At 34.2% G+C, this 128,044-nt stretch overlaps 25 protein-coding genes and 5 pseudogenes across 44 annotated transcripts; 18 read left to right on the forward strand and 12 right to left on the reverse strand.

Annotated features, from left to right (window-relative positions):
* Positions 1-558: 558 nt before the first annotated feature.
* Positions 559-1,335, forward strand: LOC147942662 (uncharacterized). The gene has a single exon (XM_087456151.1). It carries the CDS (start codon positions 559-561, stop codon positions 1,333-1,335), a length of 777 nt encoding a protein of 258 aa, XP_087312277.1.
* A 3,612-nt stretch (positions 1,336-4,947) lies between these two features.
* Positions 4,948-6,210, forward strand: LOC104791130 (uncharacterized). Its single transcript, XM_010516940.3, has 3 exons — positions 4,948-5,245; positions 5,337-5,485; positions 5,584-6,210. The coding sequence occupies exons 1-3, from the start codon at positions 5,050-5,052 to the stop codon at positions 5,935-5,937; spliced, it is 699 nt and encodes a 232-aa protein (XP_010515242.2). The 5' UTR covers positions 4,948-5,049; the 3' UTR covers positions 5,938-6,210.
* Positions 6,211-8,726: 2,516 nt separating this feature from the next.
* LOC147942663 (putative F-box/FBD/LRR-repeat protein At3g49040) lies at positions 8,727-9,957 on the forward strand (annotated as a pseudogene). Its single transcript, XR_015560340.1, has 2 exons — positions 8,727-8,919; positions 9,074-9,957. The product of XR_015560340.1 is annotated as a putative F-box/FBD/LRR-repeat protein At3g49040 (transcript).
* A 57-nt stretch (positions 9,958-10,014) lies between these two features.
* LOC104698985 (putative F-box/FBD/LRR-repeat protein At3g49040) lies at positions 10,015-10,714 on the forward strand. The gene is made up of 2 exons (XM_087455790.1): positions 10,015-10,167; positions 10,268-10,714. The coding sequence occupies exons 1-2, from the start codon at positions 10,015-10,017 to the stop codon at positions 10,574-10,576; spliced, it is 462 nt and encodes a 153-aa protein (XP_087311916.1). The 3' UTR covers positions 10,577-10,714.
* A 1,977-nt stretch (positions 10,715-12,691) lies between these two features.
* LOC104791131 (uncharacterized) lies at positions 12,692-15,657 on the forward strand. 2 transcript variants are annotated; one of them, XM_087453117.1, is made up of 6 exons: positions 12,802-13,016; positions 13,498-14,171; positions 14,252-14,310; positions 14,613-14,741; positions 14,904-15,039; positions 15,131-15,657. In XM_087453117.1, the coding sequence occupies exons 2-6, from the start codon at positions 13,839-13,841 to the stop codon at positions 15,527-15,529; spliced, it is 1,056 nt and encodes a 351-aa protein (XP_087309243.1). In that variant the 5' UTR covers positions 12,802-13,016; positions 13,498-13,838; the 3' UTR covers positions 15,530-15,657. The 2 variants fall into 2 exon arrangements, with proteins under 2 accessions (XP_010515243.1, XP_087309243.1); XM_010516941.3 differs by having other exon boundaries at positions 12,692-14,171.
* A 581-nt stretch (positions 15,658-16,238) lies between these two features.
* Positions 16,239-18,131, reverse strand: LOC104791134 (uncharacterized protein At3g49055-like). Of its 2 annotated transcripts, none has more exons than XM_087453118.1 (5): positions 17,352-18,131; positions 17,177-17,253; positions 17,010-17,073; positions 16,766-16,882; positions 16,239-16,667 (listed from the first exon to the last, which is right to left on the reverse strand). In XM_087453118.1, the coding sequence occupies exons 1-5, from the start codon at positions 18,129-18,131 to the stop codon at positions 16,344-16,346; spliced, it is 1,362 nt and encodes a 453-aa protein (XP_087309244.1). In that variant the 3' UTR covers positions 16,239-16,343. The 2 variants fall into 2 exon arrangements, with proteins under 2 accessions (XP_087309244.1, XP_010515249.1); XM_010516947.2 differs by having other exon boundaries at positions 16,962-17,073.
* A 115-nt stretch (positions 18,132-18,246) lies between these two features.
* On the reverse strand, positions 18,247-22,891 carry LOC104791132 (U-box domain-containing protein 32). Of its 9 annotated transcripts, none has more exons than XM_087453115.1 (11): positions 22,699-22,891; positions 22,331-22,599; positions 22,018-22,139; positions 21,668-21,779; positions 21,475-21,579; positions 21,129-21,274; positions 20,860-21,023; positions 20,469-20,615; positions 19,587-20,114; positions 18,772-19,494; positions 18,247-18,689 (listed from the first exon to the last, which is right to left on the reverse strand). In XM_087453115.1, exons 4-11 carry the CDS (start codon positions 21,697-21,699, stop codon positions 18,507-18,509), a joined length of 2,028 nt encoding a protein of 675 aa, XP_087309241.1. In that variant the 5' UTR covers positions 21,700-21,779; positions 22,018-22,139; positions 22,331-22,599; positions 22,699-22,891; the 3' UTR covers positions 18,247-18,506. The 9 variants fall into 9 exon arrangements, with proteins under 9 accessions (XP_087309241.1, XP_087309242.1, XP_010515247.1 ...); XM_087453116.1 differs by having other exon boundaries at positions 22,703-22,887; XM_010516945.3 differs by having other exon boundaries at positions 21,668-21,789; positions 22,703-22,887.
* LOC104791135 (UPF0496 protein At3g49070) lies at positions 22,891-24,484 on the reverse strand. Its single transcript, XM_010516950.2, has 2 exons — positions 24,246-24,484; positions 22,891-24,164 (listed from the first exon to the last, which is right to left on the reverse strand). Exons 1-2 carry the CDS (start codon positions 24,292-24,294, stop codon positions 23,083-23,085), a joined length of 1,131 nt encoding a protein of 376 aa, XP_010515252.1. The 5' UTR covers positions 24,295-24,484; the 3' UTR covers positions 22,891-23,082.
* Positions 24,485-24,761: 277 nt separating this feature from the next.
* Positions 24,762-27,226, reverse strand: LOC104791136 (small ribosomal subunit protein uS9m). The gene is made up of 4 exons (XM_010516951.3): positions 26,473-27,226; positions 25,557-25,997; positions 25,312-25,392; positions 24,762-25,120 (listed from the first exon to the last, which is right to left on the reverse strand). Exons 1-4 carry the CDS (start codon positions 27,146-27,148, stop codon positions 25,029-25,031), a joined length of 1,290 nt encoding a protein of 429 aa, XP_010515253.1. The 5' UTR covers positions 27,149-27,226; the 3' UTR covers positions 24,762-25,028.
* A 98-nt stretch (positions 27,227-27,324) lies between these two features.
* On the forward strand, positions 27,325-28,960 carry LOC104791137 (signal recognition particle 9 kDa protein). Its single transcript, XM_010516952.3, has 4 exons — positions 27,325-27,531; positions 27,736-27,804; positions 28,420-28,513; positions 28,735-28,960. The coding sequence occupies exons 1-4, from the start codon at positions 27,460-27,462 to the stop codon at positions 28,809-28,811; spliced, it is 312 nt and encodes a 103-aa protein (XP_010515254.1). The 5' UTR covers positions 27,325-27,459; the 3' UTR covers positions 28,812-28,960.
* Positions 28,961-35,528: 6,568 nt separating this feature from the next.
* LOC104698986 (alpha-humulene/(-)-(E)-beta-caryophyllene synthase-like) lies at positions 35,529-40,370 on the forward strand. The gene is made up of 6 exons (XM_087454046.1): positions 35,529-35,683; positions 35,819-36,101; positions 36,676-37,048; positions 37,143-37,500; positions 37,576-37,824; positions 39,780-40,370. The coding sequence occupies exons 1-6, from the start codon at positions 35,579-35,581 to the stop codon at positions 40,071-40,073; spliced, it is 1,662 nt and encodes a 553-aa protein (XP_087310172.1). The 5' UTR covers positions 35,529-35,578; the 3' UTR covers positions 40,074-40,370.
* A 1,477-nt stretch (positions 40,371-41,847) lies between these two features.
* On the forward strand, positions 41,848-44,630 carry LOC104791141 (peroxidase 33). The gene is given in 5 exon segments (XM_010516956.3): positions 41,848-42,359; positions 43,025-43,216; positions 43,651-43,819; positions 43,918-44,069; positions 44,071-44,630. Coding segments are annotated over 5 exon segments (1,065 nt in total). The 5' UTR covers positions 41,848-42,125; the 3' UTR covers positions 44,389-44,630.
* A 5,981-nt stretch (positions 44,631-50,611) lies between these two features.
* LOC104791140 (peroxidase 34) lies at positions 50,612-53,100 on the forward strand. The gene is made up of 4 exons (XM_010516954.3): positions 50,612-51,053; positions 51,663-51,854; positions 52,296-52,464; positions 52,555-53,100. Exons 1-4 carry the CDS (start codon positions 50,817-50,819, stop codon positions 53,022-53,024), a joined length of 1,068 nt encoding a protein of 355 aa, XP_010515256.1. The 5' UTR covers positions 50,612-50,816; the 3' UTR covers positions 53,025-53,100.
* Positions 53,101-53,717: 617 nt separating this feature from the next.
* Positions 53,718-56,092, forward strand: LOC104791139 (peroxidase 34). 2 transcript variants are annotated; one of them, XM_019246747.2, is made up of 4 exons: positions 53,718-54,051; positions 54,429-54,620; positions 55,077-55,245; positions 55,341-56,092. In XM_019246747.2, exons 1-4 carry the CDS (start codon positions 53,812-53,814, stop codon positions 55,808-55,810), a joined length of 1,071 nt encoding a protein of 356 aa, XP_019102292.1. In that variant the 5' UTR covers positions 53,718-53,811; the 3' UTR covers positions 55,811-56,092. The 2 variants fall into 2 exon arrangements, with proteins under 2 accessions (XP_019102292.1, XP_087309255.1); XM_087453129.1 differs by having other exon boundaries at positions 53,721-54,051; positions 55,077-55,262; positions 55,341-55,472.
* Positions 56,093-60,617: 4,525 nt separating this feature from the next.
* LOC147942664 (uncharacterized) lies at positions 60,618-62,835 on the forward strand (annotated as a pseudogene).
* Positions 62,836-63,062: 227 nt separating this feature from the next.
* On the reverse strand, positions 63,063-69,071 carry LOC104791143 (uncharacterized protein At3g49140). Of its 3 annotated transcripts, none has more exons than XR_015559096.1 (11): positions 66,620-69,071; positions 66,435-66,531; positions 65,930-66,149; positions 65,555-65,657; positions 65,405-65,472; positions 64,944-65,087; positions 64,680-64,860; positions 64,246-64,554; positions 63,833-63,985; positions 63,615-63,710; positions 63,063-63,490 (listed from the first exon to the last, which is right to left on the reverse strand). XR_015559096.1 is itself a non-coding variant. In XM_010516958.3 (11 exons), the coding sequence occupies exons 1-11, from the start codon at positions 66,681-66,683 to the stop codon at positions 63,416-63,418; spliced, it is 1,476 nt and encodes a 491-aa protein (XP_010515260.2). In that variant the 5' UTR covers positions 66,684-69,071; the 3' UTR covers positions 63,063-63,415. The 3 variants fall into 3 exon arrangements, 2 of the variants coding, with proteins under 2 accessions (XP_010515260.2, XP_087309246.1); XM_010516958.3 differs by having other exon boundaries at positions 64,680-64,826; XM_087453120.1 differs by lacking the exons at positions 66,435-66,531; positions 66,620-69,071 and having other exon boundaries at positions 64,680-64,826; positions 65,555-65,671; positions 65,930-66,069.
* On the reverse strand, positions 66,875-68,988 carry LOC104791142 (putative pentatricopeptide repeat-containing protein At3g49142). Its single transcript, XM_010516957.3, has one exon. It carries the CDS (start codon positions 68,986-68,988, stop codon positions 66,934-66,936), a length of 2,055 nt encoding a protein of 684 aa, XP_010515259.2. The 3' UTR covers positions 66,875-66,933.
* A 2,363-nt stretch (positions 69,072-71,434) lies between the features above and the next one.
* On the forward strand, positions 71,435-73,656 carry LOC104698988 (putative F-box/LRR-repeat protein At3g49150). The gene is made up of 4 exons (XM_019246535.2): positions 71,435-71,573; positions 71,772-72,727; positions 72,863-73,003; positions 73,094-73,656. The coding sequence occupies exons 1-4, from the start codon at positions 71,537-71,539 to the stop codon at positions 73,145-73,147; spliced, it is 1,188 nt and encodes a 395-aa protein (XP_019102080.1). The 5' UTR covers positions 71,435-71,536; the 3' UTR covers positions 73,148-73,656.
* A 200-nt stretch (positions 73,657-73,856) lies between these two features.
* Positions 73,857-75,525, forward strand: LOC147942665 (uncharacterized). The gene is made up of 3 exons (XM_087456152.1): positions 73,857-73,891; positions 74,351-74,440; positions 74,549-75,525. The coding sequence occupies exons 1-3, from the start codon at positions 73,857-73,859 to the stop codon at positions 75,252-75,254; spliced, it is 831 nt and encodes a 276-aa protein (XP_087312278.1). The 3' UTR covers positions 75,255-75,525.
* LOC147942666 (uncharacterized) lies at positions 75,336-77,351 on the forward strand (annotated as a pseudogene).
* Positions 77,352-85,165: 7,814 nt separating this feature from the next.
* On the forward strand, positions 85,166-87,112 carry LOC109133327 (mitochondrial inner membrane protein OXA1). The gene is made up of 4 exons (XM_019246342.2): positions 85,166-85,359; positions 86,387-86,681; positions 86,766-86,836; positions 87,079-87,112. The coding sequence occupies exons 1-4, from the start codon at positions 85,166-85,168 to the stop codon at positions 87,110-87,112; spliced, it is 594 nt and encodes a 197-aa protein (XP_019101887.2).
* Positions 87,113-87,419: 307 nt separating this feature from the next.
* On the forward strand, positions 87,420-88,148 carry LOC147942667 (putative F-box/LRR-repeat protein At3g49150 pseudogene; annotated as a pseudogene).
* Positions 88,149-88,957: 809 nt separating this feature from the next.
* Positions 88,958-89,698, reverse strand: LOC147942668 (agamous-like MADS-box protein AGL97 pseudogene; annotated as a pseudogene).
* A 564-nt stretch (positions 89,699-90,262) lies between these two features.
* LOC104698989 (plastidial pyruvate kinase 4, chloroplastic) lies at positions 90,263-93,545 on the reverse strand. The gene is given in 7 exon segments (XM_087453130.1): positions 90,263-90,484; positions 90,572-92,176; positions 92,279-92,433; positions 92,435-92,513; positions 92,515-92,660; positions 93,020-93,082; positions 93,442-93,545. Coding segments are annotated over 6 exon segments (2,181 nt in total). The 5' UTR covers positions 93,442-93,545; the 3' UTR covers positions 90,263-90,351.
* Positions 93,546-93,744: 199 nt separating this feature from the next.
* LOC104791144 (pentatricopeptide repeat-containing protein At3g49170, chloroplastic) lies at positions 93,745-96,433 on the reverse strand. Its single transcript, XM_010516959.3, has 2 exons — positions 94,363-96,433; positions 93,745-94,268 (listed from the first exon to the last, which is right to left on the reverse strand). The coding sequence occupies exons 1-2, from the start codon at positions 96,431-96,433 to the stop codon at positions 93,784-93,786; spliced, it is 2,556 nt and encodes an 851-aa protein (XP_010515261.1). The 3' UTR covers positions 93,745-93,783.
* An 84-nt stretch (positions 96,434-96,517) lies between these two features.
* LOC104791147 (protein ROOT INITIATION DEFECTIVE 3) lies at positions 96,518-98,899 on the forward strand. Its single transcript, XM_010516962.2, has 8 exons — positions 96,518-96,847; positions 96,935-97,048; positions 97,132-97,265; positions 97,357-97,504; positions 97,669-97,856; positions 98,083-98,210; positions 98,299-98,537; positions 98,627-98,899. The coding sequence occupies exons 1-8, from the start codon at positions 96,641-96,643 to the stop codon at positions 98,774-98,776; spliced, it is 1,308 nt and encodes a 435-aa protein (XP_010515264.2). The 5' UTR covers positions 96,518-96,640; the 3' UTR covers positions 98,777-98,899.
* On the reverse strand, positions 98,764-101,218 carry LOC104791146 (wax ester synthase/diacylglycerol acyltransferase 4). 2 transcript variants are annotated; one of them, XM_087453131.1, is made up of 7 exons: positions 100,984-101,218; positions 100,274-100,885; positions 99,989-100,055; positions 99,789-99,886; positions 99,510-99,719; positions 99,214-99,351; positions 98,764-99,078 (listed from the first exon to the last, which is right to left on the reverse strand). In XM_087453131.1, the coding sequence occupies exons 1-7, from the start codon at positions 101,188-101,190 to the stop codon at positions 99,064-99,066; spliced, it is 1,347 nt and encodes a 448-aa protein (XP_087309257.1). In that variant the 5' UTR covers positions 101,191-101,218; the 3' UTR covers positions 98,764-99,063. The 2 variants fall into 2 exon arrangements, with proteins under 2 accessions (XP_087309257.1, XP_010515263.1); XM_010516961.3 differs by having other exon boundaries at positions 98,764-99,136.
* Positions 101,219-102,585: 1,367 nt separating this feature from the next.
* On the reverse strand, positions 102,586-108,028 carry LOC104698990 (wax ester synthase/diacylglycerol acyltransferase 5). The gene is given in 7 exon segments (XM_087456037.1): positions 102,586-102,887; positions 102,965-103,102; positions 106,269-106,478; positions 106,569-106,687; positions 106,776-106,842; positions 107,004-107,621; positions 107,801-108,028. Coding segments are annotated over 7 exon segments (1,530 nt in total). The 3' UTR covers positions 102,586-102,737.
* Positions 108,029-108,490: 462 nt separating this feature from the next.
* On the reverse strand, positions 108,491-111,608 carry LOC104791145 (wax ester synthase/diacylglycerol acyltransferase 6). Of its 5 annotated transcripts, none has more exons than XR_015559101.1 (7): positions 111,264-111,569; positions 109,940-110,483; positions 109,708-109,777; positions 109,484-109,602; positions 109,179-109,388; positions 108,931-109,068; positions 108,491-108,829 (listed from the first exon to the last, which is right to left on the reverse strand). XR_015559101.1 is itself a non-coding variant. In XM_010516960.2 (7 exons), the coding sequence occupies exons 1-7, from the start codon at positions 111,483-111,485 to the stop codon at positions 108,665-108,667; spliced, it is 1,545 nt and encodes a 514-aa protein (XP_010515262.2). In that variant the 5' UTR covers positions 111,486-111,608; the 3' UTR covers positions 108,491-108,664. The 5 variants fall into 5 exon arrangements, 3 of the variants coding, with proteins under 3 accessions (XP_010515262.2, XP_087309259.1, XP_087309258.1); XR_015559102.1 differs by having other exon boundaries at positions 109,860-110,483; XM_010516960.2 differs by having other exon boundaries at positions 109,708-109,774; positions 109,860-110,483; positions 111,264-111,608.
* An 11,574-nt stretch (positions 111,609-123,182) lies between these two features.
* LOC104791148 (putative pectinesterase/pectinesterase inhibitor 34) lies at positions 123,183-127,528 on the forward strand. Its single transcript, XM_010516964.3, has 3 exons — positions 123,183-124,341; positions 124,506-124,642; positions 126,661-127,528. Exons 1-3 carry the CDS (start codon positions 123,359-123,361, stop codon positions 127,356-127,358), a joined length of 1,818 nt encoding a protein of 605 aa, XP_010515266.1. The 5' UTR covers positions 123,183-123,358; the 3' UTR covers positions 127,359-127,528.
* Positions 127,529-128,044: the final 516 nt, after the last annotated feature.

The raw sequence follows: 128,044 nt of genomic DNA on the forward strand, positions 1-128,044 counted from the left end.
AAAATTAATAAAAGAGTACATTAGCAAAATTAGTATTAAAATAGTTCATTAACAAAAAATATATAAAAAAAAATTGCCCCGCGGTGTACCTCGAGTCATAATCTAGTTTAATAGTATTCTATAAGTTATAGTTTAACTGTCTTTAAAACATATGTACTAAAAAAAACAGTATCATAACATAATTGTTTTATCTCCCCCATGAAATAACATAAAACAATAGTTTCAAAGTTAATTTATTGTTAATTATACCAGTTATTTTAAAAAAATATAGAAATAGAGACAATTTATAGAAGAAAAACATATTTATATTAAATTTGACACACTTTTATTTTCATGAATTTTATAAAGAATTAGTTAGACTTAGAGTGTAAGATATTTGTTTTGTGATATCGTATCAATAAATTATTTTAAAGTTGACTTCTCATATTATAAAATTATTTGTTGTTAACTATTACTTTTATATATGAAAATAAAATTAATATATATGACAACATAATTTATTTTATATAGAGTGGAGGTTGGTAATGGGGAGTCCACTAGTATGATAATTGGTCTTCTATGGGTGTTTTATTTGACTATGGAAGAGATAGAGGCATGATGGACAAGGGGATCCCAAAACAGAGTACATTGGCTGAAGCTTGGCGTACACGTAGACGCCGCCACCATAGAGTTAATCATCTTAATGATATGGAGGCTATTCTGCACACTCAATGGGTGCAACGACGTGATACGTCTGATACTCTGTTATGGCGAGGGAAGGGGGACAGTTTCAGATCAGCTTTCTCCACCCGCGACACTTGGAACCATATTCGTACGACAGCAACTACAGTCGCGTGGAATAAGGGAGTCTGGTTTACTCATGCGGTTCCTAAGTACTCCTTTTGTGTGTGGTTAGCCGTGCATGATCGGCTTTCAACAGGTGAGCGTATGATTCAATGGAGTGGGCAGACTATAGGTTCCTGTGTTTTATGCCACCTTGCTCTTGAAACTCGAACTCATCTATTTTATTCCTGCTCTTACGCTACTGAGGTATGGGCTTCTTTAGCAAAAAGAATATTTAGAACCCAGTATTCGACTGATTGGGTTGCTCTACTTGACTCCATCTCGAGTGATCAACACAGTGGTGTTGAGATTTTTCTACGCCGTAGTCTTTTCCATATAGTCGTTTATACCATTTGGCGTGAGCGAAATAGGCGGAAGCATGGTGAGGCGGCTCACACTGCACCTCAGCTCATTGGCTGGGTCGATAAGCAGATCAAGGACCAGCTAACTGCAATCGGGAAGATGGGAGATCGCCGTTATGATGAAGCATACCAACTATGGTTGGAGTCCTGACAATAGCTCTTTTGCTATAGTTCTACATTTTTAATCTTCTATCTAATTTTTAGTTTTAAAAAAACATGAAGCAAAAGCTGCACCAGTTGTAACAAAGTATATTTTCTTTTGAATATAATTTTACATTAAGTTCAAAAAAAAACATAATTTATCTTTCAAAGTAAAGTCTTACACCTTTTTTTCTTAAAATACTTCTTAGTTTTTTTTCCCAAAAAAAAACCAAATTATAAATTAATTAATTTATCTTACTTATTTAACGAATATACAAAATTTTATTAACTTTGCTGTAACTAATTGTCCTATTATTATAAAATGGTTTCATACATTTCAAAGTAAAAACTGAAACCAAATTAATTTATAATAAACTAATTTAAAAATATAAAAGATTTTCTAATATATAAAAAAACTCATATTATATTCAATAATCATATATATTGTATTAAACACATAACTCAAATTTTTATTTAATAGTAATTATACTATTTATAAATTACAGTTTGTGATTATCTTTAAAACATACTAAAAACATGATGATATCATAACATAATTGTTTTGAATACAGCCTAGATCCGCTTCTTTAACTTACAATTAAACAGTAAAAAACCTTATTTCGGCGACTTTCCTCCTCCTTCAGCCGCCCTTGAATACAGCCTAGATCCGCTTTGTTTATTGCCTCTCCGGTCACCGGTGCTCCTCGCCGTGTCTGTGAGAGGGCTCCCAAGGTTCCCTTTATGCAGCTGACTTTTTTCCGGTAGGCGATCTGACGAGATTAGGTTTCAGTGTTTGATGGCGATTTTAACGGTGGCTCCGATTTGTGGAGAATTGGCCTCGGCTTGTCTCGAATCTTCTGTGAATCTTGGCGATGACTCCCTCTGGGTGCTTTCACCCCCTTCGATTTGTTTGAGGACGGCAATCTGAGTTTGTGTGAGGCTCCTTAAGGTGTTTCTCGGCGGTTCTTCTTAAGCTCCATTAGCGATGGAGCTTCTGCTTGTCCAGTTTCAAGCAGCGGTAAGATTCTTTAGAGGCAAGTGGTGGGTAGTTGCTTGGTACTACAACCGTAGCTTCTCCGACATCCTGCGGCTCTCCTCCTGTGGTGGCGTAAGAGATTAGCGCTCTCTTCCTCTCCGTGTTTGCCTTCTGTCTTCACTCTGTTCACCTTCTCTCCCGCCCCGTGATTAGTTGTCGTTTGTTTCCCTGGCTCATTGCGTACTCTGGTATGCTTGGAGTCTCTGTCTTGTGTGTTGTTGTTTTAGGTGTGGATTTTAGTGTTGAGGCGTCAGCCACCGGTGACTCTGATCTTCCTTTTTGTTTATACCGGGGGTGTTTGGTCATCAAATGGTAGTCTTTTGTTGTGGTTTGTTGTTAGAGCTGGCTTCTCTAACTACTTGCAAGCTACTTAACATCAACTCCCAAGCCAAAGGTGTTTATCAGAAAAGGTGGACTGGTTTTCGTCCGAGTCTTGTCTTGGTCTTGTAGGATTTTGTGAGTTTCGTCTAGGATGGAAATGAGGGCTACGCTTGACAAGTAATGGGTTTGGGTCTGCCCAACGTTGCTGCCCATACCATTTTCGTGCAAATCCATGGCATGTCACACTTGTATCCTTGATGTTGCGTTTGAGTTTACTACCCCTCGTGTCACTTTTTCCCAAGCCTTAGCTCAGCCGCAGCAGATTAGTGTTTTAGTGGGAAGCCTTGAAGACTTTACTTGAAGTGTCTGTTTTTGCCCTAAGCACTTGGTGGTGTTAGTATGGCTCTTTGTGGTTAAGATGTTGCCAGGCTCTGAGCTACCGACTCCTAGAGGGACTCGCTAGAGTGAGTGAGCATTGCCTAACACATTAAGCTCGGTAATTCCGCAGCTCCTTGCTAAGCTCAGATTACAGGTGAAAGGACTACCATCTTGCTTTATGGGTGACTCGTGATCTTTATTGTTCTGTTTTCTTGTTGATTCTTTTTCTCTCACTATAAGGAGTCTTCTTATCTCGTTCCAAATCGTCTTCTTTAATGAGAATTGATGATTCGGTTCAAGAATGTTGTATGCTTCCATGTTTTTTATTCTTTTTTGGCATGGGACCATAAATTGGTTACCCTTAATTGTGTAACCTACATTTTCATTGTGAAATGAATATTTACATTCTTAGTAGGGCTGGGAATTCGGGTAACCTGTTCGGGTTCGGGTATTACCCATTCGGGTTCGGGTAAACGGGTTTAGAAAAATAGAACCCATTGGGTATTTTTAGATATATGGGTTCGGTTCGGTTTGGATACTATCGGTTTCGGATCGGTTTGGGTTACAAATTTTAGAACCCGAACTACCGGGTACCCGAAAAAAATATAATTAAATTTAAATAAATTTAGTTAAATTTTGACTTACATAACAAAATATTTTAGATATTTTGATTATTTTTGATATTTAGGTGTAAGACTAAATGAAATATTCAAAATTATAAGGGGTAATTGCATTATATTAATGATAAATATTATAAATATGTTTATATGTTCGGGTTTAATGGGTACCCAAACGGGTACCGGGTATTACCCGACCCTAACCTGAACCTACAGGTATTAGAAAATAGAACCCAATAGGGTTTTATAGGCAAACCCGTACCCAACCCGAATCCGGTTTTCGGGTTGGGTTCTGGGTTGGGTATTCGGGTACGGTTTTTATGCCCATGCCTAATTCTTAGCAAAAAAAAAAAAAACATAATTGCTTTTTCACGCTATGATATAAAAGAAATAATAATTTCAAAAATTAATTTATTGTTAATTATATTATTTATATTAAAATGATTAGAAATAGAGACAATATATAGAAAATAAAAAAATATATTAAATTTCACAGTTTTTTTTCAATGTTTTTTTATAAAACTGGTTAAACTTATATTATAAGATATTTGTTTTGTGATATCGTTTTAATAAATTATTTCAAAATTGACTGATCATATATATAAATATTTTTTTGTTAACTATTACTTTTAGACGATGACAATAAAATTAATATATAGGACAACATAAAATTATCTATCAAAATAATTAAGTAAGATCTTTTTTTTTCTAGACTACTTATCAGTTTTTATTTTCCAAAAAAGAAAAAAAATATAATTTATCTTAACTATTTAACGAAAATACCATATATAGTTGACTTTGCTATAAGTAATGGTCTTATTACTATACTAACATACTGTTTAAGTAATTTCAACAATATATTGTAATCAAAAATATTTAGTAATATATATTTTAACTTTCCTCTTTTTCATAACCTTTTTAGAAACAATATATAACATATATATTATAAATTGTAGTTGAACCGTAGTATTATGAATATTATTTTTTAGACATATATTAACAATTACATCTGTAAATTTCATATATAATTGAATAAAAATTTCATTTTTTATTTCAAGTTAATAATGCATACATAAACGACCGTGTGAGCTACTTTCTAGTTCTTAATAATAGAAACATTCAATAAAGATATGATTTGTTAGTGAAATTCTTTAACTTAAATTAAAATAAAAATAGAAAATAAAGGAAAACTAAATCGTTGTCGTAATCTCAGGAATACAGTTTCAAAGTAAAAGCCACCTTATTTTTCTCAGTTTCGTTGTTGCTATTCTAATTCTTTACCTCTCTCAAAAAGCTACAACTATTGAAATCACAACTCAGATGCTTTAAGATCATAGGAAGAATGCATGTGTAACTTATTTAGTAGGTTAGAATGATGAGGTACCGTTTGGCATTTTGGTATTTGGTTCTGGCCTTGCTTTCTGATTCATCGGCTTACTCCAATTCAGGAGAGGTTTGTGAGCTAGTGAGATTCACAATGAACATGGAAGAGAGCACAAGAGTACCTAAGCTTATTTTTCTCCAGTGGGATTCTATTAATCAGGAGGTTAGGCTATCTGCGAGAGGAGGTCATGCACATGCGTCTCCTTGTTTGAAATATTAATTATACCATATGATCGATCGAAAACTTCTTTGATCATCTTCTTCTTATATATATAGGCTGTGCAAATGCCTACAGACACTACAAGTGGTTTAGCTCAGATAGTAGAACTGTCTCTGTGACACCCTATGGGGTTATTCGGGGAAAGAGGCCTGGAGTAGCCAATGTGAAGGTCGTATCCTTTTGTGATCCTCAAAACTATGATCTGGTAATTAATTTTTGTCCCCACAATATATTTTATATGTATAGTGTCAATTATATCACTTACATTTGTTGTTGTTGTTGTTGTTTTATGATGATGTGTAGGTTGTTGTCAAAGTTTTCGGAATTCAGGACATGTGCTATGACATGGATGATATGAAGGCCAATTTAAACTCTATGTTATCGAAGCCAAGTATTTTTAAGTTCACCTTACTAGAGTACTTAATGTTCCCATTCGCGGTCCTCATTGGTAACCTCATTTATGTATTTTACCCGGTAAAGCCTCGTATTGAGCCATGCTGTTCATCTACAACTCACAACGACCAAGACTGCCGTAGAACAAAGCGGATCCGACGAACGATACTAACAACGATAATGGTGAAGAAAAAGATATATAGACGCCGGTGGTTATTTCGGCCATACATGATCTCACGTATTGTTCATTCTCCGGTTGGGTAAATGGGATTCTGTTTCACTTGTGTCGAATTAATCATGCTTTTTATTTTCTCAAATGATAATTTCGTTTGAAAAGAGTAAAAAGTCTTCATTGTATTAATGAGATATTCAGTAGAGATATTATTAGTTTTTTTTTTTTTGGTGGAAGTAGAGATATTATTAGTTAGTGAAGTTCTTTTTATTATATTAGATTAGGACCCGCCCGATGTGCGGATTTAGAGTGTTTAAAATAAAATAAATTTTAACAAAAAATATAAAATAAATATTTTTAGTAAATTAAAACTATCTATAAAAGTAAATAGATATACCAAGGTGTCCAATATAAATATCTTGTTTAAAAAGTGCGATTCTGCGGTTGAGACTATTAATCACATTTTTCTTTGAATGGCTTCACTCGTGGGAAGTTTATGATTTATCTCTAACTTCGGTCTCATCAGGGATTTTCCATGAGTCGGTGTACTCAAATTTGGATTTTGTTTTCTGGAGGGATGTCTCTTAACAGAGTGATCCTGATGAACTTTTTCAATTACCATGATTTTTATGGACAATTTCGAAGGCCATTGAAAAAAAAATTAAGGTTTAGAGATCAAGACGAATGATATAATTGCTCAGGCTTTGGACGATAAGTTAGCCTGGGAAGAGGCACTATCTTTTACGGCGGTCATATCGGCTGCATCTCCGTCCTCGAATGTCCAGGTTTCTTCACCTTGTTGTCAAATTGGTGGTTCTTGGAAAGCAACCGATGAGCATTCATGATTGGGCTGGTGGTGTTGCGTTGGTGAGGAGCGAACCTTGTTGTTGGGGGCCAAGTGTCTAAGAAGGAGCCCCCTCCCCCCCTCCATTCAGAGTTAGAAACGTTGTTGTGGGCCATGGAGCGGATACGTGCTGAGTTACTCATTATGGTGCATTCCCATGAATATTGGCATCCTTCTTCAACTTGCTCGATGAGTTTAACTCACTAGAGCTTTTTCACTATTCTCCATCTCGTGGATCCCGCATGCAACAAATTTGAAGGCGGATTGTCTTGCCCGTGCTTCACATTCTCTTATCTCTGAAGTTTCTTTTGTAAACCCCTTTCCTCTGGCTTGAGAAACTAACCGAGGAAATTCCTTTTACTTTATTGTTTGGTTGGAAAAAAAAATAGATACACTTTTAGTTAAAGAAAATAGTTGTAGATGTGTTCAAAAATATTAGAATTTAATTTAATTTAACAAAGAATATATCTTTAATTCTTTTCGTAAGTAAAAACAATGTATAAAAGTAAAGAGATAAGCTTTTAGTTATAGAAAATAGTTGTTGTTTTTTTTTGCTATAATACACTAAAGTTTATCCATTTGCATATCTACTGTCTATATTACCACTAAAAGTTTATTTGTACACACAAAAATATATTTTACTGTTAAAATATACTCTTTAGTCTTAACTACTACCAACAAATTGTCTTTATGAACACATTAAATAATCTGTTATATGTCTCTTCACTTTGACATATTTATAGTTATAAAAGCGCATACATTAATCTTACATACTCCTATCATATATAATTCAATAGGAGTCTTTTGAATAAATTATTTGATTGGTGAAAAAATATGAGACGATCTATTTTTTTTTACTTTGTGTAAAGGTGAGTATTTACGTTTTTTTAGAAACAATAACTAATTATATAATTTTCACAATCGTTTTTTATCTAATATAAAAAGTAATATTTTTCTTGTAAGTAAAAAATAATATAATTTTGAATTTTATGGTATATATATATATATATAAATTTATCTTATAATTAGATTTTAAATAAAATTAGGTTTTATTTTATCTATTTACTTTTATATAAAACCTTTTTAGATTAGGTTTAGAATTTTTACATTTTTATTTTTTAAATTTTTAATAATGAATTGACATGTGTCAACATCTGAATGATATAATTGACACTTGTCATGATCTTCTTAATGAATAATTTTTTCTGGTATATATATATATATATATATATATATTTATCTTATAATTAAATTTTAAATAAAATTAGGTTTTATTTTATCTATTTACTTTTATATAAAACCTTTTTAGATTAGGTTTAGAATTTTTACATTTTTATTTTTTAAAATTTTAATAATGAATTGATATGTTGTCAACATCTGAATGATATAATTGACTTGTGTCACGATCTTAAAATAAAATTAAGTTTTATTTTATCTATTTAGTTTTATATAAAACCTTTTTAGATTAGGTTTAGAATTTTTACATTTTTATTTTTTAAAATTTTAATAATGAATTGACATGTGTCAACATCTGAATGATATAATTGACATGTGTCACGATCTTGTTAATGAGTAATTTTGTCATCAAGATTTATATAATAATATTAGAAATAGAATATTTTTCATTACTTTAAAAAAAAAGCAAGAAAAAAAGAAATATTATTTTATCTTTAAAATATTTTAAAATAAACATAGAAACTTAATGTTAATTTCCCAAATTTCTCTGAAAATAACTCATAAATTAAAATATTATATAATAGCATATTATTTAATGTTTGTACTTTGGCGAAATTAAAATTTCACGATTTACTGTTTATGCAAATTAAAATGGAATATGATCAAATTTAAATTAGATAATTTGTATGCAACTAAGATATATCATATATTAGTTTTTAACATAAAGAGTATTAAATTTCAAATTAAAAATAAATAAAAAAGTGGTATGGTGATGTATTAAATTCTGCAGAGTTCCTTCAACTATTATATATAGGAATTCGACCTAGGTCAAGAGTTAGGCCAAATAAACCTATTCCCCTTTTTGGTTTGCATGCCGGCTTGTGCAAGAGCTGAATTAATTCAGTTTAATTCTGAACCGAGAAGATAACTCACGTACGTTGTTACTCTTTTAGTCGGATTCGTGTGATAGTCTGCGTTTGCGTTTGGAGCACTGAGAAAGCATCTTAGCAAATTATTGTCTGTATTAAGTATTAACGACGATGGAACAACAATGGTATATGTTGCTTTGTTTCGTTTATGTTTTTCTTTCTCTCTCGAATCCCTTTCTATATATGATATTATATATATAATATATCCTTGAACCCTAATAAATCCTTGACCCTAAAACACTATCATACGTTCTTTAAAAATTTTAATTTCTTTTACAGCGAAAGTGGTTGTGAATGTTTGAGGAATGGAGATGTTGTGAATGAAGAGAGAATCAGTGAGTTGCATGAAGATTTGCTTGTGCATATAATATCTTCTCTTCCGACAAAAAGTGCCATAGCCACGAGTGTTTTGTCTAGACGTTGGAGACATGTTTGGAAGACGGTGCAAAATCTCAAGTTCGATTCTACTAAGTATAACCCTACCTTTTCAGAGGATGTTTACAAAAAATTTCTGTTACATAAAGCTCCGTTTCTGGAGAGTTTGCATTTGGAAATAAGAGATAGATATCGTGATTTGGATGCATCTGCTGCTTCGAATGTTGGAATATTGCTTGGAATTGCATTTGCACGCCATGTGCGTAATCTAGTACTGGATTCTGTTGGCACTTTTTTCATTTTTCCGAGTGTTTTGTGCATTGATAATAATACACTCGAGACCTTGGAACTCAGGAACTCCGTTATTTTAGATTTTCCATCTCGGGTTTGTTTGACGTCCCTAAGAAAGCTGTACCTTTACAAAGTACAGTTTGTTGATAACGAAGACTCTTTTAGCAACCTTTTATGCGGATGTCCTAGTCTTGAAGATTTGGTACTTCATGGCGAAACTTCCCTTAGGCCTTTCACTATTGCGGTGCCATCATTACAGAGACTAACCATAGATGAAGCAAAATGCTGTGGAATTGGTCGAGGTTATGTGATTAATGCCCCTGCTTTGAAATACTTGAACATCAAGGCTTCATTGTTTTAAGTATTGTCTGATTGAGAAAGCACCAAAGCTGGAGGAGGCAAAAGTCAGTGACGTTTCTGATATATACAATGAGAACATTCTGGAATCTCTAACTTCTGCCAAACGTCTTTCCTTAGATTTATCACCCTTAAAGTAACTATTAGATTTAATATTTTCTTTGCTATTGGGCTAACATTGTTTTGTTTGTGTACTAATGTTGCCTCATGGACCGATCAAGTTTCCTAGTGATAGCATTTTCCATCAGCTAGTATATTTGGATCTGCATACAAATATAAGGGAGTGGTGGAATCTACTTTCGTTCATGCTTGATGCTTCTCCTAAGTTGCAAAACCGCAAGCTCACCGATGTGAGAAATTTCATTACTAATCATCTACCTTTTGTTGTTTTCAAAACTCCACTTTCGTGTACTTTGTTGATTAATATTATATAAATTGCATTGTTCTCAGCTAGATATGCCATCTAAAAAAACTCGGATCGGCCAAAAATGGAATCAGCCGAAATGTGTACCGGAATGTTTGTTGTTCCATCTTGAGATATTCGTGTGGATAGGACACGAATGGCAACGAAAAGATGAGAAAGAAGTGGCCACATACATCCTAAGAAACACAAGACGGTTGAAGAAGGCAACTTTCTCCACAAAACCCATCAAACCGGAAAAGTTGAAAAATTTGAGAAAGAAACGCAGGATACTCGACGAGTTGGCGAGAGTGGGCAGGGCTTCAAATTCATGTCATTTTGTGTTTGAATCCATGTAATTAATTAATGTGTTGAAATTTTATTACGGTGTGTGTGACTTAGCCATTGATAATAAAATGCTACTAGGTAATCACCCGCACTATAACCGGATAAATCGATTTAAAGAAAATTATTAAAAGTAAAATTATTATCCTAGAACCAATCTGTTTGTGTTAAACATAATATGTAACAAAGTTTTTTTATTTATTTATTCAAAACTGCATATTTTCGTATAAAAAATATGTTTCATCCGTGAAATTTTGAATTGGTAAGAGGATTTATGGTAGAGAATATATTTATAAAATATTACTATTTATTGCAACATGCTTTTTGTGTAGTTTAAAAATCATCAAACTCATATTTTCTTATGTTTTATTTTGTAATCATAACAATTTTGCATTTTCTTCTTATGTAACCATAACAACATATATACTAAATTACTCGATAGTTTAACTATTTAATTTTATTAGATGTTAGTAACAATCGGATTCTAAACTAAATTTTTTGAAGATAATCTAATTTATTGATTTTTTTTTTTGATCAGGCTATTTAAATCTTTTGAGTTAGTCGGTTTGTTAATATTTTCTATAAATGACCGGTTATTACCAAGAAACTATTATGAAAAAACTAATGAAATTCCAAAATCAACGTATTCGTGTAAGAATACATTTCACCCGTGAAATATGTGAATGTGGTAAAGAAAATATTTATAAAATGTTACAATTTGTGGCAATAAATATTTTCTGTGTTTTAAAAATTAAATTTATATTTATGGTTTATCGAATAACTATAACAATTTCGCATAATCTAATAGCCACTCATTTTAAATATATTCTATTTTTTTTTTGGGTTCTATTTTTTTGGGTACTAAATTTATTTATAATGATAAGAGTTATTGTCTCATTCCATTTTAATAGCACATAGAGGAATATACACTTAGAACATATATTCCTAGTCGGTTATCAATATTCCCATTTTTTATGAATAATGACATTAAATGTTGAAATTAATTATTTTACATACTTTAAATATATATAAATACACACATCATGATATCTCCTAATTTGTTGTCATTTTATATTTATTTATGAATATATAAAAATCTATATTTATTGGGAATCAAGTTTCTTTTAATGAGTTGGAGATAATACATGGATAATATACTTCATCTATAATCAATTATAATAACTATTAAAAGCTTGTTATTTAATTTATTATGGTAATAATACTAACATAAAAATAACATTTTGTTTTTATATGATTATGTTAATAAGTTATATGTTTAATAAGTTATATGTTTTTTCTTTTAATTAACTTTATATTAATTGATATGTTTTTTTTTGTCAAATTAATTGATATGTTTTTATAGCCTTTTTAGAATATTTTACTTATATTGTTTCTAAGAAATCGATATAACTTTGACTTGTATATTTGTAAGTAAATTTTAGTGAAATTTTTCCTTAAAATAGTATGTAATTATTTAATTAGTATTTGATATTTAAATTTGTGTGAAAAATGATGATATATCTAACTATTATTCAAAAATTGTTTTTTTTAATATAATGGCATGTTAATGTAATTAAGTAGGAAATTTAAGGGTATTTTGCTAAAATTTGTATATAGCTCTCTAATGACGATACATCAGATTTTTCAAGAGTGTGCTTCTCTGTTAATTTATAGGGGATATTTTGAGGAAGATATTTTTCTAACGAAAAGCTGAAGTTGGATATTTGAATTGTAATGACCTTTCTTCGAGAAAGAAATGAAAATCTGAACCTTCAAGTTAGGTAATTTTGATCCAAACCAAACTTGTGTTTTCGGTTTGGGATTTGCGCAAACAAGTGTCTATCATCGGTTCCATGACTCTTTTGACCTCTAGGTGATAGATACATAATCTAAGCCGGTAGATAACAAGAGCTTTACCACCTAATACTACTTTTTTGAAATTAAACTGAATTTACATTTGCTGTAATTGAAATCTTTTTAATTTATGTTGTATCATCAAAAATCACCAAACTGCTTTTTTTTTTCCTGAATAAAAATAATTTTTTTTCCCCCTACAGAAAATTTTTGGATCAAAATCTACAGTAAATTTACAACAGTTATATTAAACCTCTGTCCACGACTGATGATACAACCATAAAATTTTCATTTTTAAGTGTGATTGTGTAATGTGATTAATTTGTCTGAACACTAGTCAATACTCGTAATTTAAAATCTTTAACTAAAAAAGTTGTTAAAAAACAAGAAATTAGTATTTATATATCTTCTTCACACCACAAAAGCAAGGGGAAGGAAGCTCCAAAGCTCTGCAAATTCTACCCAAAAAGTTACTGTCAGATATAAAAAACTTAGCAAATTCTAGAGCACGAGTCCAGCGAGTTCGCCACCACGAGTTCGGCGAGTTTTGCCTCATCCCTTCCATGGCGTGAATTTCATTTCTTCTTTCCATCTTCCACGGCAAGAAGAAACTTACCTTTTCTTCTTTTTTTATTCTACAGTTTCCCTCAAATTCATAGATTTGTGCTTCAGCTCATCCTCTATCTCTTTGATTCATAAGTGAAACAGAGAATTATTGTGTTAGTAGTGAGATCTAAGTCCTCTTCTCTTTTTTTTTTTTTTTCTTTTTTCTCTATAGAGAGTAGCAATTAGGAACTTCAATCTTCAGTTTCATCTTAACTTTGAATCTTTCATTACATTGTTTCCGATTTACAAAGTTTGACTTATTATCTTTGGTTTTAACTTCAGTCACTTTCTTGTTCAAGATTCTTCAATTGGGTATACTAAAGTTTCGAAATTTCTTGGTTTCCAACATTTAAAGTTTTATGTTTTGATCCTTGAAACCTTAAGGCTTTTTGCTTCGTTGGTCTACTATGATGATGATGGTGTTATAACTTTGTCCTGTTAATGTCGATTCTATGTGGTTGTTGCCCTCTTTTAGAATGTGTCTACTGTCTTGGCTGTGCACGTTGGGGTTATAAACGCTGTCTTTACACTGCTGGTCACGACAGTAAAGATTGGGGCCTTGCAACAACTGATGAGTTCGAACCGGTTCCTCGGTTTTGTCGTTATATTTTAGCTGTTTACGAGGATGATATCCGAAACCCGTTATGGGAGCCTCCAGAAGGATATGGGATTAACCCTGATTGGTTGCTTCTAAAGAAGACTTATGAAGACACTCAGGGTCGTGCTCCAGCTTATATACTGTATCTTGATCATGTTCATCAAGATATAGTTGTCGCGATCCGGGGTTTGAATCTGGCGAAAGAGAGTGATTATGCAATGCTTTTGGATAATAAGCTTGGTGAAAGGAAATTTGATGGTGGTTATGTGCACAACGGGCTGTTGAAGTCTGCTGGTTATGTGTTAGATGAGGAATGCAAAGTTTTGAAAGAATTGGTTAAAAAGTATCCGAGTTATACTCTGACTTTTGCTGGACACTCACTTGGATCTGGTGTTGCTACAATGTTGGCTTTGTTAGCGGCTCGTCATCCTGATAGATTGGGGAACATTGATAGAAAGAGAGTTAGGTGTTTCGCTATTGCTCCTGCGAGGTGTATGTCGTTGAATTTGGCTGTTAGATATGCTGATGTGATCAACTCTATCATACTTCAGGTGTGTCTAAATTTCCAAGACAAGTTTTTGGCTTATGCAGTATGGTCTAAAAGTTGTGTGTTTTAATCTGTTTCCTTTAGGATGACTTCTTGCCCAGGACAGCTACACCTCTAGAAGACATATTCAAGTCTCTTTTCTGGTAAGGCTATCTTATCATGTTTCAGATAATCATCTGTGTTTTCTTGGAACATTCGCTCAAGTTCTAGTCCGCTAAGTACGGCAAAACCCCCAAAAATATGTCTTTTATATTTGGCATGTTTGTCTGGGACAATTTAGGCTTTTTGGTAGTCTTGTGTTCTCATGATGGAGAGTTCTCTTTTGCTAACCAAGAGCTTTTGTTAGTTCACTTTGTCCTGTAGAACACCTTTCATTACTCTCCTTACTTGTAATGGCTTTGTGCTTAGTATTTTGGGTTTTGTTTTTTTTTTTTTCTGTGGACAGTTTGCCATGTTTGCTATGCATAAGGTGCATGAAGGATACATGTGTTCCAGAGCAAAAGATGCTCAAAGATCCTAGGCGGCTTTATGCTCCTGGTCGCATGTATCATATCGTTGAAAGAAGGCCTTGCAGGTACATAACACACAAATCTTTAGATTTACACATATAACTAAAAAGGACCATGGCTGTAAAGCAACCCACAATCTTAACAGTACGAGCTCACTGCCATCATCATGATTCATGTGAGCTAAATGTGTTTTCAAGTTGACCTTATTGGTAATTGTTTATTTACAGATTAGGAAGATATCCACCGGTGGTGAAGACAGCAGTGCCAGTAGACGGAAGATTCGAACACATTGTTCTTTCTTGTAACGCAACTTCAGACCACGCCATCATCTGGATCGAACGAGAAGCTCAGAGAGCTCTCAACGTAAGTGTTCATTATCAACCTCATTCAGTCATTTGATAACAATTCCTCTTAACAGGTTACTATGCTAATTTGCCTCTGTATATTTCTTCAGCTAATGTTGGAGGAGGATAAAATGGAGATCCCAGAGAAGCAAAGAATGGAGAGACAAGAATCATTAGCCAGAGAACACAACTTGGAGTACAGAGCAGCGTTAAGACGAGCAGTAACTTTAGATGTTCCTCACGCAGAGTCAATGTCCTCTGAGTATGGAACATTCGACAAAGCTCAAGAAGACGAAACCGAAGAAGAAGAAGAAACAGAGGAAGAAGAAGAAGAAACAGAATCGATTGCACCAATGATGGGTGAATCATCATCCTCCTCCTCCTCTCTTAGACCATCGTACAGGAAAAGACGGAACCGTGGAGTTAGTTGGGACGAACTAATCGAAAGTCTCTTTGAACGAGACGAGTCTGGTAACTTGTCATTCGAGAAATCAGATTTGCATCAATGATCAAGATTTGTTGTGTTCTCTATCTATGTGAATAATATTGTATTGTGTAAAAGATAGTCGTTCATTACAACCTTCATCATACAGACCACATTGGTCTGAAGTTTTTATTACAGAAGATTTCTCCTAAACTTCCAAATCGGACTTTAGGGTTTTATTTCTTTGGTTGAGGAAGAGAACAAGAAGATCTAAAAGCTTCTACCTGAGACTGACACTTCGAGTGATCTCCTTTGTTTTCTTCTAAACATTTCTTCAGCGCCTCCACATCGCACGATGAAGCTATCTTCTTTGTCTTCACCGTGACATTTTCTTGTTTCTTCTCTTCTCCCATCGTCGTCGCCGTCGTCTTTGTTAAAGGACTTTTGTTTTTCGCCGCCGAAGAAGATGTGATTCTGATTCTGTTTTTGTTTCTCTTTCCCCAAAACGACACCGTTTAAATTGAGTAAAACGTGTAATGTTATAGGCTTCTCGTCCAGCGTGAGGCCCATCAGAAATCTGACGAGGAGACTTTCTAATTTTTAAACGACACCGTTTAAAGTTCTTCTAGACGCCGCCGTATTGGACAAATCACAAGCTTATTTTGGTTTCTTACCTCTTAAACACGCTACAAGCCTACAACCCTTGTTTCCAGCAATACCAACATAAGGGGGATAGACATTAAATTTGGTCTTTGATATTTTTTCTTGCAGTGTTTGTGTTTTAGTAATTGGGGTTATCGCAAAGATTTATGTCCTTTCGATTTTATAGTAAGTAAATATTAAGCTTCTGTTCTGTGGTCATATTTAGTCTACACAACTCTTGTCCAAACACTACAAGATCACGCATCATATCTTAACAATGAAGATCCGCCAGTAGCGGTCGCAGAAGCATCTGTGGGAAAACGCCACAACGGCCAACACCAAACATACCTAAACCTTCTGCCTCTGTCTTCTGTAGACTCTGCTTCGTCCAGTTGGCGGTAGAGATGTTCAATGCGGCTGAGAAGCTCAGCTATTCTTCTCTCAGACAATCGCAGAGACCTCTCAGCTGCCTCTTCTGCTGCCATTGCAGCTTTGGACAAATCTTCTTTCAGTTTTAGTTTTCCATCTGAAATCACCAATGCTGATCTCAGCTTCTTCACCTCAGCCTTTAAAACCTCTATCTGATTGTAACAATTATATCATTTGTTAGTTATGGTTGTTTGTATTGGATTTAATAATAAGGTTTTCTTTTAGTTTGGGAATATTGAATGAAACTTACGAGGTGATCTCGTACTTCGACTTCACGCTGCCCTGCTTCAACTTCTAGTTCACAAGCTTCTCTCCATCTACTTACTTCTGATTCAGTTTCTCTTATTGCTTTCACTAGCTCTTCCACCTTTTAGTAAGAAAATCATGAAAAAAATGAGAAAACATATAGAGGAAGACAGAAGCTATTGACCAGCAACTAACATTACGTTTTGAGCAAGATACTTCTCTCGGTTTTGCAGCTTGTCGATATATACCGTGTTCTCTGCTATTTTCTTAGTTTGTTCCTCTGTCAATTTCTTTAACCGCTCTTCTTCTAACCTGTCGAAACAACAAGAAGATTGCAACTCTCTTTATTTTATCAGACGTTTCTCTAGAAACACTCACCTTGCATCTATCTGTTGAGTTCAAGAAATAAACTTACCTTGTATCATCCAACGATATCTTTAGTTGAGAGATCTCTTGCCGTAGATTCTTTATTGTCTTCTCTATTGCTATAACCTGTTCTTGCCGTAGATTTCATTATAGTTAAACCGGTGTTTGGTTTCTTGATGCTAAAACAAAGAAACACAAGACTATGAGTAAAGTAATAAACATACCACACCATTCTCTTCTTCGTCCTTCACAAGGGTTCCTGTTTCTGAGCTTTCCTGTGATGGTTCCCCAAACCCAAAACCAAAACCTATCCTCTGCAACCCTCGTCCTGCTATTTGCAGCAAAGCCGATCCCTTCTGCTCATTCATCTCTTTCAATTGCTTCTCTGCAGTTTGTTTCTCAGACAAAGCAGCCCTTAACAAGACATTGATGTCTCTGTTCTCCTCTTCCAAAAACTCCACACTTCTACTTAGCTCCATCTTCTTCTTCTCCATAGTTCCCATGAACGTCTCTAACTTTGTTTCAACCTCCTTGACTAACTCCAAAATTGACTTGGAATTGCATTCCTCTGTTTCAATTTTTTCACCTCTTCCTCCTTCTGGAACATCCTCTTCGTTTAAACATCGGATCAATTTCGACAAGCGATCTTCCACAGATCCTACGAGTTCCGCAGTTTTCGTAAGTACTCTGGATTTCTCCTTCGTCTCTACTTCCAATTCACAGACTCTTTCTCTATAAACTTCAAGATCTCTCTTCATTTCCTTCCTAACCATCCCAGTCTCATAAATTCCAGCTTCAAGCTCACGGTTTCTTCGCCTAAGTGCATCTCTCTCGTAAGACAACTCACGGTTCGCTCTAATCAAATCAGTCTTCCGATAACTTGCTTCGAATATCTGGCTTCGGAGACGGAGATAGTCAGAGTCTAACGAGGAGTGATACCATTGTCTGAGGTCGTTCTCTTGATCGGAGATAGGAGAATCCGAGCGGTTGACCGTGAAATCCATGGGAGATAATGATGATGATGGTGTTTGGTGAAATTCTCCATAGGTGAGGACGCAAAGAATGTCTGATGACTCTGAGTTGCCTACCTAACAGTCAAACGCTTTATACTGTATTATCTTTTTGGCGGGCAAAAGAAACGACGTCGTAATATGTGTATCAACGTCTAATACAGAGAGATTGGTAAGAACTTTAAATATGTTTACAGTAAGTAAGCTTCCTTTAGTATTATATAACTGCGACATATATATATATATGTAAGGCTTATATATATTCCATACGTTTGGGGGGTGACTTTACACAGTGACAATCTAAAAAAATTGGGAGTTGTTAATGCCTGCAGCAATATTTGCGTCTGAGAAAGAAGGCAAAGAAGTAAATCACCATTGGTTTTGCCAATCTTGGATAGCTAGATGAAGAGCGTGATTAGGTATGAGATTGCAATCTTCCATCTTCAGGTTTGTCATCGGTGACGTATCGTGCCCGTTCGCTAACCATTCTCTAATCGCTTCTGCTTCGTAAGTGAACCCATCTGCTGCTATCAATGGATCTTTCATCACTTCCTGTGATGCCAACAAAACATTAAGTTAGATTTGTGTCTTTATACCCTGATCAAACTCTGTTTCGGCTTTCTTTCATACTCACCTGGAAAATGGGACAGAGGTAATGAGAAGGAGGCTTGCGTGGAACTTTTGGGTCAGCGTATGATGTTTCTGATGAAGGAACTTCTGGTGCCTTCATTCGATCTATAAACCGTAGAACCACTGCTAAGTCTGGTCGGTTCATTGGGTTTTTCTTACAGCAACGGATGGCTATATTAGCTAGCTTTTTGCCTCGTGCGATTGGCCAGTCTCCTGCTGAATTATCCAGAACTGCACTGATGTTATCGTTCTCCACAGCGCATTTGACGTCTCTCAGTATGCCAGAAACAGGTCTTCTGGTGAGAAGTTGAAGGAGAATGATCCCAAACGCGTATATATCTGATTCCAGAGTCATTTCCCTGGAAACAAAGTAATGTGGATCTACGTGAGGATCAGTTTTGTCGAATCCATCAAGCGGAATCAGCTGAGAAACCCCATAGTCGTTGATTTTGGTGACGAGATTGGAATCCAAAAGAATCTTAGATGGCTTTAGGTTTCCATGAATGATACAAGGAATGTTTGAATGAAGAAATAGGAGGGCAGAGCATATCTCAGAGGCAATCCTGATCCGAGATTCCCATGAAAGTGCAGGAACGTTGTTCTCAGATGCAAAGCAGTCTTCTAGGCTTCCGTTAGGAATATATTGGTAAATGAGAGACCGAGACTCTGGACAAGCACCCATCAGCGTTACCAGATTTGGATGCCTTACCCTGCTTAAAATTTCCACCTGAAATCCAAAATATAATCAGAATTTGTAAGATGTGTATACATATATCTATATAATTAGTTTTGATTTTATACAGACATAAAGTCCTTTACCTGACGCTCGAACTCAAAGTGATTCAGGGATCCATATGAAGGTAACATCTTCACAGCAACTTGAAGATGTTGAAGATTCCCTTTGTAAACACTTCCGTATCTGCCTTCTCCAAGTTTCCAGGATTGATCAAATTCGTTAGTAGCCTCATTGATTTCCAGAAAAGAGTACTCGAGCATTTCTGACCCGGAAGAATCTCCAGTATCTCCTTTAATAAGTCTTCTCAGTGCGTTCACTTCCTTTACTGCGTTCTCATGATCGATTCGAATCTCATCCCTTTTCTGCCTAAAACTTTTCAAGAGCTCCATAGCCGTATCAAATTTCTCACCATGTTCTCTTTCCAAGTCTTGTAGTTTCCTTATCTGACTCTCTAACTTAAGATTTTGACCCTGAACCATTTGAAGTTTTTTCATGAATCCGTTGTTCTGCTCCATTACCATTTTTACTTCATGCTTTTCTTTTTCCAGAAATTCTTCCAATTTCTTTCTTTGGCTCGACTCCTTAATACATAAGCCTTCCAAGGCTTTAGCCTGTGAAATGACATGATAATAAAGTTTAAAACCGGGAAAACAAGTTTGACAAAGTGCCAGCTTAAGAATCTGCAACACTGGCATCAAGCCATCAACTATTCAACCATAACTCTTGACATAAACATATATAACGCCACCTAAGGAAAAATACATAACGCCCTTATGAATCCTACATGGATCTATCAAGTGAAGATGTTCTGTACCCAGTATTAGCAATCTACAAGTCCCCAGTGAAATATTTCTTCATGTAAAGCTTTTTTGCATGTGGTAACAAGACGTACTGATATAAACACACAAGGAGATCGAGAATCATCTGCATATCTTTAATAACTGAGAAATGGATGGGAATATAACCTTGCATAAAGCTTCCGTGGTACTGGCATCCTCTTTCCATTTGTTCCCATCTTCCCCATAGACCGTTCTCTCTGATTGGCCAATATCATGCATGGATTTGTCATACCTATGAACTTTGCGGGCTACATCCCCTTCACGCTCTTTTTCCTGAAATTCCGCAGGATTACCCGATTACCAGGTGGATAAAATGCTAGCTCATACGAAAAAAGTATACATCATCATGTTCACTTAAAGTAGAGCTTTCAATATATTGCAAAGACAAAATTACTCGTAAATCGTTTCGTTTCAAAACATTTTTTCATAAATCGTTTTCTTTTAAAACATCATTGTCTTATCGTTACTGCATAATCAGTATCATCAGTAGAAAAGTAAAGATGAAGCAAACTCTTACCTCAACATTTGAGGTAGTTAATGTATCTGAGTCAGCCAATTCTGGGCTAACCGGCTCTGGACCAACCGGCTCTCCGATGGAAGAACTTGAACCTGAAGAAAAATGAGGAGGTGGTCTTGGTTCTACCTTCTCTCTCTCCAACTGACCTGTGTCTTTATCACCATCTGCACAATTCTGTAACAAAGTTACACGCATAGGCAGATAAACCTGACTGATAACAAAAGATATGATATGCAGAGGGACCTTGCAAAATCCAAGGAAACTGCTACCTTGTTCAAGGAGGCTACGCCAATATCGTAATCTTCTCCTCATATAAGAGGATTCCAATTTTTCTGATTTCCTCGTCTCAGTATCTGAATCCAGCTGTACCAAGGGCGGCATTGTTTGTCTGTTATTACTATCCTCATGTGACGCCCTATTTTTGAGAGTGTTTCGTTTAGCTAAATGATGAATAGAGGTAGAAAACAAAAACGAATAGTAGAAGCAGTTGGTTGAAGGTAGTAGACCAACTGAGGTCCAGAGCCAAAGTCCAACATATCGAAGTTTCAATAGATGTATCTTAAATAGTTACCTTATTCACTCTTTCTGCAACTTTTGAAAGGAAAAGAAACTTACCTTGTAAAAATAAGGTAACCTTTACATAGAAACCAGATATGGCATGCATCAGAAGATTTTTTGCAAACGAACATAGCTTTCTTGGACTTTAGATCCGTCATTTTCCTGGCATTTCAAATGTAAATTGATTATTTATATTTTAGAGGTAAAAAAAATTGAAAAGCATAAGATAAAATATAGAATCATATCTTACCATGAGTAATGCTTATCTGATGCCGCTCCCATAACTAACCACTTAATTTTGTGCCGAGCAATTAGGTCTACGATACCTTCCTCGATATTTTGGCCCGCAATGCAAAGTTTACCTGTTTGAATCTAAAAAGAACTATGTCAATTCTGACTAGGAGGAATGCCTAATAATTTGATGAGTCTAAGCTCTAGACTTATGAGTTATGACGACACAAGGTTTTTCCAAGTCGGGTTATATCATTATATGAACAATCATATCCACCAAAAAACCACATGAATATTGAAAGTGAACAGCTAACTGATGGCTTGTGTGAGACTACACAATCAATAACATTACGCAGAGAGAAGTGATACCTCAGTTTCAGATAAGAGGTTGAGATAAGAATTCATAAGCTCATCAACTTTAGGTTTCTCAACGCGCTCAATCACCTTGACATCATGCTTTTTAAAGCTTCCACCAACAAGTTTCTTGTGCGCTGCAGGTAAAACAAGTCTTAACATTGGCTAATCTAATCAAACATTATAACCACACTTACAATATATAGAAAGGTTCGATTCTATCTAAGGTTTTATAATCCAACAGACAGATCTATCTATATCATAATTCACAATTCACCAGAGAGAACTAAATTAGAAAGTGAGAAAGAGAAGAAGAGGAAGATCTCACTCCAGGAGGCAGGACGAGCAGTTCGATGAACGTAAAGCAAGCAAATCTTCTTGCCGGAGAAATTACGCGCCGCCCATAACACAGTGGTTTTGCTCCTCTCCACATCTTCCGCCACCGCTACGAAGATCGTCTCATCCACATCTAAGACCAGTTCTTCTACACCGATTTCTCCCATATTAATTTTTTCTCCCCTCTTTTTTTTTTTGGGGGGGTCTCTCACTCTCTAAGCATTTTGTTCAATTCTTCTCCATATTGCAAAAGCGACTTTACTAAAAAAAACAAACAAAAAAGTAGAACTCGTGAGATCCTTTTTATTTATTTATGGTTCTGACGAGTCGATGACTCGGTTTATGAGTCAACCGATTTACCTACAATTGGACAAAGAGAGGAGGATAGAAAGAAAAGAAAAAAAAAATTGAGTTGCTTCTTCAATTTTTTTATGAATTAGTCTGAGAGAGTCTCTCCTAACACAAACCAAGAAGAGGTCGTCTAAAAAAACTCAAATTGTCCTAATTTTGCGACACATGTAAATTGGAAATTTTGGGACATCTTTTGACAAATGTTAAAACTTCCATCATTTTTATTATATAAAAGGAAAGTGTGTGTGGGTGTTACACATTAATGAAAAAGACATTGCTATTTTTCTTACAAATATACTAAAAATTCAAAAAACTATGTAATGGATTTGTTTCTTAGTATAAAAACAAACAATAATAATTAATAAATCAACAAGGAAAAAAAAAAAATAAATACTACAATTTTGTTTTGGATTTGGGAGCGAATGAGCAATTAGGTGGACCATCAGAATCCAAAATCTGTCTAACAACAAGATTCCTTGCACGATTGATAGTCATGAAACACAAGTAGATATGTTCTTCAAGCTCATCAAGTTCTTCACCAAAGCTTTCTTCACATCTTTTCAACTCTCGACCCACTTCTTCACTCCCTCGAACCCTACCCGACCCTCTCCCTACCCAAAACTCAGCCATCACTCGAACATGGTCCACTTCGTCGTTTATCCGTGTTACTAGTCTGCTTATCGTGTCTAAATCACGGCTTAATATGTAAGTACCTTTCGCAGCCACGTCGAGCCGAGCCGCTGTTTTCGTTAGCTTGTTCCTTAGACCGGCTGGTTTGAATCGACCGGTTAGAAGAGTTGGACCGGCTATAAACAAAGCGAAGGCGTGAGAGGCTATGGTTACTATCAATGTAGTGGTTAGAGCCAGAACGAGGAGCCCTGAGCTATGAGTTAGTCCGTTGATGAGCTTGAGTTTAGCTCGTGTCTTGTCTCGGCTGGACTCTAACCGTTTTAGCAAGTCTAGACAGCCGCATCTGATTAGCTGGATCCGAGAACCCGACGAGATAAACGGCTCGAACCATCTTGATAGCTCAGTGAACTGGTCTATAAGAGCCAATGAACTATGATTCTCTGTTTGAAACTTAGGTTTTAGAGACTCGTATTTAGAACGAAGACGATGGATGTTTTTAAGTAGTAGCGTGCAAAGCAAGAAAGCGTTTGCGGTCTCCAAGAAGTAATCAGAGAGAAGAGTTCGGGCGGTTCGTCCAACCCGGGATACATCCAGTATCCGGGTTATGGCATTCGAATCAGGGTCTAGGAGATTGTGTGCGAAGAGGCGATATGACATGAGACGAGCTGCTGTGGAGGATGATTCGATTGGTGATGATGAGGAAGAAGACACGGTGGATTTTTTACGGCTTAAATGTATGACTCGTGTCCAAAACTGATTGTATGATTCTGTACGGAAGGCGTTTGCATATTCTTCTCGGACATCGACATCATCTTCTTCTTTGGGACTTGAACTACTAGCCGAAGCTATATCAATTAGTTACAAATTAAAATGTATTAGAAGAAAGTACATGATAAAAAAAAAAAAAATGTCAGTAGTATTTTTACCTGTAGATGCGAGAATCCTTTTGATCTTTGATGAAACTTTTATTCCCATCTTCAAGATCTTGAATGAAGCAAATTCTTTTTTGGTTTTGAGGAATGAAGCAAATTCTTTTTGGTTTCGAGGTGTTGTTGGGAGAAGATAATGAGAACGACCAGAAGGTACTTTGTTATTTATATAGTCCTTCGAGTGATATGTTATTTTAATGAAACTTAGAATAGTTACTTCGATTGCTAGAATAAGGATAGCCAAGGATTTTTTTGGGAAAATTGTTAATTTTGTTAAGTACTTGTAGTAGGAGTGAAGAAATCAAATGAGTGGGATGCTTGCACGTAATATAAAATAGAACCTTCAAGTTCAAGTGAATACACGTCGTTATCATCAAAATGTAAAAATATATCCATTGTATGGAAAGTCTTTACACATACTTATATAAGTCATGTTTGCCATAACGGGATGGTATAAGAATAGAGAGTTTATCTAATTTGGTTGTCTATGAGAATTGGACAAAAGAATCAAGATTTACTTAGTAACATAATTCATATTGAGTTGAACATTATCTTTAAAAAACATTAATGCACCTTTTGAAGAAGCAGGACATATTGTCGGAACAAAAGATACAAAACTATGTGTCCGACTCACAAACCAAAGAAACTCAAGTTTCCAAGAATGTGTTGGTGGTACAAGAAGATAACTAAGTTATTTGCCGGTGATTCTTCTAAACCCGGTGTAAGTAGATGAACCAATGAAAATGACAGAGACAAAAAAGAGAAGATATTGTACGCATTTTAACGTTTGACCCATTGGAAGCTCTTTCTTGCCTTGGCTTTTCCAGGTTTCTTCCTTTCCACAACTCGTGAGTCTCTTGTCAAAAAACCAGCTGAAACATATCGAAGATATAAAAAGCTCTGAGATCAAAACCATTCAATCCAACAGACATGAATACACAGAGACTGACTATCAAATGAAAACATTTTGGACAACAGTATATTGCATCTATGCTAAAAAAATCATCAAGAGGACTACACAATTTTCATAAAGCTAAGCTGTGTATAGTAGTATCTTGGTTACCAGCTCGAAGCGGTGTTCGCATATCTGGTTCCCAGTTTTGCAATGCCCTGCTGATACCCAACTGAATAGCTCCGACTTGACCTTTAAACCAAACATGTGAGTACACAGAGTAACAACGGTTAGAACAGACTACTCTGTTAACTTATGACCAAATCCTCTAGCGTACACTTGCTAGTGTGTAAACAGAGATTCGAACTCTGAGTGACTAATAGTAGAAACAAGATGATTGTGGAGGGATTTTTTACCTGTGGTACCACCACCTTTAACAGTGCACTTAACATCCCAACGACCCAAGGTTTTGGTTTCAGCAAGTGGGCGTAGAAGAGCAGCACGATGATCAAGCATAGGGAAATAGGCATCAAATTCTTTTTCGTTTACATGAAATTTTCCTTCCCCAGGTTGAATCCAAACACGAGCAATGCTACATTTTCTTCTTCCGGTTCCATAGGCTCTACCTGTTTCGTCAACCTGTCTTATCCGTGCTTTGGCAATGTCCTCTTGCATCTGGAGTTCTATATCAGCTCTTGAGGACTTCTTCGAACTTTTCTCACGGCGCAGGTTTTCAATCTCAGTCAGAGGAGGCAATCCTTTGACTCCTTGGAAATCCTTCAAGGCTATTAAACTATCTAGCATTTCATCTGTTATACCCGACTTAGCAATAAGGTCTCCAAATGCTCGATCAGGACCTACAATAGCATGTTCCAAATCAGTAAAACTGCAAAACTTACACTCCCTTTGGTATCTTACTAGCAACAAAATAAACTATTATACTGAATTTTTCAATTCGTTGAACTGACTACTGTTCATAGCAAACTAATAATAGAAACCACGCATTAACGAAAGCAAGTATCAAACTACCTACTTAAGACACAACTCTTTCTACCCAAATACTCATATCTCTTAAACCTCTGAGCTTACTCCAAAAACAAGCATATCGTTCAAAAAGCAAACATGCCTATCAATAGATAGATTACATAACCTTGGTACTTGAAGGACCCTCCCATCCAAATCTAACCTTAACAATGCAAGTCATGTGATCAAATTTGCCATCATTATTAGCTACTCACTCGTTCCCTAATTCCAAATCTAGTCAAATATCCAAAGTAGTGGTGCATTGCATTATTAAATCCAAAAACCTCAAAAATTCCCAAGAATCCTCACCCTTGATAACCTCAAGAAGCTCCTTCTCCTCTTTCTCAATCAACTCCTTCTTCACACGCTCTTCCTCCGCAAATTCCAAGCTGTTTTCAAAGTTAAACGGCACCTCACCACCAGTGTCAAACACAACACCTTCCTCCTCCTCCTTCAAATTCCACGGCTTAGAACCTTCCCATTCATTAGACTTCACATCTCCGCTCGCCCCAAATCCACTCACCACCTCGTTTCCAGCACCAAACACGCCTTTATCATCTCCCTCCTCCTTCATATCCCATCGCTTACTCTCCTCCAAGCCATTACCCCTCCTCTCGCGTCCAGTTTCAATCCCTGGACTTACTTCTCCACCAGTATCAAACACAACCTTATCATCTTCCTCTTTTATATTCCATCTCTTCGGCTCCTCCGGCCATTTCCCTTCTCCACCGGATCCTGCAACTCCAGAAGAGCCCCAAGAATCATCGGAAGAGAAAGGACCGGACTTGTCGTCGTTTACACCAGTAAAACTCCACGGAGCATCATTCCGATTACGCCCATTCCCATCACCATTTCCTCCGCCACCGCCGCCGCTACTGTTAGTCGAAAGCGGACGAATAAACGATGAGAAGATCTGAGAATTTGATTTGGATGAAACTAGGGTTACAAGACGTAGATTCGAAGGTCTAAGGAAACGAGAGAGCATGATGTGTGAAACACGAACACTGAGAGAGAGAGAGAGAGAGAGATTCACAGATTTGGGAGTTTCGCAAGAAGAACGGTTAGGGTTTTTACTCACAAATCTTAATTCTTAAACAGTAACAAACCGGTCCGGTTATTTCGGTTTATTCCGGGTTGATTAATCACTTTAATTTTTGATTTTGACACAAATAAGAAGAAGCCGTCTTTTTGCTTTGCTTTGCTTCTCTCTATCTGCGCTTCTTCTTCTCCGTCGAGTCTCTCTCCCGGAGATAATCGAATCGCATAAACTCAATTCGCCAATTTAGCTGAATCGAGATGGTTTACATCGATACGTGGGACGAATTCGTGGATCGATCTGTTCAGCTTTTTAGAGCTGATCCCGAATCTGTAGGTTAATCTTCTTTGTTTTTTTTTTGCGTAATGCTTCTCGATTTCATTCATTACGGTTGATTTGGATCTCGTTTTTTTAACTGGGAAATTTGGATAAACCTCTGTGCTTGATTTTGAATATCCTCGTGTTGGTCGCAATCTATATGTTTTCGATTACAAATACATAATTTTGTTCTCTTATGGATTTGGATTGTGGTGCAGACTCGGTATGTGATGAAGTATAGACACTGTGATGGCAAGTTGGTACTCAAGGTTACTGATAACAAAGAGGTAATTGAATGTGCCCTGTTCTCTGTGGATCACTGCTTCTTGGAGTTTTTATCTTATATAGTAGATACTTCCCTCAATTATGGAATTCAATAATTACTATTGAAGTTGATAATCTGATTCGTGTTTTGATTGTATGAATCTTGTTTTGGAGAATCTTGGTTCCATGATGATGATGATGTCTAGACTTATCTTTTTTCATGTTGGTGTTGACTGTACTTTTGTTGTAATTATGTGGTTACTTTGTTTTGGTGAATGTGATTGCTAATAGGCTTATATTTCTTATTTTACTTACGTCTTGAATGAATTGCGTGGCAGCGATGGGTTAGTTAGATGAGCAGACCTAGTTAACTCTTTTAGAGCAATTGTTTTTTAGCAGTGGATGTTGAAACATGTTTTGTGTTTGTTAGCAAACATGTTTTGTGTTTGTTAGCCAAAGTTTGGTACTTTAGAACTCGTTGAGAGCTATGCGGATTTTGGCGTAAATCATTGCATCAACTTCTGTGGTTAAATAGCTCTCCCCTTGTTAGTTAGGCTACTTGTTTCATCCATCCTGTGCATTCTTTTCATGTGAAGTATATGATATATTTTAAATTTCTACTTTTTTTTTGAACTTAGTGTCTCAAGTTCAAGACAGACCAAGCACAAGAAGCAAAGAAGATGGAGAAACTGAATAACATATTCTTCACCCTGATGGCTAGAGGACCTGACGGTAAACCTTCTTTTTTTGTGATCTTCATTTTTTTCCTACCAAAACGTAAAAGAGAGAATGAACTTCACAGTTGAATTATGCATATCATCTCCAAATGCTTGCTTGAGAGGAGATCTCCTATGCACACAAAAAAAAAAGAGAGGAGATCTCCTTTGTTTTATGGTGCATATGTGGTTCGAATCCTCACTGACTCTTATCGGGTTTGTTGGTGTATAATGCAGTTGATCTTTCTGAAGTCACCGGGAAAGAGCAAATGGAGACACAACCTGTGAAGAAAGGAAGAGGAAGGAAGCAATAATTCTGATGAATCTGTTTTTTGTTTTTCTTTGTTTTCAAGATTTTGATCCATTTTGTTGGATATTTTAAAGTTGGAGGTTGTTATATGGAAAATACAACTTTGATCCAAAATGCTAATCTTGTAGTCATATCATGTGTGGTTCTCTTCAAGCTTTGGTGCAATTTAGAGCATAGTTGTTCAAGATTTCATACTGCAATAACGTGTTACGTGTGTCTCATAAGTTCAATTAACATAATATATATATATATATACAGTAAATTCGGTACTATATGTCTTAGATAATTTCAACTGACTTATGATCATATACAGACAAAAATTTCTAACTCTTTGTTATGCAGAGAAATTAAAAGACTGCTCAATCTAGAGGAAAACACTTTACAAATGAAATTACAGAAACTAACCTATATATCCTACTATATTAATTGAGAAGTACAAATATAAAACTAAGCTTAAAATATGTAAAAATTTACATTCAATTGCCATTAGAAAAACTTAATTAGATAAATATTTTTAATTAAAAAACGAAAATAAGGACACATCAAATAAAATAAATTGTAGAAAAATTAAATAAAGATCTATTAGAATCAAAACTAATTTGTGTTTAAAAAAAACTAACTGATAAGATTTTGTTTTTACATGTTAGTTATATCATTTTACTTACTTCACTTCACAATTATAGCAAAGATTTCGTTTAACTGACAAAAATTTAAATAATTTTATTCATTATATGTAAATATTTTATTAACAGGTTTTCAATAAACATTTTTAAAATAGAAAAATTATAATATAAGCAAAAAAATTTAATCACAAACTATTATAAATAACAATAACAAAATAAATTATTACAAATTTTCATCAAAAAAAATTTAGCCCACGGTTTTCTGCAGGATAGTACCTAGTTTAATATGATACTAATTTACAATTTATTATAAATAAAAGCTAGTTATTTAGCTTATTAAAGTTTGAAAATTTTCAAAGTTAAATGATATAACTAGTTATTTGTAGTTAAAAGTATGTCAATTGATCATTTATAAGAAAAATACATTAATGTTGATGATGAAAAATATTGTTTACAATAATAAGTATTATATAATATAATGAAGACACATCCTAAATTTATAAAAGTTTGCAAAAGATTTAGAGAAATTGTTAGAAACACTTTTTTTTTTTGATATCTTTTTTCAAAATACTTTTTTAACCATTTTATTTTTGCCTTCTTTTAACCAGTTTTCTAAAATATGGTTTATACGATCGTATATACGGTGTATAGCTTTTACTGTATTGAACCATTGTATAGCTATAATATAGTACGGCTTGCCACTGTACAACATATATATGGTGCCTATACAGCATATATACAGTATATTTTGCATATACAACGTTTTTTCAAAAACTCAAAAATTAAAACTATATCATTTGTTAATATTAAAAAAAACAATTTAACAAATTACTAGTTTTGCTTAAATAAATCAACTATGAAATAAATTTATCATAATTTTTATTATTTTCATACTTATTAGTTATTCAAAAAAATTAATATTTTATAAAAGTGAAAATTTTAAATATTTTGGTACTCATGTGTAGTATGGATTATAATTTTTTCTGTTTTTATTTTATTATTTTAATTCTTTATGCATAGCTTAACAAATTTTATGTCTACATTTAGAACACTGCTTTTAAACTATTTTACACAATTATCATAATTACAATGTTAAAATTAACTTTTAGAACTTTTTTTTGGTTTGGGTTATCTATTTTACATTTAGGTTATAGTTTTGAGTGGATAGAATTTAGTATTTAGATATTAGGGTTTAGAATCTAGTCATTTAGAACATAGAAGAGCATATTATTGAAAAATAGACAAAAAGAGAAGATATTTTGGCAAAATGGTATAGAAAAAAGTATTTTTCTAAATTCACCAAAATTTAATTTAGTGGGTAAAATAGAAATCCACATTTAGGCCATTTAGGGTGTTGCATTCTTGTATTTGCATATTATGGATGAAACATGTGCTTAAGAGCCAAAAATGGGGAGAAACAAAGTCAAATCCGAGCATGTACCCGAAGGAGCTATGGAGCAGGAAGAACAGTCCGAACACCAACCCGATCGAAGAGGATCTAAGAACAGAAAGAACAATTCGAGGAACTATCCGAAGAGCAACCTGAGCTCATCCTCGTGCACCCCATCGAGCAGACCCTCGGGCAGGACTGGGAAGCTAGGGTTAATGGGTTTCCATATATAATAACCCCCCCCCTCTTCTTCCTCTCGCCCTAGCACACCGCAGACCCTCAAACCAGAGAGCGAGAGCTTCTCAGAGAGATCTTGAGCGACTCAAACATTTTTCTATCTTTGTTTTGCTATTCTTTTAGATTTCTACTCTGTACTCTTCTCTTCTACTTTATATTTTAATACAATGCAATTTTTGTTCATCTATGCTTTTGTTTTTTCTGCAATGAGATCTGAGTAGTGAAACAAAGTTTCTAGGGATGGGGTAGACGATTTTGTGTTCTTGATCGGTTAGGATGTCTTAGTTTGGTTGTTTATGTTTTATAAATTCCCTTCTAGATTGGTGTTCTTAATGCTATCAACAGACCGAGAGGTTGAGATTAGATGTAAGGCGTTTTACCACCGAGAGGTGTAGATGAAATGCTTTAATCAATCAATGCTAGAGATTTACTCACTTAGCCTAAGAGATTAGATGAGTACGGGGTTTACTGACAATAATTAATTGGTTTGTATTGCCTGCTTGGTCATGTTTCTCCAACGAGAGTTGGGTAGGGAAGTGATTACGGTTGATTGTTTCTATCACGAGAGTGTTTTAACAAGATTTTAGAGATTCATTGTCTAGGGAATATTTGCTTGAGGCATGTAAGATATCCAAATTGGTTAGGAACACTTAGGAGTCGATTACCCCATCTTTAGGAGCTTTCGTATTTAGATTGTTTACATTTTTATTCATCACCCGATCCCTTACCCGAACAGGTACACGATCACCTGCTTCGAGTATATCTTCGAGCTGTTCTTGCTTTCCTTCTTTACTCGATCACTCCACCTGATCCTGTACTCGAATGCTTGCATCGAGTGCTTAGGTCGTGTGGTTCTTATTTATTTGCTTTCTTTTATTTATTTTAGGATTGTTAGATTAACCATTCTCATCTAGTTACTGTGTTGCACAACCAACCACCCCACAAGTACACCAAACCCCACCTCATCTAGTTACTGTGTTGCACAACCAACCACCACTATCGAGGTGGGCTGGAATATTTGATTTCGTCCAGCCATGGACAACACTTGCCCACGGATACTTCAATTCACTATCAACTCCACTAGTGTCGAACGACACCTCCACCTGGTGTCAAACGTTACCCATCACACCACTTGCGAACCAACACACATGGTGTCGATCGACACTCTCCTAGTGTCGGTTGACACCAATGCCCACGACATCACTTCCGTCGATCTCCCCTCATCCAAACCTAACTCCAGCTGCCCTTCTAGGACCCAAACACACAAAAATATGCTGGTGTCGACTGACACCATTTTGGTATCGTTCAGCACCCCAACCTTACCACAAAACCGTCTATGCCAAACCACAATAAAAACATTTGATTAAATCACAAACCAACCTTTCATTCTACAAATACACCATTGGATATGGATCATGTAGCTCTATGAAGCTCCCCACAAAATTTCAGCCAAATCGGACTCTGTTTCATCCTCGAAACGTTGCTCCAAAGTAGCCATCTCGAACCAGTCTGCGCAGTCCATCTGCAATGTTGGTATGGACCGACAGCATTGTGGTATCGGTCGACACCAACCAAGAAATCAACAACATGACTTACCTGGATAACAACCATAAGAAAGCCTCATTGACTCTCCTAATCCATCACCAAGTAATCACATCCTTCCCCACACACATATAGATGATAGATCTCCCTTCTCCTTCTCCTAACCCTTCTCTAGGGTCAAAGCTTCCGTTGCTCTTAGGATCAAACTCATAATTTCCTGCTCTCTTTTAGTCTTTTATTTTTCACTTTTAGAAGCGAAAAACACCTCCCTCCAGAAAATAGGCTGCTCGTGCCTTTTAAAACGAGACTTAAGGTTTCCACACCAAACCAAGCTAAACCAATCAATTTTGTAACAAACCGAACAATCACCAATTTAGTGGTGTCGACCGACACCCTCCTTACTTGGTGTCGATCGATATCCACCCAAGATTGGATTCATAATGTTACAATAAAATTGTTAATTCAAACCTACAAAAAATTATAAAAATAAATTAAAATATTATAATTGTGTTAATTAATGCTATTTTAAAAAATTATAAAGTGTGTGTTAGTATTGTCTATAAAACTTGTTATAGTGTTATGTGATGGTATTTTTCTTGTTAAAAATCTAATAATTAAGTGAAAACTTTATTCAAAATTGTTTTCTTTGATATAAATATATAGTAATGGGTTGAACATTTTTAATTGTGTTTTAATATTACTCTATTTGAAAGTTACAATGGTCAGCAGTCTTTTGTTCAAACAAAAAAAAAGATGGTCAGCAGTCTCATGACTGTTGTGACGTGACCTTATCTAGAACACCATAAAATGATGTTTCCCAAAAGACACTTTAAAATACTACTAAGGGTCTGACTGGTTCAAACGCAATATTTGCGGTTGCGATCGCGGGAAATTGTGGAAGCGGATGGTTGGATTTCAAGCGTTATTAAGCATTTTGAATGATTGGTTTAGCGTTTTAAAATAGGTGCGTTTGCGGAAGTTTGATGACTGGTTGACCAGCGGTGCAAAACAGTTAAAACATAATAAATGTAATATATAATTATATAAATGTTTTAAAACACCAAAAAAATTATTAAACTTGATTTATAATTAGAATTCACTAAAAATACTAAAAAAATTATTCAAAAAACAAATAAATTTCATATTGAACCGAGAGTTGAGAAAAATCATTGGTGATTTGTTGTAATATTTTTCACAAATAATTTTATTTTCTTAAATATCTGATGAAATGTTATATTTATTTAGATTTTTTTGAACTTATGTACGATGTGCCATTAAATTTGCATCAAGTTTTCCGGATTATTTTCTTGTATAATTATTTTTTTTCTAACCTCCTCAATCTTATCCGCACTTCATTTTCTCCCATCCTTAATAGATAAAATGGTTAGGTAGAAGATATATGAAAAATATTTCATTATCATTTATTTGTTTTAAGTTTAAAAAAAAAATTTCAACCGCAACCGCAAACACTTGCGGGAAGCAGCTTTTGGAATTCAGTGGTTTCAAATGGTTGAAAGCGATTGGAAACAATTGGAAACGATTTATGTAATTGATACCAATCGCTAATAACCGCTACCATTCGTAAATGCAATGGTTACGAAAAATAATGGGAAAACCAATCAATACCAATATAATTAAAATACTAGTGATAGTGATATAGTAGTATATTCAGCCGGCCAATATGAAAAAAAAAAAAAAAAAATTCGCCGCCATTATAGCCTAAATTTAATGGATTAGTTTGATGAACAATTGAATTGCACATACAGTATATAAATAATTGATTTTCCTCTTCTAGTAACCGAAGACAATCTGTTGAGGGGCGGCGGATCTACATTTTCACAGAGTGATTATTCTAATCGAATACCATATTGGGTAAAGTGTTCGATACTATTCTTTAATTTTTTTGGTTTCTTTTGTTTTTTTTTCTCATATTTGCATGTAATTTTCATTTTTTTTCAACAAAAAGTTAATTCATATGAATTAATTCGAAGGAAAATAGATAAAATATTATGTGGAGATATATGTGCTTAGTGTTCGAAAGAATCTATATTTATATTTTTATTTATAAAAAAAAATAAGAAAATTCCTCTTTGTAGACAAAAATGTTGGCGAGTCGAAAGGAGAAAACATCATCTTCACCAAGTTTAAGCAATGTGTTAAAAAAGTCACATCACAAAAGTACATATCTGATCATACAATGAACGATTCTACTTTAAAATGCAAAAGAAAAAGACTACGATGAAAATTAGTGTTTTCCATGGTTAACATCGATTCTTGAAACAACGTACAAAACTATCATGCACTTGCAAAAGAGTCACCAACTTTTCAAAATTCATTTAAAAAGCACCTATAATCCAAATAAACAATGGAAAAACCAAATAAAATAAATATACTAAAGGTGACATTTTAGTATATTTATTATAAATATGTATAAATAATAATGTCCAGTTAAATATATTTAGAAACCAAATAAAATAAATATACTACAGGTGACATTTTTTTATTTTGACCTGGTGTCATTTGATTAATATTTTTATTATGTAAATTTAATATTATTAATAATAAAGTATATGTGCCCCATATAAATAGTTTTTTTAGATCCGCCACTATGGCACGCGTCTATTATAAAATTTCCAATGGAGATATTAGCGAACCCATGATATCATAATTTCTAGTTGCTTTAAACATTTAGTGGCGCCCGTTTCAAATTTTCAATTCAACTTAATTCATTATAGGCTTAAGCGTCTCAATCAATAGCTAATTATTACACGTTCAAAATAATACACCATTAAAGAAACAAAATAAAGATAAAGGTCAGGTCGCTGAAAAAAAGAGACCTAAAAAAAGGAGGAAAGATGAGAGGCTAATCCAATGATCTCTTACTCCCGCAATATGTATTTATAAGAAACCTTGAAGAGTAAATTATAAGTACACTTTGAAATTAAAAAAAAATAATAAGAGAAAAAATAAGAGGTAAGCATGCAAGAGCCGCTGATAAATACTGAAGAAACTGATCGGCCATTAGCCGATTTTCCGGTGAATATATGGGAAGATCCCTTGGTCACTTTTTCTGTTTTGGACCCGGTACGTACCCAATATTTGAAGTCACATTTGATTAAATAATATGAAAAATGTGTTTCATGAGATGTAATGAATATACTCTAAATTATATATGTCTTCTCTTGTGCCATTGATGATGTATATTCCTAATATATATAGGATAGGGAGAGAAACGAAGAGAAGCTGAGTTCACTAAAGGAAACAGTAAGAGAATTGTTGATGGCTTCGAAAGAAGAGCCGATAGAGAACATCAAATTCATTGATACTCTTTGTCGCCTTGGTGTCTCCTACCACTTTGAAGGAGAACTATTTTCGCAGTTAGAGACGATGTTTAGTTGCCATGGTTTTATGCAGATGATGATAAGAGACAATGAGCTGGATTTATACACCGTATCTCTTGTCTTCCAAGTTTTTAGACAGTTTCGATATAAACTAGCTGCCGGTAAGTCGAAAATTCAGAATGAATATATTTATAGAACTATTTTTATTTTCATCAACAATATAGAACTACTGATCACTCTATTATATGAAGGGATATGAGTTATTAAAAGTAGCATATCTTATTTTATCTTTTACATTGAAGACATTAAAAACATTTAATTAATATTACTAAGAAAAAGTCATGTAAGAGAATATTGCTAATGATTAATACACACACATATATATATATATATATATATATATATCTTAAAATTACATTAATATATTTTTTTTAGATTTTAGTTATAAACCAAAATCTGATCAGTATCTATAATTAAATCATGACCTCGACTTGATCATACTTATTGATCCAGCCAATGGTATTTGTGCTTAATTACAGAAAATGACTAATATAAAATATGCATAATTATAGCCTATTATTGTTTTTCTTCTTTAATTTCACCTATTTAGATCATATTAATTAATAGTGTGAAAGAACAAGTTAAATGTACTTTACTACTTTATATGCTTAATGATTTGTAAATGGACCAAATTATTGTTAAACTTCATTAATAACTAAAATTTATATGTATAAGATGTGTTTAACAAGTTCAAGAATAAGGATGGAAAGTTCAAGGAGCAGCTAGCTGAGGATGCAATAGGTCTTTTATGCCTTTATGAAGCAGCACAATGGAGCACCCATGGTGAAGACATTCTCGATGAAGCTCTTGCCTTCTCTAGGTCGCATTTGGAAGGACTGACTTATGAATCTAGTCCACACATGTCCATCCGCATTAAAAATGCCCTCAAACATGCATACCCTAGGGGTATCTCAAGGATAGAGACACGCCAATTTATCTCATACTACGAAAAAGAAGATCTGCACAATCAAACCTTGCTAGAATTTGCTAAGATAGATTTCAATCTTCTGCAAATGATGCATCGTGAAGAGCTTGGCCAAGTCTTCAGGTACAATTTGAGCTAACAAGATATATTATGTATTTTTGAAATTCTTCCATGGTGAGAGACCTTACTGATGGTTGAATCTTTTTTTTTTTTTAAGGTGGTACAAAAATCTAGAGCTCGACTTGAAACTACCATATGCAAGGAACCGGACGGTCGAAAGCTACTTGTGGGCTGTTGGAGCATACTTCGAGCCCCGCTATTCTCAAGCAAGGATTTATTTGGCCATTGTTGTTATCTTATTGACGCTAGTTGATGATACATATGATGCCTATGGCACAATTGAGGAACTCGAACCATTTACAAATGCACTGATTACGTGGAATCCTAGCGGCATGGAAGGGCTCCCAGAGAGCATGAAGTATCTACATCAAGTTGTGTTAGATTTTTATGGAAAACTTGAGGATGAGATGGAAAGGGAAGGAAGGTCGGGATGCGGCTTTTTCGCCAAACAATCGGTATAACTAGATACTTACATATACAAGTACTTCAAAGTTCAAAAGCATATAACTAATTAATAAGTCTTTGTTCAGATGATTGTAACGGCTAAAGCCTATCTTCAAGAGGCAAAATGGTTGAGCCAAGACTATGTGGCAACATTCAAGGAGTACAAAGAGAACGGAGTTTATTCGTCGAGCTACTTAGCTCTGTTATCAGGATCCTTTCTAGGAATGGTGGATGAAGGCACACTTGATGTGTTTGAGTGGTTAAGCACTTTCCCACCTCTTCTTGTGAATTCTGCACTAATAGGCCGTCTCTGTGGTGACATTGCTAGTTGCGAGGTAAATATTAACCCACCTTTTTTTATTTTAATGTCAATAAAACTAGTCCACTTTGACCTACCTGATCCCAAATCCCGAAGATATAAATAACCCTCTCAAAGTATATGTACTGTATCTATAAATATAGTGTTAAAAAGAAAATCAAATAAATAAATTAAGTATACTATATCTATAAGTGTAAGAATCTTTCCTGTTTTTGGCATAAAAAAATGTGAAACACATATCACAATTATGATAAGGTCCTAATCCCAAAGAAAAAAACGTTTCTGGTTAAATTGCTAGACCCTAGTGATTCAATTTGATTGAATCTTGGTATGACTGGCCCAAAATAATTGGGCTGAGCTCGACATGAAACCTTTGTTGGAAATGGCACCTCAAGAATCCGTCTCACAAGGTTGGTGTAAAATATAGTAATACTAGGTAACAACCCGCATTATGTGCGGGATAAATCGATTTAAAAAAAATTATTATAAATAAAATTATTATCGTAGAACCAATATCTGTTTGTATCGAACATGATATGTAACTTAATTTTTTTATTTATTTATTCAAAACTGTGTTTTTCGTGTAAAAAACATGTTTCGCCCGTAAAATCTTTGAATATGTAAGAAGTTTTATGGTAGAGAAAACATTGATAAAATGTTACTAATTGTAGCAACATGTCTTTTGTGTGGTTTAAAAATCAAATTCATATCTCTTATGTTTTATTTTGTAATCATAACAATTTTGCATGTTTCTTATGTAACCATAACAACATATACTAAATTACTCGATAGTTTAATTATTTAATTTTATTATATATTAGTAACAGCCGAATTCTAAACTAAAATTTCTGAAGATAATCTAATTTATTGATTTAATATTTTTGATTAGGCTATTTAAATCTTTTGAGTTAGTCGGTTTGTTACTATTTTCTATAAAAGACAGATTATTGCCAAAAAACCATTATGAAAAATTAATGAAATTCTAAAATCAACGTATTTGTGTAAGAATATATTTCACCCATGAAATATGTGAACATGGTAAAGAAAATATTTATAAAATATTTCAGTTTATTGCAATATATTTTTTTGTGCTTTAAAAATCATATTTATATTTATGGTTAATTGAGTAACTATAACAATTTTCCATAATCTAATAATCACTCAATTTAAATATATTATGATTTTTTTTTGGTACTAAGTTTATTTCTAATGGTAAGGGTTATTTTCTCATTCCTATCCGGTTATCAATATTTCCATTTTTTATGAAAATCACACTTAACATTGAGATTAATTAGTTTACATACTTAGATATATATAAATAATCACACATCATGATATCCCCTAATTTGTTGTCATTTTTATATTTATTTATGAATATATACATAAATCTATATTTATTGAGAATTAAGTTTCTTTTAACGAGTTGGAGATAATTCAGAGGTAATATACTTCTTTTTATAATCAATTATAATAACTATTCAAAGCTTGTTATTTAAATTCTTATGGTAATAACTAACATAAAAAATAACATTTTGTTTTTATATAGTTTTGTTAATAAGTTATATGTTTAATAAGAGATATATTCTTTATTTTTATTAACTTTATAATAATTGATATGTTTTTATAGCCTTTTTAGAATATTTTACTTATACTGATTTCTTAAAATCAATATAACTTTGACTTATATATTTGTATGTAAATTTTAGTGAAATTTTGGCATAAAATAGTATGGAATTATTGAATTAGTTTAATATGTGATATTTAAATTTGTGTGAGAAATGATGAAATATTTAATTATTATTCAGTTAATTGTTTTTTAAAAAAAATATAATGGCATGTTAATATAATTAAGTAGAAAATTTAAGGGTATTTTGCTAAAATGTGCACCGAGCTCTCTGACGGGACACATCAACTTTTTTAAAAGTGTGTTTCTCTATATATATATTTAATCTAGTGATCTATCTCATACAGTTTGAGCATAAGAGAAAGCACGTGGGAACTTCTATTGATTGTTACATGAACCAATATGGTATTTCATGGGAGAAAGCCGAAGAAGAGGTCAAAATCATGGCATTGGATTCATGGAAGGATTTTAATCAAGAAATGATGAAGAGAGATCACTCTTTTCCTTACCCTGTCGTCATGCGATTTCTAAACCTGTCGAGGGTCGTCGAGGTTTTCTACAAAGACACTGACATTTTCACATATCCTGAGTTGATGAAACATCACGTGGTTTCTTTATTCCTTAACAAATTATCTATTTGAATCAGAACTATACGACTGTGCAAGTTGTTTTGTTTTGTTTTTAGTTTCCTGGTTTTCATTTTTTTTTTTTTTTTTTTTTTTTTTTGTAGTTTCCTGGTTTCATGTTTTGTGGAAATAAGCGGCTTTAATTCTTCTGTCGCATTAATTTATCACTTTGTGTTTTGTGTGTTTCAAAACCTCAACTATGTATTGTAGTCATATTTGACCACCGTGAAATTCAATATGTAAGTGGAATTTATGAACACAAACGTTGTCTGTATATTTTTTGGGTTTCTAGAACATTTCGTACTTGAACTATTCTTGAATTTGATACTATAAATATTGGTGTGCTTTTCATGACTTTTCTCTGTCTAATAATGTTGTGTGTAAAATAATCAAGTCTTCTTCGTCTTTGTTTTTCCCCCTTTTTCCTTTTCTTTTCCAATGTACAAAACAAGTGGTTTCTAGCTACCTTTCGGGTTTTAAGTTGTACCAATGAAAATAATTGGCTGCCTTTGGTCTTCACATGATCACATAGAGTTGGTGCGATTTAACTCCTAAGCTAGATGAGAAGATCACCATTTTAATCTATCTTTTGTACAATTTCTTTAGTAATACACTTTATTTTCGTTTGATTCCTTTTATATATGACTAAAAAAGAACGTGTACTTATAAGTTCAAAGATAGAAGTTCTTTGCCCGAAAAAAAGTAAACGTCAAAGATCGAAATTCCATTATTTCGTTCACGTTTAACGTTTTTCTGCTATTTTTGAAAAACTACTAAAATTTTATGAGAACGCTTGTGATAATAAATTGTAGTGGGTGGTGATGCTAGCTAGGGACTCGAAGTCTAGGGTTGGTACTGCGGCTGCTAAAGTCCAGTTGTTGGATCAGTGGGTCACTCTTTATGTTACATCACATGGAGTTTTCCTTGATGTGTCCCTATTTTCACAAAAATAATCAGAGATTTTTTCCACAAGCGAATTGGCCAAAATGGAGACAATTCATGTGCGCTGAATCGCGTATTTCAGATGGATTAGACAGATAATCTTTTGATGTCATTTGAGGATCTTAAGTCGCTATACATGTACGTAATCTCGTTTAATATTTTGTATTTTATTTTCAACAACAATTATTGCCTCAGCCCTGTCAGCAGAAAACGACATCGTTCGTATTCGATGTTGTATTCTTTAATTCTATGAAACAAAAATATCATTAATTAGCTATACATATGGAGTTTTCGTAGTCATGACTGGCCCATGAGCCTAAGCGGAAATCACAAAAAATTAACTTTTCTTCTCGGTTATATATATTACTCACGTACCCACAAATAGGTACACACTCGAATCGGACATGAATCAGTTTTCTGATTTTCAACAACGCAACATTTATACTAATGAAATAGTTCTTGGACCGGTGGAATGTAAACCTCTCCAAAAGAGTGGCATCTCTGTGTTTGTAGCAATTGGTTCTAATCGCAACGAAGATAGACAGACCTAAAACTTTTCGGAACGAGAGTAACTTGAACAAAATACATATATTTTAGAGTGGAGTGTGGACTTATTTGATACATGTATATATGCAATTTAACAAATCGTGATAATATCTCATATATATGATAGCTTAAAATTTTCTAGTCAAATATACATATTTCAAAATATTACATTCATAATCTCATATTCTCATGCATCATCTAAATATATATCAGGAGGAACTTCAGAAAAGGAAGAGGGAACCGTTTAGGAGTGTAGGTGAAGAACGTGGCAGACACGAGGTGTTTTTTTTTTTTTTTTTTTTTTTTTTTTTTTTTTTGTGTGTTAAGGTTTTAGCGTGTGGCGACCAAGAGATTTCCAAAGGTCGTTGAGGAGTTATTTCATCTTCTGAAAGTTACCTTTACTACTTCTAGTTTTTCTTTTTACATTGGGCCTTCATTTTGTGTTAGCAAGAAAAGCCTTCATTTGAGAAAAGAAAGCCTCCGGATTTGACCTTCATTTCCTATAAAAGGATTTTTAAGATACCGACCTTTACTCATCTTCTCCTCAATCGTATAGCTTTACTTCTCTTTGTTTAAAAAATGAAGTTCTCTTCATCTTCTACAACTTCGTACATTTGGACACTCTTAATCACATTGGGATGTCTTATGCTTCGTGCGTCCTTGTCCGATGCTCAACTTACTCCTTCCTTTTACGACACTTCATGTCCTAACGTCACCAACATCGTTAGAGATACTATAGTAAACGAGCTAAGATCGGACCCTCGTATCGCCGGGAGTATCCTTCGTCTTCACTTCCACGACTGCTTTGTAAATGTAAGATATCATTATCATTTTTTTCTTATATCTTTAGTCTTTAGAACTACAGGAGTTCATCTCTTCATCTTTTAATGACTGTGATTTTGTTTAAAGTGAATTTATTATCAGTATTAAAAAATTTATCAGCACCTTTTTATGGATTAAATTTACAAAATTTAATTTGCATTCAGAAAATATGTATAGCATTGCTATAACAGAAATACGTTCAAAACACATTTATCTATTTTTCACAAATATAAAGCAACACAATGCTGCTTAATTTTATAAAGATTTTTTTAACATATGCACTCATATTTTTACATGATCATTAATAGAAAAATGAGATTAATAAAAGATTTGTTTTTAACATTGCGTCAGTGTTCAACTAATGTGCTATTATTTTCATGATTATTCATTTTAATCATTTTCTTGAATTTATTAATTATATATATATATATATATATATTAATATGATTATATATCACTAGTTGTCTAGTTACTTGCTTCAGAAGAACAAATGGTTCTAGTGAATGAAAAAAATCAATGTTATATTGTTTACCTTTGGTTAATATTTAGTAGCTATCGGATGTGCTATATATATTGACTAATAATTTTCTTTTTAAATTTTTTTTTTGCGCCAAAAGACTAATGATTTCTTAAATAACGTTTTGGACTTTTAACAGGGTTGTGATGCATCGATCTTGTTAGACAACACGACATCATTTCAAACAGAGAAAGATGCGTTAGGAAACGCAAATTCATCTAGGGGATTTGATGTGATTGATAGAATGAAAGCCGCAATAGAGAGGGCGTGCCCAAGAACCGTTTCATGCGCAGATATGCTCACCATTGCAGCTCAACAATCTGTTACTTTGGTATGCTTCATTGTCCCATCTTCTTTTATTGGTTACAAACATTTTTGTCTTTTTCAATTTTAATATGTCAAATAGTCACTTTACATATCATATCAACCATGAGAGTCTAATTTAGAAAAGAAAAGTGAGGATATAGTTGTTTGAAAATATCACAATTATATTTGGTACTAACTTTTCAACTATATGAAAAGTGTTCCAAATTAGTCGAGAAATAGTCAAAACGCGTGGTCCCGTCAAGAAAACTTAATAAGCTTAATATTAAATAAAGGATTTACATAAGACTACTAACTTTTTCTTCTAAGAAATAGTGGAGATTCTAAAAACTTCCTTTTGAATATATTAATCAATGTATTTATAGTACATGTTTCCGAGTGGTAAAAAAATTCTTATAAAAGTATTTCTAAATTTTGTGTATAATGGCAATTATACTATAGGCAGGAGGTCCCTCTTGGAAGGTTCCTTTGGGGAGAAGAGACAGCTTGCAAGCATTTTTGGACCTCGCTAATGATAATCTTCCAGCTCCAACCTTAACACTTCCAGAACTTAAGGCCAACTTTAAAAATGTTGGCCTCGATCGTCCTTCTGATCTTGTTGCTCTCTCCGGTAATTAACAAAAAGAAACTAAACACCATTTGACATACAGTAGTTGTAATAAGCGAGGAAAATATTGTTGATCTAATCATGGTCTTTATTTTGTTTAGGGGGTCACACATTTGGTAAAAATCAATGTCGATTTATTATAGACAGATTATACAACTTCGGAAACACCAGTTTACCCGACCCTACTCTCAACACTACTTACCTCCAAACTCTTCGTGGACTATGTCCCCAAAATGGCAATCTAAGTGCCTTGGGTGGATTTTGATCTGCGTACGCCTACGGTATTCGACAACAAATACTACGTGAATCTGAAAGAACAAAAAGGTCTTATCCAAACCGATCAAGAGTTGTTCTCTAGCCCCAATGCCACAGACACGATCCCCTTGGTGAGAGCATTTGCTGATGGCACACAAAAATTCTTTGATGCGTTCGTGGAGGCAATGAACAGGATGGGAAATATTACACTTCTTACTGGAACTCAAGGAGAAATCAGGTTGAATTGTAGAGTGGTGAACTCCAACTCTCTACTCCATGATTTGGTGGAGATTGTTGACTTTGTTAGCTCTATGTGATAATCGTTGACTCAATATCTGGCTACCGGACTATATGTTATAAGATAAATAAGCGCTCTCAAGTTGTTACCTGAGCAGGAGAAGATCTTTATTGGTACGTTATTCTCTGTTTTTTTTCTTAATGTTTGATATTGGTGTTTGAAGTGTTTCCTGAATTGATCTAAGCTTTTATATAGTTTTGGACTTGTTTCTATTCTAATAAAGATGACATAATAAAGAAAGATATGTTACTTGAGAATAAATTATTTTATATCTCTAGATATTCCTAATGAACTCCTACCCCTAGTGATATCTATATCTATATATTAAAGAAGAATGTGTGAACTCGCAAAAATTAAAGATGAATATTCAGTTTTTTCAGAATCAAGTGAACGTTACATGAATTTATAGAAAATAAAACGTAACTGACGCCTATTATAACCCATGAAATCATTTTGTCCTATATTAAGCTAAAATTAAAATCCTAATTAATTCAAATTTGAAACAGACAAGTACGTTACTTGACCCATTTAATACCAAGTTTGAATCACCTTTCAAAAAAAAGTTTTAAATAGAGACCTTTTGTCCAGTGCAATGGAGTATTCCGCTGAGGACTTTGTTTATATAATCCTCAGCTACATAACTAAAGATGGATTGAAGAAGAATAAAAGAAAAACGATTTCTAAGTATGGTTGGAACATTGGGCTAGAAGCTTGTATTGTCTGTGAATTGCTCAAAATTATTTTCTTACAAACAAGAAATGAAGAAAATAATGTTGAGTAATTGGCAGACAACAAAAGCTTTTTGTAAGAATATGATCCAACATGAAGAAGGGCCAAACCACCGACTCGTTGGCACGTGTGAAGACGTTAAGGTTTGTTAGACGCAAACGACCGACTCTGTTTTTGTATAAAACAGAGGCTTTGTTCCTAGTTAACTTAAGCCGCTTTAGAGCGCTTCAAAGGCAGCTCATAGTAAGAGAAAGAGGGCTAGAGAGAAAGGGTTTGATGATATCTGATTCTATGCTCGGTTCTTATGTCTTCTTCATCCTATGTTTCTCTTGTGTAATCTCAGGTTTGGGTTTACTTTTAGAAAAGCATGGTGAATGATTATCTTGTTGTAACAAACGATGTAATCCTTGAATTCATAGTGGATGTTTGTGAGCTCGTGTGGGAACTCGTTAAATCGTTGGTTTCGTTTATGTTTATGTCGATTGATCCGTTGAATGATGTGTTAGATCGAGGTATCTTGATGTAACGATCCTAACACTTTAAATCCAATATTCTGACATTGTTGTCCTTTACCTTTTTGTAACATATTTGTCACTTTTGATTTCCAGTTAATAGCAGTTTAATATTTTTGCTTAATTATAGAATATAAAAGAGTATCCATCTACCTCGAAATCCGCCTCTAAATTCCTTGCGAATGTGCCTCATCATAATGGTTTCATATTAGCAATATTCGAAAGATTTAATATCAAATAACACTAAATCAACTATAACATGTGACGGCTAGGCAATTATCTTATTTGCCGCTCATGTCTGATGATGAGTGACAAGATTATAATGATCCGAACAACTTTACACTCTCAATATATATAAATTGTCGCAAAATTTCAACAAACCCTCTCGAAGGTCATAGAGGTTTTCTACAAGAAGACTAACATATTCATGCAGCCTGAGTTGATAAAAGATTATGTGGTTTCTTTAATTTGTTCCTCAACAACATACCCATATGATCAGAACTATACAACAAGTAGAAGTGTTTGATTTTACTTTCTCGGTTTATGTTGTGGAAATAAGTGACTGGCTCTCTTGGGTCATATCACTTTTTGTTTGGGTGATTCAAATCCTCAACGAGTGGAAACAAATTGAATTTATGTTGTCTATCTTTATTTTCTCAGTATGTTTTATCAATGGTATTGTTAATGGCTTCAAGAGTTAGAACATCAAATTCACCGATTCTTTATGTCGCGGCTCCGAGTCTCCTATTAGTCTATTACTTATAGGATGATAAGAGATATTAATGCACAGTTTCTCCTGTTTTCCAACATTTTAGGCTGTGTTCAGCTATAAAAGTAACTCATTACCGGTAAGTAAATTATTCAAAACGATCATTAATTTTATTATGATATATATTTTTGAAATTATTTGACTGATGATACCCGCTACCGGAATATGTTTTATAGTTTAATACTAGTGTTACATGCACTGTGTCTCAAGAAAAAACCCATTAGTGTTCATCTGTGAGTTGTAGTTAAAAAAGATTGTATTAACAAAGTAAATATATAAATCAAGTAATCAAAAAATCAACCTACATTAGATTAAAATTTATATAAAATATAATTAGACTACCATAACATAAAATTTAGTTAGTTAGTAGTCTAATCAAAAAATTAACTCAACAAAAAAAGAGAGCTTATTTAGAGTAAACAAGTTAACAAAATAAAATATAAATTAATAAATAAAAAAGTGAGTGTACTTGACTAATGTTTTTTTAGTTATATGAAAATGTAAATAATTATATATATATATATATAGTTTTAAAAAAATCAAGTGAACGTTATATGAATTTATAGAAAAGAAAACGTAAATGACGCCTATTAACCCATGAAATCATATTGTCCAATATAAGCTGAAACTGAAATCCTAATTCATTGAAAATTAAAACTTACAATATTTATAAAAAAAAAATCAAGTGAACGTTACATGACTTGATAGAGAAGAAAATGTAACTGACACCCATTAGCCTATGAAATTATTACGTCCTATATTAAAGTGAAATTGAGATCATAATTAATTAGAAATTAACATAGACAAGTACGTTACTTGACCCAATAATACAGACAATTACGTTTCTTGACCCATCTATTCCCAAGTTTGAATCACCTTTCAAAAAATGTTATAAAGACATGCTTTTTCTCCAATGGAATTGAGTATTATATTCTGCTGATGATTTTGTGTATGTAGTTCAACTACATAACTAAAGATGGATTGAAGAAGGTTAAAAGAAGAACAACTTATAAGTATGGTCGGAATACTGGGTTAGAAGCTTTTGTTGTTGCCAATTATTGGATATTTTTTGTCTTCAAGAACCCCAAAAAGATAGTAAGACTTCCTTCAAGTTAACGTGAGAAGGTTTTACAAGCATCCGGATATATCTCCTTCTTACTTTAACTTGAAAAAAAGGCTTACTATCTTTTTTTTGGGTTCTTTGAGAACAATGATCCCGATAATTAGCAAACTATAAAAGCTTTTAACCTAATGTTCCTCATAATTTCGATGCACAAATCCGACATTCATTTTGCGACAGCCATTTTTGTTGCACAAATCCAACATTTGGTTATAACAATTCTAAAAGATTTTCACACTCTCATTACATATTGGTCGCAAATTTATTACAATCGTTTTGGATGAACAAAATATTTTCGATAATTGACAAAAAAAAAATCAATATTTTTTTCACTAGCTATTCTTTTTTTTTTTTTTTTTTTGTAATATTATATATAATGAGTATCCATGTCTTGGCCTTTGACAATACTAGTATATGTTTAAAAACAGAAAAATTACTAGAACAATATTTTGTATGCTGCAATATATAATACATGTGTTGTATAATTACGTTAAATTTCAACAATAACCTTGGTTTGGTTTCCATTGTTTGAATTTATTGGGTAATATTTGACCATCGTAGAATTCAATTTGCTAGTGCAGAATCTGAAACAGAAGTGTGGTTTGTATATTCTTTTCGGGTGCTCTCGAATCTTTCGTGTATTTTTCTTGACATATATATAAAATTGGCTGGTGTGACCCTTAGGACTTTTCTCTTCCTTGAAATTAATGTTCTGTGTAATATTAATAGCTTTCCTTTGGTCACATATACCAAACGTGTTTCCGTCATTTTCTTCTTTTTCTTTTTCCAAGCACAAGTGGTTTCTAGCTAACTTTTTTAGGTTTTACGTTGTATGAAAATAATTGGCTGCCTTTGGTCACATGATTACAGTAGATTTTGTGTGATTCGGTTTCAAATCCATTTAATCTATGTTGTACCTTTATTATACATTTTAATTTACTTTTAAATACTACTTTTTTATTTTGGTTTTATTCGCTTTTTAATGTCAAAGATAAGAAAGTTAAACGCAAAAAATTCCTAGATTCCATTTGTGTTTGCGTTTACCATATGCATATTTTTCTTAATTTGACAATCTACTTAGATTTTGTGTCTTCATTTGATGTTGATGATAATGCATTATTTGTGGGTGGTGAAACTGGTGATGTAAACGACTACTCGAAGGCTTATATATGGTGGGCTGCTAAAGTCTAAATTTGTTGGGTCTATGCGTCATGTCGTCGGAAGATTTTGACAAGAACTCTATAATTGTTACTACATATACGTAACTCTCCTCACTCACGTGTCCTTTTTCTCTTGTTTTTTTCCATATTTCCACCCCAAGAAAATAAAAATTCAGAGATCTTTAAGAGATTTTTAACAAGCCAATTGGGACCAAATGGAGACAATTTCATGCATGTGGGTTAAATCGTATATTTCAGAGAGATTAGACAGCTAGTATTGTTTTATCTGCAGTGAGTATATTAAGTCGCTATACGCGATGATCTCGTTAGATATATATTTTTCCCTGTTTTAGTTTCAACGATAAGTATTGCCTCAGTGACCTCAGTCCTGCCAGCAGAAAACGACACCGTTCATATTCGATTTCGTTATTAATTGTCTTTGTATCAGACTGTTTTTGTTTGTTAGTACGGATTGATGATCTGATAATAGTTTGATTCAATTCTAATACCCTTTTGCTTGAAAGCAAAATCTATCTTATATAGTATGTGGTTTGTTGTGATTTGTGAACGTACTTTGTTCTCTCTTTAGAATTGGATTATGAATTTTATTCGCTCTTGCATTATATGGATATTACTAGCATTATATATGCCAATTCTAAATGTTAGGATATATATAAGAGATATTATAATATTATCAGAACCAATAATTCTAGTGAGATAAAACCTCCACTTTAAAGTCATTACCTCATTATATATACAAAGCGATCATGAGGGACTTGAGTAAAAAGAAGAGGGCACCGTTTAGGAGTGTAGGTGAAGAACGTGGCGGACACGAGGATGATCTTATTTTCAAATTTAGGAAAAAGATAGCTATTGGTGAATGGCGATGTTGATTATTCGTTTGTCTTTTAGCGGGTGACGACAACCTAGAGATTTTTTTTGTAAGGTCATTGAGGAGTTATATTGGTCTTCTTAATATTATAATGACAATTATTATGAAAGATTTTTATGGACATTTCATCGAAACATGTTTAAGGGTTTGGATTTACACGAATCATAATATGTTTACTAAAAATTTCCTAAGACAAATGTTTTGTAAGTTATTAATCTAACTTTTTTTTAAGTATTGAGAATTTGGTTATAGTTTTACGATTACAGGAAAGTTCGATTAGAATTTAGGAACACTTATGGTTTTTAGTTATTTTTAATCTGTTATAAACTGTAGAAAAGAGAAAAAAAATTGTTTGTCGGTCGCTGGATATCAATGGATTTTGCGTTCTACGAAATATTATTATTCTCTTTGACAAAACAAAAACCATATTCTATACATAAGTATCAAAATATAATTTTTCCAACCTTATTCAAATATTTATTTGGGTATCGCATATTCATATTTGGAGGAGTTTTGATTTGTATTGTCCGTTTTTGACATGATATAATGTATTATATCGTACGTGTTTTATATGGTAACTGAAAAAGTTTGTTTTCTACTCTTGTTGTGCAGAAAGGGGAAGAAATATGATTGGAGATAACTTGGATACAATATACGAATCTTCTGGATCACCTACTGTAATTTGACAAAACCTGATAATAAAATATAGTCCTTGAAATCTTAAAATGTGCGAGTTCGCATGGATTGATGTATGAATGGACGATTACTTTTTCTAAAAACTCCTTACTATTCTTCTATAAATATTTTCATCTTCGTTTTGTTTCTTTGTCGGGTTTTGACATCAGCAATATAACATCTCTTATTTCAAAATATCTTGAATACTTAAGACTTTAAGAGTGGATATGTATATAGAGATAAATTTTACACAATTGTCAACAAATTTAACGTATACCAATATACTATATATAAACTGACAATTTAGATTTATTCTTCTAACTTTCCATAGATAGAGATAGCTTACGTGGAATAATACATGATATCTATCGTCGTTAGTTGAAATAGTTGACATAAAGAAGAACCTTCATCTGTTGTTCGAGAGAAATGCCTTCATACGAGAGGGAAAAAAAAAGAATAAGAAAAAAGAAAAAAAAAAATTATGCCTCCAGATTTGACCCATTTTGGCTATAAAAGGATTCTCCAGATATGGACCTTACTCATCCTCTCCATTAAACTCAATCAAAGAGTTTCTGTTTTCCTTGTAAAAGATGAAGTTCTCTGCTTCTTCGGCTTCTACTTCATTCACATGGACAATCTTAATCACATTGGGATGTCTTATGCTTCGCGCGTCTTTGTCCGATGCTCAGCTTACTCCTACCTTTTACGACACTTCATGTCCTAACGTCACGAACATCATAAGAGATACCATTGTCAACGAGTTAAGGTCAGACCCTCGTATCGCTGCGAGCATCCTTCGCCTTCACTTTCACGACTGCTTTGTTAATGTAAGAATTCACTTTTCATACATCTATAGCGTTACGAATTACTGTGGTTCATCTTATAAATATTAATATGTTAGTGTAAAAAGTAGATAAAAACAAAAGTAGATAACAAATATTCTTAGTCATCAGCACACGCAAACTGTCTTAGTTAATACTCTTTTCACGTATGTTAGATGCCATATGTTTGCTTTTCCTATAGAATTAATACTTATCTCTCGTCGACAATGATGTTACTGGTTACTTATTAATTTCTTGCACAAGGATGATTTCCAAAACGTTTATGTAGTGGGATTCACGAAGATGAATTATTAGTGTTACAGTAGTTAGGAAAAGTATATGGTGCCGTACCAAGTACGTCAGAAATATAACATCCATCAATCATTTTTGTTTTTTGGTTTGTTGTTGAAGGATAAATATATAAGACTTTCCAAACATCATTATATTAATGGATAGAAATCTTCATTCATTACTTGCTTTAGAGGAATACATGGCTTTAATGGATGACAAAAAAGAAAGTTTTATGCTAAATTGTTACCTTTGACAGATAAAAAAAGCTATGGATGTAATATATTGACTAATAATTTGTTAAAAAATATTTTGGACTTTTAAAAGGGTTGTGACGCATCGATCTTGCTGGACAACACGACATCATTCCGCACAGAGAAAGATGCGCTTGGAAACGCGAATTCGGCTAGGGGATTTCCCGTGATAGATAGAATGAAAGCCGCAATAGAGAGGGCGTGCCCAAGAACCGTTTCATGCGCAGATGTGCTCACCATTGCAGCTCAGCAATCTGTCACTCTGGTATGCTCTATCGTTCCATCTTTCATTACAAACTTTTTTTCAACGTTATATATCAAGTAGTGACTTTACATATATCAAACATGACGGAAAATCAAAATCTGGGATATTTTTAGTTTTTTGGAACGTCACAATCTTTATTTAGTGTCAAATTTTCACCTATATATGAAAAGTATTCAAAATTATTTGGGAAATATTCAAAACGCGTGGTCCCGTTAAGAAAATTTGATAGCCAGTATGTCTCATTACTTGGATTTACCTGGTTAGGCAGGACTACGTTTTTCGTTAGCCAAAAAGAATAATTTTTCATTTTTTTCCAACAAACAGTGAAGCTTAAAACAACTTCCTTTTGAGTGAAACAATTAATGATTTTATAATACATATTTTTCTTTTCCTCTTTGAGTATTCCAGTGGTTATTTGAATATAATGGTATTGAACTATAGGCAGGAGGTCCTTCTTGGAGGGTACCTTTGGGGAGAAGAGACAGCTTACAAGCATTTCTGGAACTCGCTAATAATAATCTTCCTGGTCCATTTGACACACTTCAAACACTCAAAAAAAGCTTTAGTAATGTTGGCCTCGACCGTCCTTCTGATCTTGTTGCTCTCTCCGGTAATTAACAAAAGGATATTACACACCAATTGATATAATTGCAATTAGCGAGTTAATCTCTGATCTAATCATGGTCTTTCTTTGGTTTAGGTGGTCACACATTTGGTAAAAATCAATGTCGATTTATTAGAGACAGATTATACAACTTCACCAACACCGGTTTACCCGACCCTACTCTCAACGCTACTTACCTCCAAACCCTTCGTGGACTATGTCCCCAAAATGGCAATCTAAGTGCCTTGGTGGATTTTGATCTGCGTACGCCTACGGTTTTCGACAACAAATATTACGTGAATCTGAAAGAACAAAAAGGTCTTCTCCAGACCGATCAAGAGTTGTTCTCTAGCCCCGATGCAACTGACACAATCCCCTTAGTGAGAGCATATGCTGATGGCACACAAACATTCTTCAATGCATTTGTGGAGGCAATGAATAGGATGGGAAACATTACACCTCTTACAGGAACTCAAGGACAAATCAGGTTGAATTGTAGGGTGGTGAATTCCAACTCTCTACTCCATGATGTGGTGGAGATTGTTGACTTTGTTAGCTCCATGTGATAATTGTTTACTAAATATGTATGTGGCTACAAGAATACATATCAATAAATAAAAATGTCAAGATTTTACTTGAGAATATTTAATTTCAATCTCTCTTTTTCTAGATTTTTCTAAAACATATATATCACTACATGTTCTCACGTGCATGTTGTCATCGAATTAATTCATTTCAACAAAAACACATGTCACTAAAATATAGATTATTTATAGGATTCGTCATACAACTCGATATCAACGTAGCGATAAGTATGTAAACCTCTATTTCTTCTCTACAAGCCACTACCCTGGCATTAATGATGCCTAACAACGTTGAAAATTACATAGAGATCGAAAGTGACAGCTAATCACATGATTGAGGCTGTAGCCAGAGGTCGAGTTGCTGCGGCTGAGAATTTTCTGCTAAGTCCCCGAGTAGAGAGAGAGTAGTTGAAGCAAAGGTTAAAACTTTATGTTAAAAGCAAATTAAGGTTAAAAGTGTAAATAAATCTTAGAAAATATCTTATTTTTATTATACTGTATAATGACCATGTTAATACAGAAAATATGACCATGTGTTTGGTTTTTATTAGAAAATATCTGAGTTTTATCTGACTGTATAATGACCATGTTTATCAAAAAAATACAGAAAATGTGAGAAAGTTTGAGGTTACCAAGTATGAATACCCCAAAAGAAGAAAGCCTCCAAGTTAGACACGTTTTGTCTATAAAAGGATTCTTTAAGATATGGATCTTATTCATCTTCTCTGTGGTAAACCAAATCACATCGTTTTCTTTTTTCTTTCAAAAAATGCATCGCTCTTCCACTTCTTCTTCTTCTACTTCGTTTACTTGGACAGCCTTAATCACATTGGGATGTCTTATGCTATATGCCTCTTTGTCCGATGCTCAACTTACCCCTACCTTTTATGACAGTTCGTGCCCAAACGTAACCAACATCGTACGAGATACCATTGTCAACGAGTTAAGGTCAGACCCTCGTATTGCCGCGAGCATCCTTCGTCTTCACTTCCACGACTGCTTTGTGAATGTAAGATATTTACTTTTTCACATATCTATCACGTTGCTAACTATGTATGTATATGTATCATGTTAATGATTTTCTAATAGTTTTATTCATATTATCTTATTGCAGTTATTATTTGAATTTTATAATATCACCATTTAAATGAGATTGTATATAAACATTTCAATAGTTTAGTTTATTCAAGATATATTATTTGTACTGCGTAAAATTTGGTTTTTATGGATTACAAAAAAAAATACTAAATATATGTTTACATCATACTGGTGGTAAAAATTCAACTTTATATTTATGAGTGTAATACACTGACTAACATCTTTTTCAAAACCAAAAAATATACACTGACTAACGATTTGGCAAATGGTACTTTGGACTTTTTAAAGGGTTGTGATGCATCAATCTTGTTAGACAACACGACATCGTTTCGAACAGAGAAAGATGCATTCGGAAACGCAAATTCGGCTCGGGGATTTCCTGTGATTGATAGAATGAAAGCCGCAGTGGAGAGGGCATGCCCAAGAACGGTGTCATGCGCGGATATGCTAACCATCGCAGCTCAACAATCTGTCACTTTGGTATATGCTCCACTTTGTCATTCTTTTTTTATATTACTTTTTACAATAATGAAAAGTAAATGAATTTTACAAATTAAACACGACAACTTGACTTTGTAAATAAATTAATTTTTTTCTTGTTTTAGAAGGTCGCACTTAAATTTTCGTATCAACCTTTCAACCATATATGACCAAGGAATTCAAACTTATTTTAGGAAAATATTCAAAACGCGTGGTCCCCTTAAGAAAATTTGATAGGTCGTTTACTTTTATTGAAAAAAAAAAAAGATCTCATCACAATAATATAATTGGTAAGACTACGTTTTATGTTAACCAAAAAAAAAAGTTTTTTATATATTTTCATACTTTTCAAGAAAATATTGGAAATTAAGAAAACCCCTTCCTTTGAGTATATCATCTATGAAATTATATAACATGTTTCTCTTTACGCATTAAAATTTCTGAATGATATCATAGGCGGGAGGTCCTTCTTGGAGAGTTCCTTTGGGGAGAAGAGACAGCTTACAAGCATTTTTGCAACTCGCTAATGCAAATCTTCCTGGTCCATCCTCCACACTTCAAGTACTTAAAGATAGATTTAGAAATGTTGGCCTCGACCGTCCTTCTGATCTCGTTGCGCTCTCTGGTAGTAATTAAAAAAAGGTCAAACAACAATTCATATGTAGTTGTAATCAGCTGAGTTTGTTATTAATTTGATCTTATGGTCTTTCTTATGTTTAGGTGGCCACACATTTGGTAAAAATCAGTGCCGGTTTATTATAAACAGACTATACAACTTTAGCAACACCGGTTTACCCGACCCTACTCTCAACACTACTTACCTCCAAACTCTTCGTGGATTGTGTCCTCGTAATGGTAACCAAAGTGCCTTGGTGGATTTTGATCTGCGTACTCCTACCGTATTCGACAACAAATACTATGTTAACCTTGGTGAGCGAAAAGGTCTTATCCAGAGCGACCAAGAGTTGTTCTCTAGTCCCAATGCAACTGACACAATCCCTTTGGTGAGATCATATGCTAATAGCACACAAACCTTCTTCAATGCGTTTGTGGAGGCGATGAATAGGATGGGAAATATCACACCTCTCACAGGAACTCAAGGACAAATCAGATTGAATTGTAGGGTGGTGAATTCCAACTCTATACTCCAAGATGTGGTTGAAATTGTTGACTTTGTTAGCTCTATGTGATCGATCGAGAATATATAGTTGACTAAAAATATGTGGCTTACAAGAAAAAAAAAAAATATATATATATATATATATATATGTCAAAACAATAAATCGCTCTCAAATGATAAACTTGATGAGCAGGTGAAGATCTCTATCAGCGTGTGGAGCATCTCAGTAGCTTTCTGTTTTCATTTTTATATATGTTTGTTTTTTTTCAGCCTTTGAAGGTGTTTCTTTAGTCAGTCTAAACTTGGTTTTGGATATACTTTCCTAATAAAAATGATTAAAAGTTCTATGTAACTGATAGTATTTTATTATAAATCTTTCTTATCTAATCTTATATTTCAGATTAGTTAGGCAGCTAATCACGGTTAATAATATTTATTTTCAACGACAATTATTGCCTTAGCCATGCTAGCAGAAAACGACACCGTTCCTACTCGATCTCGTTACTTAATTGTCTTTGTAATAATGAAGTAATATCACTTATTAGCTAACTATGGACTGTTTACCAAAAAAAAAAAACAAGAAAAGAAAGCCAACTATGGACTATGGGAATTGGAGATTGTGTAGCCGGGGCCTAACCAGGAAGTCACACATTGATTTACGTTTCTTTCGGTTCCGTACGAATACGATCAGGTAACCACAAATCTATCTTATTATATAAAACTTGATTATCAAATATATAAAACTTTGTTTTTATATTAGCTATTCACAAAATTGTATTACATGCCAGTTTGTATTAATAAAATATTGACAGTTATTGATACTAACTTTATTAAAAGTATTTTAAAAAGAATTATGTAAACATTCTTAATCTATTTTAAAAAGAAAACCAGTATAAGTAAAAAAAATGAAAAAGAAATTTGTTTATATATTCATTAGAAAACATTAAAAGTATTTTAAAATTTATTAAATCACTAACCTAATTTTGTGGGAAACATTCATTTGATTTGTTTATTCTCTTATTTTTCAAAACAAAACTAAACTTAACAAAAAATATATATATTAAATTTTTGTTGTAAGTAAAAACTAAAAACTATCATTTAGGAGTAAATAAAATTTAAGTTTGTTTTTAATTTTTTTAAATTCACTTGACAACAAAAGGTTTAGTTTTATTAAAATATTAGGAGATAGTTAAAATATGAAAATATTTTAATTACATAACTTAAAGTGTATTTTAGTATTATGCATAAATTCTTCTTTTAGTTTTTGGGATTATTAATTCTATCTCTGATTTTTCTTTTTTTATTCCTTATAATTTTCAAGATAACATAAAAAATACTTGAAGAAAAATAATGAACTTATATGAATTTTCATTTAATTTGTGATAATGTTAGTATAGTTAAACTAACTTAGGTTGGACATGCAGTAGAAATATTACGTATTAAATTACAATAAATGAAAAAAAAAATATTTAAGATAATTTTAGTCTTTCAAATATGAAATATATTTATCTTCATTTATTTTATTTTTGCTAATTATGTTTTATTATTGTTCAGTTATTTTGATATGAAAATTATAAGTCTTATCCATTGGATCCGCTAACCAAGGAATCAAACCTAAGGTTTTTGATCCATTTGGGTTAATGTGGTCATTTGTCGAGAAGATAGAGTTGTTTCCCGCCCTAGGATTGGAAGTAACATGGTGGATCCATAATCAAAACTTTGAGGGACATGAAATAATCTCTCTAATGTGCAAAAGAAAATGTTGTAAGCATGTGCGGCTTACTTATATGATTTGGAGAACATTCGTGATTTTTATATATTTTTCATCCAATTTCCTATATCTTTTCATAAATTGACATTCTCCCATTTATGTTTCTTCTACAGGCTTTGTTGAGAATAAAAAAGCTAATTTTTTTTTATAACAAAAACAATTTCCAAGTATCGTCAAAAAAAAAAAAAACAATTTCCAAGTATTTGATGCTCATCCATCCGTAAGTGGCAGACTAAGTGTGGTAAGTAATCCAAGAAAAAATTATAATTTTTTTTTGTTGCTTCCTCCTTTCTTATCCATCTCTTCTCACATAATTGGGTTTGCTGGTTGGTTATTTTCACCGGGAACATATGAATGAAATTTTGTAAGAAGTTCAAGTAGTTTAATTTCTTTATCAATCCTAGCTATTTTTGTTAAATAAGGTTTAGCTTATTTGTGTTTTAAAAATTAAACTTATTTTGAACGTTAATGCTGATGTTCATGCTTCTTTTGGGTTTACCACTCCTGAGACACTAATTGAGTTGGACATTGTTGATGTTAACTCGTCTTTAGCGGCAGCTACGAAGGCCAAATTGGTAGAACTAAGAAATATCACCCAAGTGGAAGCTCACCGAGGAATCAAAGCTAAGCTTTTAGACTCATTTGGGTTCATATGGTCATTTGCCGAGAAGATGGAGTTCCAACTTCATTCTTGAAACGTCCACTTCTCTTTCCTGCTCTAGGATAGAAAGTAGAATGGTGCATCCGTTGTCGGAACTTTGAGGGATATGCATGGAGAAATAATATCTAACGTTCAAAAGAAAATGTTACAAACATTTAAGACGTACTTGGATGATTTGAAGAAGGTTAGTGATTTTTATATATTTTTCATCCAATTTTATATATCTTTTCATAAATTGACATTTTCCCTTTTATGTTTTTTTCTGTAGTCTTTGTTGAGACTAAGAAGCTAATTTTTTTAATAACAAACACTACAAAAAAACAGGTATGTTGTTTCATTTATTTTGTATATTTTCATTACTTATAAATGATATAAAGGAATTTTACATCACTTATAAAAATGAGACTCACATTGTTGATGCAAATAATTAACATCAATTTATCTGAAGTATTTTTCTCTTTGTATCAGTTGTTATAATCGATATAAATAATGTGTCAATTACCAACAAATGATACTACGTTTCCTATCAATTTGTAAAAGTGATGTAATGTAACTATTTGTGTTGGTTGTAATAATTGATGTCAATTATTTATATCACTTATAAATAATTGGTGTCAATTTTTAAATCACTTATGAACAATTGATGTTAATTTTTTATATCACTTATGAATAATTGATGTCAATTTTTTATATCAATTATGAATAATTGATGTTAAAATTAGTATCAATTTTGAAAAATGATTTAATGGTTGTATCATTCACAATAACCGATTTAATATTTGTATCATTTCAAATATCTGATTTAAAATATTACCATCACTTGTATATAAGTTATGTGAAATTTATATTAGTTTAAATAATTGATTATAAAAATTATAAAACAAATAGTAGTATATTCCTAGTATCATCGGGATTTGGGTTTGGTTCAATACCAATTGGGTATAGAAATTTTTAAAACAAAGAGTAGTATATTGCTATTATCATCGGGATTTGGGTTTTGTTGAATACCAATTGGTTATAGAAATTGAAACCCGTCGGTTAACCAACTATCAAAATTCCGGTTCTTCGAAATCGGAACTAGTGCGCTGAATATTCCGGTTGAAACCAATTTGATAAATCGGCATATATCCCAAAAGATTTAAATGGCAATTTTCATAATAATTCCTAGATAAATTGGATTTCTCTCTTTCTTTTGTATAGTTGTTTGTTCGTTCTCCAATACTGTTTCTTACCGGCTGAGAGAGGTACGTGCGGTGTCGTCTTTTAAATTTTCCCTGTCGAATCTCTTTCTCTCATAGTAAAAAGTAAATTCCTAGTTTTTCTACCCCTTGAATCAACCAATTTTAGCAGTTATTTTCTCTTTGGGGCGTGATTTATATAGAGAAGCGGAGAATCTGATTTTTTTTTTTTTGTCTTTTGAGTGGTCGTAGGAAAAACAAATAATGTCGATGCCTATATGCGATGCAAAATCCTATCATGGCTTCATGTTAAGGGACTGGAATGTCCGAATATCGCACGTGTATAAAAAAAACTAATTGTCTTGCAGATGAGTTAGCAAACTATACTTATTCTCTTCATTTAGGTTTTAATGCACTCGAGGCTGTTGTGTCGATTTTGTCGGATGATACCAAATTGCCAATGGTACCGCGTTTCTGTTGTGACTTAATTTGATTTTTTTCTCAATAAGAAACTGATATATGACTTCGTTCTAATTGTAAAATTGAAACCCTAACCACTTATTTGTAAACCCAAACTAATATATAACTTCGTTATAATTATAAAATCAAAATCCTAATCACCTCATTTGTAAACTTAAACCGACATATAATTTCGTTCTAATTGTAAAATCTAAACTCTAACCACCTCATTTGTAAATCCAAACCAACATATAATTTCGAATTAATTATAAAATCTAACCATAATTCTCATTTATAAACTCAAACCGATATATAGCCTCGTTTAGTTGTAAAATCTAAAATAAGGCAATATTTAATTTTTCTTAATTAAAAATAGACAAAATTTATTTCCCTAATTTGATTTAGTTTTTATTTAATTTTGATTTGTTTTTAAATAAAACGATAGATAAAATATTCTGATTGGTTGAGAGATGAGGAGGTGAATACAATAAGTCTTACACCCTAAAATTCATCTCTATATATAATCAAATATAAAGTTTAGAGAAAAGAAAATAAGAAAATAGAAATAATCATAAATAGCTAAATAGAAATATTCCTAATAATTTAGTCTGGTGTGACAAATAAATAGGGTTCTTCCAAACCGCTGCACGGTGTTTCTTATCTCTCTCCGATCTCTATTCCTCTTCTATTTTTTTGGTTTTCTCCCTATCAAATCTTAATTACTAACCTCATAGTCAGAAGTACATTCATATGTTTTTCCGAATCGATCTTCGTGTAAAGTAATTGATCTTCCGTAAGAAGAAAAATAATGTCGGCGGGTGTAATAATCACTGAGCAGCCTCCAGAAACCATAACATGGATAGAGAAAACGGCACGTATGGTTACAGTAAAGGGGCCGGAGCTTGAGAAGTTGATCATGGAGCTTAATATGGACAATACAATATTCAGTTTTCTGAGGAACTCAGACCACCCTTGTCACGCATTGTACCAGCAAAAGCTTGCTGAATACCGTTTTCAGAACCAAGGAGGTGGATCTCAGGAGCTTGTATGTGATGCAAAATCCCACCTTGAGCCTCTTCTTCCCTTAAAGGAGCCTTTCACTCTTTATGATGCGCTTGTTGTTTCTTATTCAGGGGTATTAAAACCATCCAACGGTGCTATGGTAGACTCCCTTCTTGATGGTTTTTTCAACAGTCTCCAATTAGAGAAGCTGGAGGAAGGTGTGGAGACTGCTGTGATTGATTTGCATGCTTTTGTTAATGGTCTTGACTATTTTCTCACATGGACGATGCTGTGCCACCACCTGGACCCCTCTCAATGATGATGCAATGGCCAATGCAGCCTAAACTACCTGATGCTTCATCTACTCATGAGTGTCTAGGCCATGCAGAAACCGTTCTGGGGCCTCTTCCTATAAGGATCACACTCAAGGAGCTTGGTATTATTAAGCTCACATCCCAGTTTGTGGCGCGGTATGGGAAACGTTTTCGCCAAGCTTTGATGATGAGAGTGGCTATGAACCCTCTGTTTGAGTTTATGTTTTTCCGCCCCTCTTTCAAGAAGCCAATGCCTATGAACCCTCCGTTTGATTTTCTGGATCCAACTGAGATAAGGTTCAATATTTTCACTGTGCTTGTTGATGCGTATTCCAGAGTACTAGTGTCTTCCAAAAAGATGAAGAAGAGTGATGCTTGTTCGAGGGCCGTTCTTGAGGGCTTTTTCAACTGTCTTCAATTGCAGAGGCTGGAGGAAGGAGTTGAGAGTACTTTGATTGATTTGCATGGTTTTGTGGCTGGTGTTGACTGTTTTGCTCACATGGACGTTGCTGACTATTCTGCTACCATGCCACCACCTGAACCCCTTTCAGTGATGATGAACCGGTTAACACAACAAACTCAGCCTGATCTGCTTTTGCAGCTTCCATTGGGATCTCAGCTTGCTAATCACGGTCTTGGTAAGCGATATGAATGTACAGGCGATACTTCTTTCCGTGCTCCTACTCGAAGAAGCCTAACATTTAGAGTCCCTGCTATGGGGATCACACTCAAGGAGCTTGGTATTATTAAGCTGACAGCACAGTTTGTGGCGCGGTATAGCTCTGAATTTTCGCGTGCTTTAGAGAAGATAGCATCGTTTGAGTTCTTGGATCCTTACGATAGCCGTTTCGATTTTTACTTGGGGCTGTTTACTGCGTATATAAAAGTGTTAAAGTCTTCTATCAAGCTCAAGGAGCCTGATGTTTGTATGTTGTCGACCGTGCTTGAGGGTTTTCACCAACGTCTTCGATTATGGGAGCTGCACAAGGGAGTGGAGGAGATAGCTATGATTGATTTGCATGCTTTTGTGGGTGGGGTTGACTGTTTTGCTCACATGGAAGATAAAGACTATTCTGCTATCATGGATCCACCTGAACGCACGTCGATGATGATTAACCAGCTAACACAAAGGCAGCCACCTACTCATCATGAGTGTGTAGGTGATGCCGCACAATCTGATCAGGAGGCTCAATCCTCAAGGGAGCAGCGTTTAAGACGTGGATATGTTTTCCATATGCATTTGGTGCTAAGATCACGCTCAAGGAGCTTGGTATTATGAAGTTCACAGCTCTGTATGTGGCGCGTTATGGGATGCATTTTTGTCACGATTTGATGAAGGAAGTGGTTATGAAACCTCAGTTTAAGTTTATGGAGCCAACTAATAGCATGTTCAGTTTATATAGTGTGATTGTTGATGCGTATTCAAGAGTATTAGAGCCTTCTGATGATGCTTGTACGACGACTGTTCTTGAGGACTTTTTCTGCCGCCTTAGATTGGAGAAGCTGGAGGGAGAAGAAGAAGCTATGATCGACGAAGCTATGATTGATTTGCATGCATTTGTGAGTGGTGTTGACTATTTTGCTGTTCTGGAGGATGCTGACTATTCTGCTTTAGTGCCACCACCTCATGGTCAGTTTGCAGACGCTTCAATGGGGATGATGCCACGACCCGAGGGACCAGAGGCAAAGAGACAAAAGCTTGAAGCTTGACGACAACACAACAAAAATAGTGTGAAATAACACAGAACTTTTAAATTTTTACCTAATTCAATTGCTGTAAGTTACATGTCTGTGTTCTAGACAAAATCTTAAAACATACATTTTAAGAAATCGAGGGTAGAAAGGGATTTAGGATTGTTTCCACTTTAACCTCTCTTGCAGATTGTTTCTTTCATATGCTTTGCCATCTTTGATAGAGCTAAAAGAAAGCAAATAAATAACCCGAAAGATCATGATTGTTCAGTATATACCAAAATGGAGGTCCTGTTAGAGGGGATTTTGGCATGAGCAAACATTTTTCTAAAGAATGGGTTGAAACTTCAATACTCAACTTGTGCAGAGTAACCCACGAACTTGAAACCAATTTAAAACAAAACTACAGCGTTCAAAAATCAACTGAAAAATCTCTTGAAGACACAGATCTTAGTCTTGGGCTACATCTCCAAGAACTTGTTCATGTTTGTTCCATAAACCTACGCATTGCTTTGTTTGGAGTTTGGTTCATGGAACTGTTTTCTCTGGCGCAGCTTGACAGAAAATTACCACAGCATCAACATTCCTTCTGACTTGTTCACTTCGGTTTCTGTTGCTTTGTTGGGAATAATAATTCTCTAATTTGCTCTTCTGCCTTGTCTTCTGATATTGCCTGCATGAGTTTTGATTGGCATGAAGTGTTATTACAACATATTACTCTGTTAATACACACAGTTTCTCAGATATCATAGATCAGGAACAAGATTTTAGAATATCAAAGTAGAGAACCAATTTACCCTTGTCGAGAATGCAAACCGCAATGATTCAATTTTAGCTCCTGAGCAAAGCCTGAGGTCAAAACCCAATGAATCTATCCCAATCAACTTCACTTCCTGCAAAAATAAATAATTTACAGCCTGATTAGATTTTCATACACAACTTGAACCTATAGAAATTTCCTGTTGAGTTTCAGTTCGTAACTAGAGCTTCTAGAGTTAAGTTGCAGCTAATTTACCTCTGCTTGAACACCGTTATGTCTCCAACACAGAGATTTGAGGGCTTCAGTTAGTTTGTCACCAGATTCTTCTAAACGGCTTATGATTTCAGCTGATGCATGAGCAATAGCATCAGGTTGTGCTTTTCTGACATCTTCCACCTCAACTTCAGTCTGTTCCCAAAAGTTAAATGACGCTAGTAAGCATAAGCTTGCAATAAAAAGAAGAGTCTAGATAAGAAGTGAAACTTGAAAACGAAAACGAAAACGAGAACGAGAACGAGAACCAAGAAACTAGCAGAATATGAAACAAAGCAAGAACAAGCGTAACACAGTTTTCCAGATATGCGGCAATGGTTAGATAGAAGAGAAAGATATTTCGCAAGAAAATGAACAAATTTCCATATAGCATAGTTGAGAAAATTATTGCAAACCTGATCCCCTTGTGCTGTAATAAGCTGAATTCGTATCATCTCCAGCTTGTAAAATGCCACCACATTTCTTGGTTTTTCACCCTCCGATGAACCTATCTCAGATTCTTCACCACCTGCCTTACTAATATCTGCAAGTTTCTCTTCTAAGTTTTCTGCATCCTTGTTTCCGCTCGTAATTGTAGAATTGCTCTCAGCAAGTCTCTTTTGGATATCTGAATAATCTTCCACTAAGATATGACTCAAAAGTCCCTGGATAGCAAGACCAGCAGATGGCTGATCCATCCAATCAACAGGATCATTCGAAGCAACCTAGATTTAACAAAAACAAATGTGTTAAAAGTTAACCTCAGTCATTCTATTTTAGCCTCTGGAGTTTAAAATGGTCTTGCATAGAATGACAACATTTTTATTAGAATTTGAGACTATAAGTTAACCTCAGTCATTCTCTTTGCAAAGAACATGGGATGACAACTCCTCATTGTTTCCAAATTTGCCCAGTCTCCAAGCGATTCATCGGAATCGGAATCATCCTCATCATCATCGTCGTCTTCATCTTCATCCTCTAGAACAGCAACCCATTCCTGAAGCCAAGAATATGGTTCCTAGTGAAGCATGCTAAGACATGGCAAAAGTATTCCTCTCATAGACTTCCTTAGTAATAGTGACTTATATAAAAGATGAAATAAAATTTGTTAAACCTCCTCATCTTCGTCATCTTCTGTATCCTCACTGTCATCTTCTCCTTCATTCTCATCATCATCAGTTTCATAGTCACTATCAGATAGACCCATCAGCTCCATTTCCTTGATCATCTCCATTGTATCAAAACCTACTATTACTTGCTGCAATGCATCCACAACATCTTAAAGGTTAGTACAGATTAAGGTAGAGAAAAACCTACACAGAACAGTATAGTCAGCTATAACCAATAGAAACATATCCCTAAAAGGCTGCTTGTTGACCCATGTGTGTGCGTTTAGATTCAAAATAATGGTGATTAACGAAAAAAATGAAAAACGTCACAAGATAGCTGCATTAGCTAATATAACAGAAGAAAAAAAGAAACAGATCTCTCATCCGACAAAGCTTGGATTCAAAACACTTGGAATATACCCCGTTTCGCTATACATATAATGTAAGTAGGATATGCATAACATACCACATAATTATTTTCAGAAGTAACAGACTGCATGACATCCTCATCTTCCTTTACTTGAAAGTATAAATCTGCAGAGCATTTTGGTAATTCAGTTTAATTTGATGGTGTTAGGTAGATTAAATCATGACAGGGAACTAAAATTTCTCTTACTTCCATTCTGATCTGTTATATATGGTATATCAGGCCAGAGAATATTCTCATGAACTCCATCACCAATTGAACCTGTAAGCATCAGGGTTCCTTTATTGTTCACCTGAACAAGACACACTACGGGAAATGTTAGATGCACAAAAAAGGATCATGAACAAAAAATAAAGACAGGAAAACAGAAAATGAAGGAACATATTTCCATAAACACATATATGAAGATGAATATTTGAAGCAACCCATAATAAAAGCAAGCAAACTACTAAACTAACTAACATGTGACCACAACAACAACGCATGTAACATAAGCCATTGGTCCAAACAACGTTTTCACAAAAAAAGATAGCTTCTGCTGATTGAAAAGACGCAATATAACACCTCAATGATGGTTCTAGTAGTTTCTGCAGGTGAAAGCCTGAAATCTCCGGCATTCTGTGGCAAGGAGGCACTGATTTCTTCTGAAGGATGATACCTTGATTTGCCAGTTTGATTTTCTGGATCTGAAGCTGAATCTACGTACTCTGCTGTGGCTTGAATTCGATTCTTCCTTGGGAGTTTTTTTTTTAAATAGTCACCTTTGTACTTCAGAAGTCCACTCCTAGTAAAGTGCATATAAGTCAATTAATTTGTTTTACCACAAATATGAATTTGAGAATTTGAAATATCTAAGCAAAAATTCAAAAGAATCGATCTTTGAGACTTTGACTGGTTCCAAGGTTCACAGACAAAGTATCTAACGTAGTACTAAATTTAACATTCAAAGTTAACAAGAAACATAACTGCATTACTACCAAGTATCTATAAACTAAAGATAAGCTATTTAAAAACAAACCCAACCCGTGAAAGTAATATCTAATTCAATGACGGAGCAAAGTCAATTTACCCATCAATATGGTTTAGACGTTGAGGCTGAAAAACGCGGCGAGAAGCATAATGGAAGCAACTTCCTCCTTCTTCCGAGGTCGAATTAGAACGATACTCTGCAAAGTAATACAAAGCTCTCATAAACAATAAAAAGAGGACATTCGAATAACATAAGATGAACAGAGAGAGGGAAATAGAGATTACGGAGAAACGCCGTCGAGGAGCAAAATCCGGTGGAGAGACGTACGGCCATAACCGACTCAATCATCGGTAATACTACTGTTATCTCTAACCTCTCGCTCTCTATCTCTGAGTTCTGAGCTCAGAAGCTGAAGAAGAAGAAGGATTTGCAGATTAGCCTATCTATTTGGTGAATTTTTCATTACCAGTGATAACGTGTCATACTCTCATTGGTCTACACCCAACAAGATATTGTCTTAAAAAGTGCAACTTTCACAATCATCAAAACGCTGCGTTTTACTCTGTAATGTGTTGTTTAAAATTTAGTTTCTCATCTGTCACCAATAGTCACCACAAGAGCAAACACCAAACCGGAACACATGAAATCTATTGGTGTCTCTGATGATGATCTCACGAGAAGTTATCTGTGAGATGAGCTTTGCTGCAACATGACAATCTCCACAAATCCTAAGATTCTTCGTTATTCTTATGGCGTTATTACTGTCTTCTTCCACTGTGTTCATGAGAGCAAACACAATGGCTAACTTCTCACTGTGAACAGCTAAATGCGTCTCTTTATCTTCTTCCTCTACATCGTGAAGTGCTGATTCTGAATCAGGAACATAACCTAACTCTTTCATTTTCTTTACAAAAACATCCAGCTCTCTGTATATCTCGTCGGACTGCGGGTGTGTCCTGTCGCCTACTAAGAATGTATGAATTTCTCCATTGACCTCAACGTTGCTTGATCCGGGATTTTTCTTTAACCCTTTTCTCTTCATTATATGTCTGATGTTTGTCACTTCTTCCCATCTTCCAGCCTTTGCGTATATGTTAGAAAGCAATACGTAGTAACCCGATTGCTCTGGTGCTAACTGGAAAAGTTTATCAGCTGCTAGTAGACCGATGTCTGTATCAGAATGCACCCTGCAAGCTCCTAATAGGGCTCCCCAAACTCTCTCATTTGGTTCCAGTGAAATTTCTTGTATGAATTTGTAAGCTTCTTTCACTTTCCCGGCTCGGCCAAGAAGATCCACCATACAAGCCAAATGCTCTAACCTAGGAGTGATCTTGTAATGATCTGTCATGAGTTTGAAATAACTCCGACCTTCTTCTAGTAAACCTGCGTGGCTACAAGCAGCGAGCGTTGTGACAAACGCAATTGAATCAGGGACGAGACCCGAATCTTGCATTTTCGAAAACAATGCCACTGCGTCACAGCCTTTCCCGCTGAATCCATAAGCTGAAATCATAGCTGTCCAAGACACAATATCACGTGACTTCATGTTCTCAAACACATCTCTCTCTCTGTCTAGACATCCACATTTGGCATACATATCGATCAGTGCATTCTCTAACAACAGATTTGGTATTAGCTTCTTCCTCTCAATGTATCCATGGATTTTCTTACCAAGAGACAGAGCAGATGTATCTCCACAAGCAGGTAAAACACTTGTGATTGAGACTGCATCAGGTTCGAACCCATCAGCCCCCATTCGGGAATACAACTCCACGGCTTCAACAGGCATCGCGTTTTTCATATACACACCGATCATCACATTCCACGAAACCAAACTCTTTTCCCCCATTTTGAAAAACATATCTTTAACATATTTAACGTTTTCAGGAGTTGTATTGCTCACTGCAGCTAACAGACTAGCCATCGTGCCAGCATCATGGCTTATCTTCACAGACTCCATTTCCTTACAAACTTGCAAAGCATCATCAAATCTCTGATTTTGCGCATAACCAGCAACTAACGAGTTCCAAGAGACCACATCTCTTCTTGACATCTCATCAAGTACAAGCCTTGCTTCAGATAAAGATCCACACTTTCCATACATAGAAACTAAACCATTCCCAACAAACAAAGTCGAAGAGAGCCCAACTCTTGTAGCAGACCCATGAATCTTCTTGCCAATGACAATATCCCCAGAGCAAGAACACGCCTTTAAAACACACGGGAAAGTGTAATGATCAGGTCTAACATTACATCCACACATCTTCCCAAACACTTGAATACCTTCACGGTAAAAGCCGTTATTCACATAGCTTCTGATCATAACATTAACGATGATTACGTTTCTCTCAGGAATTTCTTCGAACACCTTACGTGCTGATGCTACATCTTTTAGAGAAGCATAAGCTCTCATAAGTTTAACACCCAAAGACGAATTGTAGCGTAAATCTTCCATAATGATCCTGGAGTGGACTGTTCTAAGTGTTCTGAGATCTGGGTAAGTGTCAAGTACCTGACCAAGCACGAAAGCTGTCTCCTGTGGTGAATCCTGATCGAGTTCCAATTTGGGTAGGGAAGAAGATACTTTTCGTGATTGAAATTTTCTGAATTTCGGAAAATGGAGAAGACGGAGATCGACATTGATGCGTTTCATGAGCTTTGAAATCGAACCTCATCACTATGAGTATCATCAACGCCACTAGCAATTCTAACGGTAAGTTCGGTAACGATGTGTGTAAGCCGGTTCTAAAGGTTAAACCATCAAATATAGTTAAACCGGATCAGACCGGTCTCACATGGCCAATTGGGTTTTAACTTTTAAAATTTGATGTTTTGACAGCGTAAATCTACAGTATATGAGTCATTAAAACTTGATTTAGATAAAGTCATCTTTGAGCTTTGTAATATGTTATATGTCTCATTATATTTTTACTAAGTATGTTTAAGATTTTTCAAGGATTGTTTTACTTTAAGATATACATGGTCTTTTAATTAAAATCTAAGACTTTTGTTGTGTAGATAAAATTATTGTCTCTCTTCTTGGTACTTATTGAAATCAAAGATTCAATCTTTAACAACTATTTCAACAATTTTATTTAACTAGTTTTACTTTTCCTAGAGATGTCATATGTTCCATTTAAAAAATTAAATATTTTGTGAATATATTTAAAGAAGAGTTTTATGATTTAACTTTTATATGCAATATTCACAAGAAATTATTTTTTACAAAGTTTTGAACTTACTTGCTTTATATGCAATATTTGGTCGGTGTTATTATTTATAGCTCAGTTTGGGAACATTATTTTTTTTAACTACCGATGTGGGATACAACTTTTTGAGTTTTTTTTTTTTTTTTGCTGTTAGTGTTTTCTATTACCATACATGTTGGGCCTTAATTGGATTTGGGTCTATTATTAAAAAAAGGTGTAATTATTTGAAAACTAGTAAAGCTAAATAATAACAATTGTATAACAAAATCAATTTATCATGAAACTGAGTAAATTCTTATTTTTTAAACTAAAATTTTCGTTAGACATATATTTGGTCATAGTCAAAACTTACTATGTTTTAGAAAGAGTGTTATTTTAACTTTTTTTTACATAAATTAGGAAAAATTAAATAAACTAATTTCATTTCTACTCTATATTAATACATTAAATACTACATTCTATCTCTTTGTGAAACAAGATAAAACATTAAAAAATGATTCTTTTTTTTAAAAGGGATTTTACATCGCCCTGCAACACTGTAAATTAGATGTATTTGCATCTCTTTCGTGCTACATACATTTTCAGTTTGCTTTTATCATATACAACCACCATTCTTTTTTTGGTTATTATTTTTCTGCAAATGGTAGGAAAACACTCTCAAGGGGCGATAGCGAGAGGAGCTAGTAGGGAGGATTAAATAGCGGAGGTGATGATGATACAAGGAGGGGTTTTTCGGCAAGGGTACATGAGACGCCAGACGAAACATTGGTTTGGCATCTGATCCATAAATACAGAGGAAGGCCCTTGACCTGCGATGCAAGTCTTCATCTCCAAATCAGGGTCAGACACTACAGCAACAGCTTTATGGATATCTAGTTCAAGGTTGAGACTATAATGCCGCCAAGTGGAAAACTTAGTTCGAATAAGATTATGGATCTGTGTATCGAAAAGTATATGATGGTTACGTTGCTTGCGTATGATTATGAACGAACCTAATAAAACGTGTGTGTTGCGTGAATATGATTACGTTTTGTCGATCTAACAGATCTTGTTTCTTTCTTGTGATACCCACACATTCATGAATTTATGAACTTGATTGTTCTCTTTTTATCCAACCATCTATTTATAACAATTATATGAACTTACTGATGATATTGATACTCGGGGAAAACATGTATTTGGAAACTAAGTTTAAGGTACCATATAACTTTGCTGCTCTGAAATGCCCTGTTTTGCTAGTTGCTACCATGTCTTAATCCAAACACTTACCATATTTAATTATTTATCCTCATTTCTCTCCCTTTTGTTTTCTTTTTTTTTTTTTTTTTTTGGCCAGGGAGGAGATGCATTTGAACAACTGGTAACCTTAATCATGTACTTCTATCTATACTTATATCCCAATTATATAACTCCCTGTCAATTATAACAATGCATGTAACCTGTGTCGATTCATTGGTTTCTGATATGTTGATCTCTATCAGTCTCATTAGAGCAGTCATTAAACGACCACGAGTGAAGAAGCATTTGGGCATTATTAATCCAAAGATTCATGAATCTGTGGGTTTACATGTTCAAGTTTGATCTCTGCAAACCCCATCTCTTTTTCACCACAACTTGGAAAAAGCATATTATTCTTGCTTGTGTTTAAAGGTATAGTAAATATTTATCGATACCTTTTCTTTGTCATCACAAGTTGTACACCGTACTTTAAAATGAATGTTTCATGCCATTTACAAGTTGTAGACCATTTAAAAAAAAAAAAAAGAAGAGAAAGTGACGATCATGTCTATTCAAAACAAAGAACATTGTTTGCATTAAATAATTAAGCAAAATACATAAAGTGGGAGACCAAGTCTCCTTCGCTTCTTTTCATTCATCCATCACCACTTACTAGTCTCGATCATTGTTCCACATATATGATCGGCATTTTCTTTTAAAAACTGACCTTGAGAAAGCAAATACGATTACGAAAGCACTAATCTTAGATTCTTGATGTTCAAAGTTCTCAATACCGTCGGGTACTACCTATGTGAGTTTCCCCGATTTTCTTCTTTTCATTTTGTTCTTCGCAACTATGTTTCTTTTCCGAGCCTTCAGATACGTGAAAGACAAAAGACAATGAAATTTTTTTACAACCGAGAGTGTTGTACTCGTTGTTGTGTGTTTGAGTCAACATCTAAAACTCTTGATTAAATTACTTACTAGAGATCATGTCCCTTTGTTTCAGGTTGTAACTGTTTGAGATCTGTCGTCACTGTAGATTCAAAAGAGGTGGATATATGTTGCAAAGATATGATCAGTGATCTACCAGAAGCTCTTATTTGTCACATCTTGTCTTTCCTTCCCGTAGAAGTTTCGGCTTTGACTTCAGTACTTTCGAAAAAGTGGCAGTATCTTTTTGCTTTAAGACCAAATCTTGAGTTCGATGACGCTGTAATATATCTCAATCCGGACGGAAAAAGGGATGAGACAATGTTTATGGATTTCGTGGAAAGAGTATTGGCTTTGCAGGGTGATTATCCTATCAACAAGTTGTCTCTAACATGCCGACGTTTTATTGATTCACTTTGCGTCTCTCGTTGGATATCAAATGCCATGGAACGCGGTGTCTCGGATCTTGAATTACGCTTAAATGTTAATTGGGCTAATACGATGATGCGTCCAAATGTCTTTGTGAGCAAGACACTAGTTCATCTAAAAATAGAAACTGGAAACGGTGTCGTCATTGATGTGGAAGATGTTTTTCTTCCAAAGCTCAAGACTCTCCATCTTAATAAAGTTCTCTTACAACACAGTGATAATGGCTTCGTGAAGCTTATTACTAGTTGTCATGTTCTTGAGGAATTAGTTATGACGAATCTATGTTGGGATGGTTACTGGAAACGCGCCGTGTCTTCAAAAACCCTCAAAAGACTATCGTTACTTTGTGAAAGCGGTGACAACAATCCGTATAGTGTTTCTTTTGATACACCCAATCTTGTCTACTTGTTTTACTATGATTTTGTTGCAGACAAGTATGATGAACTGAATTTCGATTCACTTGTTGAAGCTAGTATCTGTCTTCAAATGACATCAGATCAACGTGCAAATGTAAGCTATGAACATATGGTCGGTGATGCTACAAAGTTTCTTATGCGGATAAAAAATGTTCAGATCCTTTACTTATTTGCCAATACCATTGAGGTTTGTATCTTAATCCATCCTTCTCCTACATTTTTTCTGGCTACTTTGAAGTGAAAACAAACAATTTGAACACCCTTGTTTCAGTTAGTGTTACATGCCTTGCAAATGAAGTTAATTTAGTTTTTTTTGTTTCAGGTACTTACTTTCTGCTGTGAGCAAATACCGGTATTCAAAAACCTGACTAATTTAACTATTAAGACTCACAAACAGGCAGGATGGGAATCATTGCCAGCTCTACTCAAGAACTGTCCAAATCTAGAAACCCTCATCTTCCATGTACCAAACACATATCCTTTCATATTGCATTTGCTTTACACATGTTTCTAAACAAAAATAGATTTTGAAGTTGATTCCTCTACGATTCAGGGAATCCATCACAAAGATACAATGAAATGTGAGGATGTTGACGGATGTCTATGAAAATCTTCAGGTTACATTCCTAGTTGCTTATCATCAAGTCCGGTGAAGGTTCTAAAGATATGGAACTTTGGTGAAATTCGTGATGACTATGATGACGTGGAGAAGCAGATGGAGTTGGTCATGTATTTCCTAGAGACTATGCCGAATCTTGAACAAATAAGGTTATACCACCAGATAAAATTGGAAGAAGATGTGATAAACCAACTTGAGATGTTAGCAACCTCGACGAAGTGCACTGTTTATCTAATCTCTGATGCCTAACATCTGCTATATGCGTGTCTACGAATTATCTCTTCGGTATCGACTAAATGGGAGATTATCTTTAAATCTCAAAGAAGATGAATGAAGCTTTCGTGATAGTTTGGTCTTTGTTCTGTAATCTATGACTTACACTTTGGCCTTCTCAATATGCATTTTCACTTTTGTGTTGAATATACTTGATGTTTTCTGAAGTTTTTTTTTTTTTTTTTTTTTTTTAATTATACAAGATTTTAGTTGATTTCCTAATATTCATTTTTTGATAATATTAAAAAGTTGTCACTAAGTTTGTTTTTTGGGTAAATTATATGTTATAGCCATAGGGCAAGTTTTTTAATCAGTTTAGGTAATAGGTTATGTTTGTTTACACCAAATAGCCACCTCCCTTCAGCTAGACATTTTTGCCCTCGCAACCAAAAAGCCAACCGACGAGGAAACGAAACAACCGACGATGAAACGAAACTGGGGAGTTATCTCGTCGTTAAGGTTAGTTGCTACAGTTAAAATTTAATGTTTAATTATTGATCTTTATGTCACATAGTATTAAATGCAAGAGAAGACAAATACCAACCCAATTAATGCTGAGCATCTTTTTATTCTTTTTGTATGATTGAGAGTTATTATCGAGAGTGATAAAGGAGGAAAAAAAACTTAGATCGAGTAGGAGGAGATTGTGAAGTGAAGAAGAAGAAGAAGAAAGTTGAATTTTGTTTTTCAGGTAATATATGCAGAGGTATAAGAACAACAATCTTCCATAACTAAGTTAGTAGAGCTGGTGTTTTGTTTTTTATGTACCAAAAACAAAAGGAATGGAATCTGGGTGGTTTTAATGTTTGATGTATGTGTTATGTGGGTTTAATGTTTGATGTATGTGTTGTTGGGTATTTATTTGTGTCCAGATTAATAGGCATGACATTTAATGTAATGGATGCATTTATGTTGCAGGTGTGTAATGGATATTCCTGTATTTATTGTTGTTGGTGTTTGGATTCGTACTGAACAACAAGAATGGGAATTTGAACCTGAGAAAGGAAAGTTTGGCAAGTGTATATTACTGAAATGAAACATTACGTACACGGAGCTATCGTGTACGTTATGTGAGTTGTTCTGCATTCCGGCTACAAAGTTTACTCCGACAATCAGTTATTGGATGCCAGAGCGAATGTCTGTCATGATAGAACGTAAACGCCCTCCTGTGCACATTGACAATCAAATGAGCTTGGATACATTCATTTTCATTCGCAGAGGTGATGCAAGTGTAAACATGTGTGTCTCATTTTATCCCAAAGTTAATGCATTTGTGGACACTGAGAGTCATGAAAATAACAAGTTGTCAAGGAGTGAAAATCCTACAAATTCGATGTTGGAGATAGTTATTGGGGATGAACGCAAGGACGGGGTAGGGGTCGAGCAAAATGAGGGTAAAGAGGATGATGAAGAGGATGATGAAGAGGATGATGAAGAGGACGATGAAGAGGATGATGAAGAGGACGACGAAGAGGATGATGAAGATGATGATGAAGATGAGGACAGTGATGGATCAAGTGAAGGGAGTACGCTTGATCCAACTATCGAAGGTAGTGAAGGAGATGAAGAAGATTATGATTACAACAAGTGGACAGATTTTGTCAACAGAGAAAACATGATTGGGCATACCGGAGACGGTGGCGAGAATCAGATTCCAGTGGTTACACCAGGGGACTTTACCCGCTTATTACAATTGTGTATGTATAAAATTGCACTTGTACGTGATGGACCAGTTCAAGGGAATGGTGATATTGAACCGGCTTATCAATGTACGTACAATACAGAATGTGTACGTGAGGAAGTATGCGAAGATGCTGGTTAAACGTACACAAATGATGAAGAACCTGCTATAGGAGAAGGAAATAGTTTAGACATTCAAATTGGAGAGGCATCATTGGCTGTGATGTCTGAATCAGGGGCCGAATCAGGTGAGAGATTAGTCACCTTGAATGAGTCGTACGAAGTTTTCAATGGCTTCAAAGCGATGCGAACAGATGAGGCTGAGTTACTCAAAATTGTTGATGCTCCAATGTTTGATGATTTAGCCCATCTGAGAGCAGATGAGACACAAGTTGAAATTGCCACGACAGGGGAGTCACTGTATGTTGGAAGTTTGTTTCAAACCAAAGAAATGTTGCAGCAGACAATGTCTTTCCATGCAATCAGAAATTGTTATTGTTTCCATCAAATTCGGTCTTGTCCACAAAGATTGGAATTGGTATGCATTGATAGAAGTTGTCCAAGGCAGTTGACTGCACATGTTGTAAAATACAAATTTCAAAATCAGTAGGTATGTGGATATTCATACTTGTGACATCGACACCCGGAAGAATTATGGTAAACATGCTACTTATAAAGTTGTTGGAGAAGCGATCAAGAGTAGATACAGTTCTACGCAAGCAGGGCCTAGAGCTGTTGACGTTCCATATCTGATATTAAATGACTTGAACGTTCGCATCTCATATTCTACCGCATGGAGAGCTAAAGAAGTGGCAGTGGAACATGTTAAGGGTGATGATGAGAAAAGCTACAGGTTTTTACCGACATATTTGTACCTCCTTCGTAAAACTAATCCAGGAACAATCTACCACCTCCATTCGACATCAGAAGGTGATGGCAAAGAAAGGTTCAAGTATGTTTTCGTTTCTCTTGGGGTCTCTATTAGGGGACTACAATATATGCCAAAAGTCGTCGTTGTTGATGGAACACAACTTCAAAGCCGTTACAAAGGATGCCTACTAATAGCGTCAGCTCAAGACGGTAACTTTAATATATTTCCTATTGCGTTTGGTGTTGTTGATGGGGAGACAGATGCATCGTGGATATGGATCTTTGATAAGTTAAAGGAGATCGTTCCAGATGGTGAAGATTTAATGATAGTTTCAGACCGACATTCGTCAATATATAAAGGGATCAGTGTAGTATACCCCAATGCGCATCATGGAGCGTATATAGTCCATCTGGAGAGAAATATTTTGACAACCTATAATAGATTTGGAGTTTCGGGATTGTTTATAAGCGCAGCAAAAACATATCGAGTAAGAGATTTTACAAAATATTTTGAGGAATTAAGGAGTAGGAGTCCTGAATGCACAAAATATTTAGAGGATATTGGGCTGGAGCATTGGACAAGAGCATACTGTAAAGGGGAAAGATACAACATAATATCAAGCAACACTGGTGAGTCTTTGAATATTTTCCTCACAAAAGCGAAAACCTATCCGATTGTGTACATGTTGGAATTCATTAGGGAGGTAATAATGCGATGGTTTGGTGAAAAGAGGAAAAAAGCTTCCAAGTGTACGTCTTTGGTAACTCCTGAAGTTGATGACCGGTTTTTGCAAGAGCTTCCTGAATCTGGGAAGTTTTCAGTTATGATGTCAGGACCGTGGAGTTACCAAGTGACTAGTAAGACAGGCGAGCATTTCCATGTTGTTTTAGACTGGTGTACGTGTACCTGTCTAGTGTACACAAGGTTAGGAATTCCGTGCGAACATGGTCTAGCGGCTGCAATACATTTTGGGATCAATCCGAAGTCGATTGTTGTTGCGTGGTATCTGCTTAACACTTTTACAGCTTCTTATCAAGAAGCTGTTTTACCAATTGAGGATCTAAAAGACGTCGACATTCCAGTTCATGTCTTTGAACTTCATTTAATACCTCCACACAGTAGATGACCACCGGGAAGGCCAGTTTCAAAGAGGATTAAATCAAAGGGAGAAAACCGGATTAGTAGTTATTGTATCAAATTTGTTATTATTGTTACGTTACCATACTCTATATTAGATATGTGACATTTCATGTAGCATTTTCCATTTATTATTAACAGAAAAGAAGAAACAAACGCCCTCGTCCAAATAAGTGTACCAGGTGTAGAAGCTCGGGCCATAACAAGAAAACTTGCAAAAATACGATTTAAATAAATTGCTTTCACTGTAAACCGCCCAATGTAGGGTGTGTATTGCTATTCACTTGTTTGGTTGTACGGTAAATGAATCATGTGTACGTAAACATCATACACTGTGGCTATGTACGTACATATATAAGTCGTAGGAATCCTAATCCCTTGTTTTGTTGTACGTTTACTTAATGATGTGTACGTACACATCATACACTGTGGCTATGTACGTACATGAAAGGTTTTGGAAATCCTATTCACTTGTTTGGTTGTATGTTTAGTTAAACAAACATGTGTATGTGTACATAAATTTAAAACTTTGTCGTTGTACGTACATATACATGTCGTTAGGACTTAGTACCTGTCTACGTACTCAGAAATTAATGGTGGGTGGTAATAAATATCATATAACATCCTAATTATTCATAAATCATAACATAGTTGGTGTAAATATAACATTTAACATACTAATAATTCAGAATTACTTCAAGCAGAAAGAGTATTTATCCTTACAAAAAATATGATAAAATACATAAAACTTCCATTATAATCTTTTGTTCCTGAACACTCCCCATCATCATCTATTGTTGCATTTTGAGTCCATGAGCTCTCGCCTGCCTGCACAATGCCTTCATTTGGGGTTTCTATGTTATCCCCATCCTCCTCCATCACATGGTTTATGTGGTAATGTGCAGCAAACTCAGATCTGTAATTATGGAAAGTGGGTTTCAACCTTTTAGCATTAAGAACATTGCTATTTGGAAGCTATCATACATAATAATTACTTACATCAACTGGTGATGTTCAAGTCCGTCGAAATCTGGTTTTATTAAGACTCTCGACGAGGCTTCTGTGTGTACAAGACATGGTACACCTATAGAGAGTCGCCATATTATGTATCAAACCAAAGTACATGTTATTGACACGTTAATAACAATTTAACCATCCATACCTTCATAACTCCCAACTTTCCAAAACCGCAAGACACAAAAGATAGGTTCGGATTTGTGTAACAGATGACACTCATTTTCTTCCCAACAAGTGATGAATGAAGAGGCATAGTTGGCATTTGCACGACACTTTATACTTTCATTCCTAAAGTGTTATTGCCCAGTTAATATAAATCCTACCGATGAAAATATATATATATATATATATATATATATATATATTTAGGAAATGTATATAACCTGCCATTGAGTAAAGTGAACACAACTTCAATACACCTGCCATTCTCATCTCTTTTTTTCACTTCCACACGAACAATGCACCCACAAACATGATAAAGAGATACAATTAGTTAATCGACTAAAGCATTTGACTAATTCGGCGTGCACACCACCAAAGTTGGCACTTCTTGCAAGGATGCTTGTAAGGACGTTCCATACTAATGTATGCTGTTAGTGCGCACTTCATAGCGCACGGAGGAGTTGTTATTTCATCATTATCAGGATAATCAAAATAAACACCATAAGTGTTATTGTATGGTGGGCCATACTTTCTAAGCTCACAGACAAGTTCCTCACACATCTCTCCCACCTCTTCAGAGTCGAGTTGGTAGTGGTTTGTAGAAAACAACCGAAGGAAAATATCGGCCTGGTAACCATACCCATTACAGATGCAGAACAAAGCAGCTGCAAGGATTGCGTCTGCATGTGATGGGACGTTACGTTGTAGTAACTTCAGTGCTCCGGCAATGTCTCCAACTTGTGTTACAAGACAAAAGCCTTCAAAATAAATGGCCGTCGGGTTTCTTCCTTAACGCACATTTCAAAAAATTTCATGTGTCGACCAGCTACCTTAATGGCATCAGGGTCAGAACACATGTTCAAGATGTTGGCTTCCTTCAAGACGTCAGGCCGGTAAACAATTTTTTGGCCTCTTTTGCCAGCTCGTAGAAGTGACTGCTTGTACCACCAGTGTTTGGTTGCCATCAACTTCGCGATTTTTGCCAACAAATCGTCAGGAAGATCCGGGTTACTCATTTTCTTATGAGAATGTAAGAATTATGTGATCATAGTTCAATCTTAAATAAGAATCAGTTGTTGATGTGGTTGAGGAATTTGTAGTTTGATTTAAATGATAATTGATATAAGTGCTTGACAAGATAGCGATGTGACATCAAACCACTAAATGTAGTTTGGTGGATGTTGTATCGTGTACGTACTAATCTACACTTTCGATTCGAAGATACTTCTCTATATTTTGCCTATACCCTGAAACTGTACGTAGACTATGTATGTAAATATATGGAGCCAACGTACAAAGATAGAGCCTACGTACATAGATAGATCCTACGTACATTGTTGGAACTTATGTAAATAGACAACAACCAACCAACTTAAGAGAAGGAATTAAACAACAATTTGAAGGTCAACAAACTTGTCTCATCATAACATACGGTTTTGGGACATTAGAAAAAATGACAAATAATAGGTCGAAACAATAATGGAAATTCAAATTGTCGACCCAATCCCATGTTCATAGACGTCCATCGCGTACTTCAAACGTACCTGGTCAACATTATTGTCAGTGATTCTCAAGCAGTCAGCCTCCGGATAACCCATGCTTACCAATTCTAAAAACTTCATAGCAAAAGGTCCACAATCTCCTGTCCTATCGTTTTGACCTAAAGGATTAACTCTAGAAAAGGTAAATGGAGCGAGTCGGTAATTGATGTCAATTACCGAGTGAATTAGGAACGATATCATCTCAATCACTGGCTGCATCTTCGTCTTCACAACAACATCTCTAGTGTCACTAACCAAAGAAACATAAATGGAGACATTCCTCGTTTTAAGATTTATGACCACTCCGACCCAATGTTCCAGTTTCCAGTTCATAGGAGCATATACAACATCAACATCTTCAAGCCACTTCAATCGTGGTTCGTGATGCATCCAATCTCTAGTGACGATGTTAATGAGGAGTTTATCCCATACGATATTCTCTTTCTTCAAAGTCTTGGAAAAAACGAGGAACCTTCTCGTCAACTTGTAAAATATGACAGAGTCAATAATGACGCTCCTTCGTTTTATCAACTCTTATCCGTTCTTTTTCCACAGCATTAGGGCAATCATTTCCATGTGCTGCACATGTTGTTAAACCGAACTCAGTTTAAAATCTCACCATAAACAACAATATATGTATAGTTTAAACTCGTATTTACCCAAATAAAAATTACTTGTGTGTGGACCCATTGTTGAGGCAATATAAGATGGGAGAAGAAGACGTGATCTGCTTTGCAGAATCCGAATAGGTTGTGTATCGTGCACAATTCCTATATGAGTAGACAGACAAAAACATCTAAATCCGAATAAAATATAAAACACTTACACATCTTCCCGTTGAATCAACTCGGTGAATCTGGCGTATTTACGATGATCAACATCTTCCAACGGATCGTATGCAACAACTTTTACCACTATCGGTTGAGATGGTCGACTGTCAGGTGGGTTGATGATGACCATCGTCTCTTCCCTTACTGAGTCATTGACAATAATAACTGGATGAGTCACTGGTTGATGTGATCCACTTGGAATAACTACCACTCCTGAACTGTTATCTGGTGGATCTGCAGTTTCTTCACAACCCACAACTGATTCGCCTTCCTTCTGTTCTACGTCCCCCTCGACCTAATACATGTACGTTCATAGAATTATACATATATATAGAAAAATAAACTTGCTAAGTAGACAGTACATGTTCGTAACACAAATAGTGTTGAAAATCAAATGTGTAGCTACAGTTACCTGTCGTTGGTCTTCAATTGTGGTCTCACGAATAGGTCATTCGGTAGTGTTAAACACCTCTACTGTTTCACCCTCGTAATGCAGTTCTTGCCCATCCACCTATTCAAAATAATGGACCGTTGGTTATTCCTATATGTTACCGACTGTATTTTCGAGGTTGGTATAGAGGACATCATTTGTATACATCATCGTAGGTGATAAACAGATAACCGCATATTTAAGAGACTTACAGATGGAGATGCTCTGATTTTTTGCTTCATCAGACACCAAATTGTTACATCCTTGATCATTAGGTATCTCATTAATTTTTGATGTATTCAGTTGCAGAAAAATCTACAACAAAGATGAACGAAGTTAGAATAAGAAGGTCCCTAAATTATAAGTAACATATAATGTCATACTTATAGTGGATACTAATGCTTTAGTTGGTGATACCTCACCACAAAGGGTATCTTCACCGCCGACATCATCTGGGCAACTATGATCTCATACCTTCTAATAACTTACAATTTACGTGTACGTACATTAGCTACATCAAACATAAATATAGGTACACAAAATTTAACAAATTCTAGTGTACGTACATTAGCTCCATCGTCCAGAGATGGCTGGTGCATGTCGTAATCGCGAACTTTAGCTTCCCATCCAGCAGCAGCATTAACACAAACACCTGTTGGAAAACTCATGTCGTCCAATTGTTGGGGTCGAACTACTTCATCACTGCTCACCAAATTTTCACCATGTTTATCATCATTCAGACCTTCAACGTTTCCAACATCTTGTGCAAACCACGAGAACAACAAAAATTAATTTATCTAAGATGTGGAAATCATACAACAATGATGTTAGTGGGCAAACTAACCTTAGCAGTGTCACCAACTTTGATGGTAGGAACCTTCTCTCTTCTTTTTTTTCTAACCATTAATGAACTCATTCTTCGAAACTTATTCTTTTTCTCACTTTTTATGTGTGACTGTTGCTTTGACTTCTTCTCTGAACCCATCTGATTACCAGCAGAAGGTTCAGGTACCCCATAGTCGTTTCCTTTAACCTCCAATAATGCAGCTCTTATCTCTGTACTGACGAAGCTCTTCATGTCTTCATGCATTTCCTTTAGCATTGCTTCTTGCTTCCTGAAGAACAGCCTGAGTTCAACCGCATACCTTTCAAATCGCTCATCATCCAAAGTTTGATCACCATTGGGCGTATCCCCCACTTCCACATTAGCTGCTGTAGATGTCTTCAGTTTCTTATTTTCAATTGTTGATGTTTGTCCTCGTTTCCTCTTTTGACATCCACTTGTAACTATAACACCAATAACCGAATATCAGTTCATAAAATTTGATTCACATAAGATTTTATTATCGCTTTCAAACAATAACCCAATTGTCAACATACCTTTCTCTTCAGGTCGTATCTGTTTTGGGAACTCAGCATCGCCTCCCACCCATATTGCCTCATCCCATTTGTGGCCAGCATTAATGAGATATTCAATGTTCTCGACTTGTTGGTCTTCCTCCTCATCACGCCAGGAGAATGATCCACGAGAACAATGCTCCACTGATTCGATCATCCGCGTAATAACCAACTATAAAATGATACATGTATAAGAAAATATACACCAATTAGAGAACTTATACTTTTATATCACATAAGTACGTACAATATCAAGCACAATCACGTACGTACCTCTTTAGCAGCCTCACATGTGAAAATGCTTGCTGTCCGGATTGGGCGCAATTTAGAAAGATTATGGATCGATCTTTGAGTAAACGCTTGATCGTCTTCGTCAGACGGTATTAATTTTGCAAGTGATGGGACAGTTTCAAATGCCAGCAGTTATAGTGCAAGAGGAAATCCATGAACAGCTATTGACCGTCGCTTGCAACTTTTCACTAATCGCTCAACATCTGCACAACAATTAAACCCTGTAATTGTCTCCAACGTCCTATTAAATGACAACCTTCCCCATGGGTATTTGTAGAAATTTCAATATTCTTGGTCATCTCCACTGTTTTGGATGTAGGTTTGACTGGCTGAGTAATGCATGTGAGTACACCATCGACTATTATTATCAGCGACAAAGCAACTTTCTTCCACATTTCCATCTCTTCAGACTCCAACATGTGGACCAAGTCGGCGATTGTTAGTTCCTTTTTCTTCCCGAATAGAGTCTTCCAAACACTCTTACATCCTTCTTCATTTTTAACCACTGCGTTCACATATCTCTTTTTTGGATATTTACCACATTCGAGTCCTGTCAACTTAGCAAATTCTTGTAATCCAAACTTTATTGGTCACCAACTGACGGCAAACTAATCCATGGATAAGCTTCCCTGAGAATGAGGCCTTGTTGGCAGGGATACGAAAAAGCTGCCCAAATGGAGACTTTAACAAGTTTTCCATTTCTGTTGTTCCATTCAGCACCGTTGATATTGTAGCAAGATACTCTGGTCTAGAATACGCATTGATCTTGGTTTCGAGAGGGTAATGGTCAAGAGCAAATAACCTCCTCGGTAAATCCAAACTCCTTGGAGGAACATTCTCTTGTTCGTCCACATCCATCCTACAAAGAACAATTTGGTACATATTACTCTATACGTACACAAGAACTTTGAACCCAAGTTCAATGTGTACCATATTTCCAATATATACCCAATTACGGTTCTACTATCTAACCCCATCCACATACGTACACAAGAACTATGAACCCAAGTTCAATGTGTATCATATTTCTAATTTATACCCAATTACGGTTCATCCACTCCGAATACATAATAATCAAGAGAATTCAAACAAATTACGGTTCTACTTTGTTACCCCGCCCCAATTACATCGTTAATATAAGAGAATTGAATAAATTTTTTAATCTAATCAATTCCCCCTACTTGTATTTATGGAACACGGAAACGTAGGAATTGCTGCAAACCTTCTTCTTCTTCTTCTTCTGTAAGAGATTGTGATGACTTGGTGTGGTCGACCAAAATTTCTTTTGTTTTTTTCGGTGTGAGGTGAAATGAAAGTAAACCATTTGATATACATGACCTCAGTTATTATATCTTTTGCTTGTTTAACTCTACTATCACATTTATCTTTATTCTATTTTAACCAATTATCAAACACATTCAGATATCTTATAATATGTGAAATTACCAAAAAATTTATGTATATTAGAAAACTCATCAGTTGACCAAAAGTCCCGAAGATGCATGGGATTTGGCATAGAACTCATCAACTAACCAACCTCAAAGCAAAAAAAAAGAAAAGGGGATCTTTATATACTTAATGAGATGTCCAACGTTTCAATACGTTTTGTTACGATTGTTTAAACCTTTCTTCAAGAAACCCTCGGAAGTCCCTAAGATGTGTGCTTTGTAAGTAAACCAACCAAACCATACGCAAAAAGTGTAATTTCTTTACCGGGTCAACTTGATCATATATCGTCAAAAAAATTCTACTTCCACTTCATGAGTCCCAGTGAGTAACTGCAACTGTGACCACTTATGTTACTATTTACTAATCAAGCCTCCTAACCGAACACATATGACATATAACACTTAACATATGCAATCTTGCGTCCATTACTCATTAGCTTCGAATTTGTGAGCTTCAGTCTCATGATTTTATATCTTGAACAATTCTTTAGCAGTGTGGCATTATTCACACTTTGTAAAATATTTTTCTTAAACTAAATTCAACATTCATTTATAGTTTATAGTATATATACTATATAAATTATATAGTATATACAATGAACTCTTAGTCTTGGCCTCTTGGGTTAGAACCATTTTAATACATTTGTTGAGCTATATATGAAAATAATCTCAAAGTAAAAGTATAAGGAGCACAAAAACGAAATAACACAAGAAGGGATAGACTAAAAACGAGAACTTTAGAGCCAATGAGCACAAAAACAAAGGACCCAAAAAGGGAGAGACCCAAGATCATGGAAAGAAGCCAAATTGCGGCTCTTTTCTTCATCAGAGATCCTTTACCAGCTCTATTCTCTCTCAGCCTCTCAGAAGCTCTTCTTCACATTTTTCTCTACGCCCTCCTTTTGGTGTCTCTATCTATCCTCGCTCTATGTCGACTTCTCATGTTCCAGGCTCAAATGTGAATGGTGTTGCTGGAGCTACTATAAATTCGGTGGTGGAACATGTGGCTTCGCAGACAACTACAGTCATAAAAGTTTCTGATGCTGCTATTAATCCTGTGGTCCATTTTGATGTTGCTCAGCAGATCATTAACAATGTGCATACATTCACAGGCTTAAACTGGTAATAAATCCACACAGCTCTTGCGTTTTGTGCTGGTCAACTTGCAAGTTATGGCCACTCACTTTAAGAATCATGTAGACCTTGGATGTTGTGTTGGGATCACTTTTTTGTTACTATGTAACATACGGTCTTGAAAATTGTGTTACATGTGTGTTATTTAAATCGTCTCTGTATGTTGTGTGTGATTGCAGGTGGGCTTCCATTGTTCTTACCACTATTTTAATTCGAAGAGTGACAACCCCGCTCATGATTTATATTCAAAAATGGAGGTCAAGAGAGATGGTATTGAAACATTAGGTAACATGCTTGTTTAAAGGCAACTCAGATTTAAAATTAACAATATTTCTCCCAAGATTTGTCCTTTCCTTCACAACCATCGACTTGAGCGTATTATTGAAGTTGCTGAGTGTTTGGATGATTCTATTTTTAGCTATCACGAATTGCATGAACATGTGGCTTTGGATGCAAGTGTTTTTATATATGATGGACAATCAAACTTTGCGTCGTTATTGTTTGCTACATGCATAATCAGTTTGCTCTTATTATCTTCTTTCTTTTTTTAATCACTGTTTGATAATTGATACTCCAGATGCTAAGAGAACACCTTGCAACATATGCGGAGATTCATGATCAGGTATCCTTATAATATTGTTAAGAGAACACCTACTGCAACATTCCAATTCCAACAAAACTGCGGATAAATTGAAAATTATGTCACTGACCCGACTTTATATCCTTATAATATTGTTTACAAGAACATTGGTTCTATAGCTATTATAGAAGTCGTCAGTGGTTGAATCTACGCTCAGAGTTGAGTGTTTGAAATGTAATGATTTTGTACGGAATATTTCTTGCGAACTATCCTATGAACTGTGTAGAATTTGCATGTAAATGCTACTCACCTGTGACGACAGAATCTCTTGTATGATACTCTGCAGCTAAGCTCTTTCATTGAAGTTTCATATAAGTTGCATCTTGCATGCTTCCCCATATCAACCTAACTGTTGTCTTGTTTTTGATGATGTAGGTATGGTGGTCTCTTTAGTGGTACTCGTATTCTTTATTTTTTTGCGGGCAGTGAAGATTATTTTATCGTTACAGGGTTGGGAGTTTTGCTTCATAATTTGTTCAGGCATGTGATGTCTTCGTATTTCATTAGGGGCTTCATCCCAGTAATTCTTCCTCCCCAGATCAGTAAAATGGCAGAGAAAGTAGCATCCTTTAAAACAGGCGGTGCACTATGGTTCACTGATCTTACAACGGCTGATACATCATTCATCTTCCCACTTCTAACAGGATTGACTTTCTGGATTGCAGTAGAGGTATCGTTAACAGTGTTTTCGATATGAACAAGTATATGTTCTTGTGGTTGGTTGTGACTGAATTCTTAATGTTGAGCATCACAGTGTGATGCAATCGTAGGTTTTGAAGGCTTAATGCTCCCCAAACATTGGACACGGATGTGGATCATTCCCATGTTTGTTATGGGAATATTTTTTTCAAAGGTGAAGTTATGATTTTTTACCACGTAGGGAATTTGATTAAGCTCAGAACAGATGATGATGTTAATTTTGTGTAAGTTGTAGGGTGTACATTGCTATTTGATTAGTTGCATTTTGTTCTCCATTGCGTTTATGCACGGTGAGTTTTTCAATTACCTGTAACATCTTGTGTGTTGCTGAGGTTGCTATATCTCTGATCTATCTCTTTTGTGTGTAGTGAAGAAGCATTAAGGCATTCCAGAGATCCCTGAATAATTGGCTATAATGTTGAACAAGAAGAACTTTTGAATGTAGGCAAGAAAGACGCATGAGTTTTGTGTAATCGACTGACCAAAAAAGTTTTTGTTTAGCAGTGTTTGTGGCCTTTATTCACAGTTTGTAAGATATTTTCTTAAACTAAATTCAGCATTCGTTTTGTAGTTTATACAAATGGGTCAGAACCATAATAATAAATTTGTTGAGCTATATATATGAAAATAATCTCAAAGTAAAAGTGTAAAAATTTCAATTACTTAAAAGGTTTCGTCTCAACGTCCTGTGACGTGGGTTTACAGGGTTTTGAGTAGATTCTGTAATGGCCTTGAGACGCACTCTATCCCTCAGATCCTTGTTCAATGCTCGCTGCTACCAACCATATTGTAGCGGGATCATTCTTCGTGGTAATGGTCGTGAAGAGAATCCAAATTACGGCTCTTTTCTTCACCAGAGATCCTTTACCAGCTCGATGATTTTCTCTCAGCATCTCAGAAGCTCTTCTTCACATTTGTCTCTGTGTGATCCTTTTGGTCTCTATCTATCACCGCTCTATATATGTCGACTTTACATGTTCCAGGCTCAGATGTGAATGATGTTGCTGGAGATTCGGTGGTGGAACATGTGGGTTCACAGACCACTACAGTCATCAATGATGTTGCTGGAACTACTATTGATTCTTTGGTTCGATGGTTTTCAGCAAATAATTGACAATGTGCATTCGTTCACATGCTTGAACTGGTAAGAAATCCCCAAAAGCTCTCTTGTTTTGGAGGTTGTGTTGGGATCACATTCTTGTTACTGGATAAAGACGGTGTTGAAATGTTGTGTGACTTGCCAAACTTGACCATCTGTTATGTTAAATCATCTATGTATATTGTGTTTTCATAAGATTTGTTGTGTGGTTGCAGGTGGGCATCCGTTGTTCTTACAACCCTTTTGATTCGATGATTGACAGTTCCGCTCATGATTCACAATGAAAAATGGAGATTAAGCCAAATGGTACTGAAAACATCTTGCAACGTGCTTGTGTAAAGACAGTTCAGATTCTATTTATAGCTATTAGGCAATGCATGAACCTAAATGTGTAGCCTATGATGCAAGTGCTTTTTTGCTACATACATATTCAGTTTGCTTTTATTATATCCTGTCACCATCATTATATAATACTGTTTGATCCTGCAGATGCTAGCAATGGCAGAGATGAAGGATCAGGTACCACAGCTCTGTTTCTTTAGAAGCCGTTTTACTGCAACATTACAATTCCATAAATTTTCGGACCAATAGAAATATATGTCACTGACCTGACTTCATGCATGCATATCCGTAAGATATTGTTTACAGTAACAGAAAAAAATGTCTCTGCTCTCAGTACATAGTTCTAAAGAGGCTATAAAAGTCTAAAAAGATTCATATGGATATAAAAGTCTTCAGATTGTGGTTGTTATGTTCAAGTGAAAGACGATAAGTTGAGCTTTTTGGAAAGAAGTTGAGTTTGTATGGAGTGTTTCATTGCTGACACTCTCGAGCATCCTTGTTGGTGCGTTTTATCACAGTTTGGGAAATATGGATGTTACGAAAGCTAAAAAGTACTCTTGGATGTTACGATCTCTCATCTATATATTATTCAGTATAAACCAACAAGTTCATCATATCCTAAATACATTTTAGATTAACCCCTAAAACAAATATCATAAAGAACAGATAGATAGAGATTACAGGGCAGTGCAGAGAAATACAAAGAATACAATAGAGATTACAGTGCAGTGCAGAGAATACAATACAAATTAGTAGCAAGAAGTGTATTTTAGGGATTAGAAGGTTGTAGACGTGTGAGAGACTACTTATGCATATAGAGCATCAATATCAAAATCATTGAAGAAATCAGAAGAGAAGAACTCGTCGTCGTCCAAATTGATCATCGGCATAGCAGCTTGAGATTGAGTCTCATGAACCTCAGAATCAAATATTTGATCAAAGTCGAGCCCTTGGTTGCTGCATCCTTCACCCACGTAATCGATCATCGGCATAGCCTGAGACTGAGTCTCAACCTCAGAAGCAAATATTTGATCAAAGTATTCCATCCCTTGGTTGCTGCATCCACCCACGTCGTCGTTTCCACGTAAAGTAAAAGAAGAAGCATTGTTGTTGTTGTTTTTGTTGTTGTTGTTGTCCTTCTCCACGACGACGTGTTGATGATCTCTTTGCAACTCCTTGAGATCTTGTAACATCCTCTTCATCGAAACAATCGCGTCACCCAATTCCTCCGCATTCTCCGAATTGGCGAGACTCTCGTCTTCCCACCAAAACCCTAGATTTTCGTCATCGACGTCCCGAGTCGGAGTCTCATCAGCGAGGAAAGCAGCGACAACGCTATCCACAGACGAGTGTCCAAACGTGTAGAAAGAGTTGTGGGAATTAGCAGAAACAGGAGTGGCTAAGATTGCAATCTGAGCGTCGGAGAGAAGACAAAGCTCCGACGCTTTGCTGAAAAGGCCCTTCCTACGTTTCGAGAATGTAACAGCACGTGCATCTTTCCCCTCTATCTTCTTCTCTGTATCTATCTTCCTCTTCAAGGCCCCCATTGTTATTGATCGATGTTTTCGAGAGACGATCGAGTTACAAACCAAAGAGAGATCAAGTTACGAACCAGAGAGAGACGATCAAATTACAAACTGAGAGTTTAGGGTTTTCTCGTGTTTGCCTGTTGCGACTGTTGTTGTGTTGAGAAACAATGTATACTATATAGTATATATAGAGAGACTTTAGCCTCAACTCTCCTTTTTTCCTTTTTTTGAACCCTAAAAAATCACCTGAACTCCTTTTCCTTTTCCTTTGTTTTTTTTTTTGGAAACATTAAGCGTTTAATTAATTTATTGTTTACTTTTTTAAAAAAGATAAGTAAATTAGGTTTTAGTAAAAACGTCCGTCACACTATATGTTAACCAATCGTAGTATTTGATGCTAAGCTTCTCAACGTTGGACTTTTGTTGTCACATAGAAAACTTGGTACCATATCAAACATTTCTTCTTTCTTGCATATAAAGAAATTTTTTTAAAAAGTTAAGCATTTTTTTATATTGAATCCATGTACGTAGCTTATAAAACTTACAAGTAAAGAATTTAAAACAATCAACTATGCTACTGACTTGGGCCAATGATGATCAGATCAGATCATATTAGAGAGTTAACCATTTAATCAACTTGCCAAGAAAACTACAACTTGTCTTTGTAAAGACTAGTGAGAAGCAGAGCAATGGGAGTTTTCAGAGTCAGGTTTCTTATATATAAGCTTGGTGTGAAGAATAGTATCCAACATAGAAACAGCTTCAACGACATTCTTGCCTTTGTTCAACATCACGCAGCTCGCCCTGCAAAAAGTTTCAAAATCCAAGATTAGACATAAAGAAGAAACTGTAAGTATTAACCAGGATCATGTTTGGTGCAAAATAGTTTACCTTTTGGCATTTGCAGCATCTGTGATCTCAGCTCGAGTTGGAACACCGGATTTTACAAGTGATTCCAGAACCTGAGTTGCCATAATCACCGGTACACGAGCAGCTTTACAGATACCTATAATCTCCTCCTGTATATTAGCTAATCTCTCCCATCCACATTCCACTGCAAGATCACCTCGAGCTATCATAACTACCAAAGGATTCGAACACTTCATTGCCTCTAACAGAATCAATGACAAATTCTTGAATCCACTTTCCGTTTCAATCTTTAGAACAACACCAAGATCATCTAGTTTCCTTTTCTTGAGTTCTTGCCTTAGAACGGTAATATCATGAACATCGCGTATGAAAGAAATGCCAACCATGTCAGCATGTGAAGCTACATAATCAAGATCTTTGATATCTTTTGATGTAAGGCCTTTGAAACGGATATCGCTCTGCGGAATGTTAATGGACTTCTCTGAACCCAGTTTTGTACCTTTTGGACCTGCATGAGTGATTGATACAACTACCTCTGAAGGGCTTGTTCCTTTGATTACTCCCCATATTTTGCCATCATCAAAACCAATGGTTTCACCAGGCTTGACTGAGTCAAACAAATAACCGGAAGGACAAGTTAAACTATATGATCCTGGAGCAGTTACTGAAGGTTCATCGAGCGATCCTTCTCGGGTTATGACTAGTAAATCTCCCACTTTGAGCCTTACAAAAGATTCCTTCGGAGGAACATCTACTACTCGTCCAACTTTCTTTCCCTTGATGTATAACTCAGTTCCCGACTCAATGTAAGCAGTATCAAAACATTCAGCCACAAAACCGGTACTTGAGAAAACATGAAACTCTTTTGAGATTCTAAGTCTCCTCTTTCTCCCTCTAGCGTCACGTAGTCTTACAGAATCACCAATTTGGAGACCAGCAAGAAGATCCTGGTCTTGGACCGAGATAGTAGCATCAGGGGAAACATGAGCAGGAGGTTCTGTTCCTGTGAGAGAGAGCCATACCACAGCAGGAGATACAACATTTCCATAAGCATCTTTCTTTGGTGACACTTTCATCACACAGGGACCAGGTTTTAAGGTACCAGTTCTCAGTTTTGGTCCAGCTAAATCCATATGAACGCGACATGGCATCTCTAGCATCTGAGAAGCTCTTCTAACTCTTTTGATGATCTCACCCCAAATGCTTGGATCTCCATGTGCACAGTTTATACGTATAATAGAATTGCCAGCTTTAACAATATCGGTTATAAATGTTTCACTTAAAGTAGCTTCTTCACCAACAGTTACCATGATATGAGTACTTCTTCCCTCACGAAGCTTACCCAGTAATGACTCTTTGTATGATGATACCTTCCCTTTATCATTCTTCTTATTACTTTTGCTCTTGGGATATGCTTTAGTCCAAGACTCTGTCACAGCGTTTTGATCATTGTACGAAGAGTTCATCAGCAGATTAATAGAAGTGTTAAGGCTGGCGAGAACATCCAGATTGTTGTTGTCTAAACTTGACAGACCAAGAGAAGCTAGATGGCTGTTGAGCTGCTCAATGTCCAGGGACCTCAAAGCCATATAATGAACTAAGTTTGTTGCACATTCCAGATATTTCCTGCAATAGATGATATTAGGAAGTTAGGCAATGGCAAAACCGAAGAATTAATAATTGCAGATGAATTTACAGAATATGGTTAAAATTTCTATAGATCTAGACCTGTCACATAAATGAAGTTGGGAAGCATTCCACTTCTCTGCTGCTAGTAGATGTGACTGGAGAGCATTCAGTTTATCGATAACACAAGCCACATTATTGTCCCCATTGATTCCAGAGAGGTGTGCTTCTGACTCGAGATGAGAAAGCTCAACTTTAAGACTCTGGAAAGTCAAAACTCCAGGTACATTCTGTAGAGGTATTATCAACTTTAAGACTCTGGAAAGTCAAAACTCGGAACACGAAATTTCATCTGGTTAAGTGATAATGAACTAGTAGTAGTCCTATGCTGGTTGTTCATGAGAGACCTGCTGGAGAAGCAAAGGATCTTGCCTCTCAACAAGTGGCTTGAATCAATTCCCACCATATCAACTAATTGGATCACCTGAGAAACAAAACCCAAAAACCCTCTATGAGAAGAAACAAATAACGTAACAAGACTTGCATCTTCCTCCTCTCTATATATAAAACGTAGAAGCAAACAACACCCTAGGACAAAAAGGAAAACAGAGAAATAGAAACCCTAAACAGTTTTTTCTATATCAATAAAATAGAAAATTCTAAAAAAAGAAAAAGGAAACGTTCCTAATACGTATCTAGAAAACAATAACACAACCCATAATGTCCCAACAATAATGAAAAGCTAGAGGAGACAAAAGAGACATATGCTCAATATCATCTCTTGGACAGTTCAAATTATGAGCTTGGCTAGTTGTAACTGGAAAGAAAGATACATGTACTCACATTGTTGTTATGTACTGTGCAGAGATTTCTGAGTGAGGTAGCAGAACTCGTATATAAAGCCATCTGTTCCCATGATGAGTGAAGATTAAAGTAATCAATTATAAGAAGAGATTGTGGTCAATTGGCAAAGAAAGCTAATGCTACAATGTTTAATTGGTTGACACAGGATCAGATATATACTAGAGATTAAAATTAACCTAGGCATAACCACTGAGGCAAGAAACGAAGAAAAAAAAAATCAAGTTCGTGAACAAATAAGCATAGAACAAATCAAAATCCAGGAAACAAATCATGTATTTATTCATAATCATATCGAAAGCAAAATAAGTGTAATTGAGATAATTTCTCAAAGGAAATATAAAACAAAATCCACCGAAACTCTCATATCGTGAGGACAAGAACACGAGTGCAAGAGAAAATACCTTTTGTTATGGTGTTCAGATAATGTATTTGCGATCGTCTTGGGGGAGAAGAAATGTAGAATGAAGAAGACAACTCAGAATTTTCAACTCAGAACAAGAATGATGAAGGAGAAAAAAAAAAAAAGTGTGGTTAAGGATAAAGAGGGAGTGTGGCGAGCGCGTGCCCCAGATTCATCTTCTGGAACCTAGTAACACGGACGGATGCTGAAAGGTCCATTCATAAACGATGTCGTTTTCGTTTAACTTATTCCATTATTCAGACAAGACCGGTTTGAATAACAAATGAAAGCTATGTAAGACCGGTTTAACCAAACCAATAGTTATTTTCAAAAAATCTCAAGCTTACCAATAATCATTACAAGAACATTTCCCACCTTTGAAATGATGAAAACGATTCAAATCTCTCAACACAATCTCTCTACCAGAGACCGACGATATATATTTCATCGCGTTATGGCAATCTCCGCAGACCCGTAAGTTCTTGAACACCCTAACCGGTCTTGATTTCACCGTGCTAATAAGCCCAAATGCAACCGCAATTTTCTCGCTGTGCTGATACAGCAACCTCTCCTTTTTTCCCTCATCATCATCATCTTCCTCTAGCTTGTGAAGAACAAGATCCGTATCAGGAACATATCCGCAGCGTTTTATTTCTGTAATTAGCCGGTCCAGTTCATCATATATTTGGTGAGCATTCGGGTGGGATGTATCGCCTACGTAGAACTTATGAACCTTATCTCCCACTTCTATCCAACTGCAACCTCCTTCTTTAACCAAGTTTCTCTCTTTCATCTTCTTCCTCATCTCCGTAGATTCTTCCCATTTCCCTACATCAAACCATTCAAGAAAGTTTCACTTTCACGCAAGTTTAATTGGTAGACAAAAGAGTTATATCAGTTTTTGTTTGAATTATATAGATACCTGCACTAGCGTATATGTTTGAGAGCTGTATATAAGCTGCAGGCTCATTTGGGTCAAGCTCTAAGATCTTCCTCGCAGCCATCTTTCCAAGTTCTGTGTTACTGTGAACTCTACAAGCTCCAAGAAACGTACGCCACACTAAAACATCTGATTGGAAGGGCATTGTGTTAATGAACTCAAATGCGTCCGTGAGAAGCCCGGCTCGACATAGAAGATCAACCATACAAGCATAGTGCTCCACCTTAGGTTTGATATTGTGGTCTTGATACATTGATTTGAAATGTCTCCATCCTTCAGAGACCAAACCAACATGGCTACATGCGGATAAGATTGCAACGTAAGTGACCTCGTTTGGCTTCACCCCTTCTTCCGTCATTTGGTTAAATGTTTTGAGTACTCTTTCAGCGAATCCATGTTTAGCGAAACCTGTGATCATTGAAGTCCACGAGATCACATTACGATCTTCCATTAGACTGAAGACTTGGGAAGCTGTGTCAATGCTTCCGCATTTGGAATACATAGATATCAAAGCGTTGCAGACGGGTTGATTGCACGCCAGCCCTAGTTTAAGCACCTGAGAATGGATTTGCTCGCCTTTTCTTATTGAACCAACACTTGCAACTCCACTCAACAAACTAGCAAATGTGAAAGCGCTAACACCTAATTCTCTCTCAGTGATCTCACTTAAAAGCTCAAAAGCTTGCTCAAAATCCAAGTTCCTGCAGGTCCCGTCAAGAAAAGTGTTATATGAGACCAAGTTCTTCTCAGATAGAGATTCAAAAGCTTTCCGAGCATCTTCCATCCTGTCAGATTTAACAAACATGCTAATAACCGTGTTCGCAACACTACTATTCGTAGCAAGTCCTCTTTTGAAAGCATGACCAAGAACCTGTTTACCAACCCGTGGATCCAAAAGATTTCCACACGCCTTAAATGCGCTTGAGAAAGTGAAATGATTTGGCTCAACATGACCCTGTGTTATCATTTCACAAAAGAGATTAATAGCCTCTGAAGCAAGATTACAGTTCTGCATATAACCTGTAATCAATGCCGTCCACGACATAACACTATGATCCTGCATTCTATCAAACACCTTCCTGCAGTCATCTACCGAACTGTTCGCAGAACATTTCGCATACATATCAACTAAACTACACTCAACATCATCCGCAAGTCCCGATCTAATAGCCCAAGAATGCAACTGCTTTCCCAAAGACAGATTCTCCAACTCAGCACACGCCGAAAACACAGAGCTTAGTGTGAACTTATCTGATTCAAATCCGCTTAAAACCATGTCTAAGAAAAACCTAACCGCTTCCCTAGGAAACCCCATCTGCATACACCTAGTAATCATCAAAGTCCAAGTAACAACATTTAGTTCAGACATTTTATCAAACACCTTATACGCATTCTCAAGACTATTCTCCCCTTTCACAAACATGTCAATCAAAGAACAACCAACACAAACATCGAATTCAAAATGCCCAGTCTTCATCAAAAACCCTAGAATCGCTCTCCCAACTCCAACAAATCCCGAATTCGAACAAGCTCGTATCACCGCAGTGTAACAGTAATCATTAGGCACCAAACCCAACTCCAAAAACTCAACAAAAAGCTTAATCGCATCTAACTCTCTACCGTTGTTACCGAAACAAGCCATCATCGCACTCCACGAAACAACGTCTCGGTTACCAAATCTCCCCATAGTCACAAACACATCCTCGGCTTTCTCCGAATCTCCAGATTTCGAATACAGGCTGATCAACGAATTGTATAGAACCGAGTCAGGCTCGATTTCAAACTCCATCATCCGCGCGTGAACGAGCTTCCCGAGGCGAAAATCGCGTGCTCGGATACAATATTTGAGGAGTGACGAGAAAGTGACAGAGTCGGTGGGACGAATCCCGTCACAAGCCATGAGATCAAGAGCTGAAACCGCTCCACGAAGATCTCCGGCATTGAGATGACGGAGGATCAAACGGTCGGCGACGTTGATCCGATTTGAAACGGACGGCTGAGATTTAACCGGAAGTTTGGCGGTAGATGGTAACGAAAAGCTTATCATCGCCATTGTTTCTCCGGTCCGTTACCGTGACGTATCCCATAAAACGTTAATTATCCAAAATTTACATTATAGCCCCTTAAGTTTACAATAATTACGAATACGACACAAAACTATTTAATTTATTTAGTTACATACAAATTTTCATAAACCCTAATTTATAGATATCACAAAAACCTCAGACTTTGGAATCAGTTTCGTCTTTTTCTCTGAGCTATGGAGATTAGTGTAATCGCTTCATCGTCGGTCGACAGTGAAATTGGAAGCTGGGATCTCAAAACCGGGAACAAACTGCTTCAGTTCAAACCGTGTGCTTCTCCGGCGCATGGTCTCACCGCCGTCGGCGAGAAATTCCTCGCCGCCTCTCAGCTCCGTAAAGAATCTGCTTCTTCTGGCTCGATTTTTTACTGGTCTTGGAATAAGGTTTCTTCAGCCACTCTCACTTCTCAATCACTGTTCTTTTTTGTTCTCTTTGAGATTGAAAGTTTAAAACTTTGTTTGATTTTGTAGCCTCAAGTTGAAGTGAAGAGCTTCCCAGTTGAATCAATAAAGGCACTTACAGCAAACAATGAAGGAACTTACTTAGTTGGTGGTGGAACCTCTGGAGATATTTATCTTTGGGAGGTAAAAAGGTTTCACAACTTCCGTGTGGTTTTAAGCTTAATATAAGTTCAATGGCTAAGTTTGTTTCAATTGGTGAAAATTAGGTTGCGACTGGGAGGTTGCTTAAGAAGTGGCATGGTCATTATCGTGCAGTAACATGCTTGGTGTTCTCTGGAGATGATTCTTTGTTAGTTTCAGGATCTCAAGATGGAACTGTTAGAGTTTGGTCTCTTTTAAGGTTAAAAAAAAACTTTGTGTATTCTCTCATGCTTGGTTTTGCAAGGCATTGCTTTTCTATACTTATTTCTTTGCTCTTTGTGGTTAGTTAGGTTATTTGATGATTTCCAGAGGCAGCATGGGAACACTCTTTATGAACACAATTTTAATGAGCATACAATGTCTATAACTGACATTGTCATAGACTATGGAGGCTCCAATGCTATGATAATTTCTTCTTCAGAAGATCGGACTTGCAAGGTACTTAGTTGGATTACTAATCTTATGCATTTGTCAACTGCATTGAACTTTAGCTCGTGTAAATACTTAGCGTTAGAAGGTAGACAAACCTATGTTGTTGCAGATTATAGAACCCTGATATAGATTTTTCTTTCATGACATTGGTTGGATTTCTAAACCCATAGGTTTGGAGTCTGTCAAAAGGGGAATTGTTGAAAAATATCATTTTTCCTTCAGCCATCAATTCAGTCGCATTGGACCCTTGCGGGTCTGTGTTCTATGCTGGTGCCAGAGACAGCAAGATCTATATCGGTGCTATTAATGCCACAAGTGAATATGGGACACAAGTTCTTGGTTCAGTATCCGAACAGAGGTACTTCTAGTTCCCTATATTACAATCGTAGTCAACAATCCTAATCACAATTGTGCACCTTTTTCTAACATCTTCCAAATCCTTATTTTTTGCGGATAATGAATTCGCCTAGTGGACTTAAATTAACAAATTAACAACATTTAGCTTATTTATAATCTATTTGTCTACTATGACTGTTTGATGGTCTAATTAAATCTCTATTGAACAATAATTTTTCTCTGAACAGCAAAGCTGTTACTTGCTTAGCATATTGCGCAGACGGAAACCTTTTAATATCTGGATCAGAAAGTGGTGTGGTTTGTGTTTGGGATCCCAAATCACGTCGCCCTGTTCGTACTTTCAACCTTGGGAAAAGTATGTTTGTTTAGCATTTTCTTCTGTCTGTGTTTTACTTCTACATTCAATTAACCCTTTCTTATTTAATAAACTTTTTATCTTACAGATCCTGTGAACAATATTCAAGTTGTTAGAAAAACGATTGTTGCTAATTCCAGCAAAGCACAATCTTCCTGGAAAAGACGTGGGTCTTTGATCCCACCGCCTCTGGAAAAATATGAAAGATCAGGAGAAGATACTATGGATGGTATCGTTACCATTGATCCGCCACCATATTCTGATGTTCCTGTTTACTCTTCTTTCCTCAGTGCTGACCTTATTGACGAGCAAGTTAACGAACTTCAGGTTTGTGTTTCCTCTGTTTTCTAGGTAAACAGGTCTATTTGTTTTCTTGGCAAAATGATCCGCAATTTTCTCTGTTTGTGTTGTTTCAGCAACAAGGCTCTGCAGCAACGGAGATCGAAATGGAAAGACTGAAACTTGAATACAAAAGATCTTTGCAGATGAACGATCAATGGCACAAGAATTACGAGAATTTGCTTCAGGTGGTTATGGAAGAAGAACAAATCGGTGGTTCCAATTGAAAAAGCTTTTTTTTATTGTTGTTTCTACACATTTTTGGTATTACATTGAGAGATATATTTTGTGGAATGGCATATGAACGCGTAACTGAAGATTATATCATGAAGAACCCAAATTTAGCATCACAGCATTTTGTAAATTGTACCAGCCATTTTGTAAAGTAGCCAAGCTACTCGATCGCTGAGAAGCCTGAGATAATCCCACAAACGGAGTGACCCTCTTTTGTGGACAGCAGCTTTAATGCTTCGGAGAGATTCCTCCCAGTCGTCACAGAGTCGATGAGGATCATTTATAACTGTTGGATCTACGAGTAGTGTAATTGTCATCTTATTCATATAACTTTGACAATGTAACGTCAACGCCTAGAAAAGAATCAAAAACTCAAGGAGACAAAATTGAACAAAACAAAGATTTATATTAGTAGTGTATATTAACTTACATGGGGATGACCATAAGCACTTGAGGCTATGTAAGTGATGGGATGTCCATAGAAGCTAACTTCTTCAACGGGACCCACCATGTTCGAAAATGTCATCGTTGTGTTTGACATCAATCTGTTAATTATAGTAGCCGCCACCTGCAAATCAATCAATAACCATAACCAAACTGGTTAGTCAACTAACTAAACAAAGTTTCGTATTGCTTTTAATTTTAATGAAAATGACAATATGTAACTTAGTTCTTATTTGATGAAAATAACATCATAGGATGTGTTAGTTCTTATTTAAAAATGACCTCAATTCCAAGAGATTTAACAATAATTCTACAAAAGACGTATGTTAGCATTGCCCCAAACGAGTTTTTCTTCCGGTTGATGGTCTTGTGGGCTATTCTGAGATGTTCCAGCGGGTCATTGCGTAATGCGATAGAAAACGGAAAGACTACGTAGCCAAACCGATTTCCCCACCAACATTTAGAACCTGTCTCCATCATATCGGCTAGATCCTGTTTTAAATCGAAAATTTTCAATTCAAATTCACCAGATAAGTTAGTGAGCTAGTTATATGAATTTACCTGGATTCCAGTTGTGGGTCTTAAGTTTACAAGCAAAGCTGATCTTAGTCTTATTCTTTTGAGAAGATTCTTTGGCTTCCGTTTAGTTTCTTTTTCTCCTATTAGTTTTTTCGTGAGATCATTGAGTTTTATACGTTAATAATATAAAACATTCGTTAACATATATATAAGAAAATATGAGAGTCTATAATTTTAATTACCGTATCTTCTCTCCAGGTATCGCGAGAAACTAGCTTGGGTTACTCCAAGTACAACATCGTTGATTGTCTATCAAAACCAAAATTTATAAGATACTCCTAACGTTTTATGTTTTAACTATTTAGTTTTGAGCATTCGATATAGGCTTTCAAAATCCAAAACTATATTTATGTTTTTTATATACAACTAACAAGTAACAAGAATTTTATGCATGGTAATGAGTTAATGATAGTATATAAAAAAAACAATTCATATGTAAACTAAGAGAATCTAAGGAGCAATCTTACCATATCCATGGCGTTTTTAATTAGCTTTATATCGTCGAGGCTTACGGTACGATGAACCAAACGCAGCTGTTTACTCTTGCTTGACCTGAAGTCACCTTTGATGGGTGTCTCCGTGTCCTTAACGAACAACATCGTTAAAAGAAAGTCCAAAGCATCACAAAACGTGTTTAAACCCAAGATAACCGCCATCCAAAGTAGCTTAACAAGCCATAACAACCGGGAGTCACCTCTTGAACCGGTTGTTAACAGGGATGACCCTGATGACGACGATCGTTTCTGGTACGGTAGACTCGGAAGCTCATCGGGATTTGATGTTTTACGCATACAAGCCAGGACGAGAGACATGATTGACATGCCATCACCGACTGAGTGATGGATCTTGAAAACGGCTACGTTTTCAGCGTCTGAGGTTTTTAAGTCGAGTATGTGAAGCTCCCATAACGGTCTCGAGGTGTCCAAGGGGATCTTCATGAGGTCAGAAACGTAATCTTCGAGAAATGCGTCTGTGTTCTCTATGTTTTGTGGTTTGATTTCGGGTACGATGACGTGATCCTCCACGACCACGTTTGTCCGAACCCATCTTTGGTTTAGTCCATTGTCTCCATCGCTCACCTTTCAAGTAATTTAGTAAATTTTAGTTGTTAATATGAGACATTGACACATTGTAGTTGCACAAAAAAAAAAATTTGCTTTGACTTTTGTTGACTTACTAATTTACTTGAAAAACGAGGATGCCTGATAAAAGTCTGCTTAAACCCTCTCATAATCACATCTGGATCCATCTTACTCTTAATACCAATCACCGATATAATGTTGCAGTTAAACTCCGGCGAGTGAAACAGACGCGCCGCCGGGCTAAGTGGTTGCTCATCTTCCTTGTCGTCCTCTAATATGTTTCGTCGTGTCTTAATCTCCATAATTTGCTGTTGGACTTTTCTTTTCACTCTCAACACTCTTGTTTCCATGTCTCAAGCTTTTTATAGCCTCCATGCTTGTGCGGTGCTATTACTTACGTAGTTACGTGTATCAGTGTATAATATGGAAAATTTGAACTTACTCTATATTGCTTTATAGTATTAAAAAGTACGTTATTGTTTACTTCTTAGTCACGTTAAAATTAAATTAACAAATATATTGGGTGTATGTTATATAAAAATAGACCCAAGAAGATATTTGCATATAATTGTGCTTGTGTTTTAGTGCTGAGACCTGAGAGTTTTACTTTTTTTAAAAGACGTTTTTTGTTTAAGAAAAATATTAATTCGAATAGTTGCCAAAAATATACATGCCTAAAGAAGTTATACACACACATTAGTTGCCACAAATGATAAAATATACATGCTTAAAGGTGATATACACACCTTTAACTTAGTTTCTTAAACTAATGCATTTAGCTTTCAAATCACGACATGTACATTGCATAAGTATTTCTACTTTGATCGAAAAGTCAAATATGAAAACATGTGACATGTGTATTTGATCGAAAAGAAACATGTGACAGATGGGGATAACTAAGTAAATCCTTTACACAAGAAATAACAGCTATTTCTGGTTGTTCTCGTTCATTCTTCATATTTTTGTCTATAGTTTGTTTTGATATAAGATCTTCAAATTCAAGCATGGCAATGCAACACTTTATTTTCATAGAATATTGTTTTATATGGAATTGTTAACACTAATAATTATTTCTATCAGACATAATCTGGGAGAACAAATAATTCCTCATTTATAGAGATATTTCAATAGTGTACAAGACTTCTCCACATCTTGAATTAAAGTTCTTACATTTTCTTTTTCTTGGATAAAGGTACTTTTGGATATATGCTATTTGTACAAACTACTTTTTAAATCCAAATAACCAAAAAATATGTACAGTCAAAGATGATTGATATTTTATGTTTTTGTTGTTTTAAAGCTTGTTTTGTTCTTACTTTCTTGCATAATCACAACATTTTAGATTATTTTAGGTTGTATTCGTATCAAATTGTTGTTTCTTAGGTTCTTCGAGAAGGATCATCAAGAAAGGAGTGTTTTAAGTCCATCTTTTGAATTCTTATTTTCAGCTTTGTTTGATCTTGAATCTTGTTAGTCTTTTGCTTTATTTTACCTTGATTTGTCTTGTTTCGTTAGTCAAGTTTAAAAATCAAAAACCTTCTTATTAAGCTTAGATTAAGTGAATGTGTACATTCCTAATGTGTTAGTCTTTGCTCCTTGAGGTTCAATATATTAAGCACTAGATCGATTAGATCAAAAGGTGCTGCAAGACTTTATTGAGTTGAAAACCACATCAATGAGAATGAAAATAGAAGATGAAAACAATCAAGCCATCAAGGTATCAATTCAATCAAAGTTATACATATTGGTAAATGCCCTTTAACCTTATTTTTAATAGTTTCTTTTGTCTTATTTCATGTTTTACGCTTTGAGTTTTTCTATAAATCAAACATACGTACAATAGCTCAATTTACTGTCTATCTTGGACAGCAGCTTTGATACTTCTTAGCGATTCCTCCAAATCGTCACATAGTCTATGAGGATCACTGATAACCGTTGGATCGACGGTTAAAGACATCGTCATCTTGTTCATATAACTTTGAAAATGCATCGTCAACGCCTAATATAGACCAATGAAATCGTAAAATCTTGACAAAACGATAATAAAAGAAAAAAATCAGATAAACCAAAATCTACATGTGGATGACCATAAGCACTTGGGGCAATGTACGTGACGGTATTTCCATAGAGGCTAACTTCTTCAATAGGTCCGACCAAATTTGAAAACGCCATCGTTGTGTTTGATAATGTTCTTTTTGTCATATGAGCTGCCCTCTGCATTCATTTAAATTATTGGATTTTTATTTTGTGACAGTAAATGAAACTTAGAGTGTATGACTATGGTTCATCTTTGAACTAAATATAGAGTAATCTTATATAATATGACAAGGTTTTTTCTATCTTTGCCTATCGGTGCGACATTTGGTGTTATATTTTTGCGACACGTGTACTTTACATTAAATTCAAGTTTAATTCTTTAAATTTAAATTTATTTACTTAGAAAAGTCTTCATTTCTTTTATCTTCCTCTATCAAATGGTCCAAATCTTTAATTAATTTGGGTTTGTATTATTTAGTATTATTTCATAGCAATACTCTATATAATTTAGTTTGGTAAAAAAAAAAGTAATCCATTTAACAAGAATACTAGGAGATATCCCGTGTTTTAAGCACGGGTCAACATTTAAAAAAAAAATCTAATATAATAATAAAAATTATTGTTATATATTTTTTAAAAGTTATTTTATTTGAGATAATATTTATTTTAATTGTTCTGTAAATTTATTAGTCTTTTTGAATACTAATCATTTTAGAATATTATAGTATTTTATTACAGTTTTATATTGTTTGTTTCTTGTATTTGCATCATTATTTTGTGAAATATGAAGTAGTAGTTTTAATATTATAATTGTGAACAAATAAAAATTATTAGTTTACCATCTATATAAATTTAGTTTTACCAACCCGCTAATGTGGAAATTAAAACACACACATTTTTTTTAGATTGAGTAATATATCTTTATTTTAAAAAAATTCAAATCACAACATATGCAGAAAAAATTCTGCATTTTACTAATCATAAGTATTATATGAAAATTTCAAACAATTTGTAAATAAAATAAAATAAAGATGATAGGAGAATCATAATTTGAATCTTAACAAAATCTTCGAAATTTAGTTATTAAAAATATTTATATTGTGTACTTGGATATAAAATCTTAGTTTTTGAAATTCTGATTGGTTTATATTTTTTTAAATTTTTCGTCCATAATTTATTAGAGAGAGAAAATATATATATTTTTTTCTAATTTTTTTTATATTTGATCTGTCAGCATTTTTTATTTTTTAATTAATTATCTTTATTTAATTAGTTAACTAAGCTTAATTAATTTTTTCTAATGGCAATTGAATGTAATTTTTTACACATTTGAAGGTTAGTTTCATATTTGTACTTCCCAATTAATATAGTAGGATATCTATTTTAATTTATACAATTTGTAAATTCCCCACTAATTTTCCTTTAAATTTCTTTACTCTTCGTTTACCAATTCTTTAATTATTTTTAGTTTTTTATTTAGTATCATTTCATAGCAAAAATCTCTATAGTTATTTTTATTAAATAAAAGGTAATCTATTTTACAAGAATATATTTATTCTATTTTGTTTTTCCGATTTATAAATTCTTCAATAATTTTTTTATCACAACCTAAATTTATTAATTAATTATTTTTATCGATTTCACATGTCAATATGTACTATATATTAAACTATAATAAATTAGAGTTTTGAGAAATTGTCATTTGGCACCACTCTATTTTTTTAGCATGTGTCATTTTTTTCAATTTTAATGAAATAAAAGGCACATTGTTGGTAATCTAAAACAAAATTGTCTACACACATTTTTTTAATTTGAGACATTTTATTTGTTCAGTTTCTTTAGGTTACATTTACTTTGCTCAATCAATTACCTTTAAGACATTATAGGTGGATGTTTTCTTTTGTTCAAACTGTTTATGTTGCAATAATGCATATGATAAAATTAATTACAATTAATATGCTTTATAACTGTATTTATTGCCATGAATGTGTTTACTCAGAATAATGTGTCAATAATTCTTTACAAACTTCATAAAATGTTTAGTGTATTATATAAGATCTAATGCTCACATGACTAATAATGAAAAAAACGATCATGCATTATATATCTTTCTTTTCCCATGGTATTTCATTTTATTTTTTCTTATGAATTTTTTTTAAAAGAATGATGTCTTTCAGTATGATGATTAACATATTAATATATAGATGACTATTTGAAGAAATCATTTACAAAGCAATGTCTATGTTTTCTTTTTTTATGGAATCAGAAACTTGTCAATATTTATTAGTCTCTTTCAAAGGATTATGTTTTATGATAGTCATGATTTAAAGTTTTTGGATTGTTTTGTAATATGTTTTTTTACTTTCAAACTATAGTTGGAAGTCTTTAGTGATGAAGATGAGCCCAATGCTCGACTCCTAAAGCACAATCTCTTTGGCTTTAAACATTCACTCACAATATTATAGTTGTAAGTCTCTTAAATTTTTCTCTTAAGTCCTCTTCTCTTCAACTACGATATATTTCTAAGTTTATGTTTCGTAAATTTGCTTTGTTTTTCGTTTTTAAAAGTTTTTTATCCCCATTACAAAAAAATATTTTACTTTGCCTAATTTTACCGTGTAATGCATATATATATGGTCAAAAGATCACGTACTTCTTTATGCCTCTTTGGAATCACTTCCCAAACTTTACAATATCCTTTCACATTACACGGAAAAACATTACAGAGACATATTGTAAATATTTAATATATATATATATATATGTACATATTGTAATCTCAATACTTTAATCATAGATATATGTCAATCATTGAAACTGGTATAAATTAACCTGTACAAAAGCAAGACTAATTTTTATATTGCATTGGTATATTGTTTGAGTTACCCATCATACTTCGTGTCTATTTTCCTTTAACCCTTGCTACATCTGTCATTATGCCGAAAAAAACTTACACCATTTCCGATGGTTATCTATATTTTTTTGTTTGATTTTCTATTTTACATTTAGCGTATAATTTTGAAGAGAGATGATTTAGTATTTAGAGTATAAGATTAAAAGCACGATGCTATTTTAGTATTTTTAAAATTTTAGAAATGATGTGCTAAATTTAAAACGAAAACTTATTTTTATGCAATTTGTGAAAATTTTCCTTCTTTTAAAATGCACACTTCATAATTATAAACTTATAAATGTATATATTTAAATTATTTTCAAGGCATATATAAATAATATCATGTTCATTTCATATATAATTTAATAAAATTTTATTTTACATACAAAATAGTTGATTTTATAACCCACACATCTTGTGGGTAACTTTCTAGTATCTAATAAGACTGACCTGAACTCCTAACAATTTGATAAGTAGATTCCCAACGGCGAATGTAAGAACAGCTTCTAACGTGTTCTTTTTCCGGTCGATGATCGACTTGACTCCTAGGAGATGTTTCAACGGATCATGACATAATGCAATGGAGAATGGAAAGAATATGTAGACGATCCAATTTCCCCATCTACACTTAGATCCTTTAGCCATAATATCGGCTAGATCCTGTTTTTAATCAAAAATAAAAGACATAAATGAAGTTTTACAATCTATATACAGTATATCTAAACTTGTAGATAAATAATATTAATTTGCCTGGATTCCAGTAGTCGGTCTTATGTTTACAAGCAGAACTGCCCTTAGCCTTATTTTTTTAGGCATATTACTTGAATTCTTTTTAGATTCTTCTTGCTCCCCTGCTTTCGTCTTCTCTCCTAATAATTTTTTTAATATATATGTATTTAATTTTCATGTTTTAGTAAGGTTTATTCATCCTTAAAAGAAAATTCATAGGTATGTTACCGTATCTTCTATTCAAATACTTCGAGAGACCAGCCTGAGATACTCCAAGTACTGCATCGTTGACAGTCTACACAAACCGGAAAATCAATGGAAGCAAGATCAATGGAATATTTTCATATATGTCACATCTCTCAAATTATAACTATAAAATTTACATTTCATATAGAACGTATAAGAAAGTTTACAATCAATATAATTACTAAGTTCAAATGTATGGAGAAAGTTTACCATATTCATGGCGTTCTTGATTAGCTTTATGTCGTCAAGACTTACGGTACGATGAACCAAACACATCTGTTTGCTCTTACTTAACCGGAAATTGCCCTTTATTGGAGTTTCAGTGTCCTTAAGGAACTATGTCGTAGCAATAAACTCCAAAGCATCACAAACTGTATTCCAAACCAACACAGCCGCCGACCATAGTACCAGAACTAGCCAAAATAACCGGGAATAACATCTTGAACTGGTTTTTATCGGAGATGATCCAGAAGACAGCCGGTTGTGGTACGGTAGACTCGGGAGCTCATTGGGGTCCGATGTTTTACGTGTACACGCGAGTACTAGTGACATCATAGACATACCGTCCCCTACCGAGTGATGGATCTTAAAAACGACAACGTTTTCGGCGTCAGAAGTTTTCAAGTCGAGTAAATGAACTTCCCATAATGGCTTGGAGGTGTCTAAATGGATCGTAGTGAGGTCGGAGAGGTAGCTCTCGAGAAAAGCGTCTGCGTTTGCGTTCTTTATGTTTTGCGTTTCGATTTTGGGAATGATGACGTGATCCTCGACCACAACGTTTGTCTGAACCCATTTTTGTTCCGGTCTATTGTTGTTCCAAGAGTTCACCTTCAATAAGATTTATTTAGACAAAAATGTTATAATCTTCGAAAATAATAATGTAGAATCAAGTCAAATTTTAATATAAACAGCTAATTCCTGAAAATATACCTTTTGCTAGAATATAAAGTGTTACTTATTTTACCCACATTGTTACACTTCACCGTAAAAAAATGCGCAGCACTCACCAATTTGCTGGAGAAACGAGGATGTCTAATCAAAGTTTGCTTAATTCCTTCGATAATCACATCTGGCTCGATCTTTCTATTTAAACCAATCACCGATATAATATTGCAGTTAAACTCCGGTGCGTGAAATAGACGTGCTGCCGGGCTAAGTGGTTGCTCCTCCTCCTCTTCCTCTTCCACTGTTGTCTCCACCGTATGCCGTCGTGGTCTTCGAGACCTGATCTCCATAGATTCTGGTTTCGATATTTGTTTTCCTTCCTCTAATTCTTTCAATGACGACTAAATAATACTTTCTCTTCTTTGCAAACTTTCAAATTCGATTATTATTTTGCTCGCAATCTTTCCTTTTATGTTGTGTTTGAGGTCAAACTTTCCATAATTATATTATTCCTTTTCTTTTTTTGTTATGTTACGTACATCCAATTAACCAGTAGTACTATACGAACAGATTTTCCCATGTTTGGAAAGTTATATTTGGGGGGGGGGGGTGAGTGTTTAGGAATCCGGCTCGGTTCAGTTTGAGAGATCTGATATTTAATTTATTCGGTTATTGAAAATTAGGTCTCAAATTAAATCCAAATTCTATTTCATGAGTTTGGTCGGTTTGTCATAATTTCATTTGGTTCGGATTTAACTTGGATATGTATAAGAGAATGCTGATAACATAAATAAATTTTAGACAATTGTAACTTGTAAAAGAACTTCTTTGTTGATTCTGTATAATAATATTACAACTGGGTCTTCTTGTACGTTATTCCCCCCCCCCCCCCCCCCATATCAATACAATTACAATTGTACATATTGGTACGTACTCACATCCTTAAATCTATTTGAATAGTTTCTTATTCTATTTTCTTTTAAAACTCAATCTAATGAGCCGGAGCCTCTTTCTTTAACAGCATCTTTGATGCTTTGTAAAGATTTCTCCCAATCGTCAAGTAGCCGATGAGGATCACTTATGGCCGTTGGATCTACAGTCAAAGAAATCGTCATCTGGTTCATGTAACTCTGGAAATGTATCGTCAACGCCTATTCAAAAGACCAATAATGAGATAGTCAAATCTTGTTCAGTAATGCAAACAAAGAAAAGATGTTAATACTATACATTATTAAAAGAAAAAAGAACTTACATGGGGATGGCCATACACACTTGGGGCCATGTAAGTGATGGGGTGTCCATAGAAGCTAATTTCTTCAATATGGCCAATTAAATTTGAAAACGACATTGTTGTGTTTGACAATGCTCTGTTTATTATCTTAGCTGCCACCTATAATATTCATTTCAATTTATAAGATTGGACAGTATAAGGACAAATATAATTTAATGGTGTGTTAGATTTTGGTTTGGTGCCTTGCCATCAAGTAATTCAATACTAACCTGAACTCCAAACGATTTGATAATGAAATTACCGGCGATGAACGTTAGGGCAGCTTCGAACGAATTTTTCTTCCGGTCGATGATCCTTTTGGCACTTCGGAGATGCTCTAACGGATCATCGCGTAAACCGATTGAAAACGGAAAGACTATGTAGCCGATCCAATTTCCCCATCTACAATTAGACTTCTTGGCCATCATATCGGCTAGATCCTGTTTTTTTTTTTTAAAAACCAATTTTTGTCAAATAATATACAAATCGTCGTAAGAAACAAATACGAAGCCATAAATAAGGTATATGAAATTACCTGGATTCCAGTGGTGGGTCTTAAGTTAACAAGTAGAGCTGATCTTAGCCTTATTAGTTTAGGCATATCATTTGAATTACTTTTAGATTCTTGATCTTTACCTACTTTCTTCTTTTCTCCTATTAATCACAAGATTATTGAATTTCACTTGTTTAAAACATGAGAAAATGTATATGCATGTCAAGAACGCTCACACACATACATAAATTTACTTATTTAATTACCATATCTTTTCTCCAAGTATTGCGAGAGACCAGCCTGAGTAACTCCAAGTACAACATCGTTGACAGTCTACTAAACCAAAAAAAAAATATATATATAAACTTAAATCAGCCGTTGATAATAAACACAAATTAGTACAACTAAAAAATCTTACCATATTCATTGCATTCTTGATTAGCTTTATGTCCTCTAAGCTAACGGTACGATGGACTATACTCATCCGTTTACTCTTACCTGACCCGAAATCGCCTTTGATCGGTGTTTTAGTGTCCTTAAGGAACATTGCCGTAGCAATAAACTCCAAAGCATCACAAACCGTATTCCAAACCAACATAATTGCCGACCATAGAATCATAACCAACCACAAGAACCTGGAATCACCCCTTGAAGCGGCTGTTAACCGGGAAGATGTAGAAGACGACCGGTTCTGGTTCGGTTGACTCGGGAGCTCGTCCGGGTTTGATGTTTTACGCATACAGGCGAGGACAAGGGCCATGAGAGACATACCGTCTCCTAAAGAGTGATGAAACTTCAAAACAGCGACGTTTTCGGCGTCCGAAGTTTTTAAATCGAGTAGGTGAAGCTGCCATAATGGCTTCGAGATATCTAAAGGGACCGTCGTGAGGTTGGAGACGTAGCTCTCAAGAAACGCATCTGCGTTTGCGTTACCGTTCAATGTGTTTTGCGTTTCGATGTCGGGTACTACGACGTGATCGCTAACGACCACGTTTGTCCGAACCCAACTTTGTGTTTGTCGTTTCTTCTTTCCATGGCTCACCTTCAAATAGGTTATATTATTATTCAATATTAAATGTTAGTAAAAAAAAATGGTAATAAGCTCAAAAGTAATATATACAGCTTCCGAGGGGAACTGCGAGTGTCGGTTAAAAGAGAAAAATACGTATATTTATAAGAAAGTGTAATCTACACATGAGCAAAAACATTTGTGTATGTACACACTCGTTTCATTATCATAAAAGCTAATATATCGAAATATACTTTTAAAGAAATATGCTTAAATATCATTTGGGTGGAAATATATTTGTACTAATATTTTGCTAGAATTTCTTATAAGTTATAACCAATAAAAAAGGAAACTTATTCTCCCATTTTCGGAATGCATCCAAACTTCTTATAAATCCATTGTTGACCAAATATATTTCACTGATAATTTGGATTTCTTTCGTACTATTGTCTAATTCTAATAATAATATTCCACTAGTGTCTGAATGTTTCAACATTATTATTTTTATTTTGTTTAAAAACGTTTCTACATAATTCTTAAAATTTTCCAATGTGATAATATAAAGTGTAGACCAAAAAAAATATATATACAAACCCAAATTAGAAAAACAAGTGCCCTGAAGATTATTGGTCAAAAGAAACACTATGTCCAAGTTCTCGACGACCACGCAAAACCCAGAAAAGTCGATACCATCAAAAAATCTATATCTATTTCTTTTATACATACAACACAAATATTTAGTTTAACCATTTGATTATTACCATATATATAAAAAAGTAACATACGATCGAGCTGATTAGGGGGGGGACTCACCAATTTACTGGAGAAACGAGGATGTCTAATCAAAGTTTGCTTTAACCCTTCGGTGATCACATCTGCCTCGATCTTTTTCTTGAGTCCGATCACAGCGATGACGTAACAGTTAAACTCCGGGGCGTGAAATATACGCGCTGTCGGACTAAGCGGTTGCTCCTCTTCTTCTTCCTCTTTCCTCACGGTTGTCTCTGATGTTTCTCGTCGTGTCTTAATCTCCATAGTTTTGCTGCCTAATCTTTCTTCTTCTTCTTTTTTTCTCTCTCTCTTTGTTTTTTTAATATTCGGTCTCTTAATATATAGCCTCCAATGACCAATGGTAGTGTACCACTTACTTTTTATATAACTTTCGGAGATATTAATTAAATCTAACCGAATAAATTAGTAACACTCGGACCCACAATTTCTTAACCCGGGTTTCCTTTATCAAATAAAATAATAATTGACAATTTTTTTACTAAAATAAAAATTTGATAATGATTTATATATTAATTATCATATATGTCAAAGTCTTTATAATTATGTTGTTTAGAATGATTTAAGAGTTACTATAACACCTAATCTATTTCATTTTATGTGGTTATTGTGGTTTCCAAAAAAGTTATACCGTATACTTTATTGGGATTTTTATACTTCAAATAATAGAAAAGTTTCTTAAAATCATACTTTTAGATTTCAATTTTTAAATGTTGAAAATTTATGTTTGTCCATAGTTTTTGAGGTTTATAATTAAATTCTGGGAGAGTTTATGATATTTGATTTATATATATAGGGTTTAATTTTGGATTAATTTCTTAACTTTTAAAGATACTGACTTTTTTTTTTTGGACAAAAAGATACTGACTATTTTATCAATTTTGGTATAAGATATTCATAAAATATTTTTTGACTTTAAGAATCTTTTAATTTAGTATGTACATATTCAAAACTAAATTAAAGATTTTGATGAATGTAGTGCAATACAAAATGAACCTGTGGTGGTAAAGTTAAAAGATTTTGATGAATGTAGTGCAATACAAAATGAACCTGTGGTGGTAAAGTTATTAATTGTAAAGTAAGTGAATAAAGGGTGATTTTAACTAGGATTTATAAATCAAAGAACCAATAACATATAATTTTAACAGAGAATTAAAAACCAATATCACCCCCTAAGTGATCTAAATGAAATTTAATGGACAGTGGACATTTTGAATACTGTTATGAAACTTCACGAACACATAAACAAAATTAAATGTAAAAATTTGTTCTTACTATTTTGTAAGTGGTATACGCATGGCTTGATTTTCATCCCAAGTCAAGACATCTTAACTTGATTATTCATCAATATGTAAACCTCTAAACAAAAACAAAAACAAAAACAATGGACATTTCGAACTTTGGAATACAATGAACTAATGAAGACACGAGAAAATAGATGGTTAAACTTATGTAGTACGTACAAAGTAAGTTACGTTATTCAACCTAAAAAAATTAAAATTACATGGTTTGACCTCATTTACTCTCCATGATGGGGAGGAGAGTTGATTTTTAGGCTTTTAGATACAAAGAACAAAAAAAATGGGACTACGTCGACGACGAATTGTGGTTCTGATTGGCTGACGGTCATACATTCCTAACTACTAGTACTAAATTATGAATTACTCCCATAATTAATGGAGTAGAGTACAATTTAAATATTCTAAAAGGCAATACAACTTGTTTTCTTCTGCAATGGATTAGGTTTCCTAATTTTTTATGCGTACGACATTTTTTTTTTTCAGTTTTCCAAGATATTTCATATATCAAAATCAATAAAACTATATGACTACATATGACCGTTACACAAAAAAGACCACAAAATTGACTAAATTAAAAATATCCTGTCTTCGGTTTCTATAATATATGATATGAATTTATTCGAGTAGGTTACAATAACTTTATACGAGTGGCCACAATATACACACGCATGTATGATTGGGTGGGGTGGGGGGGGGAGTGTCTGAACATATAATTAAAACAATAACAGATAAATCCCTTTTTTTTGAACAATAACAACATAAATCCATGGTCTAACACGACATGATGTTAGTGACGTGACGACAACACAAATCAATAATAATTATATTGGCCATATTTCACAACCATATATGGGTCTCGTGGTAACGTAGTCAAAGCTGTACAGAAAACATATAAGCTGAAGCTGTAAATTTTTACGGAATAGTGCAAAACTGTAATAAAGAACTGTACATGAAATCTGTATAAAAAAGTTGAGAGTAAAACTTTTAATAAAGTTTTTGGTAAAGTTTTTGTGATTGGTAAAAATTCAAAGTTGTACAACTTGTAATAGTTTGTTGGGCAATTGTCATAAATACCACTAAAATAGGTTTTTATTGCAAAAATACCACAATTTAGTTTTTTTCCCAAAAATATCACTAAAATGTATTTTTTCCAAAAATACTACATAATTGAATTAAACTTCTAATACTAAAAACTAATTCCTAAATTCTAAATACTAAACTCTACCCCTAAAAACTATACCCTAAAACTAAATGTGTCAACCCAAACCTAAAAAAAAAAATTCTACATCTTTAAAAATCAATTTTTTTTTGTGTTTGTGGTAATTTTGGAAAAAAAAACTTTTGTGATATTTTTGAAAAAAAAACTAAAATGTGGTATTTTTGGAATTTTTTTTTTTTTGTAGTATTTAAAGGAATTTCTCTAGTTTGTTTGTATTACCAATCAATGCCTATATCTATAGACTATAAAGTTTACATTTATATATGTAGTTTTATCTAGGAACTATATAACTACAATACTGACTTCTTAAATTAGGGTACTATTATCTACTATTATGTCTTGATGGGAGTTTAGCGTCTCAGCAAAATTTTTTAGACGTTTGATAAGTTTTTTTGTTGGGTTTGTGATTTTGCACTGCCTCTAATGATTCTTTATTGTAGCGATTTCAATGGACATATTTTTGGTATACTTTGGCCAAATCCACTTTTGAACATTCATGCACATGGATATATTCATGGACAATTATATTCTTATGTCATTGCATCCCTTGAAACCAGGAGTCAATCTCGCTTTTTCTTTTGCGTCTCTCAAATCTCTACGACTCTTTACCCAATTCATACGTCGACCGACTTATATGAACCAGACAAAATGGTCTATCGTTCTCATTTTGTATGACTTGACATGTGTGGAACTCCGAACTTGTCTTGTATATCAGTTTGAATTAGTTCTCTATGTTTTTTGTTTGTATTATGTTTACATATTAGCATATTACAATAAGAATATGTGTTTTTTTTTTTTTCTGTCAATACAAAATGAGAAGAAATTAAACAGAGCAAAACCCAACAACTTAAAACAGAGCAAAAATCTAAAAATCTAAACAAAACCCACCCAATTGTCAATGCAACCATTACTTTTGTTTTAAACAAAATTAATGGTTTGATGTTTTTGAAAAAGTGGTTCCACAATATTGTTTGCTAAATTTTGTATTTTTTCTAAGTTAAGCATACTAGCTAGCTAGAGTTATAGATCAATAAAATAAAAGTTCGAGTGTAGTAGTTATTACCAAAAATGAATCTTACCGATATGTACAAAAATTAAACACCTAACATTATGAAACTTTATAGTTTAAATATATAAACACAATGTTAAAAACAATTTTTTTAAAATGGCTGTCTACTCGTTTCTGGTTCATGATAAATTGGCTTTAATTAGTAATCTTACTAGAATACCAATCAAAAAGGTGTTTAGCTAAGCATTGAGAAATAGTAATTGGACAAAGCGGTTGAGGATAAAGAAGATCAGAAAAGTAAACGAGTGGCTCGTCACCATTTAAAAGTTGGAAATGGTTAGTCTACTGTCATTCTTGAAAACATTCTTGAAAATATTAGATTTAAGTAAGTGGGTCTTGATTGGTCGCAGATGAAAACAAATGAAGAAAATTACTCAAAAGTTTTTCTCTTGCTCAATGAACCCCAAATTATAAAACGTCGCTGGTTTTGTAGTACGGACAGAACTAGAGTTAGGCCAATTTAATTTTTAAGCCCATAGTCTTGTGTGGAGAGTGATTGTAAGCCCATGATAATGTCCGTAACTAGACTTAGGCCAATTTATTTATTACATCTTGGCCTAACACATGACTCTACACTTCATTATCGCAAATATATCATTTGATCCGAGTCATCTGACTAGTCGCAAATCCTTTTTTTTTTTCAAAATCTTTTCAAAAGGTCTTCTTGACCATGTCAAGAAGGAACACTACTAGCCAGCAGCCAAGCGATAAGAACCGGACATGAGTATAGAATTGGGACGAGGTTTGTTTGCTCCACAGTGGTCGAATCGCCTAGCCCACAGGCCACACTCACCAGCGATCCAACACCAATCGTCTAGTGGATCATGAAAATCTATTCTGAGCTTATATATATATATATATATTATATATAAGAGAAAGTATAATACTGGCTTTAATATAATGATACAGCATCAAAACATTATGTTTGTAGATCATACTTTATAATTTATAAAGGAAGTTGGTAAAAAAAAAAAAGTTCTTCAGTTTTGATCCATTGAAGACATCTATTTGATACTATTTTTGGGTGAAAGAATCAAAATATATTACTGGCTCAAATCATTTTGTAAAGTACTACTTTTGTCTTTGTGTGTTACAAGTTGTGAGATATAGGTTGTTATGTTTTCATATCGTCGCAACCAAATCACATGGTATGTCATCTATCATCATTATTTTCGCAATCACTATTATCATTGGTTCGTTACAATAATGTCTTTCCTTCGTTGTTAGTATTAATTATGTTAACCAAAAAAAAAAGAGCCACATGTATTGGTACGTACTATTATACAACATGACAAAATATAGGATTACAACGAAATCTAAATATAATATATAGCTGGATATATTATTATTATGTGCATATCCCGTTGATATGTTTATATATGCATGCATAAAGCCATGGTAAAAGTATATGGACCTTATAAATGAAAGTTTGATTTATTCGGTAGTTCAATTATATTCGAATCTATGCATGCATCGTTTACAACTCTATTTTAAAAGCATCTACTTTATGTTTTATTAAAAGATGACTAGCTATGACTACTTTTCGTTTGCTTAACCCCGAATCATAAGTTATAAAGTAGTATAAGAACATAAAAAAAGAATTGAAAAAGAACTACTGCATTCATTCATCCTTTTTATCCAAAAAGAAGATAAATACATTCATTTCTTCGACTGCCATGCACGAAGAACAAAATAAGAATAAAAATGAAAAAGAAAAATGTAACATGTCTATCTCAACATATAATACTAGATCGAATCCTTAATGGAAAAATTGTAGTCTTGGAAAACCAAATTTAGATCAATAGAAATTATCATGGTTATATGGAAGTGTATTTCTTATATTCATATTTAAATGTAACATGTCCATGTCAACATATAAGACCAAATCCTTAATGGAGAGAACTCGTAATCGAAAAATAAAAGCAAGGTTAGATCTGTATGACGGATCATGGTTTATATGGAATGGCATTTAACTAATAACTATAATATGATTAATCTTTTAATATGGATTATGAAATTAGGTCGCTATAAAGTGAGGAGCCAAAAAAAAACACAAAACAACATGGTGGTGGGTTTCGATATTGATGACAAAGCATCAACTTATGTACTAAAATTTTCATTTATAGTATTTTTGAATAAGCATAAAAAACAGCATCATATATAACAGCGTTGATAAGTCTATACTTGGAATTTTATGGCTGTCAATCAAAATTTATAAATTTGGAATGTTCTTACCATAGTAGTATATTTAAAATACAAATCGCAACAAATTAAATCATTCTATAAAATTTGTTAGACGTAAACGTCTTATGGAAGTAAAGATAAACAATACACTTGCAACAGTATCGCACAATTTACAGTTTACCAATATACACTTCCATTAACGATGTGGCTATTCTAGAAGACATTTTATTTGGTTAGGGGTTGCTTCAGATGTAAATATGTAGAAGATCATTTTGGTAGTTCTTTACTCTATAGTAATCTACACTCATAAATTTTTCCTCTTATGGGCTATTAAAGCCATGTTTATAGGTATATGAGATGGGGTGTTCTTAGGCCCTTTAAAAATGAAAATAATTGAATAGTGGACTTAAGATCAGGCTTATTGATCTTATTCTAGAACTGTTCTTGGGCTTGATCTTGTGTGACGTGTCTCTCTTGTATTGGTTGAGAATATATGGAATAAATTTGGACATTAATCTATGTATTAATTAAATAAAATGTTTGTCTTGTTTAATTAATTAAGTAATATGTTTGTTTTTTTTTTTAATTTTATTTACAATGTTTTTTTTGTTTCATAAAAATATGGCATTGTATTTTGAATTTTAGTAAAAGTTTTATAAGTTTGCAATTAAAATGTTATTTTATAAATTTTTATAATTGTAATATGTTTAAGAATATTAATAAACATTATATTATTAAATAGTATTAAACATTCTTAAATTTTTTATTAAACATTAATCTATGTATTTATTAAACATTCTTGAATTTCTATAAGAATATTATATTATTAAATATTAAGATCTTAAACATGTTCTTCCAATAATTAACTTTTTAACAAAAGTTCTTAACTACTGATCTTATATTATTTTTACAATATTTATACTCTAAGAACATCCTAAACTGATCTCTCTATAAACATGCCCTAACAAACTGGCCTTTTTGGCACTCATGTACAATACCTACAACATGAATACTTTTTAATTTTTAACATTAGTAGACACGGTCCTGCTTCTTTAAATTTATTTTGACGTTAGTACATTTAACCTCATTCATTTAAATTACATTAGAAAAAAGGATGTTGTCACTGTGTACAAACAAGATTCTACATATTGATCTCGCTTAGTGTTGTCTATGTTCCTCTTAAAGTGTAGTACTAGTTTGTTCAAAAAAAAAAAAAAAGTGTAGTACTATAGCTTCAAATAGCAAATACTATACTAGCATGAATCTTCTGCATCAAACTCCATTTGAACTTCGTATAAGCCATCCGAAACCATCATATCTTCCACTTCACACATCCGAAATTTTTTGGATTTTGGAGGGTCATGATTACACTTGATCCACCCTTCTGTCGGCATCCTCCATGGCATTGATCTGGTGCTTCATAAACACATTTGGTTTGTATTAAATAATGAGATTCAAAAAATCCATATGGTCACACGGATAGAGAGGTAGAAATTAAATTAAAGACATCTTATGAATCTTTCCATTCAAGCAACAGACTTTTATCTATGTTACTTTTTATCATTTCTTTTGGAACAACCTTTTCCAATAGAATTTAACTAATTTAGTCAGAGCATTACTAAGAATTTTTGTCTATAATAAATATATTCTCTTTTCACGATGTTTCTTAACTTTCTTTTTCGTTTTATAACAAAATGAATGTTACATTGTTCAGATCATAAAATACTTTTCATCTCGTGTAAATTATATAACCAGAAAGCATTTAGTATCGAAGAACTTATTGTTAATTGACGTATATAAATTTATGTCACAACTTAATACTTACAAACAATTATCACATGGATTTCTATATAAAAAACAAGGATTGAAGTTTGGTTAGTTTGGAGTCTTCAAAATAAAATACAGATTTTGAACTGATATGAAAACTTACTCCTTTCTATTTGGTAAGAGAAACTTACTCCTTAAGTTAGCAACTTTTGAAATTAAAAGAGAAAGGTGCGATATAGAACTTTCCAAACATTATTGAACATGTTCTGATACTTGACTAACCATATTGAAAGAGATGGCATAATCACTTTAATTATACAACACACACATCTTATCTATATATGTTTAAATATTCGTTTAAGAAAATTAACGTCTAAATACAAGATGTTGACATCTGTCAAGTTTATATAAAAAACTTTGACATGTGTAAAAGTTAATCTATATATAATAACGATCCAAATAAATGCGATCAACAGTTGTGTTTTTTTCAATCGTTCATTTTGGATATTTTTCGAAAAATCGTGTTGGTTCATTAAAACGGTTATTTACGAAAAGTTACAATTGTTCAATGTAGAGTTGTGTTTATTGGAACATTCGTATCTTTTGAAATCTATATATATTTGTTTGTTTAAACTGTTTTCATTTTTTTTGTCATGACACAAAATAATATAAATTTTCAATCTCAACAGTTTTTACAGCTTTCTAAATTATTCTCTGGCAGTCATTCTTTTAAAAGTAAAGAAATTTCCCTAGTTCTTGATTTAACAAAAGAGTTTTGAAATGATAAATCTGATTTACAACTTTTAGTTAATTTTCAATACAAAAATTTAATAAAAATGTCTAGAATTTTTTTCCAACAGTTAGATGGATTATATAGTGAGTTTTTGAATTTGAACTTTTCAATATGGTAATAAATATGTCTTCTATTCAAAAGGAATTTATATGGATTATTAGGTATAATCAAATGCAGACAATTGTGATTTTTCGTAGTGCATTTCCGTAAAATTTTTGATTTTTTTTTTGTTTTTTTTAAATCCAAATGGTTATATCGGTTCATTGTAAGTGTCAGTCTTTTCACTATATTTTATTTCTATATTTTCATCAAAACTTTCGTTCTAATAGGTGTATGACGTCACTGACGTGTATCTATTTAAATAATCATGTCTTCTGAACTCTCTTTATATTTGTCTCTTCATCAGTAACCAACAAGTTCACTGAAATAAAATTTTCATTTTATGTTGAATCTAAATAATTGAATATTAATATCTAATATTCAACGTTATTCTGTAATCTAACTAAAACTTTAGAAATGATTATAGCAATAGAGAAATTTAATACAAGATAATATAAAATTTACAGTTGTGTATATTTATCGTAACTTTCGGTAAAATAATATTTTAATATTTAATATTTAAAAGTAATAATAATCTGAAAAAATGCGAACATCAATTGCGACTTTTTTTAGTATTTTTTGTGAAAAATGTTTTTTGTTCTGTTTTTTTTTTAACTTAAACATTTGTATTTGTTCATTGTGGAGTTGTATTGATAGTTTGTTGAAACAAATTTTCCTTTTTATGTTCAATTTAAATAATTTGAATATTAATATCTAATATTCAATGTTATTCTATAATCTAACTAAAATTTTAGAAATGATTATAGCAATATAGAAATTTAATAAACCTTAGAATTTACAGTTGCGTCTATTTATCATAAATTTTCGTTAAAAACTATTTTAATATTTAAATTTTATTTTATCATGTTTTGTATTTTATTATGTTAAAAGTTATGTATTTTAATTTCAATCTTTCTTTGATATAGTTTCACTCATTATTAAATATATTTTTAATTATAATTATTTAATAAAGATTACATTTACTCATTACAATCATTAGTTCAATATTCTTAGTTAAGATCACTTTGTTATTATGATTTTTTTAATAGTAGCTCTTTACCATAATTTTTCATAAAATATTTTATATATTTAGAATACTTTAAACAATGTTTTTTGCAAAGTTACTTCTATTCTACATAATATTTTTTTTGTTTATAAGTTTTTATATTGATGGTTGTGTTTTTAGTAACAATTTCTGTTTAATGTTTATGTATTCAAACTGTTCTATTACATTCAAATGATTTCATATTGTATAATTTTAAATTTTAAATTTATTTACTTTTTTTCTAAAATACTTTCCCGCGACATCGCGGGGGATCTGAGTCCTAGTATTTACTATTTCGGAGGAGTTTGAGATTACAACAAAAATAAAATATTTTGTTTTAAACAATATTAATAATGTAAAAAAATAATTATCAAAAAAAGTTCAAAAATTAAAAGTTTTTTTTAAAAATAATTATAAGGAGATAATATATATTATATTTCATAAAAACTAAACCTATCATGATTATATATATTATATTTCATAATACATTTAACTTTCATCAGTTTGATTGTCTGTGAGATGCTTATATTAATGCAATATTGTTTTGTCTCTTATTATGTAGAACCAGAGGCGGCAAAGTAGAGGAAGAAAGGTAAACAAATCATTTTCTTACTTTATAAGGTGAGATTAATTTTATGGAATGCTCATATAGAAATGTTTTTTGTCTCTTGAGATTTTTATAGTAGATCCCAAAATCAAAAACCCTGAGACCTATCTCGATGATCCAAAGAACATACACTTTGAGACGAACGTGAAGAATAGGTTATACGCTGGTAAGAACTGCAATTATAAATAATTGTTCTAATAAGATTGAAAAACTTAAGAAAATTACATTAATTTATTATTTTGATTATCTTATTTTTTTATATTATTTATGTTGATTACTAATTTTAGCACTTTAAACCTTTTTATACTTTAATAACTTTTTCTCTATAAATTTCTTTTTACTATATGATTATAATAAATAATAATTGCAATTAAGTTGCAAATATTTTCCTTATTAATTGCTCATATTTTCCTATTGAAATTACTAATTTAATAGATAACTTTTCTTTTAGAATTAGTGATATAATAGATTACTTTTGATTTACATACTTTTTAAAAATATTAATTATAATCTTTTTATTTTTAGAATTTTTAATTTTCCTAATAATTATTAAATAAAATTTCATTTTATTACTTTTGGTTTACATACTTTTTAAAAATATTAATTATAATTCTTTTATTTTTAGAATTTTTAATTTTCCTAATAATTATTAAATAAAATTTCGTTTTACTTATGTCAAAATATAATCGATATACTTGATACATGTCACGACTATATGAATTACTAACTTTGAAAACTAAAGTTTATATAATAAGATATATACTTAGTGCTTTGGTACGTCCCAGTCTCACTGCATAACTACAAAGACAACAGATTTAATCTGAGTCAATATTTACTTATACAGTTACATATTTTACATAATCAAATTAATATAAGTATTAACACGTTCTTGTATGAAGTCAGGATTACATCTATTACAAAATAACATAACTAGATTCAATTGAAATCCCTCGATTAAAAATTATGCCATATTTAAAAAATAAATAAATAAATAAATGAACAACGTTGAAAAAATAAACATGAACAACGTGAGATGTCTGTGTGTGTAATCAGAAACAATGGGGGTCTTTTCTATAGTCGTATTCTGGTATAGTTGAGGCGTTTTTTTCTTTCTTTGATAGGTTGATTTTGGAACAACAGATTGATTTATTATGAAAACAAAATGTATAGATTTTAATTTATTTCTATGAACTGTTTAAGTGTTTATAACTGTTTCGGAATAGTCATAAGAGAATATTACGAAAAACACTCAGAAAATAATGTTCACTATCAGTTCATTAAGATTAACCTTGGTTGGTATAGGTGCCAGCTCATGTTCTTTAATAGCCACATTAAAGATTTATGATTGTCAAAAAAAAAAAAAAAAATTATAAGATTTATATGTAAATGTTTTAAATATGCCAAACTTTTACTATAGTGTATGTTTTCGATCCCCAAATAATCTAACGTAGTATTCATTACTAAATTAACTACCACCAACATTATTTTGATACTACATTATATCGTAATGTTGGCTTTTAATGAACTGTCGAAACTGAACGGCGCAATTACTTGTATGTAGAAAATTAGTAAATAACTCTTAAAATATTCTCAAAAGATATGTGACAGATTTTTTTTTCTGATATATATCATTTTTTAATACATGTCGATGAATAAAAAACAAAAGACGATATATGTTATGAAAAATAAAGATTTGAAAACATAATACGTGTGGTTTCAATGAATTTTATGTTTTCAAAAATTATGTCGACGAATAACACAAGCTCACTATCAAACGAAAGAATAACACAAGTAATTAGAACTAGGACACAAGTAAATTGATAAAGCAAATTTTGTTCTTATGGTAAAATGAATAATTCAATGACGCGTGTCCCACCAATAAGCACCACTCACTCTCAAGTCCTCAATATATACTTCACATACAATCCTTTCACTCTTATATATAAATACCACACAGTCACACACATTGTTTTAGAATGTAAATAAAAACACAACCAAACTGAGTAAAGAAGAGACACTAAACCAAGAAACAAAAATGGGATACGAAAGGCTCGGACCATCCGGAGCAACTGGTTCGGTCACAAAATCCACTACTACTACTACTACAGCTCCGATCTTAAACCAAGTTGCCACGTCTTCACAACCGGAGAACAACCATCGGAGAAGCAAGAAGAAGCTTGTAGTGTCATCAATCGTCTTAGCCATCGCACTCATCCTCGCCGCCGGGATATTTGCCGGGGTCAGATCACGTCTTAAACTAAACCAATCCGTCCCAGGCCTAGCTCGTAAACCAAGCCAAGCTATCTCTAAAGCTTGTGGGTTAACTCGTTTCCCCGAGTTATGCGTTGACTCACTCTTGGACTTCCCCGGCTCACTCGACGCTTCCTCTTCCAAAGATCTAATACACGTGACGGTGAACATGACGCTTCACCACTTCAGTCACGCTCTCTACTCATCTTCCTCCTTCTCCTTCGTCGACATGCCGCCACGTGCTCGCTCAGCTTACGACGCTTGCGTCGAGTTATTAGACGATTCAGTCGACGCGCTCTCACGCGCTCTCTCCTCAGTCGTATCATCCTCAGCGAAGTCGCAAGACGTTACGACGTGGCTTAGCGCGGCTCTGACGAACCACGACACGTGTACCGAAGGGTTCGAAGACGTCGACGACGGTAAAGTGAAGGATCAGATGACGGCGGCGTTAAAGAATCTCTCGGAGCTTGTTAGTAACTGTCTTGCGATATTCTCGGCGAGCCACGAAGGAGACGACTTCGCCGGAGTGCCGATACAGAACAGGAGGCTGTTGGGAGTGGTGGAGGAGGAGGAGGAAAAGGACGAGAAGTTCCCGAGATGGATGAAGAGAAGAGAGCGTGAGATATTGGAAATGCCGGTATCTCAGATACAAGCTGATATTATCGTCTCGAAAGACGGTAACGGCACGTGCAAAACCATATCGGAAGCTATCAAGAAAGCTCCTCAGAACAGTACTCGCCGGACTATCATCTACGTCAAGACCGGAAGGTACATTTACGGTTTTACCCTTCACAATTACCAATGTTTTTATGACTATTGTGTCCGTGAATGACGAAAGTAAAAACTTAAAAAACCTGTACGGAAGGATTAATAATTGCGTATCTGACTCTTACTGTGGTTTCTGTGTTTTATTTTTCGTTATTTGGAAAAAGATATGAAGAGAACAACCTCAAGGTCGGTAGGAAAAAGATAAATTTGATGTTCGTTGGAGATGGGAAGGGTAAAACTGTCATTTCGGGAGGGAAAAGCATATTTGACAACATTACTACTTTCCACACGGCGTCGTTTGGTGAGTTTTCTTATTCTTTAATTTTTTTTCCCTATAAACCTCACTCTTCCTTTTTACAATTACCTTTTTCACTTTTTGAACTCTTTTCAAATAATACAACAATAATGATAAATAGTTTAAAGTGAAAAAAACACGTAGAACCAATGTTACTATTGCAATTAAAAAAATACAAGGAAGGTGTATAAATTGATACACTTAATCTTTCGAAGATCTTTTTAGTGCCATAAAATAAAATTTTAAAGATCTTTTTGTGTTGATTAAAATCTTAAAAGGTACACGGTGGTCAACATTTATGATATAATAAATGTTCCTTTTCTTTTGCCGTGGTTTAATATATACTTTTGATATACATATTTTTTTTTACTGAAAAGGGTATTTTATTAATATATAAAAGTTAAGGAATGAAAAATATATATACTTTGAGGAGAATTATTGGAATCAGATACGTGAAGAGGGGCCATGAGCTAGGCTGTCTATGGATATCGGATTGATAGGGTTTTTTTAAAAAAAGTGTCTGATTTTAGATTCTCTTAAATTCAGAAATTTTTACGAATATTAGTTGTCTTTTCACCACTTGTGTGTTTATATTCTTTCGTGTGAATCATGGACCACTAATTTATGTAAAACTTGTAAATAGTAGTAGTAGTAATGTACTCGAACCAGTAACAAAGTCAATATAATGGACCACTAAATTTTTGTAAGATGGTGATATTTGATTCCTTTTTCCTGTTTTGGTATTTTCTCAAACTTTTTCGCCGAAGGCACACTCAGTAATCCATTTTTTAAATTACATATTTTTTTTAATCGTTTCTTTCATATAAACCAGTTTTGAAACAAACGTCATTTACCCATTTTCGACCACTTCGGCTAAAGAAGAACCTTCTTACCGCAGACTGAAACTTTAAATTACTTTTGACCAACTTTTCTATCGCGCATGCTTGTTAAGACTTAAGACCTAAGTTCTAGTTCTGACGTAAGTCTACTTCTTATGTTCTAGTCTTCTAGAGAGTTTGTACACACACAAAAAAAAAGTCTTCTAGAGAAAACCATGTTATGGTTCTTGAAAACCATTGAAAATTCAAAATCAATGATCATATAAACTATCATAAAAATCTAAACAAATGTACTTGTTTGGGAATTTGGTTTAGCAACAGTTTTGGCTCAGTATTTTAGAAACTTCAGTTTGATCTGATCTTATAATGCTTTTTTGGTAACAGTATAACTTTATTTATTGGATTGACTTTTCCATATGATTACGATTGAGTTCGGTTAGGTAAAACACACTAACACTGAATCGGACATCGGACATCCTATGTGATGCTGCCGCATATCCAACTAAAACTCACATGCATGTTGTTGTGGTTCGTTATGTTCATTTACTACACACAACTCAAATCATCGAACATTCTTTTGATAAAAAAAATGTTTATATACTACTTTACATTCATCTTCTGTGTCATTCCTAAATACCCACATCCACTTACCCTCATGAATAAATGCATACTTGATACTCCACATATGTATGCATTGCATATATATGTACACACACGCACACATGATCAAAATACAGATATGCAATTATGCAAACACAAATAGAAGAATATGAGCGTATCGTAAGGTTCGAAGTTAGGCCGCGCAATTACTGACCACACATATTTGTATATATAAAAACATGCATGATGGGAGACAGAGAAGAGTAGCATTTATTAACATATATAGTTGGAGGTGGGTCATGGCTCATTATTTAGTTGAACGCGTTAGAGACCACTAGCTCACTAGTTTTGTTAATTTGCATACAACATTTCTAGGTAACGACATTTCTAGCATACTAGTTTTTACTTTAATTACATATAAATATTTATTTGAATTGGTTTCCTCTGATTGCATTTGTTGCGTCTATATTTAGACCTTAAACATGTATATGTAGTTTTTGGACCTTTTTAAAATATTTTTATTTAAAGAGTTAGTAAAGCACAAAACATAATTGTGCTTTTTCTTGTTTTGTTTTCTTTCTCCAGCTGCGACCGGAGCTGGATTTATTGCAAGGGACATCACATTCGAAAATTGGGCCGGTCCAGCAAAGCACCAAGCCGTGGCTCTCCGCATTGGAGCTGACCACGCGGTGATCTACCGATGCAATATTATCGGTTACCAAGACACACTATACGTACATTCAAACCGCCAATTCTTTCGTGAATGCGATATCTACGGTACAGTCGATTTTATTTTCGGGAATGCAGCTGTGGTGCTACAAAACTGTAGCATCTACGCACGTAAACCCATGGATCTTCAAAAAAACACAATCACGGCTCAAAACAGAAAAGACCCGAACCAAAACACGGGAATATCGATACATGCGTCAAGGGTTTTGGCCACATCCGATCTCCAAACGACAAACGGTAGCATCCAAACGTTTTTAGGCCGACCGTGGAAGCTATTCTCTAGGACGGTGTATATGATGTCGTATATTGGTAGTCATGTACACACGAGAGGTTGGCTCGAGTGGAACACAACATTTGCTTTAGATACGTTATACTATGGAGAGTATATGAACAGTGGACCGGGGTCAGGTCTTGGGCAACGAGTGAAGTGGCCTGGGTATCGAGTCATCAATTCAACTGCCGAGGCAAACCGGTTCACGGTGGCAGAATTTATATACGGTTCGTCGTGGTTGCCTTCGACCGGAGTTTCGTTCTTGGCCGGATTAAACATATAGATAGAGAAAACTGAAATGCTTATGTTTTTTCCGATGAATTGTTTCATTCTTACTGGTCCTTATATATTAATGGACATATCATTAATCCTATAAATATATATATTTTAACTTTTAATTGTATTTTCTCAAGAGGTATAATTCAATAAGATCGTCAAGAGGATAATTTTCCATTATTTTTCTTGACAAGACCAAATGATCCAACTCGATCGGTGCGATTACCACCATACAAATTCTTTTAAACTAGTTTGAATTACATACATTTTGAATAGAAATACATAAAGTTCATATTGTGTCCTTAAAAAACGAAAATAAAGAAATTTTACTTTAATTCTTTTGTGTGTGTGTGACAAAACGAGAGCTAAAAAGTCCAGCTACATTATTTTCTTGAACCGACTAAATGGGTTCGAAAAGACTATTAAACACGAATTTATTCAAACAATTTAATATTGCTTTTAAAACAATAATTTCAAGCATATAATAAACAAATAAGTATGAATTGGATGTGTCGGTGCTGGTGTGGTGGTGAGAGAGACTAAAAGAGGAACCGAATAGGTCACGGCCGATGACCGACACTGACAGTAGGGTCCACGATTTTGGGAACCTTATGTTCTCTAGTCGTTCCATGTTCTGTGACTTAACTATCAATATTTCAATAATACCAAAGCACCAATTTGGTCACTTTCCAA

Source organism: Camelina sativa, chromosome 6 (assembly GCF_030686135.1).
Source record: "Camelina sativa cultivar CO46 ecotype springtype chromosome 6, ASM3068613v1".
In the NCBI taxonomy this organism is placed as follows: Eukaryota; Viridiplantae; Streptophyta; class Magnoliopsida; order Brassicales; family Brassicaceae; genus Camelina; species Camelina sativa.

Coding starts and splice junctions, on each gene's coding strand:
- LOC104791135 (XM_010516950.2), bottom strand. CDS start 24,294: ATGGGAATAAAAGTTTCATCAAAGATCAAAAGGATTCTCGCATCTACA. Junction 24,165..24,245: donor AAGGATTCTCGCATCTACAG/GTAAAAATACTA, acceptor TAATTGATATAG/CTTCGGCTAGTAGTTCAAGT.
- LOC104791134 (XM_010516947.2), bottom strand. CDS start 18,131: ATGGATTTCACGGTCAACCGCTCGGATTCTCCTATCTCCGATCAAGAG. Junction 17,074..17,176: donor ATATCGTTGGATGATACAAG/GTAAGTTTATTT, acceptor TTGTTTCGACAG/GTTAGAAGAAGAGCGGTTAA. Junction 16,883..16,961: donor AGAAGTATCTTGCTCAAAAC/GTAATGTTAGTT, acceptor TCTTACTAAAAG/GTGGAAGAGCTAGTGAAAGC.
- LOC104791137 (XM_010516952.3), top strand. CDS start 27,460: ATGGTTTACATCGATACGTGGGACGAATTCGTGGATCGATCTGTTCAG. Junction 27,532..27,735: donor TTAGAGCTGATCCCGAATCT/GTAGGTTAATCT, acceptor ATTGTGGTGCAG/ACTCGGTATGTGATGAAGTA. Junction 28,514..28,734: donor GATGGCTAGAGGACCTGACG/GTAAACCTTCTT, acceptor TGTATAATGCAG/TTGATCTTTCTGAAGTCACC.
- LOC104698986 (XM_087454046.1), top strand. CDS start 35,579: ATGCAAGAGCCGCTGATAAATACTGAAGAAACTGATCGGCCATTAGCC. Junction 37,049..37,142: donor GAGCTTGGCCAAGTCTTCAG/GTACAATTTGAG, acceptor TTTTTTTTTAAG/GTGGTACAAAAATCTAGAGC. Junction 37,825..39,779: donor GTGACATTGCTAGTTGCGAG/GTAAATATTAAC, acceptor TATCTCATACAG/TTTGAGCATAAGAGAAAGCA.
- LOC104791132 (XM_087453112.1), bottom strand. CDS start 22,505: ATGGGAGAAATCGGTGTAGAAGAACTGGTCTTAGATGTGGATGAGACG. Junction 21,580..21,667: donor TCAGATAAGCATTACTCATG/GTAAGATATGAT, acceptor TTGAAATGCCAG/GAAAATGACGGATCTAAAGT. Junction 20,616..20,859: donor TAACTACCTCAAATGTTGAG/GTAAGAGTTTGC, acceptor GCGGAATTTCAG/GAAAAAGAGCGTGAAGGGGA.
- LOC104791144 (XM_010516959.3), bottom strand. CDS start 96,433: ATGGCGATGATAAGCTTTTCGTTACCATCTACCGCCAAACTTCCGGTT. Junction 94,269..94,362: donor AAACATATACGCTAGTGCAG/GTATCTATATAA, acceptor GGTTTGATGTAG/GGAAATGGGAAGAATCTACG.
- LOC147942662 (XM_087456151.1), top strand. CDS start 559: ATGGGTGTTTTATTTGACTATGGAAGAGATAGAGGCATGATGGACAAG.
- LOC104791142 (XM_010516957.3), bottom strand. CDS start 68,988: ATGAAACGCATCAATGTCGATCTCCGTCTTCTCCATTTTCCGAAATTC.
- LOC109133327 (XM_019246342.2), top strand. CDS start 85,166: ATGTCGACTTCTCATGTTCCAGGCTCAAATGTGAATGGTGTTGCTGGA. Junction 86,682..86,765: donor CTTTCTGGATTGCAGTAGAG/GTATCGTTAACA, acceptor TGAGCATCACAG/TGTGATGCAATCGTAGGTTT. Junction 86,837..87,078: donor CGGATGTGGATCATTCCCAT/GTTTGTTATGGG, acceptor TTTTGTGTGTAG/TGAAGAAGCATTAAGGCATT.
- LOC104791130 (XM_010516940.3), top strand. CDS start 5,050: ATGATGAGGTACCGTTTGGCATTTTGGTATTTGGTTCTGGCCTTGCTT. Junction 5,246..5,336: donor TAGGCTATCTGCGAGAGGAG/GTCATGCACATG, acceptor TTATATATATAG/GCTGTGCAAATGCCTACAGA. Junction 5,486..5,583: donor ATCCTCAAAACTATGATCTG/GTAATTAATTTT, acceptor GATGATGTGTAG/GTTGTTGTCAAAGTTTTCGG.
- LOC104791131 (XM_010516941.3), top strand. CDS start 13,464: ATGTCGATTCTATGTGGTTGTTGCCCTCTTTTAGAATGTGTCTACTGT. Junction 14,172..14,251: donor TCAACTCTATCATACTTCAG/GTGTGTCTAAAT, acceptor TGTTTCCTTTAG/GATGACTTCTTGCCCAGGAC. Junction 14,311..14,612: donor ATATTCAAGTCTCTTTTCTG/GTAAGGCTATCT, acceptor TTCTGTGGACAG/TTTGCCATGTTTGCTATGCA.
- LOC104791139 (XM_019246747.2), top strand. CDS start 53,812: ATGCATCGCTCTTCCACTTCTTCTTCTTCTACTTCGTTTACTTGGACA. Junction 54,621..55,076: donor CTCAACAATCTGTCACTTTG/GTATATGCTCCA, acceptor ATGATATCATAG/GCGGGAGGTCCTTCTTGGAG. Junction 55,246..55,340: donor TGATCTCGTTGCGCTCTCTG/GTAGTAATTAAA, acceptor TCTTATGTTTAG/GTGGCCACACATTTGGTAAA.
- LOC147942665 (XM_087456152.1), top strand. CDS start 73,857: ATGAAACGAAACTGGGGAGTTATCTCGTCGTTAAG. Junction 73,892..74,350: donor GGAGTTATCTCGTCGTTAAG/GTTAGTTGCTAC, acceptor TTTATGTTGCAG/GTGTGTAATGGATATTCCTG. Junction 74,441..74,548: donor TTTGAACCTGAGAAAGGAAA/GTTTGGCAAGTG, acceptor TCCGACAATCAG/TTATTGGATGCCAGAGCGAA.
- LOC104791136 (XM_010516951.3), bottom strand. CDS start 27,148: ATGCTCTCTCGTTTCCTTAGACCTTCGAATCTACGTCTTGTAACCCTA. Junction 25,998..26,472: donor GCTTCTTGAGGTTATCAAGG/GTGAGGATTCTT, acceptor ATGCTATTGTAG/GTCCTGATCGAGCATTTGGA. Junction 25,393..25,556: donor TAAAGGTGGTGGTACCACAG/GTAAAAAATCCC, acceptor TTTGGTTTAAAG/GTCAAGTCGGAGCTATTCAG.
- LOC104698988 (XM_019246535.2), top strand. CDS start 71,537: ATGTTCAAAGTTCTCAATACCGTCGGGTACTACCTAT. Junction 72,728..72,862: donor TATTTGCCAATACCATTGAG/GTTTGTATCTTA, acceptor TTTTTGTTTCAG/GTACTTACTTTCTGCTGTGA. Junction 73,004..73,093: donor TAGAAACCCTCATCTTCCAT/GTACCAAACACA, acceptor TCTACGATTCAG/GGAATCCATCACAAAGATAC.
- LOC104791140 (XM_010516954.3), top strand. CDS start 50,817: ATGAAGTTCTCTGCTTCTTCGGCTTCTACTTCATTCACATGGACAATC. Junction 51,054..51,662: donor TTCACGACTGCTTTGTTAAT/GTAAGAATTCAC, acceptor GACTTTTAAAAG/GGTTGTGACGCATCGATCTT. Junction 52,465..52,554: donor TGATCTTGTTGCTCTCTCCG/GTAATTAACAAA, acceptor TCTTTGGTTTAG/GTGGTCACACATTTGGTAAA.
- LOC104698985 (XM_087455790.1), top strand. CDS start 10,015: ATGTTGCCTCATGGACCGATCAAGTTTCCTAGTGATAGCATTTTCCAT. Junction 10,168..10,267: donor AAAACCGCAAGCTCACCGAT/GTGAGAAATTTC, acceptor CATTGTTCTCAG/CTAGATATGCCATCTAAAAA.
- LOC104791148 (XM_010516964.3), top strand. CDS start 123,359: ATGGGATACGAAAGGCTCGGACCATCCGGAGCAACTGGTTCGGTCACA. Junction 124,342..124,505: donor ATCTACGTCAAGACCGGAAG/GTACATTTACGG, acceptor ATTTGGAAAAAG/ATATGAAGAGAACAACCTCA. Junction 124,643..126,660: donor TTTCCACACGGCGTCGTTTG/GTGAGTTTTCTT, acceptor TTCTTTCTCCAG/CTGCGACCGGAGCTGGATTT.
- LOC104791145 (XM_010516960.2), bottom strand. CDS start 111,485: ATGGAGATTAAGACACGACGAGAAACATCAGAGACAACCGTGAGGAAA. Junction 109,389..109,483: donor GACCCACCACTGGAATCCAG/GTAATTTCATAT, acceptor AAAAAAAAACAG/GATCTAGCCGATATGATGGC. Junction 108,830..108,930: donor GTGTGTATGGCCATCCCCAT/GTAAGTTCTTTT, acceptor TCTTTTGAATAG/GCGTTGACGATACATTTCCA.
- LOC104791147 (XM_010516962.2), top strand. CDS start 96,641: ATGGAGATTAGTGTAATCGCTTCATCGTCGGTCGACAGTGAAATTGGA. Junction 96,848..96,934: donor TTTACTGGTCTTGGAATAAG/GTTTCTTCAGCC, acceptor TTGATTTTGTAG/CCTCAAGTTGAAGTGAAGAG. Junction 97,266..97,356: donor AGAGTTTGGTCTCTTTTAAG/GTTAAAAAAAAA, acceptor GTGGTTAGTTAG/GTTATTTGATGATTTCCAGA.
- LOC104791143 (XM_010516958.3), bottom strand. CDS start 66,683: ATGATTGAGTCGGTTATGGCCGTACGTCTCTCCACCGGATTTTGCTCC. Junction 66,532..66,619: donor CTCCTCGACGGCGTTTCTCC/GTAATCTCTATT, acceptor ATTACTTTGCAG/AGTATCGTTCTAATTCGACC. Junction 63,711..63,832: donor ATAACGGTGTTCAAGCAGAG/GTAAATTAGCTG, acceptor TTATTTTTGCAG/GAAGTGAAGTTGATTGGGAT.
- LOC104791146 (XM_010516961.3), bottom strand. CDS start 101,190: ATGGAGATTAAGACACGACGAAACATATTAGAGGACGACAAGGAAGAT. Junction 99,720..99,788: donor GACCCACAACTGGAATCCAG/GTAAATTCATAT, acceptor GATTTAAAACAG/GATCTAGCCGATATGATGGA. Junction 99,352..99,509: donor TTAAATCTCTTGGAATTGAG/GTCATTTTTAAA, acceptor ATTGATTTGCAG/GTGGCGGCTACTATAATTAA.